This window comes from Colletes gigas, unplaced genomic scaffold, assembly GCF_013123115.1.
Source record: "Colletes gigas isolate AHSC1104 unplaced genomic scaffold, ASM1312311v1 Colletes_gigas_Sc00015, whole genome shotgun sequence".
Lineage (NCBI taxonomy): Eukaryota > Metazoa > Arthropoda > Insecta > Hymenoptera > Colletidae > Colletes > Colletes gigas.
The window spans coordinates 3,873,611-4,006,325 of record NW_025106644.1 but is presented as its reverse complement, the minus strand read 5'-3'; the positions used below and the strand labels follow the sequence as shown (position 1 = coordinate 4,006,325).

Here is a 132,715-nt window from a genome sequence, read left to right as displayed (position 1 = left end):
AAAAACCTCGGCGCGAATTTCTATCCGAGAGGGAATTAAACGCGACGCTTGAATGGTTTCAATTGGACGTTGAAGCCGACCTCCGGGGAACCGTTTCTTTCAATCCCTTGCACGACATCCCCCCTCCCCAATTGTTCCGTCGTTTCATTACAGATCCTGTCTTTAAAAAACTTTGTCTGTTCCTTTTACAACGGCAAACTGTGTTAACTCGACGGCGAATATCGGAACCCCCAGACTTTACGTTCCTTCGAAGTGCTCGTAAAACGGCGAAGGGGGCGTCCCCATGCTCACAGACTCCGCGATTCAACTTCGTTGGGCGTTCATTTTTATTGTTACGATTCGATAATAAATGGAAACGGTGCGTTGAAAAATTAAATAGGATCGCTAACAGTTCTATAAACAGAATACAAAATACTTCGTTAGTCGAGGGGACCTTAATTTTTTGTGGAATAAACTCCATTTTTTCTGAATTTTGTTATTGTAATTTATTGCCACGTAATTTCTGGTGAATAGAATATGAATAGTTCGAGGATTATTTAATCAAAGTCGATAAAATTAATTATGCAATTTTTGAGTTTTGCTATTGCAATTTATTGCCACGTAATTTCTGGCGAATAGAATACAAAATAGAGTCAAAATTAGCGAGGAAGTTCGAGGATTATTCAATAAAATTAATTGTGCAGTTTCTTACTTTACCGACCGAGACGATTTTTAAATTTTCGCGGCCAAAACAACGCACCGTGGCGTCGTTGGTTCCCCCCCTCCTCCCCCCACCGAGCAATGTGCCAAAAAAAGAAAAAACGCGTCACAGAATTTCCAAGGAGGGGGGTGCAACGTTCGTTTCAGCGAACCGCAACGTTTCCCTGCGACCGGTCGGTCCGGTGTGAGCACAGCTCGAAACGAGTTCCATTTTCACGGAAGAACGCGCTCGCCACGGGTCTGCGCGAAAAAGTTTAGCCGTTGCACGGAGAGCCGGACGAACGACTCGAGAAATTGGAGTAATTAACGTCGCAATTAAGGAAATTTTTGAAAAGACGTTTCCTCGTATCAACCCGGGTCCCGTTTTCCGTTTTCCGTTTTCCGTATTCCGGTCTCCGTCTCCATCCGGTGTCTTGGGAAGTGAGTCGAAACGAAGTTAATTGGTCGTTCGATAATCTCTGTTTTAGTCTCGTGGGGTGCTTGGAACGGAAGATCGAGCATGATGAAAGGAAGAAGTCGCGCTTTAATGTCCATAAACCGCGTTGCTCGTTTGCTCTGGGATAGGAAGTTCGAAAGTGCGTAGATATATTATTGTACTACGTTATATATTAAACACTCACTTATACATTCGTATCAGCAGTATCGGGTTGATTTAGCGAGCGTGTCGCGGATCGAAACGCAGTGTGTTTTCGTCATTATCGTTTGTGATCGTTGTCGGAAGATATTTTTGGGATTTCTTTTTGCCGCGAGTCGATCCGCGAACGCCGCGCGACGATCTCATATGAATTATCGGGCCTGGTCGCCCGATCGAGAGAAACACTACGCTAGATACATACGTATAACGTATAAAATAAATAAATATATATACACATCTAGTTATTAAACTAATACTCCATTGGTTGTGATTTACAAGTACAGCAATACAGGGGGCTCGATCCCCTCTCCAATGAATTTATTAACGTTAAACGCTCTTCTCTGTATGAATTTCACGGGAACATCTTGGTAATCTGGAAGAAATTTATAGAAAATTCGTAAAGCATCGTTGAACAATATTTCTAAGCGCTTCCGTTTGTCCATAGTTAACCGATTACGTAACGAATTCCACGAGACGTATCCGTGGCGTCACCACCCGTACTCGCCGCCAGAGGGCCACGCTCTTGACTCTCTCGCAAGCGCTCCTACATATACGCTCCCCGATCCGTTCAATATGGCGTTCGAAACGTCACTTTACCTTTCTCGTTTCCCTCTGCCCCAGACGCAGCGCCGTATATCGTTATTGTTTATGCAAAATAAGGGGGAGACACTGCGATTAATTCACGGTCGAACAAAGTGTGTACATTGAATCACCGGAATAAACATATTTTCATTGGAGTTTCTCAGTTGTTAATTAAATTTGCGACGGGCAGAACGAAAATCGTTAACAAAGTTGACGAAACTTTCGACTTTTACGAAAATGGCGGACGCGCTTCGACGGGCTCCATTGTCGCCGGAACGCCAGTCGAGTGCGGTTGATAAATACCCCCCCATGGGGTGTGTTGTGCGTTCGTTCGTCGATGTTATTCATTAATACCGAGGTAGGGGGAGAGGGGATAAAAAGAATTTCCTTTCCCCATCGGCGCGCGTTCCAATTATAGAAATCAATCGGTCCTCGGCCGCTCGAACGCGCTCGAGTAATCGAGTATCAGCGCGCGTTACAGCGGGAGAAACCGCGTGCTCGTTAATCCCGCGGAATTTTCATACGCGAACGAGAGCATCGTCCACTGATTTTTTTAAATTTTTTCGCCGCGAAACAAAATTGTCGAGTTTATAGTTCACGGTTTTAGGGGATTCACGTTCGCGCGCGCGGTTCCTCTTTGTCGCGAGAACGATCGATCGCGGGGAGGAAAACGCTCGCCGCCACGAGTGTGTAAATATATCGTAATAAATTAACGAACGGTGAATAAAAGACCGTCGCACGGAGTTTTGCGGAGTACGAATGGACGATATGCGATTGTCATATTGTATATTATTGTATCGCGGACGTCGACGCACGAAATTTCCTACTCGCTGTTGGGAAATTTAGTTTCGTATCTAGTTTAGTTGTTTCCGTATTTTTTCTCCTGTTTCTTTTTTTTTTTTAGCGCGATCGTTAGAATATAAAATATTTGTATTCTGACAAGAGACTGTTTTATTAATGATAATTAAACTTGCTGGACATAAGTGAAATGAAATGGGGGAGAATTTCTTTATCGTTGTTGGACTGCGGATGTATATGCATAATTTCTATTGTATCTTAGGTATTTCTTATTCTATTAAGTGCATTTTGCAGTGTTTTTGGGAATTAAAATGCATAAACATCCTCAGTCTGATAATAAAATTAGTTTTAACTCCATATAACTTGTTTGAATGACGTCATGTGGTCTTTTTTGGGCGGCCATCTTGAATTCCAATGTAGATGACGCCACGTGGTCATTTTTGGACGACCATCTTGGATCATAAAATGAATGACGGAGAATTTCTTTATCGTTGTTGGACTGCGGATGTATATGCATAATTTTCATTGTATCTTAGGTATTTCTTATTATATTAAGTGCATTCTGTAGTGTTTTTTGAGAATTAAAATGCATAAACATCCTCAGTCTAACAATAAAACTAGTTGTAACTCCACACAACTCGTCCAGATGGCGGCCATCTTGAATTCCAATATGGATAACGTCACTTGGTCACTTTCTGGCGGCCATCTTGGATCACAATCATCTCAATCATAATAATCATTATTTACTCGACCCAGGTGATGCAAAATGGCGGTCCCGTCTTCATTAATTCGCGGATAATCCCTGAATACAAACAAAAACTCAAATTTCAATATCTCAAGAGTATAGTAAAGCATTTTAATTACTCCAGGTCCCTGGAAGTCTCTCTTTTTTGTTTTTAAATATTTGTATTCTGGCAAGAGACTGTTTTATTAATGATAATTTAACTTGCTGGAAATAAGTGACAAGAAATGGGGGAGAATTTCTTTATCGTTGTATCTTAGGTATTTCTTATTATATTAAGTGCATTCTGCAGTGTTTTTTGAGAATTAAAATGCATAAACATCCTCAGTCTAACAATAAGACTAGTTGTAACTCTGCACAACTCGTCCAGATGGCGTCCATCTTGAATTACAATATGGATAACGTCACTTGGTCACTTTCTGGCGGCCATCTTGGATCACAATCTTCTCAATCATAATAATCATTATTTACTCGACTCAGGCGATGCAAAATGGCGGTCCAGTCTCCATTAATTCGCGGATAATCCCGGAATACAAACAGAAACTCCAGTTTCGATATCGCAAGAGTACGGTAAAGCATTTTAATTACTCCAGGACCCCGGAAGTCTCGCGATTTCCATATTTCCTGGGGGATTAACAGTCCACCTGCACGGTTCTCGTCCAGCTCCGTGACCTTCGACCCTCGATCCTTGCACCGTTCGCTCGAATAGCCCCCCCCGTGGGATTAATTTATATATTTTTGGATTTCATTTGGCACTCGGGAACCCCCGGAATGTAAATAAGAGAATCAAAATCGTTTCCTCTGGAATAAATTTCGCGAACGGTGGTCTATTCCAGCGAACCGTATTAGATCTCGGTTTAATCCTCTTTCTCCGCCGCTTATGTTATCCTGGCTGGATAATAACAATACTGTCAGGTTTATTCCCCGACGATCGTATCGCTGGAATACGGGAAACGGTATCCGTATTATTGTCCACGTATCGTTAAGTAACGGGGAGATAACCGGGTCGAAGAGCAAAGCGTGCAGAGAATAAACAACGACACCCGGCGTCGAGGCTAGAGCCTCGCGAAAGATAACGATACTTTTAATTACTTCGTTCCGGCGACGAATTTTAATTACACAGAGCCGGCGTAGGAATCCCCTGGACAAACGTGGGAGATGATTCACGGCGATGATCCACGGAAGAGACGTTGTTTCCTCGAGAGTACCTCCCCCCCCCCCCGTTTGGAATTTCGTGCTTCCGCGAAAACGTGAAAATGAAATAGAAAAATATACATACGCGTGTACATATATGATGTATATGGATATAAATTTATATGGACGTGTATGTATAGGTGTGTATGTATCGAGAAAAATGTTGGAAACCCTTTTTGGGGGCTGTGATTAATCTCCTGAAAGCACCTCCGACCACTTTTCCCGGGTAGCGCGTATATACAGGCGAATAGCTGTTCGAAAAATGAAATTAAAGTCGCGGATATTCCCGTTGTCGGGGATTCCAGCCACGGCGATGGTGCACGTAACCGTGGGCGTATTAAAATTCGCCGCGCGATTTACGCGATACGCGACGCCTCTGCATTGGTATTTCGTATTTCGGGGGATAGAGGCGGGCAAACGAATTTCGAATGCATTTTGGAAATACCTAATATTAGTGGTATGAGGAGAGTCCGGGGATTCTGGGGTTTGAAATACATGATAAAAATTGAAAATAACAAAATTTTGGCTTTTGGTGGTCTCTTTTTTATTTCGAGATGTTATTTGCACTACTAATTTAGAATGCTCTAATTCATAAATTCCACATGCATTTTAGAAATACTTAAAATTAGTGGTACAAATAGACTCGGGGATTCCAGGATTCAAAATATGATAAAAATTTAAAATAACAAATATTGACAAATTTTGGTGGTTTTTTTCTCATTTCGAGTCATTATTTTCCCCAATAATTCAGAATACTCTAATTCATAAATTCTCAATACATTAAAAAAAACCAAAAATTACCAATACAAATAGACTCAAAAATTCCATGATTCCATCTACATAATAAAAATAAAAAATAACAAACTTTTGCAATCATTTTCGACTCGATATTTGCACCATTAATTTAGAATGCCCTAATTTATAATCCCCCTCCCCCCCCCTCTCCCGGGAATTCTGCGACGATATTTTCCACGAGCGTTTTGTTGTTGCATTTCATGACTGGCCTCGATCTATTGTTCGATCCCGGAAGCCAGGGATTTGATTATGGTCCCGTTTTAAATATTCAACCACGCATAATGTCGAATTAAACAATGCCGCGGAATACGCGATTGTTGCGAAATCCGGCTGTGAATAATCGATCCGATAATCTTGTATAGGAACGCGGGGGCGTTCTTTGCTGGATAACCGGTTACGTTCGAACGTCGTTGCACGTTTTGTACCGCGGAATGATCGATACATCCAGGACACTCGTCTCTAATCCCCCTGTGGAGAGATTTCACGCTGCAACCGGCACTTTGCCGCAATTTTATTCGAGCCTGCGAACTCGAGAGGTTCGCGCGCGTCGCACGCGACGGTGAATCGCCCGGCAAATCGTCCGTCAGAATCGCGGGATCCTTCGTTTTATCGCGCGCATTTACGCGACTATCGCTTTGAAGCTGGGAATAAAAGAGACTGAAATCGTTACGAGTATCTCGAGTTTATCGTTTACACAAACGACGCGTTTTGTTCTGTAAACAACGATAATCGATTCCACCCGTTTTCCTTTTACAACAGATTTTCTGTATCAAATTTCCATTTGTACCAAAAACTTTTACGTGCTTTTTATAGAGTCTGAAATAACAGAGATATGAAGGATCATTTTACATTCTGAGAATGTTTAAGAATTTAGAATTAAATTTTTACTGATGGTCAGATTAAAATGGGGTAAAAGTATTGTCAATGCATTGGCGAGATTCTCGCGAGTAAAACGAGTACAAACACGACACCATTCAGACAATTTTTAATTATACAAAATTCTGAATTTTTCAAGAATATTTTGAGTGTGTCAAAATTAAATATTATCCGAATGGTGTCGTGTTTGTACTCGTTTTACTCGAGAGAATCTCGCCAATTCGTCGATAATACTCTCACCTCGTTTTAATCTGATCAGTAACGTTCTGTAAAAATTCAACAATTTTTATGAGAAAGTACGAGTCATTTTGACCACTTTCTGCAGTTCCATTGTTAATTTCCAACCGTATATCGCGATGAGTAATCAAGTTCTAGGAGCAATCAAGTTGTTAAGGAATGTTTGAGTAATTTGCACGCCACTCTCTCCGTTACTTTTGCGCTAATTCATCGATTCGACTCGGTTCCCTCTGTTCGGGATGGAAATTCAACGAAATTTAATTCCACTAATTTCTCTTGGTCCCGTTTGCGTCCGCGGCGGTGTCTCTTTAACGAACAAGGCTATAGTCCCCGGGGGTAAAAATTTTTAACGCGAGCGCCAATATTTGTAACGTTTAAATAAGTTCGACGGGGAGTTGATTCTCCTTGTTTGTCCTCTTTTTCCTTCGCGTTTTTTCGACCGACGGGATACCGCCAGCCGGCCTTAGAGCCGCTGGCGGCCGGTTTTATTTTTATACCGCGCGTGGACGCGCAAAAAAAGTAACGTTGGAAACGACCGGCGAAAAAGAAAGTAACCAAAGCGGGGAAAGTACGGGGGTGGGGAGGGTCCAGGCAGCACCGAATTCAATGAAAAATACATGAGTGTCCTCGAGGGAACTTCGTTATCGAGGTAAGTTTGAAAAATCTCTGGGAATCGGAGTGCTCTTTAATGTACCCGATTACGGTTTCGTGCATCCCGACGCGGTTTGTTTCGCGAATTTCTCGCCGTTAATACACCCTACACGCAAGGAAAATCACACTTTTCACCCCCGGCAAAGTAGTTAAGTAACTTTCGTTGTAGACAGTTTCGTCAAAAATAATGAAAAAAAAAAAAAAAAAAAAAAAATGTAAATCACGACATTCGTAGAAAATTTCCCCGTATTAGCGGTAATTGGAAAAGTTGGTCGATTTGCAATTCCTAGCGTTTGTGTTGGAGCCCCCGGAGGTCCGGGAAACTTTTTCCCGAAAATGGCCGCGGAATGCAAATTTCGAACTTTGCAATAATTTCGAGAAAATTATGCGCGACCCGGGCGAGTGAATTTTATAGTTTCTGTATTAATAACAGAGTGGAATAAAAGCTCAGAAGATTTATGGGAAGTCGGAAGCGTTAAATAAATAGGCTAGTTTTAAAATTCTCTTGTAATATCTCAAGATATGAATTGTATAAAAATCTGGGAGCATTATAGAGTCTATTTAACAATTATTTTTACTTCTTGAGAGCATTAAATTTCAGTGATAGAGCCTGGACATCGATTCAAGTAGAAATAGTCGATATTAGTCAGACACTCCAACTAAGTAGTCAAGTTTAAAAATTCTCTAGCAATATATTTTTCAAGATACGAATTCTATAAACATCTGGAAGCATTATAGAGCTCATTTAACAATTATTTTTATTTTTGGAGAGCGCAAGATTTGAGTACTAAGACTTGGACATCGATGCAAGTGTAAATAGTCGATATTAGTCGAACATACGAAATAAGTAGTCAAGTTTTAAAATTCTCTAGCATCTGGAAGCATTATAGAGTCTATTTAACAATTATTTTTACTTCTGGAGAGCGTCAAATTTCAGTGATAGAGCCTGGACATCGATGCAAGTAGTAATAGTCGATATTAGTCAGACACTCCAACTAATTAGTCAAGTTTAAAAATTCTCTAGCAATATATTTCTCAAAATATGAATTATATAAACATCTGGAAGCATTATGGAGCCCATTTAACAATTATTTTTATTTCTGGAGAGCGTAAGATTTAAGTAGATTTAAGATGCAAGTGGAAATAGTCGATATTGGTCAGACGTATCAAATAAGTATTTGCAATCTATAATTTTCTAATATCTTGCCCAAGATACGAGTTATGCAAACATTTTTAATGACTATATAGCTCATTTTAACAATTATTTTTAATATTATTCCGTAATTAGAATTGAAATTAAAAGTCAAGTTTAATTAAGCTCTTGGCAGAAAGGGTTAAGCTTGACTATTTCACCAAGTGTTGCTGCGTGATTTAGTATAATTACAAGCACTTATAATAATCCATTGGAACAAACGGGAGATCGTGGAGCGTACGAAGGCCATCGCAGTGGATATAACAGTTCTCGACGGAAACAACTCGTAACACTTCGCGTACTTCACCGTTGCGCAGAATTGCTGCTTACAATTCAGAACTAATGAAAACAGTCCAAGCATGCACGAGGTAGTTAAGCGTAGGGCAAAAAAGACTCTCTCCGGAAGGTTAATCGTTCCGGTTAAGAGTTACAGTCGGGTCAGAATCAAACGGGCCACGACCAGATTCCCGCGCCCCAAAAACGTCAAATACTCCACTTTCACGCAATGTTTCCGTCTCAGAGACCTCGTAGAAATTTTGAAATATAATTATTATAATTTTGTTTCATTTCTATTAGAAATCTGAAAAATAGGTTCACTTTGGGGGGTGCTTCTAACCATCCCTTGGGCATCAATTTTCCACCCTCTTTGCTGGGGAAGTCCATTGTATCCACTGAAATTACGGTCATCAGTTAAAATAAGTTCGTTGTTCCTTCAGAAATAATTCTGAAGATTCTCTGATACCTCTGAGGACTAATTCGAATCAAAATATATCGAAGGGGTTGCAAAAATAATTAGAGAAATTTTAAATTAAATTGGTATTCAATTGAGTAGAAACAATGGAGGAAATCGTCCATGTTGTTTAAATAAAATGTTAAATAAATTGTTTTCACTCACAGACCGTGTGGTGGGTGTTATATCTACAGGGTGTTCAAAAAGTACCAAACTAAAATTATTAAATATATAAAAAATAATTGATATAAACTTATGTCCAAAAATGCTTTATTAAAAAGATACAAGATTTCAATGTTGTTTATGATTTATTGTGGCAGTTGTGAGTTATACGACAGGCTTCCATTCGACGAATTAGTGAGTGTCTCCATCTGTATCAGGGATAATAATGCACTTTGATCATCTTTTTCTATCTATAAAGGCTTGTATCTTTTCGATAAAACATTTTTTAGCACCTTTTTTGTGGCACAACCCCCGAAAAAAAATCACTAGAAATCACTAAAAGTCACTAAAAGTCACTAAAAATCACTAAAAATCACAAAAAGTCACAAAAAGTCACAAAAAGTCACTAAAAACCACTAAAAGTCTCTAAAAATCACTAAAAATCACTAAAAGTCACTAAAAATAACTAAAAACCACTAAAAGTCACTAAAAATCCCTAAAAATCTCTAAAAGTCACTAAAAATCACTAAAAGTCACAAAAAGTCACTAAAAAGTCACTAAAAATCGCAAGCTTTGTATACCAAAGGAAAGGCACAGAGCAAGGAACTAAGATTGATTTCGTTCTAATAATAGTATTCAAAGGGTTAAAGCAAAGTGCACGAGTGAAGTTTTAAAGGGGGTGAATCGGCGAAATTCGCGGGTAATCGTAGAATCGTGACTGTCGCATAATTAGGTGGAACGATGCAAGTCCCAGGATCGCGAATCATTAATTCCAAGCATTAGACATCGATTCCCCGTGGCGTCACGCGAGCCGGACGAACGTGCAAATCGCGATAGGGCCGTCCACTTTTCTGTTCCCGGTTTCTCGCGCTGGGAGTTCCACGTAATGAAACTTTCGAGATTCCAGATAAGTGCGTGACTGCTCTTTCATTTTCGTTCGCGTCGGACGCTTTTAATGCCCATTGAAAATACGCCCGCTACGACCACGTGCGGTCTCGTTTTTCCACCCTTTTTCTTCGAACGATTCGTCTCGAACGACCGTTGAAAACGGGTCGAAAGAATCCACGCCATTCGTTTAAAATTCGTCATAAAATCATTTTTAGGACTTGGTTGGCTGGAAAATACGATATATTATAGGCTCGTGCCTTTAGGAAACGAAAAATCGAATTAATGGACGTCGAATACTGTGCCGGAGTCATTTGTGACTCATACTGATATTTCACTGATACTGATATATTTTCTCTTGCTTGAAACTGGACGTACGTTCCCCTTCGACAGAGCGTTGTAAACGAATGTAACCACTTGCAATTTAAACAAATAAAGAAGACAGTATGTTTTTTGTCTCTTTTATGTCTGTTTTGTAGCCTGTAAAACTTTAAACTTGTTAAATCTGTAATAATAAATCAGTTACAATAATGAGTCAAAAATGACTCTGGCACAGTACTGAGAAATTTAATGCGTAATAAATGGAGTAGTTGATAGCTGGTCGTGCTATAAATCGATTCTGCACCGTTTAAATGGAACACGAGTCCCATAAAATGAGTAATTCAGTAGAAAAGAAAATGTTAAACAGTGAATTTTTCATATTTTCATTAATTTTATAGCTTGAAGAAGCGTTCGTTTGGGAACCACTGGTAAGTGGAAATAAGTTAGCGATACAATGTTAAATTACAGTGCGAAAAGTGGCGATAAACGTTTATCTGGCACCCGCATGGCTACGCCACTGGCTACCAAGAGTGTAAAAATTGATAACCACCGTTTTATTAAATTCTTCGATGCACGTACGCGCGTATCGTAGATGGTATCGTTCGAAAATTGATAACAGGAATTCGTTACGCCTTCAATTACCCTTTTAATACAGTTTTATTGCCGCCATTTAACAATCGCAGATAACAACTATATTATATTATATTATATAAATATTCCCAACTTTCCAGAAACACCATTCCCAACGAAATGAAATGAATTGTGAAACGATGGCTATCTCGAGGAACGAGAGTTAGTTTAACGAGGTCACGACCCCCCTAAATTGCGCCGATGGACTCGTAATCGCGCGATTCTGCAATTTTAATGCCCTTCTTTACCCGTTAAAAGTGTACAGGGTGTCGCGTTTGAAACTCGATATTTTTTTTTTAAATTACTGTGATTTAAGTTTCGAAATAGTTGCAGATCATTTTCTTTCGTTCGAGATTCAGCGTACACGCGTTATGGCGCAATTTCCTTTTCGTATCAGCGAGTGGTATCGCCCCATAACGAGCCCCGCTGCTTTAATTTTTTATTACACGGGGAAATCTTTGCAGAGGATCTTTATGCGTCGTCGACGCCATTCGAAACGGATATGCAAACGTCCCGAAATAAATTGTCGATAATAATAGCCATTATTTCCATAATTGTTACTGGGAATAAGCATGCCACTTGATATTCGTCGCGATATTAGATACCCTCCGAGCCCTCGAGAGCCGTGGTTTCCCCCTCACATTATGCAATTTCGCGAATCGTCTCGACCATCGTAGTCTCGAGTCTTTTGTGCACCGCCGGAAGAAAATAAACTGTTTGTTTTTACGCGTATCGCGGAATATTATCAGAGTCTTCGCGGGCAGACTCGGAGAATATTCAAACGGTATTTAAATTTATTAGAGCGGACGCGGTTGGCCCGCGATGTATTTTATTAAACAGTGGCTTCAAAGGATTCCCTAAATTTCTAAAACCGTGAAAGTTTAACGAATTTTCGTTGGAAATGTTTCGTGAAAATAGTGGTTTTCGAAATATTATTTTCGCGTGGAAAGATCGACCGTTTGGGTGGAAATCGAATGGTGGAGTCTAGGATAGCAGGATGGAATGTTCCTGAGAAAATCGAAACAAACGCGTCAAGGTGGCCCAATTTGAATAAGTGGAAATGGTGATTCACTGTGCATTGTGTTGGTTGGGAAAAGAGACACCTTTGAAAAAAGAGGGGGTTAAAGGGAGGAAAGAAAATGGGAGGAATAAGCTTTGACGGCGGCATCCCCGCGGCAACCAATGTAGAAACATAAACGAGCTGGTGGATAAACCCTCTCCAAGATTTACAGTCGAACGACTTCCTTCGAGCTATTGAAACTTTACCGCAGACGCGACAGTTTTCGACGAGAGTCCATGAGATTCGCTGCTGCGGGTACGAATTAACCGGGAATTGGATTTATGAACGCAAGGTAATTCTATAATGGGCCACCGGACCTTAAAAACACGACGAGAGATCGAGAAAGATCTTTCGAACTTTCAATCGGGGGAAAGTTTCCGTAATGCAATCTCTGTGCGCTGCTGGAAGTGGTCGAAATGATCCCAGATTTCCAATAAAAAATTGCATAAAGTTGGATTCTTGAAAATTGACCGTAGTTTTCAATACGAGAATTATTTTCATTGCGTTATATATTTTTTCGAGTATTTATCGTTTCAATTTCTTTGCAAATAAATACACCATACACTAAACTTATTGAAAGTGGTCAAAATTACTGGTAATTTCTAGTAAAAATTGTATAAAGTTCGATTCTTAAAAATTGACCGTAGTTTTCAATACGAGAATTATTTTCATTGTATTATATATTTTTTCGAGTATTTATCGTCTCAATTTCTTTATAAATAAATACATCATACACTAGAATTGCTGAAAATGGTCAAAATTATTGGTAATTTCTAGTAAAAATTGTATAAAGTTCGATTCTTAAAAATTGACCGTAGTTTTCTATGAGAGAAGTATTTTCATTGCATTATATATTTTTTCGAGTATTTATCGTTTCAATCCCTTTGCAAATAAATACACCATATATTAGAATTATTGAAAGTGGTCAAAATTACTGGTAAATTCTAGTAAAAATTGTATAAAGTTGGATTCTTAAAAATTGACCGTAGTTTTCAATACGAGAATTATTTTCATTGTATTATATATTTTTTCGAGTATTTATCGTCTCAATTTCTTTATAAATAAATACATCATACACTAGAATTGCTGAAAATGGTCAAAATTATTGGTAATTTCTAATAAAAATTGTACAAAATTGGATGTTTAAGAATCGACCGTAGTTTTCCATACGAGAATTATTTTCATTGCATTATATATTTTTTTGAGTATCTATCGTTTCAATTTCTTTTAAAATAAATACACCATAACTCTTGATAGTTCTCTATACACTAGAACTATCAAAAGTGGTAAAAATGATACCTAATTTCCAATAAGAATTGCACAAAATTTACTCGACTAAATTATTCAAAATTCATTACCTTACTTTAAGGTAATAACTATAAAAGGTACTTATATAATCTATAGTACCTATATAACCTACTTATATAAGAAAATGAATGGAAAATTTATTTCTTTGATACAAATAAATATCCAAAAATAAATAAATTTTAATATCTATGATATCAATAAATATACTCTAACTAATTCGTAGCAAATACGGTAGAAAAACAAGTAAAATTTTTCCAATTCACAGTGTCTGACCAGGCGTTGACTCATACTACTTGCAACGGAGTTTTCAGGGGAATTACCCACTTTAGGTACAACAAATGGCAATCTCAGTCAACTACATGCGAATACACATTTCCAAACACGATTGTTTACCGAATTTTAGAGTCAACAGCCCCCCTCCCCCAACGATTCTCGACTCTCCTCCGCGGTGATTCCCCGTCGCCAATTAAACTTCACCCCGTCCGTATAAACGACGAAGTTCAGTCTTCTCGCGATAGAATTCATAATCCAATTTCTCCAAAGAGGGGGGAGGAGGCGCGATGGTTTTTCGTGTTATTAATCGTCGGTATCTCGGTCTCCAGGACACAGAAATATTTACGGAGGGGGAGAAGGTGAGGGGAGAGGGGGTAAAAAGGCACCGAGAGAGAGGCTCGAGGCAAGTCCAGTCGAACGATAAATTTACGTCGTTAATTCCCCTTCGTTGCCCCCTCTCTTCCCACCCCCACCTCTCCTCCACCGTTTGGCGGAGCTGAATTGGTCCGCCTTTGTCGAGCACCGGGACTGCCAACGGCAATAAATTTACGATTCCGATATCGGACCCGCTAAAAGGTTACCCACGAATTAATAACTGGTCATTCCATAAAGGAATCGGGGTCTGGGTTAGGTCGAAGCCCGATAAGACTCGTAATTATATCGGCGGGGCGTAACGCGAGCCCCCCCGGTCTCTTATTTCGTTAAACATTCAGAGCCACTTGATTGTCCAATTACCGGAGATATCGCCGCGGTTCGATTCTAAATTGGAAATAGAATTTCGCGATCAGCTATCGATCTACCCGGCAGCGAAGGTTGACTACGTTCGCGTGTTCCCTTTACGCTAGGAGAAAGAACAATCTCTGTACGAAAAGGTCGCGGTACTTCGAGCCCGTAATTTCTGGATTTGCGTCGCACATTTTTGCGGATATCTCCGATGCTGGATTAATTATTGCAACAGGGTGGGTGTTCTGACCGTCGAAATTTATGGCCCGTTAGCGATTGTGATCGGGAGTTACGTATAATTCCGTAGTCGGGAAGATTAATAATGCCTTAGCGGAGAGATTCGTCGTCCGAAGTTGCCATGGCGAGGCAAGTTTCCACGCTCGTTCGAGTTTCTCGGGACCCTGTCGTTTCTAGTTCCATGTCGCGAGTAACACCGTGAAAATTAGATGTAACAATCCGAATCTCGAGGAGCTTAATAGTTTACGGCCACTGCAATCGAGCCAAAATTCGATTTATTTTCAAATAAATATTTAATAGCAATATTCTTTGGAATGTTACCGCCCCTTTCCCCCAAAAAATTGTCACCAATTATTGTTGGTATTTGTCGAGCCAAACGCGTGCAATTTCCTCTGAAAATTTCGTTGCAAGTAGTACGAGTCAACGCCTGGTCAGACGCTGTGACTTAATGCTAATGAATTTTACATAAAGTAAAAGGAATATACCCAGACGCGGTGTTGCAAATCGTGTAAACTTTTTTCTCGACGTTTCATCGACCGTGCGAAGGTGTTTTAACAGAAAGGAGCGCGTAAAAATAAGAAATGAGCAATGAAAGGGCAGTATATCGAGCGGTAACTGGAATCGTTCCGCCATATGTCATGTTCAATACCACCTCGAACACTTTTTATGGATATTGCATCGATCTATTGGACGATATTGGATCCCTGGCGGGTTTCGATTACACCATCAGAGAATCGTTCGATCGCCATTACGGATACAGAGAAGCACAAAATGGCGGCTGGAACGGAATGATCTACGAACTGATGCAAAACACATCAGACATCGCTGTGGGACCAATGTGGATAACGTCTGACAGAGCACAGGCAAAAATATCACTAAATTACATAATTTGAAACTCACATTTTATTGTATAAAACTTACATAAATTTTATAAATTATAATTAAATATGCTTGTGTCTAATTTAGTTACAATTTGTAGTTCTTTACTCCACCATTCTTATACTTATGTCTCCCTATTTAATATAGTTAAAATTGTGTTAAAATCTTCCAGGTGGTGGACTTCACGATTCCCTATCAGAGATTAAGCGGTTTCTCTATAATGATGCTGAAGAAGCAGAGGCAGATCCCCTTTCTTCGTTTCTTAACGATCCTGGAGATCGAAGTCTGGCTGTGTTTCGCGTTAGCTTTCCTCTCGACGACGCTTCTGTTATTTTTACTGGAGAGGTACTCGCCCTTTAGCTACCGTAACAATCGGGATAAATATCGAGACGAGCCAGACGACCGATTCTGCTCCCTGAAGGAGTGCTTCTGGTTCGCGTTCGCGTCCTTCACCCCGCAAGGCGGTGGAGACCTTCCAAAAAATTTGTCAGGGAAAATGGCTGCTGCTACTTGGTGGCTGTTTGGTTTCGTCGTTGTTGCAGCTTACACGGCCAATCTCGCTGCTTACGAAACGCTTGAGAGGCTGGAGAGGAGCGTCGAGTCCATGGATGATCTGACGAAACAGTATAGAATTCGTTATTCCACTTTGGCCAACTCCTCTGCGTTTAGATACTTCCAGGGGATGAAAAATGCAGAGGATATGCTTTATGAGTGAGGCTTATAACTTACTTTAGCGTTGCAAACTTGGCTACGTGGGTGGTGGGAACCTGGGAACATTGGAATTATTTTCATAAGCACATGTAGAAGCAAAATACATGAAGCTTACAACTTATTTTAACTTTGGTAACTTGGCTATCTTGGTGGGAACATGGAACATTTGGGATTGTTTTCATAAGCAAATGTAGAATCAGAATACATGAAGCTTACAACTTATTTCAACTTTGTAAACTTGGCTATCTTGGTGGAAACATGGAACAATTGGCATTATTTTCATAAGCAAATGTAGAATCAAAATACATGAAGCTTACAACTTACTTTAACTTTGTAAATTTGGAATTATTTAGAGTTATTTGGAGTTATTGGAATTATTTCTATAAGTAAATGTAGAATCAAAATGTATGAAGCTTCTAATTTACATTAACTTTGAAAACTTGTGGGTGGTGGGAATATGGAATATTGGAATTATTTTCATAATCAAATGTAGAATCTAAATACATGAAGCTTACATCTTACTTTAACTTTGTAAATTTGGAATTATTTAGAGTTATTTGGAGTTATTGGAATTGTTTCTATAAGTAAATGTAGAATCACAATACATGAAGCTTCTAACTTACATTAACTTTGAAAACTTGTGGGTGGTGGGAATATGGAATATTGGAATTATTTTCATAAGCAAATGTAGAATCAAAATACATGGAGCTTACAACTTACTTTAACTTTGTAAAATTGGAATTATTTAGAGTTATTTGGAGTTATTGGGATTATTTCTTTAAGTAAAAGTAGAATCACAATACATGGAGTTTACAATTTACATTAACTTTATAAACTTGGCTATCTTGATGGGAACATGAAACATTTGGAATTATTTTCATAAGCAAATGTAGAATCAAAATACATGAAGCTTACAACTTACTTTAACTTTGTAAATTTGGAATTATTTAGAGTTATTTGGAGTTATTGGAATTGTTTCTATAAGTAAATGTAGAATCAAAATGTATGCCTGAAGCTTACATCTTACATTAACTTTGTAAACTTGGAATTATGTAGAGTTATTTGGAGTTATTGGAATTATTTCTATAAGTAAATGTAGAATTAAAATGTATGAAGCTTACAGCATACTTTAATTTTGTAAACTTGGCTATCTTGGTGGGTACATGGAACATTTGGAATTATTTTCATAAGCAAGAATCAAAATACATGAATCTTTCTACTTATTTTAACTTTGTAAACTTGACTATCTTGGTGGAAACATGGAACATTTGGAATTATTTTCATAAGTAAATGTAGAATCAAAATACATGAAGTTTATATCTTACTTTAACTTTGTAAACTTATGAGTGGTGGGAACATGGTACATTTGAAATTATTTTCATAAGTAAATATAGAATCAAAATACATGAAGCTTACAACTAACTTTAACTTTGTAAACTTGGAATTATTTACAGTTATTTGGAGTCATTGGAATTATTTCTATTAGTAAACCCAGAATCAAAATACATCAAGCTTCATTTGATGCTTCATTCTTACATTGTTCTAGCTTTTACTCAATTGAATAGTCAATTGATTTTGACAATAAATCTTCCAATCGTTAACTGTCCACCCTCCCCAGTCAAGTCTTCTCTAATAAAATAGAAAATTCGTAAGTCGTCTGTGCTAACAGAGGAAGTAAAATGTCGTAGCAGAGCTTGGAGACGAATGACGCTAGATGAAAATACACCGGAATGGAACAGATCCAAGTACGCGGTCTGGGATTATCCCTTGGAAGACAAGTTCACGAAGATGTATTCCGCCATGGATGAAGTAGGATTTGTTCCAAGTGTGGAGCAAGCCGCGAAGATGGTACGGAATGTAAACCGTACTTACGAGTTCGCTTTTATAGCGGAAGCAGTGACCATAAAATATCTGACGATGACGAGCTGCGACTTCAGACAGGTCGGCGGTGAATTCAACAAGAAACCGTTCGCGTTTGCAGTGAGAAAGGGCTCCAAGTTGAAGGAGAGAATCGACGACGCGTGAGTTGTAATCGTCCCTCTCAACGTGATTGAATTTTTACTTCAAACTATAAAAAACTTTCCTCTTATAGCGACTCGACTAAATTCTCTATTTTAAGGATCACGGATCTGGCGATTGGGGGCAGATTAATCGAGCTGGAGACAAAATGGTGGACAGAGAATCCTCAAAGAGCCAACTGTCCATCAGATAAAGACTTCAATGCAGGATTTGGACTGGATAATTTAGGAGCTGTATTCTTGCTAATCCTCGTTGGTGCATTGCTCTCGATTTTAATATTGTGCTTGAAATACTTATGGTATCGACGGGATAGAAGAGTGCATAGAACACAAGCATCGATGCAGCGTCTGAGATCTAAAAAAAATCAAAGAAGTTAGCTCTATTTTACATTTCCTGTTGTTTTAAAAATTGCAATATTGTTCGTTGAATATTTATTAAAATTTTCATCCTTTAAGACCTCTAACGGGCAGACTCTAACACGATTACATTAGACTAACGAATCCCACCTACAAAGGGACCCTAATAGAAGTACCCGGATAACTGAACTCTCATCGACTTTTATCTTTGACGCCACGATATAAAATTATAGATTCATCGATTCTCTGTATTTTTCTTGACGTTTGCAACGTATCCTCCTTTCCACCTCCGACGATTCGCGAAGAGAAGTCGGTGCTCGAGTTACGAAGGGTATCGATGGCGCGTCGAAATGAAACTTTTATCAGATAACGGGATCTGCGGGCACGCGATGCGCGACATGCAAATACGGGGCGAAGCGTCGCGTCGTCGTTTACACGACGCTGCGTACGCGTCGAGTCGCTTTCGCCGCGACGCCCGGCCTCCTCGAACGGGGAATTTTTTACGGGACACGAAAAGGGTGAAATAGGAAGAGACAAACTGCGTTTGTGCGAGCGATTGATTAGGTCATCCCCGCGGCAACCGGCGGGCAAACACGAATAAAACAGACCACCCTTGGATCCGCGTCTCGGGGACTGCCCTCTCAGTTGCTTGACCGATTTCCGGCACGCGATATATCCCGCCACGTCGATCGCTTATTATTAGAAAATTATCCTAGAAGCGAGAGATCGGTTCTCCACGTTTCGCTCGGACGATTTTTAAATGAAGCTCGCGTGCTCCGCTGTTCTCGCGTGCGTTCTCCTCGAGCTTTCGAGTCGGTTTCCGGTTTCTGGACAGGGAAACGCGGCCATTGAGTCCACGGGAACCAGGCCCGTGAACCTCTGTGAGTACCTACAAAAAGAGTAGTGAGAGATCTCTTGTGGTCAAAGATTAAAATAACATAATAATTTTTAAATTACTGTCAAGTCATCATCAACGATGAGACCAACAAGGTGGCTAACAAGAGCGTAACAGTGGCTCTGAAGACGATCAAGGACAAGCACTCGAACCAATTGGGAAGAGTCTGGACAGTCCAGGTGAACGAGTCTGACGTGAACGATACTTTGGATAGAATCTGCAATTCTTGGGAATCTGCACTGGATGGAGGAGGAATGGAGGTTCCAGACTTGATCATAGACACCACGACAGCTGGCATGGGGGCCAAAATATCGAATTCCTTCGCGGCTGCCCTGGGAATCCCCACGTTGTCCGCTCAGTATGGCCAAGAAGGGGATCTTCTCTACTGGAGGAACCTAAACAGTGATCAGAGAGGATATTTAATTCAAGTGATGCCTCCAGCAGACCTGATACCAGAAGCCATCAGACAGCTGGCGATCCAGCTGAACATTACCAACGCAGCTATCCTCTATGATCACAATTTCGTCATGGATCACAAATACAAGAGTCTGTTACTGAACGTTCCTACAAGACACGTGATCAACGAAGCTTCTCAACAGGTGACAGAGATGAGGAGGCAACTGCCTCGTCTAAGAGACCTGGACATAGTCAACTACTTCATCCTGGGGGATGAAAACACCATAAACGTGGCCCTCGAGGCAGCTGAGTCGCTTAACTTTACAGGAAGAAAGTATGGCTGGTTCCTTCTGACTCCTGAAAGCAACGTTTGGCCTAGATGCGAATGTAGAAACATCACAGTCCTCTTCATGAGGCCAGAGTACAAGGACCAGAAGAAGCCAACAGTGGACGCTGCTCTGCCCAAACCACTCGTCTCCTCTGCATTCTATTATGACCTGGTCCAGCTGGGTGTCAGGGCGATGAAGCTGGCCTTGGACAGTGGAGAATGGCCTCTGAGACCTAAACAAATCACCTGTGATGAATACAACAACACAAACACTCCTGAAAGAAAGTTAGACTTCTTTGGGAAACTGAAAACCGCTTACAGCAACATGACTCCAACTTTTGCAGAGATTCATTGGGGGACCAAGAATGGCGAGCATCAGGCAAGGTTCGAGATGTCGATTAATTTGGTAAACATTGAAGAGGGGGTGGCTGCATCCATGGTGGGCAGTGGATCCTGGAACGCGAGCATCTCTGCACCCTTGAAGGCAAGTTTAGTGTACAATCAATCAATAAAAAGAGAAATGTTTTTAGTCACGCGAGGATGATCGAGTGTCATGCATAAATTGTCATAGAATTGCTGTTTCGCAGGGAGTAAAATGAATTTATTTTAGCCTCATTTATTCAACGTTATCGCGAGACATTCCGTATGCAAGAACTTTGTAGCGTTCGTTTATTTAATGAGCTTCCCTTATCGGCGACACTGTAGTTCTCAACGTGCTGTTAACAAAAATTACTTTCCACTCGATATAAGGAAAGTAAATTGCAGCAAAAGCAATTCTTTCAGCCCTGAACCTTGGCTAGCGCGGACGTATCCTTGACACGCGGTCGTTACATTTATTTACACGAATTGCTGATAACCGGGTGCACCGATGAAGATAGCGCATGCAACATTATTTTGTTTACCTAATGTAATACACCCCGACGACCATATAAAACTCTAACATTCGTGAGCTTCTGCTTATTTTTAACTGCCCAGAGGTGGACTTGCGATTGTACAATTTCTATTTAACTTGTCTAATTTGATAAAAGGTGACCAACAAGGGCATCATGAACACGACAGCGGTGAAGAGCTACAGAGTGGTCACTGTAATCCATCCTCCATTCGTGATGTACAATGAGGAGAAGAATGAGTATTATGGCTTCTGCATAGACCTCCTCAACGAGATCAAGGAGACTGTGGAGTTCCAATACGAGATCCGTGAAACGAGCGACAAGCTCTACGGTAATTTAAGTCCAAACGGCACCTGGAACGGAATGATGAACGAGTTGATTGAAAAAAGGGCTGACATTGCGTTGAGCTCGCTGTGGGTGACGGCGGAAAGGGAAAGAGTCGTGGATTTTACCGTGCCCTATTACGATCTCGTAGGTCTCTCCATCATGATGCTGAAGACCAAGACGTCCACCTCTCTCTTCAAGTTCTTAACAGTCCTGGAGAACGAGGTCTGGTTCTGCATACTGGCTGCTTACCTGTTCACCAGCGTCCTGCTCTGGATCTTCGACCGCTGGTCGCCGTACAGCTACCAGAACAACAGAGAGAAGTACAAAGACGACGAAGAGAAGAGAGAATTTAACTTAAGAGAGTGTTTCTGGTTCTGCATGACCTCGCTGACTCCTCAGGGCGGCGGTGAAGCACCCAAGAATCTCTCTGGAAGACTCGTCGCGGCTACCTGGTGGTTGTTCGGGTTCATCATCATCGCCTCCTACACGGCCAACCTGGCTGCGTTCCTGACAGTCTCCAGGCTGGAGATACCCATAGAGACCTTGGATGACCTCAGCAAACAGTACAAGATCCAGTATGCTCCTGTGAAGAATTCACCTGCTTATATTTATTTCAAGAGGATGGCCGCCATTGAGTGGAAGTTTTATGAGTGAGTCTGTTTATCTTAGTTAACTTTGAGACAAAGCAATTAGCTTAAGATGATTCTGATTAGGTATAGAATAATGTAATTTTCTGATGGTGCATCAATCTTTGTTGTACTCTATACTTTTTGAGTGAGTTTATTTGCCTTGGAACTTAACTTTGAGGCAAAACAATTAGCTTAAGATGACCCAGGCCTAATTAGATATAGAATAATTTCCTGACCAATCTTTGTTGCACTCTATAGTTTTTGAGTAGAAGTTTTATGATTGAGCATATTTACCTTGGAAGTTAATTTTGAGGCAAAGCAATTAGCACAAGATGACTCTGATTAAATATAGAATAATGCAATTTTCTGATAGTGCATCAGTCTTTGTTGCACTCCAAAGCTTTTAAAGACAGTGTTTATGATACAAAAATAACTTACCACAGCATTTGGAAGGAGATGAGCCTAAACGACAGCTTGTCAGACGTGGAGAGGGCTCATCTAGCAGTATGGGACTACCCTGTGAGCGACAAGTACACAAAAATGATGCAAGCTATGGCCGAGGCTGGGTTTCCCGAGACCACAGAAGAAGCTTTGAGGCGAGTTAGACGCCTAGACTCGAACAACGAGTTCGCCTACATTGAGGACTCGACCACCATCAGGTACCTCACAATGATAAACTGTGATCTGGTACAAGTGGGGGAGGATTTCTCCAGGAAGCCCTACGCCATTGCTGTTCAACAAGGATCTCCCTTGAAGGATCAGTTCAACAACGCGTGCGTTTGTCGATAACAGCTTTATTTGTTAACTAAACGCTTCTTTTATACAATTCTTTTTCGTTTCAGGATTTTGATACTGCTGAACAAGAGGAAACTGGAGAAGCTGAAGGACAAATGGTGGAAGAAGAACCCTAATAAAAAAGATTGCGACGCGGAGAACAGCCAAAGCGACGGGATCAGCATCCACAATATCGGTGGCGTCTTCGTGGTCATATTCCTTGGTATCATTTTTGCCTGTTTCACCTTGGCCTTCGAATACTGGTACTATCGTCACCGTGCAAAGGTCACCAAGATCACTCGTACTAGCCCCATCAAAAGCAAATTTACCAAAGTGAAACCTCTCAGATTCAACCTGCAGCCAACTCCCACGCACGAATTCCAAGCCGCCCAGTTCAGGTCGAGATTCTAAGTTCGCCAAATATTAAATATTTCTAATCGTTCCTAAAAAAAAAAAAAAAATAACCGCTAATTCGTCGAAGTATAAATTAAAAAAAAAAAAATAATTTTTGATTAATAGGAATGGAATGGGTGCCATAAATAATACACATACGTCAGCGTTTGCAATGCCTTTATTTGATCACTCCCTTTGCGGTACATTATTTCGCGCAGAGAATACAAGTTTAGATTTTCTTTTTTTTGTTTCATTCCATCGTTTATTTTTTTTTGTTTTCTTCGCATCGGATACGTCACGAAACAATTTCGTTCGTTGTGTCGTGAATAACCCTCATTTCGCGTCGTTCAAACGTGTCACCTCAACCTCGGTTTCTTATAATAATTAATCCGTTTCCTTCGTTCAAAAGGCATCCATTTCTTTGATAACGTCTCTTGTACGCCATCGCTGTACCTTCGAGCCGAGGGCAGGCGTTGCATCCTCCCCGCCGTACACGTTATATCTCATATATTTTTTTATCTTTTTCGTTTTTACATGTACGTTCACGGCCATCCAATATATTTCCTCCGGGGGGAGCACAGGAAAAGCATTGGATACCGGGGGGTTTCCTTGAAACATGGGGATCCGGTCGATGAGTGGCGGAATTAGGGGGCATTAATCTTCTACGAAGATAAATTATAATTAGGGGGAGATACAATTAAGATAATCCATTAATAATTACGAAAAGAAAACAACAAGAAAATAGAACAATAATTCGACGAACGATTTTCTCGATTCAATTGTCACGCGGCAACATTACGATCGGATTTTCTTTTCCACTTTATTTATAATAAGTACTCCTCGACATAAAACGCTTCCATTCCCCTCTCTCAATGCTCAACATATAGTTCTATCTTTCTTTATATTTTTTTGATAACGTTTTTTTTTTTTTGGTCTATCCTTACTTTTTTCCCCCGTTCCATGTCTCTTTCTATCTCTTTCACTCTCGTTGTTCGAGGCGCGTCATCCAATGAAACGCGCCCCGGGAATGCCTACCGCATTGGACGAGAAACAGAAAAAAAGGAAAACTGCTTGTGCTACGAGCTCTACAGAAAATCAGCGCACTAATTTTTTTTTCTTTTGCGTTTGTTTTTTTTTCTTCTTCTCTTCCCTCCTTCGAAAGTTCGCATAAAATTATTTAACAAGCTACAAAACGAAATCCTCGTGAACTACATCTCTCAATACAATATTTTTTTTTCCTTTTCTTTTTTATTATTATTATTTTATCTTCTCCCTTTTTGTCGCGCGCGTGCACGCCAAAGCACATCGTTAAACGCTGCGTAACATGTACACCATTTTTTTTTGCTTCACCTTGTTCCATTTCGTTTTTCTTCGTTTTATTTGTCAAAGGGGTTAATTAATAATTATCTAAATGAACATTTAATATTCCTTTCGTCCTCGCACCTCGCTTCGTATCGCTTTGCGTTATTTTTGCTTTTTACTTCTTTTGTTTAACGACAACGGGGAATATTTTTTTTTTTTTTTTATTATTATTACTATTAATTATTATTATTATTAACGGCACCGTCTTGGATACATGCATAACAAATTCCACATGCCAAGAGGCTCCCCTTCTTGTCGTGTTCATTAACGGTTTGCGTCTTCGTCTTGGAAAAGAAACGTATAGCTAAACCTCGGATCTCCAGTCAATTCGAGCGTCTTTTTGTGCTCGTATTTATCCAGTTCATAAGGTCAACGGACGTAATGTCGTAAGAGGCTGGCATCCGAAGCTGCTACTGTGCCTTCTGTCGCAAACAAAAAAACACATTAAACATGTAACGATGCAACTAAGCGAGGCAACTAGCGCGTGCAAGTTTAATATTTTCCACGGTAACGTTTCAATGTCATAATATAACGTTATTATACAATTTACCTCCTACAACACGATTCATAGATTGTGAGAACCCTCCTACAACACGGGATCTTATCAAAATTTTACTGGGGGATTCTAGAGACCAAAATAAGACGAAAATCAAGAATACCAATTTCTCGATTGAGGCTTCGTTAAAAAGTTATTAACGTTTAAAGCTCCGTGCACGCAGCGCGCGCGGTTCCCGTCTCACAAACGCAACTTTAAACGTTAATAACTTTTTAACAAAGCCTCAATCAACAAATTAGTATTCTTCATTTTCGTCTTATTTTGGCCTCTAGAATCCCTCATCAAAATTATAATTTACTAAATTAAGGTTGCGTTAAATTAAAATAATATACTCATATAGACTTAAAAAAAAAAATTTGCTTTTAATAAGTTTTCGGTAACTCCCCTTTTTATACTGATTCTAGGTCTCGTATAACATTTTCTAGAAACCTATCTACCGTGTTATAGGAGGGTTGCCTGCATTGCATAGTAAAAGCGTAAATTCATAAATTTTGCAATCAGAACATCAATTGACTTAAAGTTATCTAATCCTCCATATTTGCGTCATTGAAAACCTGGCCCTCTATTTTACAAATGGCGTACGCTTAGGTTTTCATGAAGCGACGTCAGATGGGGCTGACGGAATCTAATTCTAAACGCGATTAGCCATTCGGTGGCCTTGAGTGGTCGACTGACTCTAATCGAAGTACACGTGCCAATTTCGTCAGTAAAAGGGTACACAAACTACATTAATAATACATTTACCAATAAGTGCGTATATTTACTGCAGTCTTACGCTTTTACTACACGTACGTGCATACACATGTGTCGGAATTACATAACATAACATCGAAAAAAACAAAAACCAAAAAGAAACATTGCTACGAAATTTCGCGTGGATTTCGAATATTTTTTTTCAAATTATTCTAATATAACCTAAAAAACAGTGTGCAACGAGCGTGTAAAAAAAAAATAGAAAGCACTCGACGTGTAATGTTAATTCGCTCAGTGGCGTGTTATTACCTCTTCCTATCATTGTGCAGAGGTACATTAGAACGTACCCAGCCCAGTTGACCCAATGCATAGCAATCTTTCTCAATTTTCTCCTCTTCGCGGATAACCGTATCTTCCACTCCGATCGGAGTATAGTGAAAGTGATCCTGCTCGGAGAGTATTCTGCGTTTGACCGGAGATCGAACGGGCTCGGTTTGTACGCACTTGTCACATTGACGCACCCTGAATTTCAACGTTAAATTCGACGATACCGGAGGGATCGGCGAGTCGTTCTCTCGATACTCCATGTACGGACTCTCCCCGCCAGGAAGGTATAACAAGTTTCCTGACTCGGATCTACGATACGCAACCCGCTCTAAAGTATTGTTCACAGGGAACGTGGTTCCATCGGCCCACTGACCGTCATCCTTTATGGGACGAAAGTGCGTGCGAGCGGATGTGAGTAAATCCTCGTCCGGTTCCGGCAGGCTGTTCACCTTCAGATTTGAACGGGGTTCCTTGCGCGTCCCAATGGGCGTCTTACGCGGCGCGACTGGAAAGAAGCAACTCCCCGTCTGAGGGCTGTGGCTCAAAGCAGTCAGGTTACTGCCAAGCCCTTTCCAGCACCATGATCCATCCATAACCGTGTCGGACCAGTTAACGTTGTTGCTCTCTGCAACGGTAAATTATTTCTATTCGTTTACACCCGGTCCGCGCGTCGCCAGCAGCTAACTTACACAGATGGTAATAGACAAAAAATAATAATAAAATACACATTTTTAGCACGACACAGATACCCTAGCAATCTACATCTAACTTAATGCACATTCATTTACTTACATTTCAGAACGGTCTCCTATCCGTTAGATATACTTAAGTCAATATTACTATATCGTGATACTCATAAATAGCATGTAATGTTCGAATACTGACCTGATTTATTTTTGTTACTACATTCATCCGCGTAATCTTTAATGCTGATTAAGTCGATATCCCATGGAATGAGCGGCGAGTCGTCAACGATTGATTCTTGGTATGGCGTATCGGTAGCATAACCATTGTCCGAGGTGGATAAAGTAAAGATTGTCTCTGTAGTGTCTGTCGGCCAGAGGGGTCCTGAAGGAATAGAGAGAGTGGGAGCTGCCCAGATAGAGGCTGTGTCCTGTGCATTGCCTGGTCCTGAATCCCAAAGTGCTTCCAAGCTCTCGTCGAACTTCGCTTGCAATTGCGCCAATCTAAGTTGATCTAATTCCAATTCCCGTTCCTTTTCTCTTTCGCGCTCCATCGATTTAGCAAACCCAAAGCTTTCTTTGTCTTCCGTTCTCCGCGAGTCAATACTCTGAAAAAATAAATCCATAAATAAAGATCCTCAGATCCTCAAACTGATCAACTATCACTCGACCCTTACAATGGACATTTTAGTCTTCTTATTGCGTGATTTATTGTTGTTCTTGTTATTGTTATAGTTGACTCCGTTGATTTTGTTATTGTTATTATTATTATTGTTGTTGTTATTGTTGTTTCCAAAGTTTCGATCCTTCCTTTGAGAAAACTTTTTGATAGTCGTAGGTTGCAAAGCCGGAAACGCTGCGTAGTATCTGAGAGCCCTGTCGCGAGGTGTAAGCAATTCTAAGTTCGTTTTGTCTTTACCATCGGACTTCGCCGATTCCTCCTCTTTCTCGTTTGAGCCACCCCCTTCCAAGTCCCGCAATTTCATACATAATTCATCAACTAGCGTTTCCACCCCGCATTTCTGTGAAAATTACACGTGCGATTAACAAAACGCCCTACGATGGGCACACAGATGTCACTTACGTTGTCAGCAGCACTTGTCAGACATTGCACAACAGCACGTCTCTGTTCTCTATCCCCTTGCGTCGGTAGCTTTGCTTTAGGTCGGGCACGAATGCGACGTCCTCCGTTTCTACCTGTACCAACTGCTTCTTCTGGAGGACTGAGGGCCGAGTCGGGGCGACGCAGTAGGCTAAGCACAAAACGCGAGTACGCAACTGGGTCGATTCCCAATGCGTCCAAGCGTGCTTCCAGCCACTGGCGTAACTCCTCCTCGGCCCTTGTGCCAAACACTTCACCACCTCCAGGGGACGCCGCTATCCCAACCAGGTGTAATGCCGGGTTCCTCATGTCCTTTTAATAAAGCTCCTCCTAGACCCAAGAACTTTTACAGACTCCGCTACCTCCAGGGTGATCATCTTCTCTCCTTAAAAGACACAGAAAACCTGAAATCCTAAAACCCTGCGTATAATCTCGTTACGAAAGAAAGAAAGTAATAGATCTTAGTTACCTATTTACAATAGAGTTACGGTATTATATTATTGTCCTTTTAATGTTTCAATTTTACTGGATCCACCACCTTGACATTTATTAGCTTGATAAATGTTCGTTTGCTTCTCTTCGTTACTTATAATTTCTTGCTTTTAGTTACGTTGCCCGCAATTCGGTGGTAGTGGTTCTTGCGGTTGTAGTTACGTTGATTAAAAGTTACTTAGTTCTTGTGCACAGGTGGTGGATATTTTGTGAAAATGAGGCGGCAGGTCTTAGCGAAGGATAACAAGTATAGTTTCCTTCCCATTTTGACACTGGAAATATCAGAAATCGTTGATTATTCTTAAAGACATTCGTACCGTCTACGTCAATTTTAAATAAATAAATAACTGCATACCAGTTTCTTTTCAATACATTCGTTTATTCGTACGATCAAAAATATAATTAAGCAAATTCGACAGTTTCAATTTTCTTGTACATATTATTAACTTATGTCTATAAAAAGTCGTTAATATATTTCTTATATAAGCAATATTAACCGTCAGTCGTTCAAAACTTTCACTCCGATATTATCTAATTCTAAATTAATATGCCAATGTGCTAACGGTCTAAATACTGGTCTAAATAAAAAATATATAAAAAGAAAATACTACGTATAAAACAAGGCTATATCTATCATTTTCCTAATTGGGCTCGATTAGTTTCCAATTTGTTTGGGAATTGTAATTATTGCTAAGCACGTAGAGAAAATGCGTCGTAAATGTTCAGAAAGTCCAATTGTCATTCTCAGATCAATTATCAAATTGTGTCACGTGTAATATTTATTTTCGTTCGACGAACACAACGCAGCGCAACAAAGTTCGTAACGTTGGTCGTGTTAAACGGTAACTCGTGCAAAAACGAGGCAACGTTTATTTATCGAATGAGAAAAAAAAAAAATATAAATTTACATTAAGGTTTGCCCGCATCAACGGGCACGCGAAATTATTGGAATATTTATCGTCGTGCTGTTCGTGAGTCTGCAACGTCAATTACCGATGCGTGTCCGTTCAGACTCCAATCGGTCGCAAATTTTTTTTTGCGCAAAACGTAAGACGTAGTTAGGAGACGTACGTTTACGTTAGAGGCTGTTCGGTCACGTTGCACGAACCGTGGATCTAAAAACGCTTGTTCCACGTCGTGATTTCGTGGAACGGTTACTATGTCGCATTTGGTAAATTACAATCAGCCGCGGGGATCGGTGGTAACGTTGCCAAAAACGCTTATCGCTAGATTACGCGGGGCGCGCGAGAAGAGAGCAAAAACGTGAAGGCAACAGAATTTTAGGGTATTCCACGCATCGTCGACCAGCCTCGTCCACTTGATAGATGTATCTCGAACTGGTACACGAAAACAAACTGCACTTTCGAGCGCATAACGCTGCAACACGAGTGTCTATATGGATTGTTGGCAGAGGCATTGCTCGTGCAATGCAAATAACCTTGCCGATTGCGCTATGCGTTTCGCCTGAGTCATAGTTCTCGCGACAAGAACGACGGGACTGCGTGACGTTACGAAACAAAAACAAAATCTGTTTTACTGCGACGTGCACTGTCAACTCGCGCCGAACACGATAGGCACTTCTATTACGGCGATTAATGAAAATGTTCGAATTCTGACGTACCTGCATGCCTCGAGAGATGATTTTCACCCCGGCCTCTTCTACACACCCCACTCAGAGAAAAACATGGCGGCTACTAAAGCCTCAGTGCCCCTCCCCCTTCCAGATACTGGCAGACGGTCAGTTCTTGCACAATATTTGCAGTGCGTTCTGAAATCGATCTTTCGCTGCACTACGTGTTCTTGATCTGTTTCGACGGTTACCGCGGGCGTTCTCAAACTGACCGCCAGCGACTCTCGGTAGGAACAATCGATTTATTCGGAAGTCGATAAATTGCTAGAGGTCATTTAGGAGTCAATGAACGAATTCGTTTAGATAGAACGAATAATAATTGATAGATCATTCTTTTCAATGTCATATGTTTATAAATCGCCGATTCTTTTTGTAAAAGAAATTACATATCCTGTCGAGCATGATGTTTTACTGATATTAAATCGAATTTATCGACCCGTAATCGCATGACCTGAAATGACCTTCGGTACGGAAATGTACTCGATAGAACATAACTTATTGAACAGATACTGATAGTTTAGAAAATGGCTTTAAATTTTGATGAAATGAAATGCACAAATAGAAATTGAATTTTTTATTTCATTCTGCATACAGTTTATTTTGTAAAGCGATTGATACTTAAATAGGTTGAGAAACTAATTTGAACTTACAGAGTAAACGGTTACATTTATCGTCTTCATACAAGTTTCATTGCGTCGCTTACATTATTGTGTACCATTTATCTTTTAAAAAATAACATTCACTACTATGTAGAGATTTTCGTAAAAATTACAGGAAAATTATATGTAATAAAGATTAATAGCTTACACGGTTCAAATTTATATTGAAGCACATACTGCATTGCAAAGGAATCGCAACGCCATCTAGGGCAAAACGTGCATATGTGCAATCGTGAAATATTTGGCGGATAATTTGAATAGTATTGCATCTCGGTAGTATTATCTCCTAGTATTTCAACATATAAAGACTGTTACTGCCTACAGCTGGCCTCTGCTGATCAGTGTTCGCCATTACAGATATTTCTGACAACACATAAAGACTACCGATGGTTTCAGTTGGCCTCTATCAACCTCTGCTGGCCTCTGCCAGTATGTATTGGTCTCTCCTTGTCTCTCCTGGCTTCTGCTGATCTCTGCCAGCATGTACTGGTCTCTCCTTGTCTCTCTGGCTTCTGCTGATTTCTGCCAGCATGTACTGGTCTCTCCTTGTCTCTCCTGGCTTCTGCTGATCTCTGCTGACCACTGCTTGCCCCTGGTGGTCTCTCCTAGCCTCTACTGGCTTCTGCTGGCCTCCGTTCGCCTCTGCTGACCTCTGCCAGTCTCTGCTGTTCTCTGCTGACCAATGCTGACATTTCTGGTAAGGTATAATGATTGTTACTGACCACTGTTGATATTTCCGACAACGTATAACGAGTTACTAACTACTGTTTGCCTTTGCTAGCCTCTGCTGACCTTCGCTAACATCTACTGACTTCTGTCAACCTTTACTAGCTCCTGCTGACCACTGCTGATACTTCTGGCAACGTATAATGAATGTTGCTGATTGCTGCCAGCCTCTACTAGCCTCTGGTGATCTGTACCAGCATGCACTGGTCTCTCCTTGTCTCTGCTGACTTCTGCTGATCTCTGCAGACCACTGCTGACCAACTTTGATGCTTCCAACAATGTATAACGATTACTACATGTTACTGCTTGCCCCTGGTGGTCTCTCCTAACCTCTACTGGCTTTTGCTGGCCTCTGCTCGCCTCTGCTGACCACTGCCAGTCTCTGCTGTTCTCTGCTGACCAATGCTGACATTTCTGGTAAGGTACAATGATTGTTATTGACCACTGTTGCTATTTCCAACAACGTATAACGGGTTACTAACTACTGTTTGCCTTTGCTAGCCTCTGCTGACCTCCGCTAACATCTGCTGGCTTCTGTTAACCTCTGCTGGCTTCTGCTGACCACTGCTGATACTTCTGGCAACGTATAATGAATGTTGCTGATTGCTGCCAGCCTCTACTAGCCTCTGGTGATCTGTGCCAGCATGTACTGGTCTCTCCTTGTCTCTGCTGACTTCTGCTGATCTCTGCTGACCACTGCAGACCAACCTGATGCTTCCAACAATGTATAACGATTACTACATGTTACTGCTTGCTCCTGCTGGTCTCTACATGCCTCTACATGCCTCTACATGCCTCTACATGCCCCCACATGCATCTACTGGCCCCTGCTGACCCCGGCTGACCACTGCTGACCACAGCTGACCTTTGTTGACATCTTCTGATATGATGTATATGTATTAAACCCTTGTATAATGTAAATCTATGGCAATAAATGTTATAATTTCAAAGAATTCTATGTCTTCTCGTCATTTTTACCTTCCTTTACCTCTCCAAAGCATTCCCATAGTTATAAGATACATGCCACCTCTTCCCATATCATGTCCTCCTAATAACAAAGTCTAAAATGAACCTAAAACCGCCACCGCCATACCTACCGTCGATAAACGATACTTATTAATTTATTCGCTCGAAAAATTTCTAAGTTCCTCGAAAAGATTTGAGGGGGGCCCCTTTAAAAAGTCCTGAAACAGCTGGGAAGTCCTGAAACAGCTGGGAAGCCCCGAAACAGCTGGAAAGTCCTGAAACAGCTGGAAAGTCCTGAAACAATTCTTGGGAACCCTGAATTTTTAGCAAAGTTCTGAGTTTCAGGGCTTTCCAGCGGTTTCAGGACTTTTCAGCTGTTTCAGGGATTTCCAGTTGTTTCAGGGCTTTCCAGCTGTTTCAGGACTTTCCAAATTGTTTCAGGGAGTCTTATAACTAAGGCAATGATTTGGAGAGGAAAAGAAAGGTAAAAAATGATGAGAACACATAGAATTCTTTGTAATTATATCATTTATTGCCATAGATTTACATTATACAAGGTTTAATACATATACATCATATCAGAAGTTGTCAACAAAGGTCAGCAATGGTCAGCCGGGGTCAGCAGGGGCCAGTAGATGCATGTGGAGGCATGTAGAGGCATGTAGAGGCATGTAAAGGCATGTAGATGCATGTAGAGGCATGTAGAGACCAGCGGGAGCAAGCAGTAACACATAGTAATCGTTATACGTTGTGGGAAGTATCAGGAGTGGTCAGCAGCGGTCAGCAGGGGCCAGCAGGGGCCAGCAGAGACCAGCAGAGGGATCTAGAGGCATCTAGATGCATGTAGAGGCATGTAGAGACCAGCAGGAGCAAGCAGTAACACATAGTAATCGTTATACGTTGTCGGAAATATCAGGAGTGGTCAGCAGCGGTCAGCAGGGGCCAGCAGAGGCCAGCAGAAGGATGTAGAGGCATCTAGATGCATGTAGAGGCATGTAGAGACCAGCAGGAGCAAGCAGGAACACGTAGTAATCGTTATACCTTGTCAGAAGTATCAGGAGTGGTCAGCAGCGGTCAGCAGGGGCCAGCAGAGGCCAGCAGAGGGATGTAGAGGCATCTAGATGCATGTATAGGCATGTAGAGACCAGCAGGAGCAACCAGGAACACGTAGTAATCGTTATACCTTGTCAGAAGTATCAGGAGTGGTCAGCAGCGGCCAGCAGAGGCGAGCGGAGGCAGGCAGAGGCCAGCAGAGGCCAAAATATGCTAGCAGAGGCATGTAGAGGCATGTAGAGACCAGCAGGAGCAAGCAGTAACACACAGTAATCGTTATACGTTGTCGGAAGTATCAGGAGTGGTCAGCAGAGGGATGTAGAGGCATGTAGAGACCAGCAGGAGCAAGCAGTAACACATAGTAATCGTTATACGTTGTCGAAAGTATCAGGAGTGGTCAGCAGCGGTCAGCAGGGGCCAGCAGAGGCCAGCAGAGGGATGTAGAGGCATGTAGATGCATGTAGAGGCATGTAGAGACCAGTAGGAGCAAGCAATAGCAAGTTGTAATCGTTATACGTTGTCAGAAGTATAAGGAATGGTCAGCAGGGGTCAGCAGAGGCCGGCGGAGGACTGTAGGAAAATTCAAAAGTACATGTAGTCGCTTATACTTATACTTCAGGTAAAAAGTGGTATAGTAAAGTAAAAAATACCTGGGCAGTCGAGACTTGGAATCGTATGCCGTTGACGTGAGGGCGAACGTCAGTTGTTCAAGAGCGCGTAGGCAAATGTGAGCCTTCCTCTCTCGAGTCCCACGAGACGGTCCGAAATTACTTCGGGCAGCTTTGGAGGATCGAGAAAAAGAGCATGTGTCAGTTCGCCTTTGTCGACTTTCCGAAACTCCCCGAACTCACGTACGCGTGATCTGGCATGCGTGAGTGGTGCACTCGATGCTGAATCTGGCATCACTGATGCTGACCAGACAAAGTAATAAAATGCGTTAGATGCTGGGATATGGCACTTATTTTTTAATTCAGCGATATTAATGACATTTCTGGATTTATTCAAGTCTGATCTATAGTGGAGATAGTAGAAATTCATGTGTCCAAAAACGATTAGCATATGTCACGTTCAAAGTGCATAAGCATGTCTAGTCGAGCTGCATTATGAGTCATGCTTGTACCGATATCATACGCAATTTAAGAGGTTACCAATTGCTGTATACATAATCGGGAGCTACTCGAACGCGTACATGTTAATAAATAAAAATTTACTAGAATCGAAACTAAGAAAAATTTCAGAGCATTTTGAATGTTCCTTTTAAGTTTATCCTTAGACTTATGTCGAAGTATTCATTTATCTGTACAATACAGGATTCTCAATACTGATTTTCAATGCTTAAGAATGTGTTTTGATTATTATAAAAAGGATCTACGAGCTCCGTCAGTGAAAATGGATCTATGGAAGAGAAGATAAGAACTATAGTCATATTCCCCTCGAATGGAACAAATTAAGCTTTCAACCGTAACCGTATTCCCCTCGAACGGCACGAATTAATGTCTCTGGTTGCGTACACACGACTCTGCACGATTGGCTGATATTTCCCTCGAGCTGCGGGGCTCGGATCGTTCACGTTCTATATTACGATGTTTCCCGATTTTAAATCGACTTTCTAGATAGCATTTCCTTTCAGGCAAATCGTAAATGCATTCCGTATGCAACCTGTGCGACAATAGTTTGTAAATATCGAGGGAAGCCCGACCGATCCTCTCGTTCGCGTGAAGCCAAGTCGACGGAATTTTCTGTTTTAAGTCGCCTGTGCTCGTGTTAACAACAGCCGACGTGCAACATCGCTACCCACCGCGATGAATGACTGAATTACATATTTATCGGGTGAAAAAAAATACGCGAAACTGACGAAGCTTTCGTGTTCTCTGTACTTGTTTCTAACAATCAGCTGACTTCCGGAACTAATACGGAAGAAGATGTTAGTGAGGCCTTTCGTTCGTTTCGTTTGACACAACAGCATTTTCGTAGGCGAATAAAGAATTTCCTATCTCTCGTTAAACCTAACAAATCGAAGACTCGTATAAGCGTAAACTAATGTTAAACTCCGCCTAATCGTGAAACTGTTGGAAAATAATTTTAAGGTAAGAAGTCCACCAATACATTTTTACGATACACAAATTTTGTTGGACGATCGTGCTTGTTTACTTTGTACAAGATTTTATACAGTTTCGATCGAAACGATAACGCCAACACGGAAAAATAAACGTACAACTGATTTCTTTTTCAACAGACAAATCACCACTCTCTTAAAGATAATATGAATTCTCAAGAAAGTACAAGCAATAATCAGAATAAAGGAGAAACAAGAGTGGACGAGAACTTGAAAAAGAACAGCAGCCAGCCGATCGAACAGTCGTCCAAATTGTCCAAAGTTGCGCAGCTAGAAAGCAAACTATGCGGAGATCAACTGAAGTTGAACAATAAGCTGGGAGAGAACAGTGCCAAGAACATTTTATCTTCTAAAACTCTTGTCCCGCTGGCTAATGGTATAAAAACCGCGCAAGTTGCCACGTCCAGTTTTCACAATTCTATAGACCAAGATACAAACCAAGAGAGGTTAAACGCCAGCGTATCTTCCATATTTTGCATAAGCGCTTTGAATCTGCCTAAGCCTCAGATGCATTTAAATGTATCTTCCAGTCAAACGAACACGCATTTGAACCATGCTTGTACATCTGTCTCCTATAACGACGGCGCCACGTCGAATCCTATTTTACATTTAAACAATTCGGCATCGGTGTCCAAGATACAACCAAGCTTGTTGGTGCTTAGACCGAACGAGGATATCGATATGAAAAATAATGTAGACTATATATCTGGAATTGAGAAATGCCCATCGAAGGTGTCGTGCAGTTCGGACTCTAGCCCTGAGGTGGACGGAGCCTGGGCATCGAGATCCTACAGATCTACATGTGTACTGAATAATATAGGAGGTAGCATCGGCTCTACGAGTCAGGGAACTTGTTGTTTCTTGAGACCTAATATTAATGGAAACAGGGAAGTAGCAGGACCAAGCGGATTGCAGAAGGTACGTTAAGTTAACGAACGTTTCCAAGTGGATAGTACATCGTGTTTGTTTCCTTTCGCTGCAGAGTATACAAAGAGAGAGCGAGAGAAGGGATTCAAGTTCAGAGAATGAGGGTGACGTGTCGGATGGCGAAGATTATTGTATTTACACATACAAAGGAAACAACGACGCGGTCCACTTGGCTCAAAAGAAGGAAGTGCGTCAGGAGCAGGCGGAGGAACGCGAGGAAGAAGGACAATATCATAGCGGCAGATCGAGTCCGGAGATGGACTTCTTGGAGATGGACTTCGATCCCGGGCCTTCTTGTGAGCAGGTATTGAATTATTGTGACGAAAGTGAAACATCATTTTTTTTACAGTGATTTGTTTCTGTACAGGATACGGGTGACAGCGACGTGGCCTCAATAAACGAAGACATACAAAATATAGCGTTAGATAGTGTAGATCCAGACCCAGTATTAAACGACTTAAGTAGTGGTAAAGTTGTATCACGGCAGGGGATCGCGACGATGCCGCAACACCCGAAACAAAGCGTCCAAAATGTAAATCACGCGGCAGTTCAGCCGTGTTCTAGCAGCCGATCCGTACCGGAGCCAAGCATAAAGCCAAGTTATCCATCGTCGTGGCTGCCAAGCACCAGCGGTGGAACTGGTGCGTTGATAAAGTAGATTTGGTTCATTTCAAATGTATATTTAATGGTACACTTTGCAGGGAAATGGGAAACCGCAAGACTGTATCGTAGCACAGGGTGTCCATTGCGAGAATCGTACAGGTATCACGACACGAGCGGAGATCTTATATCGCCTGGTGACAATAGAGACACGGATTCAGAGTCATGGTCCGAGTCGTCGGCAGCCTCCGTCTCGGAGAACTCGGGTCTAAATTCCAGAAGAGTTAATCTCCACTCGACTCTGTACCACCTAGTCATGGCTAAAAAATTGGTGCTCAACAAGCAAGCTGCGTTTAATCAGAGCGGCGACTCGAATCTAGTTAGTACATTTTATTGATAAGATTCTAGAGTTCGTACAGGCTGGATAAAATTGTTGTGGTTACAGGAAAACGAATTGTGCAATGAACGATTAGATGGGCTTTTACCGGTTGAAAAAGTTATGTTGTGGAGCGAGCAGGAAGCTACGGAGAAACAGGTGACGCAGATTGGAACCTCCGCGTGCGGTGCTACTTCCGCGATAAACGCTTTGGTAGGTGTATCGGTGGAAGGTTCTTTGGAACGTAGGGATAGTTTTTATTGAACGATGATTATTCTTTAGTTGGCTTTGAACGTGTCATTTTCATTGGAAACGTTAGTGAAGGGTGTAAATACCAGGTTAAGGGAGCCGGGTACACCGTTACCGCGGTATTTGTTGAGCCGATCTGTGGCTGGATCGACGCACAAAGATCTGGCACGTGGTATAGATCTGTCCACGAACGGCTCGGTTATAACGAAATTTTTCGCATTTTACCCGGAAAGAAAAGTGTCCCTGTCTCACTGGTTACATTATTGGATATCGAAAGGTATGGCGTCCAATGAAACACAGACATTTCCCACGACTGTATCGTCGAATTTTGTTCAGGTGCCGCGCCTATAGCAACGTTAAATTTACAACATTGTGGGGAGGGGTACCATTTATCGGATGCATGGCACCATCAAATGATATTTGGCGTAGGACAAGCGGGAATATATTTAACCAATCCATTAGAATGTTTATCGGAACAGGTTAGTTCTGATCGTTTTGTATTATTTAAACGATGTCTGGCGTCGCCTCCCACAAGCACTCGATCGACTCCTCGGTTACTATACAGGATGTGTGGCTAACCCTGGAAAAAATTCGATTGGGGGATTCTAGAGGCCAAAATAAGACGAAAATCAAGAATACCAATTTCTCGATTGAGGCTTCGTTAAAAAGTTATTAACGTTTAAAGCTCCGTGCACGCAGCGCGCGCGGTTCCTGTCTCACAAACGCAACTTTAAACGTTAATAACTTTTTAACAGAGCCTCAATCAACAAATTAGTATTCTTCATTTTCGTCTTATTTTGGCCTCTAGAATCCCCCATTACAATTTTTCCCAGGATTGGCCTAACACCCTCTATATACACTCCTCGACCGACTTCCTAATATCCCAGTCGTCCAAGGCAGAGTCTGGAAAGCCTTATCGATGAGTCCACTAACAGGTCCCCACCTTTTCTTTTCACGCCTCCTACGATTTTGGCGAGTTCCACGCCGCCAGCGACGCAGCGCCCCACAGACGTATTAATTTTTCTCAATTTTAGTACGTTTGGCATCAACTTGTGAGCCCTAGTATTTTGCTAGTACGAAGAGCAGATGTTTTAGCTCATTGGAACGCTAACACGGATCTAACACCTCTCGCTACTATGGACAAAACGTGGCAGAAGCTCAACGTTCTCGGTACGTTTAACCTATCTTCGGCGATTATGTGCAATCGATACATGTTACTCGTTACCTTATTCTTTTAATCAGGGCAAGTTGTAAATATGATACGCGATGCCATGACTGAGGGACGACAGCTTAGTGCCAACGCTGGTAGAACTCACATTCGTATTCCTGCGTCTTACCAAGCAGGCATTACATTAGTTATGTGTGCAGATTCCGCTGCTGCTTCCGAATTGTTACACGCTGAACAATTACCATTACTCTAGTCTTGTTAATCAAAATTAATAAAAATCCAGGCTGCCCCCCCCCCTTTATTTGTAATAAATTTAATTAGCAGGCTGGTCCGCACAATGTTGTTTAAAATGATTCATTTATTATATAAGGCAGTTTAGCGATCAGAATTGAAATAATTTACATTTCTAACACAAAAAAAAAAAGAAGTATGTTTATATTCAAAGAGAATATTACCAATTGAAATATATTTCAATAAAATATTTCCGTTTTATATGAAGTTATATTTATAAATTCGTATATCGAAGCGAAATAAATTGCATATTCTCTTTTTTCAATGACAAATTTAATGATTGTAGCTTATAGAAAAATATCATTTTTTACGTACGATATGGAAATTTTATTATTCTTAGACATAGTAAAAAGGTAAGTGTTTCATTTTGATATTTAAGTACCATTCTCTCGCGAGAAGATGCCATAGCCTGTTTACATCCTCTGATTGGCTGTCACCGATCTACTTCATTGTTCTCGACCAATGCCTGTGTGTCAGAAAGATCTGTGACAGCCAATCAGCGGACTCCAACAAGAGTGGGGATCTAAACACGCTGTGCCTTCTCGAAAGATGGGTTTCCCGGTTTCGGGATATTTTCTAAGAGCATTTCAAGTTACAAAGTACAGCAAAAGATCGTTTTAACGACTTTAAATAGAACTTAACGATGCATTTGATAAAAACTTTAGTACAGAATATTTTATTACAGTTTTATGTTACTTTATGTTGGAATTAAACGTGTTCACCGCAGTTTGTTGTGCAAAGCACTGTAATGTGCAATAGTATCGACACAAATATTGAATTTATGTACATACATGTATAATCTACCGTTCGTTAAACTTTCCATGCTCTCTCGGAGAGTTCATTTCCAATTAAGACATACTGAAACAGACAAACGAACATTAGTTAACTTGCGAACGATACGTTTATACCCTAACCTTAACGATATGCTCACCTTTCTATAAGCGACGCGCGCATAGTCGATGTTATGGCAGTTGAAGTAACTTCGTTAAGTTTGAAGACACTTTCGATAACCGAAAGTTCTATCGAGGTTGTATCCATACCGCAAAAGGACACCCAATCGTTCACCACCATACCTGCAGCCACAACATCGCTGCCTCTGTTCACTGTTCCAGCCTATAAAATATTTCGATACAATAATAAATATTTCTTGGTTCGTTATGTTAGTAAAATTCTCTTACAGCAAGCGGCACTTGTAACAAAGAGGACAGCTCATCCTGATCTTGTATAGAAGTTTTTGGATGCACCAAACCACCGTGATTTGAGAGTACGGAATACGAGCCTACGAGAACGTTGCTGGCCACAGTTTGCCTGAAAACTTCCACGCTCAGAGTATCCGCTAAGATTTCTTCCGTCTCCTATGGTGGACGGAAAGTACAAGTATTAATGAAAAATTGCAAACATCGTTGGAATCGAATACTTGCCCTGTCCAGATCAGGATGCACCAGAGCCACGTAGTCGTTACATGCGATTACATTACCGAGAGCCGAAAGTCTCTCCTCGACTCTTTGTATTTTTACGCTATCTGGTAACGAGTTTCTTATATGCTGCAATTCCGTATCCGTCGTTGTGTTCGGGACCAACAGACCATTTTTGTTTCCTGTTTAAATGTTTTCTGTGTAAAATGCATTTCAGGTTAAAATTCTACTGTAACACTTACCAACGCACAATCGACCAATGATACGGCATCCAGCAACCGACGCATGAATTACAGGAATGGTCTCAGCTAATTCTGCCTCAAATACGCTGCAATTAACGACAATATCAGCCACGTTAAAAAGAAGCGTCGCTATTAAGTGTTATGTCAACGCTGGTTATAGGTTATAAAATTCCAAGCCGCTTGCGAAATATATTGCAATATCAAATGCAATATCAAACAAAGTTATTACTAAAGTGATTAAAGATAGAAGGGATAATCTTATCTACCGTTACCTGTAGAAATTCTCGGATCCGCCTATTGCTACCAGGCAATAAGAATTCGTTAGTTTCGAGAATACGCCAATTTCGTTGTTATTCTCGAACTGTACGCGTACCGCCATGATTGCGAATATATCAATTTACATTAGAGTGCAAGAATTTGGTAAGAATTTTGAAAATCGACGCCACGAACGATGGTCGGTAATTAAAATACACAAACTAACCTACACACTGTACACGTACTTCCCCTTTACTCCCAAACACGAGGTTAGATTGCGATATATTGCTCAATCAAAACGCAGAGGGAGGACTGTACCGCCATTTACGAGGCGCACTCTGGCGAGCCAATGAATCTAGGGGAATCACCGCGGACCAATGACAACGTTTTTTAATGCTGGGTGCATCTTCTCTGAATGGACATCAGCGTAAACATTAATTTGAGATTATGTACTCTGGTATATTAACTAGGATAGTGAATAGGTTTGTTAAATAGGATAATTAAATATATTTATCGATTGTATATTTTTGACAAGCCATCTAGCGATGGGGAAGAGGAGTTTCTCGACAAGCTTGGACGTTCTGCCGTAGATAGCGCCACAATCTTTCGTCCTATTTTTTAGTAGAATTATCGACGCGCCATCTAGCTACGACCTAAAGGTACTATTGTTCCCGACAAGCTTGGACGTTCTGACGTAGATGACATTACAATTTTAATTATTAATTATATTAATTATGGGGCTCCTTGTGGCCTTCCCATGGGGTTTCCTGGGGTCTATGAACCACAGATCCGTGGGGAAACTATAGTATCTAGCCACCACATGTATAAAATAGGAGAACTGTGGGATTCCAAGGCGTATGGGGTAAATGAAAAGTACATTGCTCGCGATAGAGTAGCCCAATAACAATTCGTATTAATTTTATAAATCTTTAATCTCGTTTATTTACAAAAAAAAGGATACAAAGTACTTTAAAACGGATAAAGGAATCGCCTGACGGTATGCACGACGAATAAGCGCAGCAGTTAGCATACGTTCCGGGGTCATTTTAGTTGATAGACGCCACCGCTAGATAGCCATCGTGTCTCACAAACGTAAAACCGACACCGGAATTCGAATACCAGAGGCGTTTTAACCGCTTGGTATCTCGAGAACGAATAGCCTCGTGATCGCAAAACGACTAGAATTAGTTTCGCGTTGATATCAATAAAACCCAGTAGATGTTGAAAATCACCGCTTTATTAACAACATTACCGTAAAGCGTTATAAATACGATTCGTATAGTTCTCGTTTTGATTGGTTCTGACGTCGTACAGAGCATCATTTTTTTTTTTAATCGGAACATACTGGCAGTATTATCTTGCGCGACAAAAATTAATCCTCACTAATGGAATCTAGACGATTAACATTTTGGCGACCTGGTCGCGTGTTCCTCCGGGGTTCAAAGGGTCCATCGACCTTTGCGTCCCGCCGGTTCTTGTGCGTTCGAGCGACAATCTTCGTCTGTCACGCGACGAAAAAAGGGACAAGAAGGGGGGGGGGGTGGGCGGGGGGAGAATATTACAAAGAAACCGCCTTCGCAGCGAATCGTAACGAACGAAGGGAGAGCGAATTACTGGGGTGGGTTGATCTCCTTGTTTTTGATTGTGTGCCACTGGTTCAGTCTCGTCGATCCTAATCGATTCACTCCATTTTCTCCCTTCCCTCTTTTATCGTCCTCCTTTTCCACCCCTACGTCGTGTGCGAGTGTGCGTGTGTACATCGATATAAAATAGAAACATTAAAATCTTCAGTTGTTCGAGCTCGGCTTGAACGTCGTGTACTGTGGCGGCTTCTCGATCTTGCAGTGGGGCTTCAGTGTCGCTAAACGATCTGGTTTGAGAAACAGCTGCTCCCCCTGCACAATTTTCATCTCAAGAGGGTCACACGGTTCGTTCGATGCACGTCGATCCGGCAATAAATCTCTACGAACACTACGGGGGGTAAATTGCGGGGGACGCGCGAACCGAGGTCGAGGAAAACTCGTTTGGCGACTACGGACCCCCACCATTGGCGTCCACGGTGACCTTGAACGGCCAAACGAGTGTGACTCGACCGTAGGTTACGCGCTTGCGCAGTTCCATACGTGAAACGAACCGATTAAACAGGACCGTTTTACTGACGACTTTATTCCCTCGAAACATGGACAATTGGAGGCGCGAAATAATTAAATATGGCAATGTTAAACGATCTGGAACGGGGAACAAACTGAATGTAATTTCATTTTTATGTTTTAATGCGATGTATACTTTTTGTGAATGGAAAATTCACTATTTTAATTGCACTATTTGAGGCAAATTTTTGAATTTAGTAAGTCAAAAGTTACACTTTTAGGTTAACCAAATTAAAAATCACATATTTCTTATTTTATAATTTTACTACCACGTTACTCTACGCCATTGGAAATGGGACGATTCATTTTTTCTACAGCATATACATCCAATATTCGTAGCCTTTTTGTAAATGACAAATTTACAATTTTAATTGCACTATTCTATGCAAATTATTGAATTTAACAATTAAAGAGTAACATTTTAAAATTAACCAAACTAAAATCAAATATTTTACTACCACTTTGCTGTAGACTGCGCCATTGGAAATGGGTACATTAAGCTTTTCTCCAGCATATACACATCCAATATTACTAAATCGACAGTAAAAATCGCAATCCACTTTTAAACGGGGAAACTCGATAATTTTGATTGGACTATTCGACGCATAAAAACGGGTAAAATTACGCTCAGTTTGTTTTCCCGCCATCGTTCGATGCCGTTTAATTTTACCTCGACGGATTTTTCCTCCTTCCACCGCGGCCTGTAAATCGAAATCGCGGACAATTTGCACAACTTCGATTCAGTATTTTCGAAACGAAATATCCCGTTGCATATTTACAAATACTCTGCAAACACGCTCGCGCGCGTTAATATTGTCGATATCGAAAATAACGTTGCGGCGTACAGCGCAAACAAACGTTTAAGCCTGGGGCACGATCGAAGGGAAACGCAACGATGGGATTTATAGTTCGATTCAAAATTCTTTTTCTAGTTTTTTTTTTCTAGGGGAATAATAGTCTTTTCTGCAAAAAACGGTCCTGGATAAGTTCTAGAAAGCTGAGTGAAACGGGGAGGCTGGGATACTGAAGCAGACTTTTGTGCCAACTTTTGTGCAAGTTTCTCGAAGCAGGGGTTCTCAACTCCAGCTACGAAATAATTTTAACTCCGCAAAATTCGCTTCAGGGATTCAGGCAATATTTTTGTTAAAATTAAATTTATGGAGTGTTTGAGAACCCCTGCTTTGGGAACGTTTCAGGGTAAATCGTGTTCGGTCACGACATGCTCGCTAACGCGACAATTTCCAGTGCACAGGGGATGTTAACGGGGTTCTGATAACAAACGGGAACGCACACGCAATCAGTATGATCATCTTTTAATGACAACATCGTACACGGAAGAGTGCTCCAAGTTCGAACTGTTTCCATACATCGTACAGCGTCGTGTCGCGCTGGTTGCTCGATCACAGGCGCCTCGGAGCTCACCGACGTCGACGACGATGGTCTCGAGCAGGGTTACCAGATTTTTAAAATTTATACGGAAGCACGTGACCAACGAGAGGCCATTGTCATCGACAGAAGAGATACACAAAATTTCAATCACCCTTCGGGAGAGTCACTATTGACCAGGGGTCCAGACCCACCAATTTTGATTCTATCAGGCTCAAAAAATTTCAGAATCTTACTCAAACATAGACTAATGAACCCTGTAAATTTGAACACAAATGGTGCTATAGTTCTTTTGTAAAAAATTCCCAAAGTTAAGGATGCATTGCATACTATGATGGTATGTGAAAATTTTCAAGGATCCAGGGCCACCAATTTTGATTCTATCTGGCTCAAAAAATTTGAGAATCTTACTCAAACATAGACTAATGAACCCTGTAAATTTGAACACAAATGGTGTTATAGTTCTTTTGTAAAAAATTCCCAAAGTTAAGGATGCATTTTGTAGTATAATGGTATGTGAAAATTTTCAGAGGTCCGGACCCACTAATTTTGATTCTATTTGGCTCAAAAAATTTCAGAATCTTACTCAAACATAGACTAATAAACTCTGTAAATTTGAACACAAACGGTGTTATACTTTCCTTGTAAAAAATTCCCAAATTTTTGGATGCATTTCATACTATGATGGTATATGAAAATTTTCAAGGGTCCAGAGCCAACAATTTTGATTCTATCTGACTCAAAAAATGTCAGAATCTTACTCAAACATAGACTAATGAACCCTGTAAATTTGAACACAAACGGTGTTATACTTTCCTTGTAAAAAATTCCTAAAATGGATGCATATCCTCCTATAATGGAATACTAAAATTGTGATAGAGTGGGTGATTGCATTAAAAAATAATTGAGTGTACATATCAAAGTTACAAATAAAAGAAACTTTAAAAAATGCTTTTGTACCTTCATTTCGAAATGGATCCCCACAATTGTGTACAAAACTTAATCTAACAATTTTGAAAATTTGTTCATTCTACGTATCGCTAATTGTCAAATGCGATTTGACATTTTGGAAAGCGTCGATGCAACAAGATTTGTATTACGAAACGCGGTAGGAATTTTAATTGATTTTAACCCGGAAGTTAGGAGAGTTTAGCGAGTTCTGGGACGTCTGGTAACCCTAAGCCCTGGTCTCGAGATGGGTACGAGCGACTAATTAATCGTTACAATAATCCAGTTAGCGGTAACAATGCTGTGTCGCGATCGGATTGAGTGCAAAAGTGACGGAGAAAGAGAGAGACAGAGAGAAAGAGAGAGAGATAGAGAGTGAAAGAGGAAACTACACGTATATCTCGACGGAGGACATAACTTACGCGAGCGCAAAATGTAATTTCAGCATGCACGCGATTCGTACGCGTCCCGTGAAACGAATTCGTAACGATCGTCGACCAACGATCGCTGCCGTTAAACGCAACCAACGGAAATTCCCTTGAACGATTAAATCGTTTACGGTTCGCTAACGAGCGTGCACGTTATGCCTCTCGGTGTATCGATTTAAGTAAATAGATGCATGTATGCCTTTAGGTATCGAGGTTCGGCGTACGGGCGAGTGTATATACAGCAGGCATACTTAAGGGGTTAGTCGAGCCTCAAAACATTCCAAAAAGTAAAAGAAAACTGCTCCTTTCCCACGTTTTCACGAGACCCGGTTTACTGAAATGTCTCGTATTTCACTTATCCGGGGCGCAACGAATGAATACGCTCCCCTCGTTTTCACGAGACCCGCTTTACTGAAAAGTCTCGTATTTCACTTATCCGGGTGCAACGAATAAATACGCTCCCCTTGTTTCATCGCTGGTAAATGAATTTATATTTACAAATTTTTGGGAATTCTAGAAAACTAATTCGATTTTAATTCTATTTTTTAAACGATAAAATTTTGAGTCTCGACTGGCTTCTTAAATGTTTCTATCGAACCGTTCGAACATGTTAAACAATCGAGAGCGTAAATTTCGATTAATTAGCGTTACGTAACGCGGACGTCAATCCAATGGTATTCACGCAATCGGCCAGTGCCTCGATTATTGATACCAGTAAATCGATAATCGAATACACGGTGCTCTGTGCTCGCTAATTATACCGGCAGATGCCGTACGATTATTGTAACAACGAGATTCATTTTGACAATCAATTTATTTATAATTATACTCACAACCGTATATACAGCCGGTCGAAAAAGTCTCCGTACGGCCTCAATTTATTTACTTAACGTTGCATAATTTTAACAGAGAGCCCGGCAAACTCGTTTATAAAACGTCACGTTTAAACAAATAAAAGGGATTCATAAAATATTCCATACATTTTCGTGACTTTGTTAAACGAATAAAAATACAAAAAAAAAAAGAATTGTGTACGCAAGAACTGCACCGTATTAAATGGAGGGGGATTTGCAAATTAATTAAATCGAACAATAAAACGTAAATGAGATCAAAAAAGTCTCCCGGTGTATATGAATTTTAATAACCATATTTCTGTAATTAATTCTCCTTTTGAAATTTATTTTTATTAACGTTTTATTATAGTTTTTGTTTAATTTGGATGTCCGTAGCAATAACATAACCTATAAAACGAAAAGTAATTCTAAGACCGATCTACTTTACGAGGAACAGTTTTAAATCTACTGCCTCGTCTGTTTGCAGGCGACAAACTAACTCGAATATTGGCATAATTTCCCCGGGTCTTCGTTTGCAAACATTCTGCAGAATTCATGGACCGTGCACGGAGACTTTTTTGACCGTAGTTTTGCTAAGCTTTCGGTATTCGACGTTGAATTTGCTACAAACTTCGTTGCGTACATAACCTATACACGCTTCATCGACACTTACATAATTTAATCTATTACAATATTAAATTATACGAAGCCTTTTCCGACTGACTGTATACGTGTATAAACTTTTAAAGCTTCTTGGGCACCTCGATACACGATATACACTTAACAAAAAAAAAAAAAAATGTACTTAATGCAAGTCAGTCTTTAGTTTCAAATCCCCAGCGTAGGTGTAGCGGAAACGGTCCTGTTCGGATGCTATAACGGAACCGGAAGCTGTGATAAAGATGCAGGTCGTCCAAAACGAAACTCGTCACGCAATCACCCTCTCCTCCCATAACGCGAATATTTAATAATATAATAATGTTTTCAGGAGATTATAAAAGTACCAAATTATGAATACATATACTATATAAAAATATACTAGATAGATTAAAACAATCGATAACATTTTTCCAAAATTTCACATCTAGAATCCCTCCAAATAGAAAAATAGAAATTAAATTGAAATTAGTTGCAAGGAATATTTCAACACAAAATTAAAATTCATTTTGTTGATACTGCCATGAAAAAAAATTTAATTTAACTCCTATCATTTTGGGGGAACAATATAATATTTAACATACAGGGTTTAAAATTTTTCCCAGGGGTTTAAAAGATCTAAAACTCAGAATTTTAAATTAGCAATGTTAGAAGATTTTTGAGGTTATAATGCAGAGTTTTCAATGTGCAACAGTGTTCCAGAATTAAAATACATTTTTCTGAATATAATATTTAATATATATTGATGAAAGATGTCTCCAATTTTAAACTAGTAATGTTGGAAGATTTTTGAGGTTATAATTCAGAGTTTCCAGCAGTGCAACAGTGTCGTAAAAAACAGAATAGTCGAAACAGTTTTCATTGGCGATCTGGCAGCCTCGTTTTCATTTAAATGAGTTTGTTAGCGAACAAACTTCATGTTTCTAGGGGGAGGTGGGGGTGGGGGGCAACTGAAAATTCAAGACGTATCCATCAGCGTGAAATGCATCCTTTTCGCTGTTCAGTCTGGCGTGGAGTTACGGCTCGACGGATAATTGCCTCTTATTTCTTTGAGGATGCCAATGAAGCAACAGCGAGCGTTAATGCAGAACGATACAGATCAATGATCAAACAATTTTTGGGCACTGTAGATCCTCCAAGGACTCGGTTAGAGCAAGATGGAGTCACGCTGCTAATTAAATTAAAATCGAGAGACTCTTACTTGCAATTAAAATGCATGGGACCCAGTCAATATTCTGAATTTCATCCCCCTTTAATTTGAGTTTCTTAATTACTATTACATGTGTTTAAATAAACCATTGCACGATGGAAATCTGGTTTAATTTTCTCTGTAAATAATTGTCCACAAATACAATAAATCAATTGTTTCAACCTCTATGCAACTTGTGACGTTGACACTTTTAATTTGAGTTTCTTAACTATTATTATTGAGTTTCTTAATTATTATTACATGTATTTAAATAAACCATTGCACAATGGAAATCTGGTTTAATTTTCTCTGTAAATAATTGTCCACAAATACAATAAATCAATTGTTTCAACCTCTATGCAATTTGTGACTTTATTGACCCTTTTGATCTGAGTTTCTTAACCATTATTATTGAGTATTTTAATTATTATTACATGTGTTTATATAAACCATTGCACAATGGAAAACTGGTATAATTTTCTCTGTAACTAATTGTCCACAAGTACCATAAATAATGTAGAAAATCAATTGTTCTAACCTCCATGTAATTTGTGACTTTATTGACCCTTTTGATCTGAGTTTCTTAACTATTATTATTGAGTATTTTAATTATTATTACATGTATTTAAATAAACCATTGCAAAATGTAAACCTGGTTTAATTTTCTCTGCAAATAACTGTCTACAAATACCATAAATAAAGTGGAAAATCAATTGTTTTAACCTCTATGTAATTTGTGACTTTATTGACCCTTTTTATCTGAGTTTCTTTACTATTATTATTGAGTTTTTAAGTTATTATTACATGTATTTAAATAAACCATTGCAAAATGTAAACCTGGTTTAATTTTCTCTGCAAATAACTGTCTACAAATACAATAAATGAAATGGAAACTAAGTTGTTTCACCCCCCATGCAATTTATGACCTTGTTGACCCTTTTAATCTGAGTTTCTTATTATTATATGATGAATTTCTGAATTATTATTACATGTATTTAAATAACCCATTGCAAAATGGCAACCTGACTCAATTTTCTGCCCAAAACAATAGTCTACAAACATGATAAACAGAACAAAAAATAAAGTTATCGATTGTTTCAATTTGTGACCTTGTTGACAGTAAAAATTTTGTTTTCTCTACAGGGTGTCTCGCGAAATAAATACAAAATAATTTCCAAAAAATTTTTACGCTCTTCCCCCGGGAGTTAAGCCGCATTAATTATTGCATAATGAACACTTTTGCGTCGCGATCGGGCTCCACGGGACACCGTGCGGGGGTGAGAGCATACGTAGCCCAATACGTTCGATCGTTTGTCGTTAATTAATGCGGAACGGTGTACGGTTCGGTTGCCCCGGAAGATCGTAATCGCGTTATGGGAGAAGCGGCTGTATCCGCTACTTACGTACACGTACCTAAATTAAATTACCTACAAGGAGATTGCGGGTAATTGGGAAAGGGACACCGACGGGGGAGTAGATGCAACCAAATGCATGCGTAATGCACCCTACCCGACCGCATAAATCATTCAAATGACTATCTCGATCGGGGCGGAGGCAGAAGGTTGTGGGAGGTCAGGGATTGGAGGTGGTCAATATTTGTGCGGGTCTATATTGTCGTCGTGACGTTATTGCACCTAGTATTGCCATAATCCGGGACTCTTAACACACACACATGCGAATTAACTAAAAAATAAGTCCCATATTATGGCTCTGCGACGAGACAACTTGGCAGCCATTACGGTGAACAATTCTAATACAATCTTTCTTATCAATCTCGTCGTTTAAAAATACATTTTCCTCATAATTAATTGGATATAATATAAATAAAAGGAACTGATATATGAGTGTGTTATTTCAATGCAAAATAGTACTCTCAAAGATGACAAACTGTGTTGTAGGTGGCGCTACGTCTGATTTAATAATTATATAAATAAGAAGCTCTGGTGAGACAAAATCTTTTGAACAAAATATACATATCAAGGAAGACTAAGATGTCTGACCCTTTGATTTGATCAAACTGTGTTGTAGGTGGCGCTACGTCTGATTTAATAATTATATAAATAAGAAGCTCTGGTGAGACAAAATCTTTTGATCAAAATATAAATATCAAAAAACACTAAGACCCTTTGATTTGACCAAACAATTGATAGAGACTGATTAAATAATAACCTAAACAATGAGCATCTGGTGAGTTGCACCAATAACCACAAAATCACAAAGATGGCGGACCAAGAACATCAGGACATTTATAGTACACCATATCTGAAAAATATGTAGGATATTAACTAAATTACTAAAAAATTGAATATTTAAATAAGAGTATACTACCTTTCATCTAAATTTTCTCACAAAATAGAACTGATCTTCGCCAAGCTGTCGCGTAGCAGACCGTGCTAGTATACTTTCTTCGTTTCAAGTTTTTAACAACAGGAGGGGGACTAAAAAGGCGACACGATCGGATCGAAAGCATGTAGAATTAAATCATCCCTGCTGCTCTTATTCAGGGGGATTATCTGCGTTCAAGTCGAGCACGTGCACTTGCGCCGGCTCTCTCGAATGCGCATTGAATACATACCAGAGCGATGCTTTCGTTACGAGACCACTTCTCGATAAGTGTGAATGGAGAGTCAAGGGGGGATGGGGAAGAGGAAGGAAGGAAACGCGAGGGGTGGCAAGTATCGAAGATCTCACGGGACCAAGGCTGGAGAATATTTATTTTTAATCCAAAATAAAATTTTATTTGCTCTTTGGGATCGAGAAAATATTTAATATGGTTCCCAGATTTCCCAGAATAAATTTTGTCACAAACTCGCAGGGGGATTCCCAAAAAATTTTTCCTCGCATTTCCAACGATTATAAAACCGTATATCAACGTTAAGCTCCTGTTTCCAATCCACCCTCTCTAAAATTCTTTTTAAAAAAATTTTGAGTAGTTTCCCCCACCCCTGGTCCGCATTTTAAAATTTCCAGCGATTCATGCGACTCGAGAGGCCATACCGGAGGGGGCAAAACACACTAATAAAATTAAAAAACGTTTTTGTACAAATGCAAGAACTATGCTAGACCCACAGAACTAAGTCTCATGCCGGAAGCTTTGATTCTCTCCAGTAAATATTTATAGGGTGTAACGGATGCTAGACTCTCGGAACTGTCCCGCTACGATCAACGATAAAACGCTAAAAATTCTGTCTCCTTCGAAGAGTCGCAAAAAACTTCCCTCTAAAGGGGGTTGGTTTCGAGGGTGAGGGGAGGATGGGGGGTAGAACATGCTCCGTAAATTCTATCGAACGAGATCACATCGCGACTGTGGGGGTTGGAGAGAGGGGGGGGTAAACCGAATCAACCGGAACGAAACGGAACGCTTGCTCCAATTCAACCCCTTTTGCGAGTAGTTTTTCGTTTGAACGAGGGGTCGGAGGGGGGTTGGTAACTCTCGAATGCCGTTTCTCGTGCCTCCGCCTAAAAATGTTTGCCTTGACGCGTGCAACCGAATAAAAATACACCGCGAGGCGGAAAGGGGATGGCCACCGTAAGAGAATTTTTAACTCGCTTTGGAGGGGGGGGACGATCGACGCGAAAATGGTCGAAAATAATTCTCGACGCGCGGAGGGGTCTAATGGAGAGCCTTCCGCGTCGCAAACGGAATATTCAAAACGCTGGCGTAGAATCTGGCCGTTGGACGAACAAAAAACGCGGGAAACTTTAACCCTTAAGTGGACCCTCGATCTCGACTGAATTATTTTGCTTGACGTTGATTCATGAATAATTGTTTTTGTACAGTCCCAATACAATAATCCACTTAAGGGTTCGGGGGAGATTGTGGATATAGGGGATGACGTGGAAAGGGTTGGGGATAAAATAATTCTGTGGGACGTCGCTCAACGACATCGTTCTTTTGATTTTTTTTTTTTTGTTGCTTCTTGTTTCTTTTTTTTTTTATCAACTTATCTGACCTGAAGGGTGTATTGTGGTCCGTGGGGTTGGCCATGGTGGTGGTGATGATGCCTCTGATAGTGTGGCTGCTGGTGAGGGGGTTCGTGCTGGTAACAGTCTTGTGGGTACTGCTGCGACGGGACGGGCTTCAGAACGTGATTCGGTCGCTTTTCGGAGGCGTACTGCTGGCTGGCGCGTTCCATAGTGTCCACGGCCAGACGCGGGTCCTCGATCATCGTGTTCGACGCTTTTGTGCTGCAACAGACCATCCTCAACGTCTCCAGTTCAACAGATTTTATTATCTGTATCAATTACTTATTGTAGCTAGTCATTTGTAACATTCAACCCCTTTATTTATGATGTAATTGTTATATTTTCTCACATGTGTACTATTTAATTCAAATAAAAGGAGGTTAATTGGTTTTGGTACCAATATGGCTGCCAACGAAGATGGACAAAGCTAACCTCACACTTTTCTGATTTTAATAATATTTTATAGGTTTATTATTTAATTCTATAGAGATATATTAACCCCTTAATGTGTGTTTCAATTACTTTCTCAAATATATACTAGTTAATTGAAACATAAAGAGTTGGTTCTCTAATACACCTTACCACAAGTATACAAATTGCAAATAAACAATAACACAGAAAATAGTACCTGAAACTTGGTTAATAATATCACAAGCAAAAATACACCAGCATAACATGTGAGGCACATACGCCATCTTGAGAACCAACATGGCTGCCAATGTGGCTTACCAATATGGCCGCCAGCTAAGAAGATGGACCAAGTTCTCAAACTTTCCTGACTTTTATGACATTTTACAGGGTTTATTTATTGTTTAATTTCGAATACTGATCTATTAACCCTTTGACATATGATAATAGAATATTTAGAAACGAAATTAAATAGTGCACATCTAAGAAAATAGTTAAATATTCTATCAACCCTCTGACTATTTTCTGAAGCGTTCACTGTTTAATTTCGTTTCCATTTGATCCTACATGCAATGCTCATCTCTTTTACGAATACCTTATGAACATATTAGAGTGTTCAAATAATATTCCTGTATCTTCTCGACAAAAAGCTCTCCGTGAAACTGGACCAAAAAGTCCGGAGCTTAACTGACTCAAAGTCTGTGTCGAACCCGGTTCGTAAAAGGCACCGACCGTAGAGAAAAGAGTGCGTAGAATAATTCATTATCGCTGGTGCTCGTTGTTCACGAGGGATTCGCGGACAGCTGGACGTCCCTGCGTCTCGAGCCCGCGGGTTTTTTCCAATGTAAATTACATCGACGTTCGTTCGCGCGAAATCAGCGTCGCGTGCTTACCAATGCACCTGCTGCAGCGCAGGCACCGTGTTCCTGACCACGCAGCATCTATCCGAACGTAGGAAACAAACGAATCCCATTACCAGGACCGAGAGCACCGTAAACCCAGCGACAGCTCCGATAACGAGTGGAATCTGTAACAAATACGGGTCGGCGAAAAAAAGCTTTTTCGTTGCACGAACCGAGGGAGAGAGAGGGAGAGAGGAGAGGGACTTCCCCGTGTGCACGCGCCCGGAATATTTATGCCTCACGGCCGTTTTAATTAAATATCGGGGCAGGGTCTGTCCTCGATTATTTAATTGGGACACTCTGTGTGTGTGTGTGTTCGCCAAGAGCACCACCCCCTCACCCAGAGAGAGAGAGGTGGTCGCTTGTAACACTGAATATTGGAAACGAATGGTTATCGGGACGATTATCGATATAATTTATTACCTGGCCCGGCTCGTCGACTCTCAACATCAACGCACGACGATCGCTGCCACGATCGTTCTCCACGATCACGTGGTACAGCCTCTGGTCCTCCTTCACGGTGTTGATCAGCTCCAAAATGGCCACGTAACAATCCTCCACCGGAAGTGGCTCCAGATCCAACGCTCGGTACCGCGACTCCAGCATCTCACCTGCGAATAGACAGTCAATTGAGGATGGGGGGTTTTTGGGAGGATTTTTCTGGAGGATCGTCTGGGCCAGACACTTCCAAAATTGGGAGGCTATTCACAGTGGGGGGATTATTTAATTTCCCCCCCTTTTGTGTAGTATTTTAATTCAAGTATGTCAATTTAATTGTATGTGGCTTAATTATGTAGCTTTTGTACCTATTGTAACTATTGTTAATAATTTTTTGTTTGTGAAGCAGGGGAGAGTTTTTATTACACTGTGTACTACTTCTATTTATTAGTAGTTTTTTCTTTACTTTTCTATTTATTAGTAGTTTCTTCTTTACTTCTTATTCTATTAAAGTAGTTGTGTTTTTTATCTTTTTTTTAATATTAACAGGCTAACAAATTGTTTATAATTACAGAATCGATATAGAAATGTAACTATAAACAGTATCCAACGAAAAAAAACCCCAAATAATGATTCTGTGAGAGCTTTTTTCCGGGGGAGCGGTGGTCACCCATCCCAAAGGTGACCCGCGCCCAATGCAGCTGAACGTCGACGATCGTACCGGGAGCCACCGTGTCCAACATCTCACACCACCTACAAGTTCTATTTGTAATTTATTTATACATAAACTCTCACATATCTCAATGTACGAAGAAATGAACAAGTTTTTTTCCATTTAATCACAATTGTATTAACCTGTATATATTAATAAAGAAGTTTAACACTGAAAGTATATTTTTCTCTAAGACTCCTGCATCACATCCCCCAATATAGTGCATTTCCCTAGGTCATGTGCCTTCCAAAAATGTCAGAAACCTCTGCTCCAGAGCAAGATCCAAAGGGACCAAAAAAAAACAGAATCGAAATTAAACAATTAAACGTGTCTCTCGAGATGCTGGAGGGCACTAAGAGTATCGAAGCTTCTTGTTTCCGGTTTCTGGTGCTACAAACTGAACCGTGAGGTCCACGACGAAGACGTTGTGCATCGAGAGGCCTCCCTGGGGGGTGGGGATCGAACGCGTCCTCCTCGAGGATCGAAAGGTTCCGGAGATTCGTTTGGAGGACTATGCGGGAGAAAAGGGGCGGGTAATTAATGGGGGAACTCGCGTCCAAAGGGATGCTCGAATTAATTAATCGCGAGGGCGCACCACTTTTCAGTGATAAGGAGTGCCAATTAGTGGAGAAGAGACGTACGTAAAAAAAAATACTGAAAGGGCAAACCAAAGACTCGAATACTTTTGGCTAGGAAGCAGTCTAACCGGCGTGGAGTCTGGTGCTGCCCCATTCCCAGGCCACGAGTCTGGGCTTCGGGTCGGAGCAGAGTCGGATCTCTAATTTCGCTGGACTCCCTTCCGTAGTTGCGACGACGAACTTCTCCGTGATGCCAGGCTTCACCACCTACGACACACGGTCCAAACCAGCCCCTTTCAATCGGTCATTCGTCTACAAACGTTCTAAGACTACGCGTGTTTCCTGTCGCTTTCTCCTCAATAACAGTGAAATGACGCATGAATTTTTTGCAAAGAAACTATAAAACCTTTTGCAGCCAAATTTGCAGGGTTTATTTATAGATAGTTTACCAATGTGTATGAATTTTTTCAGCGAGAAAGAGTTAAAATTGACGCCACCTGCGGGGCCTCAAATATGGTCAAATATGGCCAAACATTGAAAAAGGGGATTCCGCTCTCCCCACGATTCTGACCATTCTGTTTGTTCGAAATAAAAAAACTCGAAGGATTCTTAATTAGTATGAGTTTGACTATAGCAGGAAGCAGAATAAAATAAAAAGGTCAATGATTAAAAAAATGACAACGCTTTGAAGTCAGAGCATCTATCTTTTCATGCTTTCTTTTAACATTGGAGGCCCTGAAAAAGAATAGAAAAAATAATAATATCGAGTCGATTTTGATGGAGACTATAGTCACACGTGTACTGAATATGTACCCAAAATTTTAGCCCAATTGGTCGAGTAGATTTCGTTTTGGAGAATATAGTTTCGAGAGTAACAATGATGTTGACCATCTTTGACGTCTTTGAGCAGCCATAACCTCGTAAATGGAGTTCAGGTATAAGTTAAAAGTTAAACGGAATACTTTTTCAACCCCAAATATGGTTGATCCAATAACAAACTGACAAATTTGCCGGCCGGTGACTTTTATTTCCATCGAAAACGTTCCCGGGGATTAACATTTCTGTCGGTAGGTGAGATTTTTTGCATGAATTCCGGCGGAAATAGCCGGGGACCGCAAGTGGTGCTCGGATCGCGGGATCGCGAAAAGCAGACGCGAATGAAAACACTGTCGCTGCGATCAATCGACGGCGAGCGTGTGACGCGAAAATTACGTTCTGCCGTTGGTTGTGTGTTTTCCCTCGTCCCTCGTCCGCGCACCGGTTAAATATGAATTTTTCATTTCATATTTAAATACGCCGCAGTGCACCAACAACGACCGGCGCTGGCTCGATTCGCGTGCCAACAGATCGATGAACACGGAGCGAACGATAATTTTATTAATCATTCACATATGGCGATCCCCTGTTCCGCGATTACGTTCGTTCGCCGATAAAAAAACAGATACGATCGGGGAACCCGTAAAAACCCCCGAATCGCGATATTCGTTCCGCCCCGGAACGATTAAACTTTCATTCCCGGTGTCGATCGATTTGGAATTTTACTTCTTCGCGATTGCAATTTGCATTTTCACACTTTCGAGACTTTTTTTTCGATATTTTTTTTAGAAAATTTGAGTCACACTGTATGTTCAACCCTCGATTATATCTTTATATTATCAGTAGTTGTAAGATATTTATTAAAAATTAGAAATTTAACACAATGGAATGAGAATTTTGCATGGGTCAGAATGGATTCAGAGTCCACTGAACGAGCAGTCTTTTATCATGTATAAAAAATCGGAAATTCAGGAAAATTTTGCATGGGTCAGAATGGGCCCATAGTCCACTATACAACCAGTCTTTTATCATTTATAAAAAGTCAGAAGTTCAGGAGAATTTTGCATGGGTCAGAATAGACCCAGAGTCTATCGGATGACTTTGAAAAATTTTCTGGAGAAACATAGTGATGTATTCTTTATTTACAACCCCTACACCCCATTTATAGACGATGATTTAATAAATAGAAGTGAATAACTAAGCTGTGAGAGGGTTGAACACCAAGGAATGCTCGCGAGAGGAAGCACGCAGTGATTTAGAACCGAGAGATCGATCCTGGAGCCTGGTGAATCCTTACCATGGGCGCGCCGACCACTTGGAGAGACACAGGGTCGCTTTTAACTTCCCTGACGTTTCCATTGATCTTGTTCGAGGCGAGACATATGTATTGACCCTGTTGCTCGTACGTCACGTTCGTCAGGATCAATCGTTGCCCTGTTCCGCACTCCAATGGCATCCGGCCATCGGTGAAGATCTGGGCCCACCTGATTCGTGTGAAAAATCGTCGCGTTTCAAGTCGACTTCCCCCCGGGGGGTTCCCTAATTTTCTACCACGTGCAAACGTTCCTCGCGAAACGGTCTAAGATACAGAAACACACATGGAAAACAAAAACAAACTACTCGATGCAAACTTAATTCTCAATCAAAACATAAATAAATTAGGTTAATAATAAATGAATTATTAAACACAATTTTTAAATCATCCCCCACTGGGAGACTATTCCAACCATGCAATTCAGAAAATGGGATACACAATTTATGGAAAACATAATTAAAATTGTATAAATGTTCATTTTTTAAATAAATATTCAAATAAAATAATTCTCTACAAAAATAAAATATTTACATATATAGTGAGGGTTGATAAACCCTCTAGTAAGCTATTTATCAATTAAATACAATTTTGGAATCATCCCCTACAAAAACAAAACTATTCAGACCATTCAGAAAATTACATAAACAATTTACAAAAATAGTACACGAATTCACATTTTCGAAATAAACATTAAAATAGCTCCCGATGGAAATGAAATATTCACGTGCATGCGGACACACAGTACGAGGAATGGGGACCACGATGAGGGTTGGTAAACGCTACCCCCGCTGAGGTATTTATCGATTGTATCGTTTTTCGAGTCGATGGAAACGAAGGAACGTGATGGACATCGCGTAAATGAACAATCTGCGAGTCACGGGGGCGGGATACGCCGGCATGCAAGATATTCGCGTGACGGGCAGTATCCGGGGGTTAGGGTTACCTGTATTCAGCCGGAGGCATGGCGTCGGCCGTGCACTCGAACGATGCGCCGGAATACAGCAACGCCGTGGTCAAACGATCGGGCCCCACCGTTCTGATCGTCGGGGGATCTGCACGGAAATGCTATTTATCGATTACGGATCGCGAACACGCCATGGACAAACACATCTACCCGATCGAACCGCGACAATACCATTTTTCTTCGTCGAAAACTACCCCCAAAACATCTGCACACATTTATTTACAGGGGATTTTCTCAACTTTAAATTGTAAACTTAGCTATCGAATTAAAAAAAAAATATTAATTTTGGTACCCCTGAAGCAATAATAAAATAATTGTTATATATTTTTGCAGTACCCCAAGCTTGTATGCAACCACCATAAACAGAAACGTATAAAAGTGACGATATCGTAGGCTCGTCCATGCCTAGGAAGCACCCTGCACAATGTCCATCGACCGGGAAGGGTTAATTACCCGGGGTCCCCAGGGTGCAAGTAACGGCGAGGAAGCGCTAAAATTACACTCAACCTGCTATTTTTACCCCTCCAGAACCGTCTCCCTTCCGCAAATGTCGATCGTTTAATAAGCTTGTTCGCGTCTCGGCCGTTAAAGGGTTATTTTCGTACGGGAGGGGGTTGGAAACTAGACCAGGCAGGAAACACTCACAGTTAACGGACACTTGAACGGACACGGGGCTGCTTTCACCCTCGGTGTTGGCCGCCTCGCAGATATAGACTGCCGCGTGATTTCTATAGATCGGCGAGAATAGAAGGGTTTCCCCTATACTGGCCACCTCCGACTCCCCCGGGCTCTTCGTTTTCCTCCAGAGGATCGAGGCGGAGGGATTCGCGTCCGCCAGGCATCGGATCTCCAGCTGATCACGACCTTCTTCCAGCTGGCCGGTCGGTACGCCCACCAGTCTCGTTTCGGGCGCGTCTGAAACATTTTCACCCGTTAGAAATGGGGGAAATAATGTTACAACCATCAGAAAGTCGTGTGGAAATTTATTCGTAACGATTGGGGAATAAACAGGCTTTTAAACTACCGAATACGACTCTAAATATTAATTTTTAATTAAATAAAACGATCCAGTTTCATTGTACACCGGTTGTATAATCGATAGGAATTGATAAAATATTTTTGGGTGCATGGAGTCAAAGAAAATTTAAAAATAAACGTAGAAGATGGGGTAAATGATAGTTTGCGATACGTTCGTTGGATAGGGGATGAAATTCCCTTTAAAATGAGCGTTTAAACGAGTCAATCGGACGGTTAGTTCCGGAGATACGAGGCTTCAAAGGGTTTGTTTACATTTCGTTGCTGACGCCGCGCGGTCAGTGACCTCGCAGTAAACAGTAAACATGGCGTCACTCGGTCAGTCGGTCGCTAGTCACGCGACAGAGAGAGAGGTCCGACGCGTTAGACGGAGAAAGAGATAATCGAATTAAAAAAATTACCATTCACATAAATTACGATATCTCGAAAACGGAAAGTCGGATCGACAAAAACCATTAACCATTTTTAAAGAGGAAGCTTTGCCGCTGCTAATGGTTCCTTAATTTTGGATAAAGCTCTAATAGTTTCGGAGCTACAAGTGTTTAAAGTTTTACTATTTTTAATACGCGTTTTCAGACTGTTCTAAGAGGGATGGAATATTTCTTTTTGTGTTTTTTATTCGCTCACGACCAGAATACTGTCTCACTAATTACTATTAACGATGCTGCGATATTATCCGTTTAACATGAATCTATTTTACGAATCAGGATGATACCGTATCGTGGCTAATGTTTGACGATGATAAAACAGCGCAAGTAGAGCCGGTGATTAATGGTCAGACGTGCAGCACGCCAAGTCGTATTCAATCGCTGCAAACCGACTGGAAAAACAGGAAATGAAATCAGAGAGCACTCGACACGGTCCACGAAACTTCTGATTAATTCTCTGTTACTATCCTTCTTTAAAAAAAAATATTTAAAATATTTATCGACTGTCAGTCGACTTATCGGTCGGTAAGTGTCCAGCAGTTATCGACAGTCAGCCGATTTATCGGTCGGTAAGTGTTCACTAGTTATCGACCGTAGATGGTTACCGACCGTTCATATCGACAGAATGAATACTAAATAATATTTTAACTATAGTATTTACAAATATTCGTTGATTTCGCGTTCCATGAAACGTTGTAGAGTAGAAAGAGGGGCTGATGGATGCTGAATACCGCCGAAGGGGACGAATAAATCACGAAACAAAGTTAATAATAATACTGTCTGTCGCGCAGAGAAGTTTCTTCTTAAAAAAAAAAACTATTTAAAAATCTGTGCGGCATATTTAACAAATTTCTGGAGATTAAATGGCGGCGAGTTTCCTCGGGGATAATTTGTGGGAGATCCGGGACTCCAAACCTCCCTGGAACTGCCATCATTTCCGGGGGGCGGAGGTGGGGGGGATGGCGACACGGGAGTTTATCCAGCTCCGTACAGTCCCTGTTGCGTTTCCATTTCCAAAACGATCAATGGTCGAATAAGCGAGATTTTAATTATACCCCGACGATCGCGGTGGACACTGACGCGAGGGAGGGGGGAAATTAATTTTCCATCTTAAAAAACTTTCAGCCAGCGTTGGTCCTTCGACAAACGAGCGGCGAGATTTAATCGGAATCGCGAACCAAAGGGGGGGAGGGGAGGGAATTGCTATCACGGGCTTTAATCATACCGAAGCGGATCCGCGGAAAACTGCGAAAAATAAACACTCGCCGCGGCGAGAGCAAACGCAGCGCCACGGCTAGCAAAGTTTTCAGATTAAATCCTTCGTTAATGAGCGCGTAATTAAAAGCGGACCCCGCGAGCCGGAGGGGAGGGGGGGGGGCGGGGTCGTCTGTGAAACCTCGTCGATCGACGACTCCTCGATTTTCCGCTTCGATCGGAACAAAGACCTTTCGCAATGGTAAAAAAAAAAAAAAAGAGAAAAAAGGAAACGATCGCTGGGAAACCGATGACGGAACGGAAAACAATGGGGCACGCGCGAGCACGTTCGACGGGGCTCGAAATGACGAATCCCGGAGGTACTGTTTCGTTGTTCCTTGTCGGGAATAATTAGCCTAGCACCGAAAAAATTCAATTGCACCTGCGGGTAGTTAATCCTTGCGAGGGTCCTGGGGAAAAGTCCTCGGTTAGTTTTTTTTTCTTTTTCACGGGTAATTAATCGACGAATTTAAGTCGATTGATTAACCGTTCTGGAGGGGTGGGAAGGGGAGGGGAGGGGGTAAAAAAAAAGTTAATTGGCCCTACGCGTTGAGAGATCGCGGAACCGTGGCCTGCAACGCTCCTGGAACAATACATCATCGGAGCCTCGATGGATACGGCCTGAATCGTTCGATTTTTCAGACCGTGTCCGACAAACGTAGCGCGACAACCCGGAAACGCTGAGTTTGATTAATGTCGCGTCGACGAATGTACATTCGCGACGGCCTTTCCGCGGGATTCCCCCTTTTTTTTTTTCGATGATGTCCTAATTTATCGGGTCGATGTATCACGCGATTTTTCGGAAGATCGTGTTCTAATTGGGTCGACAGAAATTATTGTCGAACCCTATAATTGGTGTTTTTTAAATTGGGTAGTGTTTTTATTTATAATTAGGGTCGAGATTTATTTTCTAGGGGTAAATAAATGTTTCTAAAATAAATTTTAAAATTTTGGAGGTTTTAATAGTCTCCCCCCAAAAATATATTTGCACTATAAATTTACTTTGTAAACCCTTTTGAAAAGAGAAACAACAAAAAAAAAGTCAATAAAAATTATATTCAAATTCTATAATCAGTGTTTTAAAATTTTAATTGAGAATAAATTTCCAGGGACAAATAAATGTTTCTAAAATAAATTTTAAAATTTTGGAGGTTTTACTAGCCCTAAAAACAATATATTTGCACTATAAATTTACTTTGCAACCCCTCTTTTAAAAAAGAAACCTCGAGGACCTTTAATATTCCCATTTTTGGGGGTGAATTCGATCCGAGCGGGGGCGCCGTGTGGAAAACAATTTATCGCATTAATAGACAATTGCATCCATCGGGCACCACCCCGGTTGATTTAAACCAATGAAACAGTTCCCCCCGGCCACCGTGAAACGTCACAAATGACGGTTAATTAATGTCGGAGCACAGATCCAAATTGTATTAATTAATAGTTTCCCAGCCCGCGACCTATTTCCCGGGGGACGCCAAAAAATAACAAGCTTCTATTCAGACTTGGAAATGCGATTACGCGACTGGCAAAGAGAGTCGAGCAAACTGGAAACTGTCTGGAAACCCCCGCGTCTTTCCCTCGACGCAACTTGAGGGGTGCGGGGGGGAGGGTTAACTCGGTTGTACGATTAATTATTTCTTTTGTCGTCGGATTAACGGGGGCACGGGTCCCCTTTACCGGATCCCTGCTCGTGTTTTTCCCCTTGGAACCTGCTTTTTAGCGGATTGATCGATGAAAAAAAGGAAACAATCGTCCTTAATGTCCTCCGGGCGCGGAAGATGGAACGATATCCGGGGCTGAGTCGAGTTTCGCGTGTACTTACGAGTTCGAAACCGTTCGGGATACGTTTTATTCGGACGTCGGACGATCGATATTACGTCAGCGAAAACACGAAAGGCATCATTAGTTACGTTCGAACCACCGCCTATAATAACCGTCTCGAAACTTGGATTTCAATCTCGGGCGTAGTTTCGCAATAAGACAGCGATTTCTCATTCTATTACCGGGGTAACTCGCTCTCGACGCTCCGCTTTACGTTAATTTATTATGAAGATATCTCGTTCGTAATACGCCCTCGATTAGGTGCAATTCGAATTAAATACTTCGAGAAACGAAAATAGTAGTTTGTAAATTGAATTTTTGAAAGTTTTGTTTGAGATATATTTCTACGACACACTGTGCTGATTATGAATTTTTAGTAAAATTTTCTTACATCAGTGATTTTAATTTTAGAGAATTTTTTCAGTGTTTATAATGAAAATGTGTTATTTTTGTAATTAGTTTTATTCATTCTGGAAAAATTATTTTTGATTGCAGGGGACAATTACAATTATTTTTGGTGAATACATATACCCTCGAAATCCTACGCAATTTCGAGAAAAAAATTCGAGAAGGTGGGCCAAAAATTTCAAATTGTTCTGAAAAAATTATTTTTGGTTAAGGGGGTTCATTGCAATTATTTTTGGTCAATAGACATACCCCCGAAATCCTAACCAATTTCGAGAAAAAAATTCCTTACCGAAAATATAATTTGTGGCCAGAAATGTCTGCTCGAATTTTCATGCGAATCTTTAAAACGTCATAACTTCTGAACGGATTGGACGATTTTAATGTTTAAAAAGGCAAACGACGCGTATTTTGTCGAAGATTATGTAGAAATTCCAAAAATGATCAAAAAGTTGATCCTTGACATCGCAAAATGAGGGAGAGCCCATAAAAATGGTCCAATTTTCAAACAGCCATAACTTCTACAATAGTGAATATATTGCAATGAAACTTTTTTCTGAAGTAGACCTCATGGGTACCTATGAAAAAGTATTGGTCAACTTATCTATAGGGCGTCAACTAAATTTATTAAAAATGCAAAACTAGTTTTCAAGAAAAATCGACAGGGATAGGTGCCTTTTCTCGGCGAGAAAAAAAAATTTCAAATCGTTCTAAAAAAATTATTTTCGGTTTCAGGGGTCAAGTACAATCATTTTTGGTGAATAGACATACCCTCGAAATCCTAACCAATTTCGAGAAAAAAATTCAATAATTGGATAAATTTTTCGACGAAATTAAAACATGTCAATTCGTTCTAAAAAAATTATTTTCGGTTTCAGGGGTCAAGTACAATCACTTTTGGTCAATAGACATACCCCCGAAATCCTACACACTTTCGAGAAAAAAATTCCTTACCGAAAATATAATTTCTGGCCAGAAATGTCTGCTCGAATTTTCATGCGAATCTTTAAAACGTCATAACTTTTGAACGGATTGGACGATTTTAATGTTTAAAAATGCAAACAACGCGTATTTTGATGGAGAATATGTAGAAATTCCAAAAATGATCAGAAAGTTGATCCTTGACATCGCAAAATGAGGGAGAGCCCATAAAAATGGTCCAATTTTCAAACAGCCATAACTTCTACAATAGTGAATATATTTCAATGAAACTTTTTTCTGAAGTAGACCTCATGGGTACCTACAAAAAAAGTATTACACAACTTTTCTGTAAAATGTCAAACAAATTTATTAAAAATGAAAAACAAAGTTTCAAGAAAAATCGACAGGGATAGTGCCTTAATTTTTCGACGAGAAAAAAAAAATTTCAAATCGTTCTAAAAAAATTATTTTCGGTTTCAGGGGTCAAGTACAATCACTTTTGGTCAATAGACATACCCCCGAAATCCTACACACTTTCGAGAAAAAAATTCCTTGCCGAAAATATAATTTCTGGCCAGAAATGTCTGCTCGAATTTTCATGCGAATCTTTAAAACGTCATAACTTTTGAACGGATTGGACGATTTTAATGTTTAAAAATGCAAACAACGCGTATTTTGATGGAGAATATGTAGAAATTCCAAAAATGATCAGAAAGTTGATCCTTGACATCGCAAAATGAGGGAGAGCCCATAAAAATGGTCCAATTTTCAAACAGCCATAACTTCTACAATAGTGAATATATTTCAATGAAACTTTTTTCTGAAGTAGACCTCATGGGTACTTACAAAAAAAGTATTACACAACTTTTCTGTAAAATGTCAAACAAATTTATTAAAAATGAAAAACAAAGTTTCAAGAAAAATCGACAGGGATAGGTGCCTAAATTTTTCGACGAGAAAAAAAAAATTTCAAATCGTTCTAAAAAAATTATTTTCGGTTTCAGGGGTCAAGTACAATCACTTTTGGTCAATAGACATACCCCCGAAATCCTACACAGTTTCGAGAAAAAAATTCGGTTTTGTGGAGAAATTTTGTGTTGAAATTAATAAATTTCAAATCATTCTGGAAAAATTATTTTTGGTTGTAGGAGCTAATAACAATAATTTTTGGTGAATTCACATACCCCCGAATTCCTGCTCACCTTCGAGAAAAAAATTCTTTACCGAAAATACAATGTCTGACCATACGTTGATCTCTTCCCCTGAAATTTCATGCACCTGTTTAAAACACTATAACTCCTGAAGGGATGGAAGGATTTTAATGTTGCGTTGGATGTAAAGTCTACTCGTATACCTCGTCTATGCTGCTATTAAAAATTCCAATTCTTGCAAATCAATCACTCAAAATTCGAGACACTCGAGACATTCCAAAACTATCCAAACCTTGAATTTCAATTTTTTTAATAAATATAACCCGACTCGGGGTGCTTAAATTAGTCCAATAAGGCGTACCAAAAGTAAAAATATCGGTCGAACGTGACAAGGTTCGCCAAATCGTTTGTGGAATCTCATCGCACGGGGGCGGGGGGGCAGGGGGAGGGGGGGATTAATTTCTTTGGATTTACAGGCGCGAAAGCGGAAAGCAGAAATCGGGTACGGAATGATGAAAAAGTCGGTGGAGGGGGACGTGGATGCTCTGGAATCGAATCGTCGATTCTATGGCCGTTGCAAAGGGGTAGCTTGCGCAGCTGTTCATTTCACGTAACAATGATTTCGAAATACGCGCGAACGAACACTCGCTGACCCATTCACAATTTCAGCTACATTCTCTGTCTCCCTCCCGTCCGTTCCCCCTCCCGTTCTCTTTCTCCTTTCCCCTCTATTACCCTTTTTACCTGTCGGCGTTTTATACGAAGTAACGCGGGGGCGTCGGCGGGCTCACCGGACCGGACCGGGGTCCTATTTGTGTGGTTGCACAGCGTGTTTCTACGGGAAAGCCTCCGCAGCTGTTCCGAACGGCGCATGTAGTCGCTTTTGTTTCCGTTTTACTTGTTTCCCGAACTCTATTCCCTCGCGTTTTCCACGCGTCGACGAACACGTTAGCCCCGTGCGATTGGCATCTTCGAAACCGCGGCCCGGTCACTCGTTTACCCCCCTTCGAACTGCCCGTGATGGATATCTGTTACGAACCTACCGTTAGACTGCGAAAATATAATATAGAATACAAATCCACGAGAAATATTCTTATTTGAATACGTAAGAATAATTTATTCCATTGATATTAACGCTTTATCGATGGAGAGCCGATTAATTATCCTTTGAGTGTCCTGTAGATATCGACGGTTAGCCGATTTATCGGTAAGTGTTCACTAGTTACCGACCGTCAGCCGATTTATCGGTCGGTAAGTGACCAACAGTTATCGACCGTCAGCCGATTTATCGGTCGGTAAGTGACCAACAGTTATCGACCGCTAGATGATTACCGACCGGTGAGCAATGTTTACCGACCGTTCATACCGACAGAATGAATACTAAATAATATTTTAATTATACTATTTACAAATATTCGCTAATTTCGCGTTCCATGAAAGGTTGTAGAGTAGAAAGAAGAGTCGATGGACGCTGAATACCGACGAATGGGGCGAATAAATCGCGAAACAACGTTAATAATAACACTGTCTGTCGGGGCAGAAATGTTTGCACGGGGAATCGGATGACCGCTAGCCCGATCGTCGAAAACGGTAATAACCGGCGGCCAGGCTGGATCAATTGCTCGTAGGATATTAAATTAATACAGATGACACGGCATGTGGACGTGTTTTGTCGCGTTTCGCCGTGATTCCACGCGAATTTGATTATCGAACGGGCCCGGCCAGTCGGAACGAAACAACGAGCCTATCGATCGTCGGTGGTGGGGGGGGGGAAAAAAATTTCGTATTCAGGGTTGGACGTTTCCCGGTGCCCCCGGGGGCTACAACGTTATTACCCGGACGTTTTTGAAGTTTACCGAAGACTGTGGCGAAACACGGCCGCTCGTACATTCGAAAACTACGTGTGCCCGGGTGCATAAATCGCGTCAGTCTCTCTTGGACTTTTCAATAAATTCAAACCCCGGGAAACGGCGTTCGTTTTCGGACAATGCTTCATGAATATTCGATCAGCATCGGTGCCAGTAAATTACAGCCAAACGAGCGCAACGTTGATCGAAACAAATTCATTATCGCGCCCCGGGACGCGCGGCGATAAATTTTACGAAAGGGCCGCGCGAAAAATCTTCTCGTCGTCCGCGGGCCACTGTGTCACTGGGAAATTCGACTTGGACGAAAAATCTGTTTCGATAGAAAAATTTTATTTTATCAATTTTTAAGTGGAACACTGGGCAAAATGGATGGATAGTTTTAGTATTACACGATGAAACTTCGACGTGATTAATCGTGGGAACTCCCGAATTGCACGAACGTATTCGATCAATTCGAATTTTACCCCGAGCGAATAAAAACTCGGTTTATTAGCCCGTTCATTAGATCGAGCAATTATTCAGATCAGCATTCATCCGCTCAACGTGGAACATAATTGATTGCATAATGCGGATTGCAATTATTGTTTGGACAAACAACGCGTTCATTCGTTATTTAACATTTTGCGTCTAGGAAAACAGCATTTCAACGAGAAAGAAAAATAAATTTTATTGTTAAAGGATGCGGGAAAATTGTTTGATTAAATTTTTAAAATATCGCGAGCAGGTTCGATCGAACAGGTGGCCCACAATTTTCGGAGCGATGTCTAATATTTTCGAGTGTTCCAGATTTTTAAATTGTTGATCGAGCTTCGTAAAAAAGATCGAAGCACTCCGCCGTTAATTGCAGGCCTCGTTCATTAAAAACGTTTGACGCGAGTATCGATTCCTTTTTCTCCGTTTCGAATCTTCGTTACAAACGTTAATTAAAGTTAAACAGATCAATACGCGTTCCCCCTTTATGGAAAGAAAAATCGAACAAAACGTTGTTTCATTTCTGAATGAGTGTAGCATATATGCAGGGGGCGGGGGGGGGGAGAAAAAATGTTGACCCAGATATTATTAATACCCGGCTGGCGGGTAATTATTCGAAGAACTTTGTCAAACCGTGGAGAGAAAAATACATGCAAATCCGTGTCAGAAATAAAAGGAACTCGATAAAAATGGTGGGGGAAAAACATACGTGGAAAATCGCGTGAAAAATTAAAGATTACTCATTTTTACTAAATTTATTAAAATGCAACAATTTAGAGGAGATTGAAAATTTTTTATTTATTGATATTTTTTTACTTTATTTTTTTACCACAAATTTTCTTATGGAATTATTTCAACCCTTAAGTGGGTTATTGAGGCCTCTGCAATTTTAAACTAACAATTATTTAATATATGTAAGTGCAATTATTTGGAAAAAGTAATCCTCTATAATTTTTTACATGTTTTGAAGGAATTTTGATTGGAATTTTGATTGGGAGGCCACTTAAGGGTTAAAACACGTATGTAAACTCACATACTTACTTAAAAAGTATCTCAGAAAATGCTTTAGTCACGACACATAACAATTTACCGACCGTTAGCGGTCGATAAATCGGCTATCGGTCGGTAAGCGTTGGCCGGTAAAACAGTTGATTGATAGGCTATCAGCCGGTAAGCGTTGGTCGGTAAAACAGTCGATCAATTAGCTATCCGTCGGTAAAGTGTTAATATTTTACTGTTTACTGTTCGAAAACAATTCTGGGGTGAAAGAATTTCGTGGTTGCGAGTCACGACCGCGACAAAAAACGACTTTGCATAATATTTGCGTTCTCGCCAATTCGTCAACGAAAACAGACCCCTGTTCGTCGCATTTAAATGTTTGTCAGTGTGTCACCCCCTTTCCTTTGTGTAAATTTTTTTGTTTTTTTTATTTTTCCTCCGTTCCAGGAAACGCGTTCGCTTCTGCACGGCAGTACGGATAAAAGTTAATTAACGAATTCGCGCGCGATGGCTTAATTAAAGAGAACGCGCGACGCGAGGAACGAGGGAGGAAGGGGGTGGAAAAAAATTCCACCCCCGGAAACGTTGAAACAGAAATTCCTCTAACGCGACACAAAAGACGCAAAATGTTCGTTGCAACGCCCCTCGAAACGTGTATTTCTTCCTTCCACTGTACCCTCTTTTTCACCCCCGTTTTTTTTCCCTCTTTTTGTTCGATCTCCCGTCACCGCCGCCTGTAAAAACAGAGGCTTTTGAAGTTTACCCAAAGAACGACTGCCCGGGAATACGGTTCAGCGAATATCCGTCGGACTCTCGACGTCAGCTGCGCGTTGGAAACTGCGTCCGCCGCGAATAAATTCGCCCTCCTTGTCATTCCACCCCCTGCGTCGACCAAGAATGATGTAACTTTTCAAACAACTTCGTCGCGACTGCCTTTCTACGAGTGAGATTCCCTATTTCATGGAACCTACATGGTCAACCCCATCCCCCCCACGTGAACGAGATACTTTTGCAGCGTGATTTCGCCCTAACAAGCTTAAAGAATCGCATTAGAACACGAATCATCGAACGATTCAGGTGGAGTCTGATGGGATCGAATTTATAACTCGCGTAATTTTTGTTATTTTTGGTTGAAAAAAATATTGTATACTCTATAAACATTGGTGAATGTATGCTATAAATTTCAATTCAAAGCAATCTCTGGTTATCTTTAAAAAAATTCTTAAAGAGACTCATGAATTGCACGTCTAGACTAAACCTAAACCACCCCTTTAGTTGGTCTTTCTTCGATAATTTGTAGCTCCCCGGATTTTCATTATTTTTACTCGAAAAAATCCTGTATACTCTATAAACCTTAATGAATATATGTCCTAAATTTCAATCCAAAAGAATCTATGGTTATTTTTTAAAAAATTAGAGAAGAGATCCATGAATTGCATGCCTAGACTGAACCATCCTCTTAGGAGGACTATCTTTGATGATTTATAGCTCCTACAATTTTCATTATTTTCACTTGAAAAAAATCCTGTATACTCTCCAAACCATAGTGAATATATGCCCCAAATAGCCCTCCAGAGGAATCTGCAGTTTTCTTCAAAAAAAAATCACAAAGTGGTCTAAAAGTTGCAAGCCTGGACCGAAGCACCCCCGAATTTCCTGGGGCGGAACAGTCTTCGTTGAAACGTTTCCCGGGGAATGGAGGGTGCAACGCAGCCCTCTTATCGCCCGTTTCGGTCCGTAAGAACAGGTCGAAGTTCGGGGAAAGACCGAGTGGCCGAAACACGAGCAGACGAACGACCGCCGATCCATTCGCATCAGCTGGGACTCCCCTGTCGAAGAGTGCATCAACGGAGTGCAAGCAGTCGTTGCGGCAAAGTAAACGTCGGCTCCCGGGGGGGGAACAAGGGATGGAAAGAGGGTGAAATCAAGGATAGAGGGGCGGGCGGAACGAAAGGGACGATTCGAAATTCCCGCGGGCGGTTCGATCGACGCTCCGAGGCGAACTTTTCAATTTCAGTCCGGGACTCCCACCCTGGCTAATGCACCTAATCAACACACGTACACGGTGTCCTAAAAAAATGGCCTACTTTAACACTTGCACCCTCTCAAATCAGTACGAGAATCTCTTTTGTACAAAAATTCTATTTAATTTTGGGGGTTGAAAATAATTATTTTTTTTTATATTATACGCTTGGTTAACAATTCTATGTTATAAAAATGCAATATTGTAATTGATAACAAATAGATTGAGCCTGTAATATAGAAGAAAATTTAATAAAGAGAATTTTTTTTTTTAATATTAGGGGTTGAGATATTTGATTTTTTTTTTAACGGGACACCCCGTGAAGCAGCAGATGTCTTCTTGTAAATCACACGGCTGGAATCCCCGTCGAGTTCGAGCGGGAGATTTCGCGCGGAAAGAATTACGCCGCGAGGCGGTCTGGGGGGTGGGGGGTAACGATTAATAGAAGAAAAAATTTCGGTTCGTTCGACGATCCCACTGGCGAGGGGGGTGCAACGACCGAGATCGATTCGGAATCTGATTACAGGGGAAACTGTTCGTCGCGGTTAAATTACTGTCTTGGGTATTGAGACCACGGTGGTGGAAAAGAGGAGACGTCGTACTATTTACATTTCCCCTCACTCGTCGATGTATCGATCGCTCGATAGACGGAACACGAGGCAAAAGTGGCCACGTCGATTATTAAAACCACCCCCAATGGGCAACAGGGGTTGTTTTTAATATTTTTAAAAATATTTACCACAGTTTTGGGTCTGAATTTTTTTAAAAGTTTCACTAGTCGAGCAAAAGCATTTGTATTTATAATTATTTATTTTTATTTATTTATATCAACCCTTAGCAATTTTTAATATCATTCGAAGGGGGTTGGTGCTCCCAGCGAAATTCTGGCCCACGAAAATTAATTTCCAAGCTACGTATCGTGGAATGAAAAATTATATCCGGTTCCCCCGGTTGTCGGGTGGCTTTTTGCACCCCCCCAAGGCTTCATATAGGTTCCCATGTAAATAGAGTGTTTGCATCCACCGTATCGCCGGGATATTTTTCTGGCTGTTCGCGTGGGGGTGTTGGTCGTTTCGACCGGTCGAATCGATTCTTCGTCCATCAGTCACCCGGGGCCGGTGTTTCGCAAAAAGCGATTCAAAATCGCCCAGGGACGACGCAGCGGAGCTCGAATTGTCGATAAGGTCGAAAAGCAGGATGTCAGGACGCGGCGTTTTGAGGGAGATTGATGAGGGCTCGCGGTTTCCGGCGTGTGTACAGAGTTAAATTGCTGCAATGGCGTAGGGGGGGGGGGTAGTTTTCGGTTCGCGGGGGGTAGGGGGGTTTGAGGTCTGCCCGCCTGCACACGCAGCTTTCCTGTCCCGCTGTCGTTAACACCGATTTATTTGTTGCTCAATGTTCCTCCGCGGTCTTTCCAGCTACGTCGTAAACGAAAGGGTAAATAACATTCGTTCCCCGCGATATCACTATCGTTTGTATCAATTTCATCTCCCCCCAGGTTTACAGTTTCCATCCGCGAACATTCTACTCTGTGCTTTTTATTTTCGTCCCCGGAATAATAACAGATTTTTTATTTTCATTAACGTAAGGTCAATGCAATAATTCAAAATGTTTTTCTATTTTTACAAAAGAAATTGAGATCATTTCGTAGGTTGGATACAGCTTGTTATTTCAGTACACATTAATTGCTAATTAAATGTAGTCCCTGATACGGCGAAACTTGATATTATTGTAATGTACTTGCGGTGTGATTGCGAGAATTCGGTAATGCATAACATATAATACAGGCGGAGGCTGTTACGGTTGCAATTTAAACGCGGTTTAAATCGTAACAATTATCGCCGAGAATTCTGGCTCATCGACGCGTTAATAATTACACGGTCCAAAAGGACAATACCACTCAACAATTATTGGAAATGAAATACAGATGGCACGTGTCTCGATTCCCTATAAAATTCTCTTTTGTGACGAAAGTAACGATTTTAGCCTTAGCTCGTCCCCTCGAACCAAACAAATTCGGTGCAAACACCGACGTGGATCGAACTCTCGGGGATATCTCGAAATTGCTCGCCTCCAGCCCCGGGTAAAATTGTTTCCCAGCACGGGAATCTCGTTAAAAAAGTTCGAGGAACGCGCTTGGCGGCGGAAAAGTTGGGTCCGAGCATGATCCGTCGAACGGATACGTGGATATCGGCGATCGTTCTTAAGTATTAATCCCCCCACGCTGATCCGTATTAGCATTAAGCGGGGGATCGTTATAGAACGTTATAATAAACCTCTGGTTCGCGGTGAACATCGACTAGTTCGCCAAAATTAATTTCGATCGCGTGGGCGTTGAGATATCAAACCCCCGGAAAAATATTTGCCTCCGATATCGGACGTGGACACAGGCACCACGCCGCTCTTGTCGAAAACTGGTCGAAACGAACGGCTCGAGAAAAGAAATTTATCTAACAACGTTATTTGTCGCGATTTTTTCTATAAAATGTGACACTTTACCGACTGGGAGCCTGATAATCTACTTATCGACACCGTTGCTTACCAACCGGCAACACTTTACCGACCGCTATCGGTTGAATCGGTACCTTATGTTACCGACACTGGTCGGTAAATTGTTACCGACTGACTATATGTTACCGCGACAGGTCGGTAAAGTGTTACCGATTGGCGAGCACCAGCGTCGATAAGTGGATCACCTGGCTACCGGTCGGTAAAGTGTTCAGAGAACAAAATGGAGAGAAACGAAAGTACTCACATCGAACGTCGAATCTCACTTCCGTGCTGGAGGACATGGTCGGGTTGGCGTAGGCGGGATGAATGGCGACGCACCTGATCGGCTGTCCATAGCGCGACCGTTCAGCCATAATCTCGCAGACGCTGTAGGTGGCCCAAGTGCGGGGATTATCCTTCTCCGTGGAGTTTACCTGAGGCCTCAGCGTCCTCACCTCGGTTTCGCCGACGTACCTGCGCGCATTTCCCCCGAATATTTGCATCCCCAATGGCCGTTCTGTAACAACTCTGCGCGGAGTGAAATCCCACGGACACCGACCCCTCTCGCCCGCGGTCTTCTTCTTCGACACCGCGTTCTGCGTCCCTTTTGCGCCCTCTCCGACGCTCTCTGGCTCTCTTTCCGACCTTCCGTCTCTCTAGCCCTCTAGTCATACAGTTCTAAAGAGGTGATTTCGTTGAAAGATAGCAACAAATAATGAAACATTCGGTATAAATTTAGTCTATCTTGGATTTCAAGATGTTCCATCAAAAATGGCAACTGTTTCGGTGCTTTTGGAGGCAGCCACGCGTTTGTAACTCTGGGGTCTGGCAACAATCAAATCGCTTACGCGTATCCACGCTCTCTGGCGATGTCAATTAGGCTAATTCTCGGTGGGTTGCGGCGCGAGAGAGACGGAGTCGGGTTGTCTGGAATCCGCAGACTGCCACGGCACGCGTCCCGTCGCTCAAACTTTCCGCCCAACGTCGAAGTTCCCCCCCGCCCGCCCGACCGATTCGAGGGCTGCTCGTGCTCGATTCGCCTATAAATTAATTAACGTTTCTCGCGTAGGTTATCGTCTCTACCTCATGCCGTTATCCCCCGTTTCGTTGCGTCGCGCGGGGCTTTCTGTTATTTCTACGTCTCCGGGGCGCAAGCAAACCCCTGTAGCTCCTTAACTTCGTCTAGATACCTAGCAGAAATGGATCATGATTATTCATGGGGCAGCCGGAGAGCCGGCGCTACCCAAGATCCACAAGGTGCATTACGTTGGGGCAGGATGTTCGCGCAGGGAAAACCAACCCCGACGTCTCGAACAAACGGTACGCTATGCATGTATTGGCGACGCTGATGGCGACGCTGATGGCGACGCTGGGCGCGGTTCCGGGCGTCCAATGTGCCAATTTTAGAATAATGCAACGACAGACACCGACCCTCTCGCCTCTGCATTGTCGTTGCTTGAATCGTGGAGCCAGAATCGAGTCTAGCAATTTTTAACATTATTTGTTCGTTTCTCGCCAATTGCAATGAAAAATTAAAAAAATATTCCCCCGATCTATGCTACCCATTCGATGGAACTATCAACTCCCAAAGTAATTTCGCGAGGACTCGACTGATTGTTCCTGCTCGAAAAAGAGATATTAAAAATAGCCTGACTCCTGCCCCGGAAATACCGGTCGAAAAAGGTCGATTCCGAGGTAGCTCGAAGTAATTACAGCGGTAATCGTTCGATTACTAAGCGGGCGAGGGGTGGCCACCCTCGCGCGAAAGACAGGGCTGGGATTAAGTTGTCCAAAGTCCGCGAAACGAAATCAACTCTGGAAGCGGGTTAATCGAATCAATCACGAAAGGGAGTTTCAAACGATCAGAGACAGAGAGCTGGAGAGAGAGAGAGAGAGAGAGCTGAAACGCGTTCAAACGATCCTTAAAAACCCTTCGAATCTGTCCTTCCTCGTGCAAAGTCCGCTAGGCTTTCAGGGGAATCACCCTTTTGGTCCCGATGGAATTAATCGACAGGCGTTTCGTTTCGTTTCAGGATGGTCACGGATTGTGCACGAGGAGGGGAGAAAGGTCCGCGAGAGGGGTCGTCGGGCGAACGGTAAGTAGTAGAGAGAATCTACGGTGCAACGATTACGAACCATTTAATTAGAGGCGAAGGATTCCCATACCGCGCTCTGCAAGTGAGCGTAGCGATCTCACCTGCTCGAGCTGTCACGTTGCTGCCCGGTAGGATTTGACGACCCGCGTACTCTATCTGCGGTCGCTGAGGGCTGACTGGAACCAGAAAATTAGCGCAGTGTTAATTTGTCCGATTTTGTGGCCGGATATCTGGGCGTTCGTTACGATTTTGGTCATTGTTTCGCCCCAAATCCCAATAAAATACAAAACAGAAACAGAGTATCTGAATTTTAATTGTAATTTTGTTATATTCAGATCTGAAGATGGTTCGATGCGAATCTTTACCGACAGGTAGCCTGTTAACCTACTTACCGACGCTAGTGCTCACCAACCGGTAACATAGGGTCAATCGATAACAATTTACCGACCGCTACCGATTGAATCGGTACCCTATGTTACCGACACTGGTCGGTAAAATGTTACCGGTAGACCCCACGTTACCTATGTTACCGATCGACACGCTACCAGTCGGTAAACCGTCACACTTTACAGTAGATTACACCACTTGACAACATTCTTGCCATATTGTCAACAAATGTTACCGTTTAAGAGTCATAATAAGAATCCGATTTTCCAAACAAAGAAACACGTTGCATAAACACACTCGCAAACGCCACATGTAATTAAAGCTCGACGTACGCCAAAATCCCTGGACAATTAAGGTTAATTCGCACTCGATTGGCCTTTTGTACCATCAGAAAACACAAAGAGCGAAACAATTTCGAGGCATAATGGGACACCGAGCCGGTCCTCTGTCGAAAAGTGCATCGAGAACGCGGAATAAAATATTTCCACGCGCTAGTCCGTTGCCGTGGGAATTAATTTGGAAATTTTTGCGGCACGCGCGTGGCTATTGTGCGCCAGCACGGAACCGTGTCCTTCCATTAGTCGTCCCACGCGCGTGTTGGTGACTGTAAACATCGACAGTGGCGCGATATTTGTTTCAACTAGCGCTAGATGGGAAATAATAACATAGACGGAGTACGGGTAATACACAAGCGTGTTTACGACCGACGCAAGTAGAAATAACGAATAACGGACGGGGTCCGCCGGTTAATCGAGTCTCATCGGATAGCTCGAAATCGATTTCCTCGAAAATTCGTTTATCCTACGAAAAATTGCGTTTCCCCGTCGATTTGCAAAAAGCACCGGCTGGAATTGTTCACAGAAAATCTCGATTTTTCGCGAGCAGAGGAAAAGTGGAGCTTCGAGACTCGATTGTTTTTATTTTAGCGTATCGTTTTCGCTAGTGCGCGGCCAGGGCGATGGGGCACTGGCCTGGTAGCGATGCCCCGGTCCCCTGGACGAGCACATTAATCTCCGAACAATGGGAATAATGGCGATGAAAAGCGACGGGGCTGCTTTGACGTGCACCTCTGCAATTTGCCTACCAAACTAAGAGAGTCCAGAATAGATTGTTTCCCCATTCAAACGCGTTATCTATATTATTCGTATGTTAATCGTCCCCGCTTTTCATCGAAACGTAAAAATTCTGATCGCGTCACCTCTGACGACCAGCCTCGCCGGTTCGGATGCCAACGCGTCCTGCGTCGTGAAGTCACTGGCCGTGACCTGGCACTGCCACAGACCGTCGTCGAACTCCAGGGTGGCCGATCTCACCCACAGGGAACAGTCTCCGATGTCCGGGGAACCCACCCACTCGTACTTCTTCAGGTGCATTCCAATAGGCTGAAATGAATCAAGAAAATTAGATAGAGACTCTCTTAAACCACCTTGGAGGACTTCGAGCATTCAAATGACATACTAACGTGGTGATACAAGGTGATGTTTATATTTGGATACACGATGTGTTATTGATAGGTAATGATGTTTCTGGTAACCCCCGTTGGCTTTAATTTGAAATATAGAGAGTTTAGTGAAAGGGGGTTTTTTGTTGTTGAATGCAAGTTTATGGACTCCAGAAAAATACCAAGACTCCACCTAACGAGGGGGTCCTCTTAGACCCTGAGGATCCATTTTACCACCGTCTCCATCATTCCAAAAATATTCCAAGACGTTGGAGGCCGAGACTCAAGGGAAAAGGAGCCACCAAACATGGCGGAGACTCCGGAAAAATGCAAAGCAGAGGGATGGCTGTAAATCGGGGGTGGGCCCAAGTTTAGTGAAAGGGGGTTTTTTGTTGTTGAATGCAAGTTTATGGACTCCAGAAAAATGCCAAGACTCCACCTAACGAGGGGGTCCTCTCAGACCCTGAGGATCCATTTTACCACCGTCTCCATCATCCCAAAAATATTCCAAGACGTTGGAGGCTGAGACTCCAGGGAAAAGGAGCCACCAAACATGACGGAGACTCCGGAAAAATGCAAAGCAGAGGGATGGCTGTAAATCGGGGGTGGGCCCAACAGATCCCAGCAGACAATGGCCGGGGCGTATGTCAGCGTTTTGCGCGATCGTTTAATCGACGAAGGAGACGGTCGATCGTTCCTCGTTGCCGGAATCCTCTCAACCTTTCCCACCCCCCTCGTCGACTCCAGGTTGCTCGCGTTTCCTACGAAATGAATCATCGGCCTGGTGCAGCTCTTCTTTCGGCGTAGATTAATTCGCTGGCAGGAAAGTGCCGGCCTTAGCAAGTTTCCCAGTCATAATGTGGCCCGTAATTCAAGGATCGATTCTCCACGGGTGCCCATATAATCTATTCTCTCGTTCCCCGCGACGCCATCCTCACCTCCGACATTTTAGAGGCCCGTTTTCGTCCCTCCTGGGTTATCGAGGTTATAATACTCCCTTGTACATTATCCTCGCGCGCAAAACTGGATCACGTTGCTCCAAGCTTCGACCCTTTACGGTTCAACCCCCACCCCCGGAAAAATCTCCTCGTTCGTCATTTAACGCTATTAGTCGGGTAACGAGTCCTCCGTAATCCCTGGCCAACTGCCGCCCGCCATGGAAATCCTCCTTGAGTTAGGTCGCTCTTTTCGTTACTTCTGATCATTGTTACTCCCCGTTCTTTGGCTTTTTCAATTAATTTTGCTTCCGGGGGTGGACAAAAATTTCACTCTGCGAATGGGGGAAATTTACAGAGAATAAATGCATGTTCTACATGAGAATATTCTTGACCAGAGAAATTTTATTGTACACAAAAATTTAACAGTGACTCTGGGAAATCCAGAAAAAATTTGTTGTTAATAATTTTTCAGACAAGCCAAAAAAAAAAAAAAATTAATATTGTTAAATAATTGTGAATCTATCCAATTTTTTTGAATTTTGCCAGTCTCTGAAACGTTCATATTCCATTTTCGATCCCCCTACTAGTTTCCATTATCGAGAGGGGAGTTGCACACTAGGTAAACAAGATTTTTCGCCGCCTACATTCGAGCACACAATATTAGTAATGAACGCGACACAGTTCCAGCGCGTGCAGTTTATCATTCAACGGAGGACACAATAATACAACGGGAGTCCTCGCGATGATTATTCGTGCAGAGCGCGGGCGAGGGGGGGTGAGGGGAGGCACGCGCCCTCAGGACAAGAAGAATAATGAGTTGCCAGCGCGTTGACGTCCGCCATCGCGAGACGAAGCGTACGCAACTATTGCACAAAGATATTAGCGTCTTCGCCCTTTCTGATTCGTCTTTTGATTTTTCAAAAAATTCAATTCCCTTAATTCAAGCTTTGCTGTAATCTTCTTTGAACTGTGGCCCATTTTGGATACCTCAAACACCCCCTGAATGCGTCGATTCTCACACCAAGTCTCTCAAATTGTTTGTAAAAAGAATACTCTGCTTTTGGACAATTTGGAAATTGCTTAATTTATTATAGAAATCATTTTTAAGGCCTCTGTTAAAATTTAAGAGTGATACAAATTTAATATCTAATCTTGAAAATTTGTTTATTTAATTATTTAATGAATATCCATACATGGATGACTTGGTATATGCTAAGAATTATCCATCAGTAGTCTGAAGATGTATAACACAAATAGAATTGTCAAATTTCCCCTCTAAATAGTAAAAATCGACACCTCAAATGCAACCTTTAACCCCTACACAACAAAGCTACTCACTAAAATGTAACTTTAACTAGTCAAAGAGAGTAACTTGGTGTATACCAAGTTCCAAAGAAGTATAACACTAGTAAAATTGTCCAACTGCCCCTCTAAATAGTAAAAATCAACCCCTCAAGTGCACCTTTCAACCCTAACACAATAAACGTACCCCTTATAATTGAATTGAATCAAAGAAAGTGCATACCAAGTCCTAAAAAAGCTATAATACAAATGCAACTTTCCAATCGTCTTCTAAACATCAAAACCCCTCAGTTGCAACTTTCAACCCCCTCAAATCCAACCCTCAAAATTTAACTCCACCAATCGCAACAAAACACACCCAAAAGATGTGTACCCAGGCGTTGAAATACAATTTAAAAATACACTTCGTTCCTCGGTTGACCCCCAGCTCGTCAGATACACGTTGCAGGGGTATGAGGCGGCCGGAAGTCTCGGGGCAACAACAACCCCTGAACAACTCCGGCTTGTAGCTAGCGCGAGCCCGCCCGGAAAGGGCAACGCGACAAGAAAAACAGTGTTGGTAGGGACTTAGTCTCCTTTGGTGGGTAGACGAGAAGAGGATCAGAGTGCAAGTCACCGTCGCGGGGGCGTCATTCATTTAAAGGATTAAAATCCAGGTCTAGCCCCCGGCTGGGAGCGTACGTTCACTTACTTAACGGTGGAGAACGGCCCTTATTCCCTTTACCTCTTTCCTGTCGGTTCCGCAGCCGGGCTGGCTCCGTCTTCGTTCCACGTTTCCACCTTTTCGTTCTGTGTTCTCCGTAGAGGGCCGCGACCAGCAATCAGCGTAATGCACCCGCAGACCCAGCCCCGCCACCCCCTCTCCACCCTCTGTCTTCCCTCTCTGTCCACACACAATCGCGCGAGCCTACCAACCCACGCGCCAACACACGGACAGACAGACTCTGGCCGGGGTTCTGCACGTACGGAGGAGCAAACGGCCAGGGTACACACCCCCCCTCCGGGCCAAAAGGCTCTGATAACACGAGCAATGCAGACGCAATCTCTTCGAGAGCAACGAAATAGATCGCGAATTTCAGGACGGATCGATCCTCGCGGAACCTCCCAGCAACCCTCCCTAACCCCCTCATCCCTTGTTCTCGGACTCTAGCCCCTTCCAGCTCGAGGGGGGTGGTGAGGGTGAGCTCCTTTGGCCGCGGTGAAAAAGTTGTTAACTTCGAGATTCATTGCAGACTCTTTCGACGAGCCGGTACGAGGGGGTTTTGCGGCGTAAAAGGCGCAGCAGAGGGTTCCTCCCCCCGCCACGGAGGGTGGAATAGGGAGGGAAGCCGGATAAGAGGGTGCGGAGCGAGGGGTGGGTTTCTGGTAATCCGACGAAGGCGATTCCCCGTACACCTATTTCGCTAAAGTGATTTCGTGCTTACCAAGGATTCGACGTTTCCTCGCGACTTCCTATCGAGAGGTGGGAGTGCATTCTAGCGAAGATACGATTTTTTCTAACGCGAGGACCGTTACGTACCGCCCCACGGGGAATCCCCTTTTAAAGCGTTGTAAGCCTCCCAAGATTCGAGTGAATTTTATCTGCTTTCGATCTATTCCTTGGATGAGGGAAGTCGAGTGGCAAATAAACGTGAAACACTATCTTTACATACTTCAAATAGAGATTCCATTGTCTGGAAGGGTTGAATAATTGCAAAAAAATATATTTTCGTGTCGAGAACAATGGCGTCGGTTGCGTGGGCGGTGAGTGAGGAACGAGAACGAAGAGGGTAGCGTGGAAAGACGCCCGATGGAACGGTTTGGCCCGTAAACAAGAGTAGCTCGGATCTCTGGAGAAAATTATCCTCCCCCTCCCGCCGGTCGTTATTTACATCTTTCATAAATATTCACTCGCGGGGAAACGGAGAAAGGAGGATCCTGGGCGAGTCGACGGTTCAACGGGAAGTAACGAGAGACCGCGAGGGGGCATAAATCTCGTGGCTTTTGGTGGCGATCTCGTTTCGAGATCACCCACTGCGAAAAGGGTTGCCAGCTACCCTCCCCCCCATGGACGATAATACGATACTACCACCTAAACGCGTTCGCAGCTCGCCTGGTGGTCCCTCAAGGGTCGTGTTTTCGAATAACTTGGCCAATTTTTATGGCTACTTCTTCCCTCGTTTAACCCCTCAACCCTCCATTTTTTTATGTATTTTCATATCTCGTTAGATTCTTTATTGGGTGATTCTCGTTGTAATAGTTACAATTTTGGGCTTGGAATTTGTTATAATTCAAGTTTAGAGAATTTTTATTCTGAATTATTTTTAAGAATCTAGGCTTCGAACTATATTGATTTGATTTTTAATTTTTGTGTAGAAGTGTAGAATTATTCAATTCCCTAGCAACATTTGTTCACTCGAGTCTTGTTTTCTCAACACTTTACCGACAGGTAACCTGTTAACCTACTTATCGACACTAGTACTTGCCAATCGGTAACATAGGCTCAATCGATAATACTTTACCGACCGCTATCGGTTAGATCGGTACCCTATGTTACCGACACTGGTCGGTAAAGTGTTACCGATTGACTATATGTTACCGACACTGGTCGGTAAAGTGTTACCGGTTGATCGTAGGTTTCCTATGTTACCGACTGACAGGCTACCAGTCGGTAAAGTGTTACACCTCACAGTACACTACACCATTCTACGAATCAAGTTAAAAATGAAGTCACCTATATACAGGGCTGGCTAAAACTTTGAAATCATTTAATATAAAGTATAAATAAAGTATTGTATAAATAAAATAAAGCAACTCCAAGGCAAGGGGATCGATTTTAAGGAAAAATTCCATCTAGTAACCACTGAAAATACTATTAAGGGTTTAATGAAAGGGAGTTTTAATCTTTCGAGCAAAAATACCTCTCGAAAAAGATTTGTAGCCGCGCGATGATCGTTTCAATTTTTACCAGACTGTGGTTATTTATCGGACTGTGTAGGTATTAATTAAAGGGTCCCAGAAAATAGGAGGCAACGTCGGTGCATGGTTTCGCGGTTCGAGCTTTGGACAGCTTCTGGCGAAATGCGCGATTATATTTATCTCGAGCGCACGAATTCCACCCCCACCCCCCACCACCCGGTTCCGCGGCAAGAAACGTCGAAAAAAGAACGCGGAGTCGACGGGGAAGAACGACTGGCGCCGGAAATTGAAATAATTTCAACCCGTTTCTTCCTTGGAATTGCATTCGTACGCGGCACGACTTCCAATGTTTCGATTCCGCGATCTCGATCGTCGAGTTATGCGACCTGATTATCGCCCAGGAAATATTCAAGCGTTATCCGGACCATTTTCTCGTGGGGACGCTTCCAGATTAAACGTAAAAAAAACTAGAACATTCTAGAATTTTATTAAAAGCAAAATAAAATGACGTCACCTTTCTCGAAAAAAAAATCGATTAATTTAAAAAATTTTTTTTTTTCTTATACATACGTAAAGATTTGAGATTTCTGTGTTTGATCGGATCATTTGTTTATTAAATTTTATTCTGGAAAATTGCAATTCTTTGATCCTGTTTGTTATTATTTAAACAAATTTGAAGGATAAAAATCGTGGAATATTATTTTTTATTTTCTTCAAATGCGCTGCACTTTTCCAGTTCGAACGTAACAGATTCCCTCTGAAGGTGGTTAATTACTGTGTGAAAGCAATCTCGTGTGAGTTTTGGATTACACGGCCAGACAGACGTCCGTTTCCCTCTATTTAACATTGACATTGACTCTTCTCGGTACCGCGAACAATTTCGAACTAGCAAATTTTCCGTCGGACCTTTGGAGTCGTCGATGCAAATATTAGGTATGTGCATAAGTTCTAGTCGATTTACCTGACACCGTGCACGAATCGGTGGCTTGGCTACATTTGCACGGATAAGCAAGGTACACCTGTGGGACAGACGAGTCCGTCGCAATGTAAATAACTTTTCCAACCCCTCCATTCCTTTTTGGAGTGCAAAGTTGCGATTTTCCATCATTTGCAAACATCGACTCGTTTGTATCAGAATAGAGAATAAAAGAAACCCTATCACTGTACCTCGAGTGTCTTGTAACATGAGACAAACTCATCCAAAGTGGAACAAAATGTTAAAAAAGGTCATGAATCAAATCGTAAGGGGATCCCCGTAAGAAGGCCTTAATTTTCGTGATGATTTTAATGGGTAGATGATCAAGAATGACTATGGTCACTGGTGGTCAACAGTGAGGCTGACACCAAGGTCCACCAGTCCAGTGAAGATCCAGAATTAGCCAAGAGGTGAGACCAGTTGTAATAGTTTCTCTGTAGAGAAGACAGTCTTAACTGTTATCTTCAACCTTGGCTCTGATTAGTCTCCCCACCCTTTCATACCTTGGACTTATATGCAGGGTTACTGCGAGGACTTCTTCAGTCGCGTCGCGAATTCGGGAGTGTACAAGCAGCCTGAAGTGGACTGGGGACCGCTGGGGACCTCTGCTGGCCGCTGCTGACCACTACTGACCAGCGCTGACCATGGCTGACCACTAGTGACCACTACTGACCAGTGCTGATTCGCGTTCCTGCCACTACTGACCACTACTGACCACTGCTGACCACTACTGACCAGTGCCGGACGGTGATGACCAACGGTAAGAACTGTTCAAAAATTCTCTCCCCTCTTCTATTCTCTCATTTGATACCAAAATCGCTTAAATAAACTGATTTTGCCTTGCCTACCTAACCGACGTTGCTATAATATGAATATTTTCTCACTTTACAGCTGATCCAGTGGTAACTACCCTATGTACTGACAACAAGTAGTAAGTCCACTCCACTCCATTTATATTTTACTATTTCTATTTGTTTGTTTGATGTGAATTCAACTTTATTTATCCATCCGATTTTGAATGTTTCTTTTACATTGTCGAATTTATGTTATTGCTTTGATGTGTACAATAATGTAATATTGTTTTCAATCATATACTATGTTCGTTTCTCTACAATTTCATGGATTTTTATTTTTAATTACTCTGATTGGAATAAGGGATTTTATTTCTGCGTTCTTTGCTCGAATTCTCGTAATATTCTGCGGGGGTACTTTTGTTTGATTCTTCCATTTCGTTCGATTGCTCGGTGGTGATTCAATTTGGTGTCTCGATTCAAGTTTCTTTCGTTACAACGAGTATTGGTCTTGATATGTATCACATGGTGTCGTATTTGTTTCGATGACACTGGTCAATATAAGAATGTTCCTTTTGATACGTACAACATGGTGTCGATGCATACACCATGTTTGTCTCGATAACACTGATTAATATAAGATTTTTATTTTCACATTTCAGCTTAAATTCTTGTTACATCTAGCTAATATACTCTGTTCAATTCCCTTTAGTTAGGTGATACATCATTTTTAAGTGTTTATTCCTACCATATCTCACTAATATAAATATTAGTTCTGATTTCAGTCTTTTGGATCAATCGCAAGGACATCGAGGGAGGGCGCCACAGCCGCCTAGGGACTTTCAATTCCAAGTTGCTTAGTCTTAAGCTTCGTAATCTTAAAATTAACGTCGAAGCCTTCTTTATTATACCTCTATCACCGCGCTCTACCAAGCAATTATTAACCAAGTAGCTTCTCTTTCGCTCGTTACCCCGTTTCTTGCTTCGATCACCGCTGTTTCATCGATTGAAACATGTGATCGGCCGTGTATCTGGCCCGAAAGATCAAATCGCCTTCCCTTGGTAGTCAGATCCAGGGAAAATGGTACTCTGCTGGAAGGTGTGGAGATTCCGTATCCTGCGGAATCGCATACCTTCCAGCGGAAGTCGACACTGAAACAGAGGTACTCTCTCTTTGTCAGACAACTTGAGTCGGGTCCTTCGGGCTCCCGGCGGGTTGCGTTGGAGCAATGGAGACCTTAGATTCGGAGTCGCAGCCGTCCGTTATCCTGTAGAGATCTAGTTAGCAAGGGCAGTAGGTTCGATCCTCGGATCCGCTGCACGGTTCAGCGTCGCGACGCGTCCGCGTGTCCCCCAAATTAGCTTCATCCCTCTTTTAAACCACATAATTGCTTGGTACAACTGAACCAGAACATCCAGGGAACTCTGTTCCCTTCTATCGTTCGAATTTTAGCTTCAACTTGACTAAACTTGAGCTTCGACGTTAATTTTAAGTCCCCATTGTGTGTGTCTCCCAAGATTGCCAAGTAATTATTTAACAAAGTAGCTTCCCTCGACTAGTTCTCTCGTTTCTTGCTTCGATCACCGCTGTTTCATCGATGGAAACATGTGATCGGCCGTCCAGTTCGTCTGAAAGATCCAGTCGCCTGCCAATGACAGATCGATCTCTAGAAATAGAAATCAATCTACCAAGGGCAGTGTTGATTCGATCAGAAGATCTGCTGCACGGTTCAGCGTCGCGTCTCCCATAATTTAGCTTCACCCCTTTTTAAATGAAATAATTACTTGGTGCAATCCAGCTAAGCTTAGCTAAAAGGGAGATCAATGGAACTTTGATTCCATCTATCTCCCTTTGGGTCTCCACTCGCAGCAACCTCCACGTGGTGAGACCTGGTAATCGGTGTCACCCACCATGGAAAAGTTATTCCTCGTGGGTGACACTGAGCTAATGGCTGCGAATTTAGAATTATTTCTTCATGTAATACACGAATTTAGATTTATAGTTAGGCAGGTGTTTGGTTAGCCATTATGTTAGGTTATGTTAGCAGGTTAGGTTACCGATCGTTGGTCACTGAAGATCTTTATTAATGGAGGGTTGTTATTGCAGCAATGGTGAGACCAGGGTAATATTATTTAGAGTTTAATTAATAATTGTATCACTCTCAGCTGGGTGATGCAGTTATTAATTAAAAACTAAATAATATTAGCAAATTGGCTGCGATCCGCTTTGCATAGGTCATCATAAATATAGAGCTTCTTCGCTAGGTTAGTTTTGACTCTCATTGATTCATCAAAGATTCTAGAGTATTGTCAGAGACGACGTATACAGGTATACAGGTCTTCTGTGGTCTTACATACGCGTCGATAAAACAGAAGTTACCGACTGCCACCTGCATGGATCGGTCGATAATGTAGTGCAACACGCTCGGTGCAGTTAATCAGTTGAAAATAAAACATATATAATTAAGAAACACATTGTGCAGTGAAGCCTCGACAAATTCGTTCCTCAACCAGTGCAAAGATAGCAAATAAAATACTTGTGTCCTTTCAGGATTAGTTTCTTAAATAAAATATCAATTTTCCCCGGGTCATGTCGTGTACATTTACGCGTGAAATCGCCCTAGAAAGGGTCGACAGCTCAGATGAATAAATCCACGGGCAAACAGGCGTGCAGGTGCTCGAAAGAAACCGTGTTACCCTCGAGGACCACCCGATATGAAGTTGCGGTGGTCGTTTTGCCCGTAGGTTCGGGGTCTCAATCGTTTTTGGCTAATTACCCGAATTAATTATACATTCGCCGGGCATGGAAGAGCCCCGTCAGACAAACGTGGGCGGGCTTTGTATCCAAATAACGAGGCCGCGGGAGAAAGAAGAGTGGCCAAGGCACTCGACGATGCCTCCGGGGGCAAACAAAAAGGGGTCGCGGGCAAAGTGGACGGATAAGTGGCGGTCGAGTGGCCGCCGGTTGCTTTGGAAATTTATCATTTAATCTTTCCGCGTCGTATTCGCGGCATTGTGGTGGCCTCGGACGGTCGCGACGCCTGCGGTTAAACGCGTTTTCGAGAGAGACTCGTCGCTTCCTACGCGCTTTGTCCGTGTTTGCGTTCGCGTTACGTTCGAAACACACCCCCCCGCTGCCTCTATTTATTCCCGTAGCCACGGTTTACCGCCCCCGTCGCGCACGCACACCCGCCCGTCTTGCCTATAGAAAACCCCGGGTGCGTGCATTAATTTGCATATTAATTCGCCGAGGATAATCCGCTTTAATGACATCTGGATTAGGGGAAACGCCGACGGGAGATACGCAACCCCCGGATGTTCACGGGGTTGTTTCAAGAATATCTCTGCCACGCCGGTATATAAATACGTTTTCATAATCATTTTCCGCGTTAGAGCCCGGCGATCCCCCCCGTTAAATCGATCGATTCGCCCGCTGGGTTTCCCCCGCCCCCACCCGACGAATTCCAACGTTAATTTAAATATTAATTCCCGCCGGTAAGCCTGGTTAATGACATCAGGATTAGGGGGAATCACCGGTGTAACGTACACGCGAATTTTACGTCAGGTTGATTCTTTCGGCGCTCAGCCGGCCGGAAAACCGGAAGCGATGCAAAAACAATGGAGGATGGATGAAGAATGGATCCTTTGATAAATCGTGTTTATTGATTGAGAACTGATATTTTTGTAAATGATAAAATTTAATAAAATGATAGATTCAGATGAGAAGAATTTTATTTGCAATTTTTATTATTTATTATCGGAGTTATGGATGTTTTGGTGAAGAATTTTTTTCTCGAAAATGCGTAGAATTTCGAGGGTATGTCTATTGACCAAAAATGATTGCAATTGACACCCTTAGCTAAAAATAATTTTTTCAAAACGTTTCGGAATTTTTTTTATTTGTCGCAAAATTTAGGCACCTACCCTGGGTCGATTTTTCTTGAAAACTAGTTTTGCATTTTTAATAAATTTGGTTGATGCCCTATAGAAAAGTTGACTAATACTTTTTCATAGGTACCCATGAGCTCTTCTTCAGAAAAAAATTTCATTCAAATATATTCACTATTGTAGAAGTTATGGCTGTTTGAAAATTGGACCATTTTTATGGGCTCTCCCTCATTTTGCGATGTTAAGGATCAACTTTTTGATCATTTTTGGAATTTATACATATTCTCCATCAAAATACGCATTGTTTGCATTTTTAAACATTAAAATCGTCCAATCCGTTCAAAAGTTATGACGTTTTAAAGATTCGCATGAAAATTCGAGCAGACATTTCTGGCCAGAAACTATATTTTCGGTAAGGAATTTTTTTCTCGAAAGTGTGTAGGATTTCGGGGGTATGTCTATTGACCAAAAGTGATTGTACTTGACCTCTGAAACCGAAAATAATTTTTTTAGAACGATTTGAAATTTCTTTTTTCTCGTCGAAAAATGAAGGCACCTATCCCTGCGATTTTTCTTGAAACTTTGTTTTTCATTTTTAATAAATTTGTTTGACATTCTACAGAAAAGTTGTGTAATACTTTTTTGTAGGTACCCATGAGGTCTACTTCAGAAAAAAGTTTCATTGAAATATATTCACTATTGTAGAAGTTATGGCTGTTTGAAAATTGGACCATTTTTATGGGCTCTCCCTCATTTTGCGATGTCAAAGATCAACTTTTTGATCATTTTTGGAATTTCTACATAATCTTCGCCAAAATACGCGTCGTTTGCCTTTTTAAACATTAAAATCGTCCAATCCGTTCAGAAGTTATGACGTTTTAAAGATTCGCATGAAAATTCGAGCAGACATTTCTGGCCAGAAACTATATTTTCGGTAAGGAATTTTTTTCTCGAAAATGGTTAGGATTTCGGGGGTGTGTCTATTGACCAAAAATGATTACAATTGACCCTTGCAACTAACAATAATTTTTTTAGAACGAATTGACATGTTTTAATTTCGTCGAAAAATGTATCCACTTATTGAATTTTTTTCTAGAAATTGGTTAGGATTTCGAGTGTATGTCTATTTACCAAAAATGATTGTAATCAACCGCCGGAACCAAAAATAATTTTTTTAGAACGATTCGAAATTTTTTTTTCTCGCCGAGAAATTTAGGCACCTATCCCTGTCGATTTTTCTTGAAAACTAGTTTTGCATTTTTAATAAATTTGGTTGACGCCCTATAGAAAAATTGACCAATACTTTTTCATAGGTACCCATGAGCTCTTCTTCAGAAAAAAATTTCATTGAAATATATTCACTATTGTAGAAATTATGGCTGTTTGAAAATTGGACCATTTTTATGGGCTCTCCCTCATTTTGCGATGTCAAGGATCAACTTTTTGATCATTTTTGGAATTTCTACATATTCTTCACTAAAATACGCGTTGTTTGCCGTTTTAAACATTAAAATCGACCAATCCGTTCAGGAGTTATGACATTTTTAATATTCGCATGAGGGATGCATTTCTGGTTTCATATCAGTCTTTCCATTAGGAATTTTTTTCTGGAAAATGCGTAAGATTTCGGGAGCATATGTAATGACCAAAAATGATTGTAATCGACCCCCGCAACCGGAAATAATTTTTTTGGAACGATTTGAAATTTTTTAATTTTGTCGAAAAGTTTGTCCACCTTCTTGAATTTTTTTCTCGAAAGTGCGTAGGATTTCGAGGATTTGTCTATTCACCAAAAATGATTGTAATCGATCCCTGCAACCGAAAATAATTTTTCTACAACGATTTGAAATTCTCGAATCACGGTTTCCAAAGCAACATTTCTCCCACCCCCGAGGTTCATTAAGCACATTCCTCCTCAATTAGTGAAACTAAAAACTAAGAGTACACTTTGGACACGTTCACCGTATGAAATGAACCTTTTCAATCGTTGGAACCACGCGAGAAGTTACAACACTCCCCCCCTCTGCCCCCTCCAGACGATTCTTCTATCATCCCCTTGGCATTCGACGTCGCACGAATTCCTCCCCCGGTTGTTCTACTTAATTACGAGCGTTTTCAGCGTTCCAACGACCCCGTTAACGAGCGAATTCCGCGACGCCGATTGTTTCTTAGACGACCAACGTCTCGTACGCGTGGCTCTCGTTCATCGCCGCGAAAACCCCCGGAAGAAAAGAGGCCAGCGACGCTCGAAACACGCGTGCAAGACCGAAATTGCATTAAGGTTCCTACGGGGGGTGGGTCGGTCAAAAGATTTCTTCGCGTCTGGGGTAGTCTGGTTTCTCGACTTTACGCGACTTGCTGTCTGTCGTTTTCACCCCTTTCAACCCTCCCGACGTCCCTTGTCGTCGAGTTTCTCTCGCCGGGGCCTTAAACTGCTCGCTCGAACGCGGCCGACTTTTCACCCTTGGCGAGTTTTTTCATTCGAGGCGTTGTAACGACTTCAATTTAGTGGTACAGTCTCCCTCGAAAAGCATTTATTCAAAAAAATATTTACTATTTATTTACCTTACCATTCCCTATAAATTAATAAGTAAATATTTGTATGGCTAGAAGTATGTGAATTTCAGAATTCTTCAAATTTTATGCAGAAGAATTTTTTAAAATTAAAATTTATTTTTCAAATTTAAATGGGGAATTTTGGGATGTGTTTTTGTATAAAAAGAGTCTTCTAAATTGCTTTCTACAAGTAAAGAAGCCTCGTAAGTTTTATTTATATTGATTTTCTTCTCGATTTGGCTCTCCAGAATCATCCCTTAAGAGGGTAGTTATTAAACGTGGACGGTGATTGCATTATTGCCTTTTTCTCTGTATTTAGAGTTTCATTTAGTGATTTTTGCGCGTCAGACTGTACCATTTAGCGTACGCCATGGCCAGCCAACCCTTATTCCGGTTCCCTCAGCCACGGTCCGCGGCGGTTGGAAGCGACTTTTTCGCTTCTCGGGGCTCGCGACCCGCTGGACGATTTCACGGGGAAGCAAGCAGAAAGAAACGGGGGGTAGGAAGTCGAAGACGCTCTGGACGCGACGAAGGGAGGAAAAGGCGCAAGAAAACCGACGGAAACGAGCCCTGAACGGCGCGTTTAGCTTTGCAATTGCCGTAATAAAATCGTCCGGCTTTAAATCTTCCGCGAGACGCGCGGCGTCGTTCCCCTTTTTCTCCTCGCTTTTTACCGGGCGTCCTGCGGGAACTGTTAACGCGTCTGTTTGTTCCGGAATATCGTCAACGATACAAGCCGTTAGAAAACTTCCCTCTGAGATCCTCCGTCGTCCAACCAGCGTTCACATTTAGGGGTTGTTCGAACCATGTTTCTCTTGACATCGAGTAAATTGTATGAAAAATTATTTTCTAGCTTCAATGTTTCCATTATTTGTCGATAAACTTTCCTGAAAAAGGCTGTGAAATTGTTTCTATTTATTTTAAAAAATTGTCCACCCCTTTCTGGATTTTTTAAAAATTTAAAGAAGAAAAATAATATTAATTATTTTGGTTTTGTTTAGAATGAAAAGAATCCAGAAATTTGTGGTATTAATCTTTGGTTCGTTTGGTGTTTTATTTATTCTGACTCTGAGGGGTGGAAATCAACCCTCCAATGGTCCACCCCTTCCATAATTTCTTAAAAATTCGACCAAGGAAACTAACATCAATTATTTCAATTTTTAATAATAAAAAGAATCCAGAAATTCTCTGGTTCGTTTCCTTGAGGGGTGGAAATCAACCCCTCTATGATTTCCAAAAATTTCAACCAAGAAAAATAACATCAATAACTTCGATATTAAATACTGAAAAAAATCCAGAAAAATCTCCAATAACTTTCGTGTTTTATTTATTCTAACTTTAAGTAAAAATCAACCCCTAAATGGTCCCCAGCGGAAAGTTTAAAATAGCTTCGAAACACTTGGAGAAAATTTTCTGGAAAGCGAATAAAAATTGCTTAAAATAAATTTGCATGTTCCAAGAGTTTGCGAGTTTTAAAAAGGTCGCGTTAATTTGGGGGATGATTTCTAGGGGGTGGTTGGCGAACCGCGGTAAAATTAATTCTATTGTTTCAGCGATGAAACGTGCTCGATTGTCCGATGTGCTCGTGTTCGAGCAACGACACGGTTGGGAACGAAATAAAACACGGAAGGGAAGATTAGGGACAGTTAGGTACGTCCGAAATTTGTGGAGAATGCGGCGACGTATTTTCCGCGCGGCCCCGGCTTCCTGGAAAGCGTAATTTGCTGGCGCAAACGGCAGAAAAATTGCGGCTCTTGACCCGGCTCGACAATGCGGCGAGAAAAAGTGGAACTGTAGCGGATTTGTATTTTAATTCGGCGTGCCTCGTTTCTTTCGTCGCGTTCAACCATTTTCCAAGGCTTCTCAGACGGTCAAGAAATTTTTTTAATACCCCCAGACAGGGTTCTAAACATTTTCTAAAAATTTCAAGTCACTATACAAGTCTCTAAAATGATTTAGATTGAGAAAAATATCAATTACAAATAAATTAGTGTTAGATTCCACGATTTTCTCACCCCAATATTATGTGTACAAATATTTTTATTCGCAATTTTACAATGTTTAAAAATAGACTGACTTTTGGACCACCCTCAAGCGAGATTTGGGGTGTTGGAGGGTAAAAAAATCGCTGACTGGGGGGATGAAATTCCTCTGGAGATATTTAAAAACCGAGGGGTCGATTCCGATCGAGGGAATCCTTTTCTTCCTTTTGAATGCCCCGCTCTCGGGACAGAAGAGTATCGACTGGCGATCGAAGGGTAAAAAGGAACATCTCGTGAACTCGTGGCGAAGAAAAGGTTCTCGAGATTCAAGGATATCCGGACGCCCGGACAATAATCGTCCGTCGCTGACACTCGGCTTCATTATCGTCGTTATCGTTAATACCGAGGAAACTTTTTATTCCGCGACGCTACCCCTCCTGGCTACCCTACTTTCCCTCTGCTTCGGCTTTCCACTCGCGTAATCGTCTTTTCCTTGTAATTAAGTTCTTCACGGTCCTCCGCGTCGCTGCTTCGACGGATGAAAGAACCCAGCAACAATTGGTGCTCTTTGCGATCTCGACGCATCAATAGAGCTTGCGTTTTGCGGTCACGAAAGGGTTAAAGACACTAATTGTATCAATATCGACCAAAAAATCGATGGTTTTGTACATTAAAAAATCTCTGAATTTAATTACGAAGAAAAAGAATTTTTCACTAAGTCCAATCTGGGTGAATATATTTTTTAAAATATTCAATTATTGGTAATTAATATTTTTCTCAATGTAGACAATTTTAAAACCCTGTCTGGGGGTGTTAACAAATTTTCTCTATTGGTGGAGAAGCTTGGAAAATTTTTTAAAAGACTGATCTATTTGTAATTTACATTATTCTCAATCTAAAACAATTTAGAGACTTGTATAGTGACTTGCAATTTTTAGAAAATGTTTAGAACCCTGTCTGGGGATATTAGAAAATTTTCCCTATTGGTGGAGAAGCTTAAATTCTATATTTAATGTTACACAACTCATAAATATTATTTACTAGTTAATTATAGTGAATTTGAGTAATGTAACAATGTAAATGCTTGTCCTGATGAAAAAGAGAAATTGTATTTTAATGTAACCATTGAATTAATGAATTTCAATAAAAATATATGCAATCTATGTCTGTAAAGCTAGTGTTAGATACTATATTTAATGTTATAGAACTCATAAATATTATTTACTAGCAATTTATATTGAATTTGACTAATGCAATAATATAAATACATGTCCTGATTAAAAAGAAAAATAGTATTTTAATATAACCATTGATTTGAGAAATTTCAATAATTATATATGCAATCTATGTCTGTAAATCTACTGTTAGGTTCTATATTCAATGTTACAGAACTCATAAATATTATTTACTAGCAATTTATATTGAATTTGACTAATATAACAGTATAAGTACATATCCTGATGACAAAGAAAAATTGTATTTTAATGTAACCATTGATTTGAAGAATTTCAATATAAATATATGCAATCTATGTCTGTAAATCTAGTATTAGATTCAATAATTAATGTTACAGGACTCATAAATATTATTTACTAGCAATTTATATTGAATTTGACTAATATAACAGTATAAATACATATCCTGATGACAAAGAAAAATTACATTTTAATGTAACCATTGATTTGAGGAATTTCAATAATAATATATGCAATCTATGTCTGTAAATCTAGTATTAGATTCAATATTTAATGTTACTGGACTCATAAATATTATTTACTAGCAATTTATATTGAATTTGACTAATATAACAGTATAAATACATATCCTGATGACAAAGAAAAATTGTATTTTAATGTAACCATTGATTTGAAGAATTTCAATAAAAATATATGCAATCTATGTCTGTAAATCTAGTATTAGATTCAATATTTAATGTTACAGGACTCATAAATATTATTTACAAGCAATGTATATTGAATTTGACTAATATAACAGTATAAATACATATCCTGATGACAAAGAAAAATTACATTTTAATGTAACCATTGATTTGAGGAATTTCAATAATAATATATGCAATCTATGTCTGTAAATCTAGTATTAGATTCAATATTTAATGTTACAGGACTCATAAATATTATTTACAAGCAATGTATATTGAATTTGACTAATATAACAGTATAAATACATATCCTGATGACAAAGAAAAATTACATTTTAATGTAACCATTGATTTGAGGAATTTCAATAATAATATATGCAATCTATGTCTGTAAATCTAGTATTAGATTCAATATTTAATGTTACTGGACTCATAAATATTATTTACTAGCAATTTATATTGAATTTGACTAATATAACAGTATAAATACATATCCTGATGACAAAGAAAAATTGTATTTTAATGTAACCATTGATTTGAAGAATTTCAATAAAAATATATGCAATCTATGTCTGTAAATCTAGTATTAGATTCAATATTTAATGTTACAGGACTCATAAATATTATTTACGAGCAATGTATATTGAATTTGACTAATATAACAGTATAAATACATATCCTGATGACAAAGAAAAATTGTATTTTAATGTAACCATTGATTTGAAGAATTTCAATAAAAATATATGCAATCTATGTCTGTAAATCTAGTATTAGATTCAATATTTAATGTTACAGGACTCATAAATATTATTTACAAGCAATGTATATTGAATTTGACTAATATAACAGTATAAATACATATCCTGATGACAAAGAAAAATTACATTTTAATGTAACCATTGATTTGAGGAATTTCAATAATAATATATGCAATCTATGTCTGTAAATCTAGTATTAGATTCAATATTTAATGTTACAGGACTCATAAATATTATTTACTAGCAATTTATATTGAATTTGACTAATATAACAGTATAAATACATATCCTGATGACCAAGAAAAATTGTATTTTAATGTAACCATTGATTTGAAGAATTTCAATAAATATATATGCAATCTATGTCTGTAAATCTAGTATTAGATTCAATATTTAATGTTACAGGACTCATAAATATTATTTACAAGCAATGTATATTGAATTTGACTAATATAACAGTATAAATACATATCCTGATGACAAAGAAAAATTGTATTTTAATGTAACCATTGATTTGAAGAATTTCAATAAAAATATATGCAATCTATGTCTGTAAATCTAGTATTAGATTCAATATTTAATGTTACAGGACTCATAAATATTATTTACTAGCAATTTATATTGAATTTGACTAATGCAATAATATAAATACATGTCCTGATGACAAAGAAAAATTGTATTATCTATATCTGTAAATCTACTGTTAGTTTCCACATTTAATTTTATGGAACACATGAATACATTTGTCTTGATTAATATGAACCTGTATTTCAATGTACCCATCAAGGTGACAAATTTAAATAAAAATAAATACAATTAATATCCAGGAATCTAGTGTCAAATTTTGTTTAATTATCTTTGTACCTACTGTTCTTTCTATTTCCACAAAAACCACGTACTCCAAGCATCTGTCTACCATGTTCCAACGATTTTAAAAACCTGTTGGTTGCTTTCAATCCCAACCATGAATTCCCCTACCATTCTTATGGGGTTCCTTTATTTCTGAGACGGACCAGGTGCATTTTAGCTGCGGTTTGAAGTACGTGGGGGGCCAAGGAAATCTGCGTATGGGGTCAGTGAGTACCAGACGGTAGGAAAACGTGGTCTTTCCTGGAGAGCAAAGCCCCTCGAGCCACCGTCTCTCGAAAGAGTTGTCCTCTGAACGCAAGAGCCAACGAAGAACCCTGGTGACCCTTCGGGGACGGTGATCTAGGAGGTGAACCGCGATTCTCTCGACGCTGCTTTCCCATTCAGACTCGTTGGATTCGTTTCGAGGCAACCTGGGGTGAATACTTGCGGTAACAAAACTGCCCCTCGCGGGATTTAAGCAGGTAATTGTACGCAAACGAGGCGGTCTTGGCCTTCCCCGCAGATGGGGAGTGGGGGGGGTGGAAAAATGTTTGGCGACCTGAAAGGGGTGGTTCAGGATTTAATTAAAAAAATTTTTCAAACGGATGCCCGGTACGTCGTTGAATGCCCCGGCGTGGGTGTAGTTTCCTTAACCGCGGACACGTTCAGCAATTTACGCTCCGCGAGGTCCCGAGGAATTGAGAAACGGTTACGCGCTTCAACCCTTTCGATCCAGGTACGTTTTGAAATTCCATATTTAGAGTGAATATTACTTGGGAGGGTGGAAAATTTATTTCGTAGTAAATGGTCTCTGGAAATGATGTTTAGGAATTTTTTTTTGGGAATGTAATACACCATTTAATGTTAATTTAATTATGTAATTAAATTGCAACGTTAAAAAATGACTAGAGACAAATATAGATGCACACAAAAAATTTCTAATAATGAAATTAAAATTATTTAAAATTACAGACGCTACTCTATAAGCTGAGGTTTAAAAAACAGACGTGGGACACCCCCGGAATTGGTTTTAAATTCAATAAAAATTCCGCAGCGAAAGAATGAACGTCCCTGTGTCGGATCGGAACGTCCCCCCCTCCCCAAAAATAGGAACAGAATCGGTGCATTGAATCTGCCTCGAAGCAATATGTAACATCGATCCGCTTTGAAATCGAGCCGCGGATTTGCGGAACCTTAAATATTAAAGTATCCACGTATCGTATCCGTTCCCGTGGACATGTATACAGGGTGTTCAACTACCCCTAGGAAAAATTTTAATGGTTAATTGTTGATTGAGGCTTCGTTAAAAAGTTATTAACAGTTATGCCTCTACGCAAGTTACCTATCTAAAGGCGCAACTGTTAATAACTTTTTAACGAGCCATGAGGTGAGAAATTGTATTCTTGATTTTCGTCTTATTTTGGCCTCTAGAATCCCCCATCAAAATTTTTCCCAAGGTCGAGGCTCCGTTCAAAAGTTATTAACAGTTGCACCTGTACGCAAGTTGCCTATCTAGAGACGCCATTGTTAATAACTCTTTAACGAAGACTCGACCTTGGGAAAAATTTTGATGGGGGATTCTAGAGGCCAAAATAAGGCGAAAATCAAGAATACAAATTTCTCGCCTTTTGGCTCGTTAAAAAGTTATTAACAGTTGCACCTCTACGCAAGTTGCCTATCTAGAGGTGCAACTGTTAATAACTTTTTAACGAAGCCTCAATCGACAAATTGGTATTCTTTAAATTCGTCTTATTTTGGCCTCTAGAATCCCCCATTATAATTTTTCCCACGGGTGGCTGGACACCCTGTATAGAGGGTGACGATGCAAATTCTCCAGCCTCGCCCCCGAACCGGCAGAATTTCTGCCGACGTCGACAGCGACGAGATCGAGCGCTGGGAACACGGCATAATGAAAATAACATTTTCGTTTTGACTTTCAATTTTCCGTGGGGGAGCTTTGGCCGCGTTGAGCCCTCGTTCAAAATGGATTTACACGACCGCCAATATGGCCGTGGCAGCGGTTTATCGAGCCCCGCTGTTCCTATCTGGCGGATTTGTTAATTTAAAAGGTAATATCCGCGCGCGCGCCGCCATGAAATACTACCCCTCCGATAATCTACGATGTATCCGCCCGCAAACCCGTTCTTCCGCCCCCTCACACCACCCACATTCCCGCTTTTTGTCAATCGCGTTTCGATAAATCCCTTTTCTGCGTTAATTAAATAAGACGTATCAAGTATTATCATTCGAATTTCAGGGATGAACAGCCTCCATTTTTTCGGGGAATTTTTTATCTGTATATTAAGGGGGTGTACAAAATAAAAATTTCAATTTAATTTTTTTTTTTGTTTCTTAAAATTATTATTTCTTTGAGGGAGTATTTTCAACCCCAAATTGTTTCCTTTTTATTTTGCAATTTTTTTTTAAAGGGTGGTTTCACCCCCAAATCCTATAAAGCACCCTCAAATCGTTTTCTTTGTATTTTGTAATTTTTTTAAAGAAGTATTTCCACCCCCAAATTCTATAAAGCAGTGTTTTCCCCTCAAATCATTTCTTAATATTTTTTAATTTCCTAAAAGAGTTGTTTTCACCCCCCCAAAAAATAATTTTACCTAAATTTGAGTAAAATTTCCAATATTTTTAATGAAAGGACGTCGAATAAATATAATATAAAATTACGGATGGACAATTGGGAGACCCTTCTAGTTATCGTCGACGTTCCCTTTTGTTAAAAGTAATGGCCGCCCCGGAGACGTATACACGCGACACGGAACGTCGTATTTTACTTAAGTTCGAGCATTCGACGACGAACGAGTATTTATTGTCGGCGGACACGTAACGTCCACTTTCGGCCGTAGAAACTTATCTCGAGGCGAAGTTTACTGGCACCAGGCGAACGGAGAAAAGTTGCCAGGAGGTTACACACAGCCCCCGGTGGTAACAATGAACTGGAATCGCGATAGACGAGCCAGGAAGTCGGACGGGAGGCCCTTTTCCCTTCCACAGATAACGCGTTCCAGAGAATTTTCCAAATTTCCCTCGCGAACTTTGCCCCTGGAAGAATCTCACGCAAATTCTTTCGTCCCTCCTTCCAGAGGGGGAGCCCCAAATCTGATATTCTTCGTTTTTCGTACACAGATTTCGTTACTTTGTGGTGCAACAGCAATAGGAGGTGGGGAAAGTCAATTTTATTGAGAAATTTGCATTGAAAAAGTGTGTTACTTCTTTGTTGTACAACTTTGTTTTTAAATGATTCATTTGATTTGATGCTTACCCCTTTTTCAGGGTGGAAACTGTGAGAGGGTGGTTTGAGGGGTGATTTAGTAACACATTGTGACCACATAGGGGTGATATTTTCACTAGGGAGCTAGGAGAATCAATTATCGATATTGGAAAATAAATAGGAGTCCCCAATTTAAATGAGGCTATGGAAAATAATTTCTGTGCCAAATTGGGGTAGTTTTTAAATTATCTAAAAACAAAGTATCCCTATTGTGGACAATTTAAGGGGTTTCTAGTTTGGCTAAGAAAATTACTTCTCAGTATTAGATATTAAAGAAAATAATTCCAGATAGGACTCTTCAATTCTAACACAGGTTATGAAAATAATTTCCATGGCAAAATGGGATAGTTTCCAAATACTCTAAATACAAACTACCCTTTCCATGAACAATTTGAGGTGCTTTTATTTAATTTAGCTATGAAAATTAATTCTCAATATTAGAAAATAAATCCATATGGAACTTTCAAATTATAACAAGGCGTTAAAAATAATTTCCAATGTAACTTGGGGTAGTTTTAAAACTCTCTAATAACAAACTACCCTTTTCATGAACAATTTGAGGTGCTTTTATTTAATCTAGCTATGAAAATTAATTCTCAATGTTAGAAAATAAATCCATATGGAACTTTCACATTATAACAAGGCTTTAACAATAATTTCCAATGTAAATTGGGATAGTTTCCAAATTACCTAAGAACAAACTACCCATTTTAGGGACAATTTAAGGGGTTTCTAGTTTGCCTAAGAAAATTACTTCTCAATATTAGATATTAAAGAAAATCATTCCAGATTGGACTCTTCAATATTAACACAGGTTATGAAAATAATTTCTATGGCAAAATGGGATAGTTTTCAAACACTCTAAATACAAACTACCCTTTTCATGAACAATTTGAGGTGCTTTTATTTAATCTAGCTATGAAAATTAATTCTCAATATTAGAAAATAAATCCAGATGAGACTTTTAAATTATAACAAGGCTTTAAATTGTAACAAAGGCTTTAAAAATAATTTCCAATGCAAATTGGGATAGTTTCCAAATTACCTAAAAACAAACTATCCTTTTAATGAACAATTTGATTGGTTTTTGATCTGGTTAAGGAAAATCATTTCTTAATAATAGAAAATAAATCCAGATGAGACTTTTAAATTGTAACGGAGGCTCTGAAAATAGTTTCCAATGCAAATTGGTGTAGTTTCCAAATTACCTAAAAACAAACTATCCTTTTCATGAACAATTTGAGTAGTTTTTGATCTGGCTAAGGAAAATCATTTCTTAATAATAGAAAATATATCCAGATGAGACTTTTAAATTGTAACGGAGGCTCTGAAAATAGTTTCCAATGCAAATTGTGGTAGTTTCCAAATTACCTAAAAACAAACTACCCTTTTCCTGTACAATTTGAGGTGTTTCATGGTACCGAAATCTCATTTAAATCTTCCCAAGAGACGTGTATCAAATATAAACACACCAACAGGGGGTTGCAAAGTACCAAAACGAGGGCAGTAAAGGATCTACTTGCTTTTTGATCCTTCTGCCAGATGCATTGACCCCTCTTTCCCAGCACGCGACAGATCAGCTTGGCGTCCTGTCCGGGATTCACCTCGGTGTACTGTGGCGTCTCTTCGAACTGCTGAATGGCACGGCACACTGAAAGCAAGGAAACTCATTAACACCGAGGGGTTGGTCGGTCGCGAGCCGCGTATGACAGTGCCGCAGAGGGGGGGGGGGTGGGGGGGTTGAAGCATCCCCCAAGCGTGGTTTATTACCCGATAAAACAGAAAATTCTCGCGTCGCGGCCACGCGAACTGGAAAGTTTTGTTTTCAAACGAGAAAGATAACAGATGGCCACGGCCATTAAAGCAGCCCGTTCCTGGTTAAAGTTGTTATTTAATTCGCAACTTCGGGGGTAAATTCGTTTAACTCGCTCCTTTCGATCCGGATCCACGGCGATCCGTCTCCCAGCGGCTCGTCGATAAATTCTATCAACGAGATAATCGCGTCGAGAACGACGCACTCTTAACTTCGACGACCCCCCATCGATCAGAACAAACCCCGATTTCTTTCTCCAACCCCCGTTCAGACGCTATTCATTCTCACAACGGGGATTTTTTTGTGGCAAAATTAGGGGTTGCCAATAAAATATTGACACCCTTTGTTTGAGGCATCAATATTTGGGGGATGGAAAATACACACGAATTTTATAAAGCAAAATTATAGGGATGAGTGTATTTTAAATAATTCAGAAATAAAGGGGTGGGCCCCCCTAAGTAATAAAATAAATAAATTTGATTTTTAACAAAATACATAAGTATAGTAAAATTCTAAATTAAAATGACTGCATTTAATTTGAATTTAATTCCTGTTTTTATTTTTTTGGGATACTTGAGGACTTTCCCCATAAATAAATAAATAAATAAATAAATTTATGAATTGTTTTTCTAGTTAGGAAAAAACCACCCCTTTGGTTTGGTTAATTATTTTGCAAGGGTAAATTAATATAGATATTAGTTTCGAAGGGATTGTAGGATACTATTGCTAGTTTGAGATAATATAAGTTTTAATTTATCTTCCTTTTTTTTAGTCAGCGGAATATTTCATCACTTAAATCCGTGCCAGACGGGTGCCCCGGAAAAAAGTACCGTGCGTCAAAAAATATCGCGCGAAACGTGTCACGGTAAACAACCGTGCGTCAGTTTTCACGACTACGACGGTGGAAGCGTTTCCAACGTGTCGCGAAAATAAAAACGAATTTCTGTTTGCTGCGTCTCCTTATCCTGCAGGACTTCCAAATTATTCCCTTCAAAATAGCGAGGCCTAATTAAAAAATTTTCTGAAATAGGAGAAACGGAACTATCAATTTGTTTCTTCTTAAAAGGACTTTTCTTTTTGATAATTTATAGCTTCCAAAATTTTAATTATTTTTGGTTGAAAAAAATACTGTATATGCTACAAATATTAGTGAATGTATGCTGTAAATTTCAAGTAAAACCAATCTATGGTTATCTTTAAAAAAATTATTGAAGAGACTCATGAATGTCTAGAGTAAACCATCCTTTTAGAGAGGCTATATTTGATAATTTATAGCTCCCCCAATTTTCATTATTTTTACTTGAAAAAAATACTGTGTATAGTCAAAATACCACTAAACATATGTGCCAAATCTGAATCAAAAGCAATCTATGGTTATCTTTAAAAAATATTACCAAAGTAGGCCTGCAATTTGCCCTTTTACATCTCAAGCTCATTTAAATACACCGAAGTGTTGAAAATGGATTTGTGTCCACCAGGTTCGACTTAATTTTATTTCGAGTGTGCAGCACACGTGGGAGGGTTACAAGGGTGCGAGGTATGGCGCGAACGTTCCTCACGCCGCGGCGAATTTCCCTTCGCGGCAATCCCGAAATTGAAACTTTCGTCGAACACGTTCGATGGGCAGAATCGATATCGAAAATGCTTATGGACCTGTCCATCGCAGTATGGGCCGGGTATCCCGCGGTGCATCGTAACGGGGCTTCGATAGGTATCGCGTTGCATTTAATTCGCGAAAATGCCCCCGTCGATCGACGAAGGAAACAAGGGTGGTTTCGCGGAAATACGAAAGTCGTGGGCGTGTCGCGTTCGAGGGGTGAAAAAAACAAAAAATATATACGCGTTGCATGGGGAAGGGTCGAAGGGAATACGATATACCGGGGAGTCACCAATAACGTACTTGTGCGATTAAAAACTGTCACGTGTACCCGACGATATATTGAAACCAGTCGTTTCCCAGTTTTTTCTCTTCTTCTCCCTTTTTCTCTTGTAATTCCACCCCCGTCGTTTCCCTCGAACGTCGCTGTTTCATTTAGCCGGAAAGAAATGTGCACTAACGTTCATTATTCAAGAGATTCCGTCCGTGCAGTTTCGGTCCCGGACCGAAAATAAATTAATCCGAAACGCCGGACCCCCGGCTGCGTTTTTTAAAAACGTTCCGTGAACGAGCCCGTTTGTACGCTCGAGGAAAAATATATCCGCGGCCATTGCCTCGTTCCGCTTGAATCTAATTAGACGGAAAATTAGGGGCCCGCGTGTGCGTTCACTTTCTTTCGACGAGAAAGAAGAGTCTTTCTTTTTTTAACATTTTGTCGTTCTTAGGTCACTTCGTGATTTTTTTTTTAAGAAAACCGTAGATTGCTCTGGAGAGAGATTTAGGACATATAATCAGTAAGGTTTGTAGAGTATACAGTATTTTTTTCAAGTAAAAATAATGAAAATTGGGGGAGCTACATATTATCAAAGAAAGACCCACTAAGGGGGTGGTTTAATCTAGACGTGCAATACATGGATTTCTTTAGGAATTTTTTTTAAGATAACCATAGATTGTTTTGAATTGAAATTTATAGCATACATTCACTAATATTTATAGCGTATACAGTATTTTTTTCAGGCAAAAATAATGAAAATTGGGGGAGCTAAAAATTATCAAATATAGCCTCTCTAAAAGGATGGTTTACTCTAGGCATTCATGGGTCTCTTCAATAATTTTTTTAAAGATAACCATCGATTGCTTTTTCTTAAAATTTATAGCGTACATTCACCAATGTTTATAGCGTATACAGTAATTTTTTCAGCCCAAAATAATGAAAATTGTCCGAGCTATAAATTATCGAAGACAGTTCCTCTGAGAGGGTGGTTTAGTAAAGGGGTGGTTAAACGCTTTAGACGTTCCTCTATTGTTAAAAATGAACGAGTGGGGGGTTGGAAGTGCTTGGAAAAACGTTGTCATTTGGAATTATCGCCGATCGATGTAAATGTTAGCTCTGTTTATCGGAAAATTGTTGGGAAGAATGCGTGGGAGTTCCCCGCATTCGACGACGATCATACTCGCTTGAAACTCGCGTTAATGAACACTGTCGTGGTCCAGTGATTAGCAGAACTCGACCATAATTGCTAAAAATCGTTTGACAAGCTTTCTATTTTCGAAAGAAATAAATGCGAACCGCTGAAGTCTTCGATTCCTCTTCTTTAATTCCGTTTCTCTTTGAGCTCCGTTTCTCCGGGGCAAAAATTGAAAATAAATATATTCCGTATTATAACCGGAGGCGCGTCTGCAGCTGGAGCCACCCGACTTCCGGTTTCCAGGGCTCCGGGAATCAATTATTTGCGTGGGAAAATGTGTTCCGTGGAAACGTTGCTTTCCACGGGAATCTCTACTTTGCTTCTCGATAAAATTCTCGGAGCTAATCTCGATTTTTCGACGCGTTTGTTCGACCTGAAATAGTCAAAAGAATTGGAATAAACATTAATGATACCGTTAAAAAATTCAGGGGTATTAAGGTACATTTTCAGCGAGCGTTTTAAAGCTCCGTTAAATGGAGCATGTTTTCATTTCAGTGTTGCACGGGGAATTATTTATTTTTTTTTGAGGGGGAGGAAATACAATAAAATCTCGTCCATCGATATAAATTTATTATTCTCGATTTATTTTACGACCACGGATAAATTTTATTTATTTTTCTCTGCAGATTGAAATTGTTATTCTGTTAATGTGCAACACTGGTTTTGGAAAGTAATTGCATTATAATTGTGAGTTTGCAGGTACGTTGGATGTAATGACTCTCGCGTGAGGAAGATCCTTTTTTCGTGGGTGTAATTAGGGGATTCCCTTTTTCTAACCCGTAACGAAACTTAGAATATCTTGGATGTTTTCTGAGAATGTTCATCGAGGGACACTGGTGAAATATTCAAAGATATTTGTAAGGAGTCGTCTGAGAAGCGACGTCGTTAACGCGACAAATGCCAATAATTAATAACCACCAAGCCAGCGAAGATTTTCCGAAAGTAATTTGTGGCTTGTTACCTGAGATGAGATCCGGAATATTTCAAACGTCGTCTAAATCATGTGAAAGGATTCTGGAGACGGAGCATAATGGCGTGCAATATTTATTACGGTGATTTTTAATTTTGTAAACAATGCAAGGACATTTATTTTTAGAATTTTTTTATTTGATCTTTCGAGATATTGGTTTTATTAATTTTAAATTGCTATTTAGACATGGATTTTAATTTATTTGCATGCAATATTTATTATATAGTGATTTTAAATTTTATTTTTGTAAACAATGCAAGTAAAATTTTTTTTTAAATTTTTTTATTTGATCTTTAGAGTTATTTGTTGGTCTTGTTAATTTTAAATTGCTATGCAGACATCGATAAATTTAATTTATTATACTAATTTTAAATTTTATTTTTGTAAACAATACAAACACAATACAAATTATTTTTAGAATTTTTTTATTTGATCTTTAGAGTTATTTGTTGGTTTTATTAATTTTAAATTGCTATGCAGACATCGATAAATTTAATTTATTTGCATGCAAAATATTTATTACACTAATTTTGAATTTTATTTTTGTACACAATGCAAGTACACATATTTTTAGAATTTTTTTTATTTGATTTTTCGAGATATTTGTTGGTTTTATTAATTTTAAATTTTTATTAAAATATCTGATCGAGTCTATGGATTAAATTCGAGATCCGTGGATAATTACAAGTGAATCTTGTCTTTTTTAATTGAATTAATGCTTCCAATTTCCAAGGAAATTTTCTCTTTTAATCCCTTTAATCCTAAGCCGCGGTTATACGTTTCTAACTTATCTCGAAATGGAATAATTCTAGGTTAGGGTGGGTTAAAAATCCCTAGGGGCGCTTTGTATAATTAACACGTTTTTACTCGTTCGACGAAGTCGAATTATGAATCGTATTCTCGGAGAATAAATTAAGAAAATACCCGAGGAACGGATATTTTTACTCCAAAATAATCCAATTAACATTTGCTAAAAATAAATCTGAGGATCAATCAAACCTAAGAAAAATCACTGTAATAAATAATACAAATTTTTACTTAAATTTCAAGAATATAATTTATAGATAGACCGTGCATATTTATGCATTTATGGGGAAATTTAAATTTGGAAAAATTACAGAACGCACTTAATTATTTGGAGGTTAAGGCAATCATTTACAAAGGTTATGTATTTATGGCGAATTTAAAGTTTTAAAAAACTATACAATACACTGTATATACAAAGATATAACAAAGTACTTAAAGTGAGATATGAATTATTCTAGTTAGGGGTTGAAACAACCCTCTACAAAGGTTATGCATTTATGGGGAATTTAAATTATCAAAAAAAACTATACAATGCACTCTATATACAAAAATATAAGAAAGTATTTAAAGTGAGACATGAATTATTTTATTTAGGGGTTGAAACAACCCTCTACAAAGCTTGTGCATTTATGGGGAATTTAAATTATCAAAAAAAACTATACAATGCACTCTATATACAAAAATATAAAAAAGTACTCCAAGTGAGATATGAATTATTCCATTTAGGGGTTGAAACAGCCCCCTACAAAGCTACCACGCCATCAACTCTATTAACAAAAACAAAAATATGCATCCAGAAGTCTATTTACAAATTTCACTCAAAAATTTATCTTGTTTAAGTCATCCAAAAAAATATAATAAATAATAGGGACTTGGGGGAGGTGTGAGACTTAAAATTTTCCAATAATCGATAAAAATCGTTCGATGTTTCTGAGAGGGTTGGGGATGTAATAAGTAAAAATTGATCTTGTTTAAGTCACCCAAAAAAATATAATAAATATTGGGGGCCGTTTCAAACATAATATAACCCAATTTTATGGGTCCTTGAGTCCCCAAAAAATTCTGATAAAAATCGCCCGATGGTTCCAAGAGGGTTAGGGATGTAACAAATAAAAACAGATCTTCTTTAAATCACCCAAAAAAATAGAATAAATAATAGAAAATTGGGGGAGGTTTCAAACATAAAATATCCCCACTTTTTGAGTCCTCGAGCCCCCAAAAAAATTCTAACAAAAATCGTCCGATGTTTCCAAAGGGGGGTGGGGATGTAATAAGTGCCCGGTGATCCGTAATTTCTGGGTGACCGGTGGTCGGAAACAAATTACGAATCGTCGACGATGTCGAAAAGGTCAGCTCTTTAGCCGATCGGGACACGAGAAGCGGCTGTAATTGCTTCGTAATCCGCGGGCACAATCGAAAACCGAATCGCGCCGGGGGTAGTCGCAGCGGCGTGAAATTGCTCGCATTGGCAGCGTTACGTGGTTCATTCCTAGACGGGGTTCCGGCTTTTTGCGCCCGTCGATCGATACAGTTACCCGGGGGTATCGATAAGATTAACTCCGAAGGGGAAACTTTTTCCTTCGCGCCTCCAAACGCGCTTGGAACAACCCCGGTAACACGATCCTTTCGCTCAATCGTCGACGGGAGCATTTATTCGACTCGATTCCCTCGTAATCCCTCGAAACCGAGCTCGAAGCACTTCCAAGGGGCGGCTATTCGAAGGCACCGCGCGCCGATTAACCGTGTCGAGTGCACTACCCTCTATAAGTCACTCAAGACGCTTGTTCCGATTGAAACTAACCACCAGCACGTGTCCCGGGGCCTCCATTCCGACTTGGGCAAACTAAAAAGCCGGTAACTTTGCGATTCGCTGCATCGAAAATATTCCACGAGGTCCCTTTGATATTTTTAAACTTTAATCAACCCTTATGGAAGGGGTACAACAAAATTTAGAACCTGATTTTTGTTCGAGAAGACACTTTCGTGATCAAAGAATTTATATATGTTGTTGACAGGACGATTAAATTATTAAAATTGTAATAATTGAAAGAATCAACCCTCTTGGAAGGGTTGAAGAAAATTTCTAACCTCATTTTCATTGCAAAAGATGTTTTATAATCCATATATGTTGTGGATAGGACGATTAAATTATTAAGACTTTAGAAATTAAAAATATCAACCCTCTTGGAAGGGTTGCAAAAAAATTTAGAACCAGATTTTTGTTGTAAAAGTTACTTTCGTGATGAAAGAATTTATATATGTTGTTGACAGGACGATTAAATTATTAAAATTGTAATAATTGAAAGAATCAACCCTCTTGGAAGGGTTGAAGAAAATTTCTAACCTCATTTTCATTGCAAAAGATGTTTTATAATTTATATATGTTGTGGATAGGACGATTAAATTATTAAGATTTTAAAAATTAAAAATATCAACCCTCCTGGAAGGGTTGCAAAAAAATTTAGAACCTGATTTTTGTTGTAGAAGACACTTTCGTGATGAAAGAATTTATATATGTTGTTGACAGGACGATTAAATTATTAAAATTGTAATAATTGAAAGAATCAACCCTCTTGGAAGGGTTGAAGAAAATTTCTAACCTCATTTTCATTGCAAAAGATGTTTTATAATCCATATATGTTGTGGATAGGACGATTAAATTATTAAGATTTTAGAAATTAAAAATATCAACCCTCTTGGAAGGGTTGCAAAAAAATTTAGAACCAGATTTTTGTTGTAAAAGTTACTTTCGTGATGAAAGAATTTATATATGTTGTTGACAGGACGATTAAATTATTAAAATTGTAATAATTGAAAGAATCAACCCTCTTGGAAGGGTTGAAGAAAATTTCTAACCTCATTTTCATTGCAAAAGATGTTTTATAATCCATATATGTTGTGGATAGGACGATTAAATTATTAAGATTTTAGAAATTAAAAATATCAACCCTCTTGGAAGGGTTGCAAAAAAATTTAGAACCAGATTTTTGTTGTAAAAGTTACTTTCGTGATGAAAGAATTTATATATGTTGTTGACAGGACGATTAAATTATTAAAATTGTAATAATTGAAAGAATCAACCCTCTTGGAAGGGTTGAAGAAAATTTCTAACCTCATTTTCATTGCAAAAGATGTTTTATAATTTATATATGTTGTGGATAGGACGATTAAATTATTAAGATTTTAAAAATTAAAAATATCAACCCTCCTGGAAGGGTTGCAAAAAAATTTAGAACCTGATTTTTGTTGTAGAAGACACTTTCGTGATGAAAGAATTTATATATGTTGTTGATAGGACGATTAAATTATTAAGATTGTAAAAATTGAAAGAATCAACCCTCTTGGAAGGGTTGAAGAAAATTTCTAACCTCATTTTCATTGCAAAAGATGTTTTATAATTTATATATGTTGTGGATAGGACGATTAAATTATTAAGATTTTAAAAATTAAAAATATCAACCCTCCTGGAAGGGTTGCAAAAAAATTTAGAACCTGATTTTTGTTGTAGAAGACACTTTCGTGATGAAAGAATTTATATATGTTGTTGATAGGACGATTAAATTATTAAGATTGTAAAAATTGAAAGAATCAACCCTCTTGGAAGGGTTGAAGAAAATTTCTAACCTCATTTTCATTGCAAAAGATGTTTTATAATTTATATATGTTGTGGATAGGACGATTAAATTATTAAGATTTTAAAAATTAAAAATATCAACCCTCCTGGAAGGGTTGCAAAAAAATTTAGAACCTGATTTTTGTTGTAGAAGACACTTTCGTGATGAAAGAATTTATATATGTTGTTGATAGGACGATTAAATTATTAAGATTGTAAAAATTGAAAGAATCAACCCTCTTGGAAGGGTTGAAGAAAATTTCTAACCTCATTTTCATTGCAAAAGATGTTTTATAATTTATATATGTGGTTGACAGAACGATTAAAATATTAAGATTTTACAATTCCGCGAGAAAAGATCGTTGAATTTAATTTCGAGCTAATAATTAATCTACGATGCCAGACTCGGGGTTTTTAATTTCAAAAACTCATTTTCAGCTCGTTTCTCTCAACGCCGGGCTCTTTTCTGCCGCGTTACAGTCGTCGAGCACAATTATGTTTCCTTTGTCGAGGCCATGTCGGTGACGTTTTTGCAAGATTAAATAAAAATTTCCGTCGATGGTGCAAAAAGGGCCGCGATTCAAACTATATTAGAAACAGAACGTGCATATTTCACCGCTCGAAACGTCAGATCATCGCGTATTAAACTACCCCCATTGTTGTTTCGAGGACACTCCGAGGTATCTTTCGTGTAAATCGTCTGCAGTGGGATTTTCCTAAATGGAATTAATAACTTTGTACACAGTTTTCGGCCCAAGCGGGGGGATTATGTTCGAAATTTCGAGAAGTTGCAACAGTCTCCGCCATATTTGCACACGTGTGCATTTACGTTTCGGGCAAACGCGATTGGACGGTCCGGAAAATTATTAATTTCACGAATTCTGGTATCCAATTTCATGCATTAATTCGCAATCAAGATTCTCTGGTTCTTTTTTTGCGTAAATAATTTATCAAGAAAGTGTTTTTTTTAACAAAAATCAACTTCAAAATTGTCTTCAACCCTTCCAAGAGGGGTAATAAATAATTTATATAAATAAAATGGTTAACAAATGTGTGTGCTTTAAAAATTATATGAAAAAGCCATACTGTTTTTGTGGAAAATATTCCCAAAGTGGGCCTGAAAAAGGGCCTTTTGTGGGATATTTTGAAAGTGACTGAAATTCATTTTATTTGCAATAAATATTGCACTCTGCCTAACAGATAATCTGTATACGTAAAATTCTAACAAATGTGAGCTTTAAAAATGCCCACAGAGGCCTTGGAAATGGGCCTTATATGGAATACTTTGAAACTGACTGAAATTTATTTTATTTCCAATCAATATTCTACTCTGCTTAACAAATAATATGCATAGACGAAATTTTAACATATCTATGCTTCAAAAATTCCCACAGAAGATTTACAAATGGGCCTTCTGTGGGACACTTTGAAAATAACTGAAATTTATTTTATTTCCAATCAATATTATACTCTACCTAACAAATCATATACATAGATAAAATTCTAATATATCTATGCTTCAAAAATTTCCACAGTAGGCTCAGAAATGGGCCTTTTGTGGGCCACTTCGACACTCCCCAACGACTCAGCTCTACTTTACTCCTCAATCAATACATTCCACAGGAATAATCCACACAGATAAAACTGTAACAAATCTGTGCTTCAAAAATTCCCACAGTGTGCTCAAAAATGGGCCTTTTTGGGCCTCTTCGACACTCCTCAACGTCTCATCTCTACTTTACTCCTCAATCAATACATTCCACCGGAAACATTTCGTCTTTATTTCACTTGTGGGACGTCCACGAAGTCTCGTACAAGGTGTTACAAATTGATAAGCCCCCGGTTATCGCGCGTGGCCCTCAAAACTTGATTAATACGCTCGGTTCAACGATCCCTGGGACCGACGAGTCGCGCCTGACCGGTTTAGTTCCCGCGGAAAATCGGATGGGAGATTAATAATTGGACGATTCAGAAGCCAATCAGCGGTGAGCAGCGAGACGGAAAACCGTAATGCGGGCACCGTGCACCGAAAGCGCGGAGATCAACGTGGGGGTGGGTGGCGTTGGGGAGTTTCAAAGGGTAGAAATCGTCGGGAGCGAGAAAGAAACATCGACCAGGCTGCTAATAACGGGATAAAGCATTTTTATTGCGCGACAGAAACGTATCGATTTACTCGTCGACGAAGAAACCGTCCCCGTAAATTTTTCGACCGCCCATGGACGGACGTTTTCCACCATTTTACGACCACCATTGCATTCAATTCGATGCTTGAAACCGTTTACCCATAGGCGGGAAAGAAACCAACCCTTTACTCGTTTTAAAAAGTGCCTTTTGAGCTCGAGATTATTTTCATACGCGATCCTATTTAACGCATTCACTGCTCCTCGGACGCTGGGGATTTTTTTTTTATTTTTTCTGGGGGGATTCGTTTTCACCAAACTCTAAATAGACTCGATTTTCACTGGAATTTATAAGTCGTGTCCATTTAATAAATAAATATTTGAAGTTTAGTGTTATTATTCAGTGGTGTTTTTTTGGTTGATTTTCTAGGGGAAAAATGACGGGAGCCGGGAATATGCGGCAATCCGTCTATCGTATTCTGTTACCAGGATGCAATCGACGCAAGGGAGCGCAATAGGAATTTAGTTTCAGTATTGAAGAGCCCAGTACCGTGGATTCTAATATTCCCTTTTATTACGAAACGCGATACAGAAAGGTTATTTTATTGTTAGCGCCTCGTTTTCCGGCTTTAATCTCTGTTCTTGTGCCCGCGAGTCGCGTTGTTTATCGACGCTCCAGTTTCAGGGAAATTAATAATTCCACGTTGCACGAGAACTTGTGTTCTTCTTGTGTCAAAAAATTTATATAAAAATTTGTCCACCTTTCTGAATTTTTTTCTCGAATGTGGTTAGGATTTTGGGGGTATGCCTGTTGACCAAAAATGAGTGTAATTGGTTCCCCTAGCTAAAAATAATTTTTTTAGAACGATTTGAAATTTTTGGTTTTTGTCGAATTTAGGGATTTACCTGTCGATTTACCTTAAGAATTCGTTTCTGATTTTTAATAATTTTATTTGACGTCCTAGAGAAAAGTTGTCTAATACTTTTTTGTAGGTATACATGAGCTCTAATTCCTCCCAAAATTTCATTGAAATATATTCACTATTGTAGGAGTTATGGCTGTTTGAAGATTGGACCATTTTTATGGGCTCTCCCTCATTTTGCGATGTCATGGATCAACTTTTTGATAATTATTACAATTTCTACATATTCTACATCAAAATACGCATTGTTTGCCGTTTCGAACATTAAAATCGTCCAATCCGTTCAGAAGTTATGACGTTTTAAAGATTCGCATGAAAATTCGGGCAGAGATTTCTGGCCAGAAATTATATTTTCGGTGAGGAATTTGTTTCTCGAAACTGAGTAGGATTTCGGGGGTATGTCTATTAACCAAAAATGATTGTACTTGACCCCTGAAACCGAAAATAATTTTTTTAGAACGATTCGGAATTTTTTTTTATCGTCGAAAAATTTAGGCACCTACCCACCTGTCGATTTTTCTTGAAAACTAGTTTTGCATTTTTAATAAATTTGATTGACGTCCTACGGAAATATTGTTTAATACTTTTTGGTAGGTGCCTCTAAGCTCTACTTCAGAAAAAAATTTCAATGAAATCCATTCACTATTGTGGAAGTTATGGTCGTTTGAAAATTGGACCACTTTTATGGGGTTTTTCTCAATTTACGGGGTTAAGGACGAACTTTTTCAACTTTTTTAGAATTTCTATATAATCTTCATCAAAATACGCGTTGTTTGCCTTTTCAAACATTAAAATCCCCCGATCCGTTCAGAAGTTATGACATTTTAAAGATTCGCATGAAATTTTAGAGGTGATTCTGGCTTCAAATCAGACCTTCGGTCAGGAATTTTTTTCTCGACAATGCGTAGGATTTCGGGGGTATGTCTCTTAACCAAAAGTGATTGTAATTGACCCCTACAACCGAAAATAATTTTTCCAGAAGGATTTGAAATTTTTTAATAACTTTTAACGAAGCCTCAATCAACAAATTGATATTCTCGATTTTCGTCTTATTTTAACCTCTAGACTCTCCCATTAAAATTTTTCCCAGGGATGGCCCAATACCCTGTATAACTATAACAAAATTCCCCTGAGTATTTTTATACTCAGAAACTAATTACAATTTAATATTTCAAGAACTCCCAAGAGACAAGCAATTATTAATTCCCATTATTCAACAAATAATAGAAATGTAAATATTCCCAAATATATTCAACAATAATTCCACCATTCGACAAATCAGGTTAATAATAACCGTTGTATCTGATTGTTGCTCGTCAATAACATTCCCTTTAACGATACAAACACGGTCGATCGATCCTCGAGGGCGATCAAATTTCGCCCACTCGTCTCTCAAGTTGCAGCAGCTCGAATAACAACTGAAAGGACACCGTCCACGCGTTTTGCAAACGCAATTAGTGGAATCGAGTGTTTCCTGTTCTGTGCAGGACCTGTTGCCAAAGTCCTCGATCCCTGATCCATCCAATCATCCCAACCCCCTCGTCTTCGACCCTCATTCAACTAAGCATCTCGAAGGCCAAGGTCGGGGTTCATTTTATTCGAAATCACGTCGCGGAATTTCGCCCTAAATAATCCCCAAAGTATTCCGGATGGACAGATATTAATTCCACGTGGTCCTCGAGGACAACCAACCGCCGTGAAGCCCAGGAAATTCCTTTATCCACGAAAGGGTCGACGAAAATAAGTCCTCCAGAGCTCTGTGGGATGCATAATTCAGGAAGTTACATCGTAACTTCGAGCAAGGTCTTTGTCTCGGCCGTGAATCACGCCGGATAAATTATTTTCCACGAGTACGTACCTTATCGAGCATCCCCCTACGAAAACTTATGCTCCGTTCGCCGCGAAATCGATCACTTTTCGAAATGCAATTTCCACGAAAGACTCCTCGACACGAAACTTTATAACTTTCCATACCTTTTATTTATTATCGTGCATTATTCGTTTAGATTTATATTGACTATTGTAGTAAATTTTATTCGATATCTATTGAGGTTGTAATTCAAATTTCCAACACTGTTTTGAATTTGCAAAGATAAACGAGTTTGAATATGTTTTGTAATTCCTATTGGGGTACTCTAGGTTTTAAAAAGGGTGGAAATTAGTTAAAGAACAGAGGTTTGGTCATGTTTGACAAAGTATGTTCATGATTAATCACATTTCAATACTGTTTTGAATTTGTAAAGATAAATGAGTTTGAATATGTATTATAATTTGTATTGGGGTGCTCTAAGTTTTGAAAAGAGAGTGGAAATTAGTTAAATAACAGAGGTTTGTTCACGTTTGACGAGGTTTGATCATGTTTGACTAGGTTTGTTCACGTTTCATCAGATTTCCAAGACTGTTGTGAATTTGTAATGATACATGAGTTGGAACAAGTCTTATAATTTGTATTGACTTAGGTCTGGGTCACATTTAACAATGTTTGTTCATGTTTGACGATGTTTGTTCATGTTTGACGATGTTTGTCCATGTTTGAGGATGTTCATTGGACCAAAAGTCGAGCAATCAGAGTCCAAATTTTCCCAATACATATTCCATCGACATCTCCCATGCCTGTTAACGACGTTAAATCCATAAACATCGTTAATATTCACAATTTTTCCAGCTTTGTGCCTCCTAAAAACTCCCGTGGCGCAAAAACTGTCGAATTTCTGCCTTTGAAAGGTCCATTTTCTAAACATCGCGCGCAACGGGACGCTCTCATCGGATGAATAAAGAAACTGAATTGAAAAGCTTCGAAATTTGAAAGTCCACAACGTAGTAATAGTAAAGTTTCGAAGTAACGAAACTAAATTTACAAATCGATTTCTGGTTTTTGTTCTAAGTACAGGCTGGGGAAAAAGTTGTTTACCTGTGAAATAAGAATTCTGCCTGGTACCGTGTCCGTTTCACGTCGACGTTGAAACGAACGACGCGGCGGAACGAATACGGTGCCGTCGGTTTGTTAATTCCGCCAAGTTATTTCCCGCGGCCCGGCGCAAAAAGCTCGCTTTATTAATCATTCCCCATCTCGGTGAAAAATTGAATTTTTAACAGCGCAATCCGACCGACGCGGACGAGGCTGGAGCGCGTAAAATTTTCACGTCGTCAACGCTGCGAACTGAACGCGTCGAACGTATGAAAATGCATTCGGTTCCCGCGAGCGTGATCCGTAGTTTTAAATTAATAACATTCCGTCGAATTTTCTTCGTTAATTATTAAACACGAAATCAGAGCTCCTCCGCTGTCGAGAATTGATCAAATGAATAAGAAATTGGGGCATTTCAAACATGGGGTTTGACGTTCCATATGTTTGATGTTCTTTTTTGTATTTATAAATTAGTAATATTTGTTAATTTTAATTTGCTAATTATTAGAGCTCTTCTACTAACAAGAATTGATGAAATGAATAGGAAATTGGAGCATGGATCCTCCTCTCAGTTGATAGAATAAGCCTTCAAACATGAGGTGTGATGGTTTTTTTTTTTTGTATTTATTGACCAGTGATGTTTGTTAATTTTCATTTGCTGATTATTAAATACAAAACCAGGACTCTTCTATGAATGGGAATTAATGAAATAAATAAGAAATTAGACCATGGATCATACGCCTCATAGATAGAACAAGCCTTCAAACATGGGGTTTGACGATTCATAGTTTGATGTCTTGGTTCTGTAGTTATAAGTTAGTAATATTTGTTAATTTTAATTTGCTAATCATTAAATACAAAATCAGAGCTCTTCTACTAGCAAGAATTAATAAAATGAATAAGAAATTGGAGCATGGATCGTCCTTTCAGTTGGTAGAATAAGCCTTCAAACATGGGGTTAGACCATTGGAAGTTTGATGATTCTTTTTGTATGATGCTTGTCAATTTTCATTTGCTGATTATTAAATACAAAACCAGGACTCTTCCACGAGTGGGAATTAATGAAATAAATAAGAAATTAGACCATGGATCATACGTCTCATACATAGAATTAGCCTTCAAACATGGGATTTGACGTTTCATAGTCTGATCTTTTCTTTTATATTTGTAAACTAGTAATATTTGTTTGAATTTTAGACAAATTCGGTTTGTAAATGTTTGAGAGCATCATTAGGAAGACCTAGAACCACTACTTTAACATAATTGACCAATCAACCTCTCCGCTACTATAACTACACTCTTTGAAACCTCAATTTATGCCCAATAATTCCAAATAAATCCAGTTTGAAGATGTTTGAGAGTATCCTTAGGAAGACCTAGGACCATTATTTTAACACTGTTGACCAACGTTTAATCAATCCATTTATATCAACCCCTCCGCAAACATCATTAAACAGGAAAGTATCATTTGTGTCCAAAAATTCTGAACAAATCCTGTTTGTAAATGTTTGAGAGCATCCTTAGGAAGACCTAGAACTACTATTTTAATATTGGTGACCAACGTTTAATCAATCCATTAATATTAACCCCTCCACGAACATCATTAAACATGAAAGTATCATTTGTGTCCAAAAGTTCTGAAAAAATCCTGTTTTAAATGTTTAAGAGCATCTTTAGAAAGAACCAGAACCACTATTTTAACACAGTTGACCAATCAACATCCTCCACTACTATAACCACCCTCTTTGAAAGCACAATTTGTGCCCAAGAATTGCAAATAAATCCAGTTTGAAGATGTTTGGGAGCATTTTTAGAAAGAACTAGAACCACTACTTTAACACAGTTGACCAATCAACCCCTAACATAACTACCCTCTTTGAAAGCACAACTTGTGACAAAGAATTCCAAATACATCCAGTTTGGAGATGATTGGGAGCATCTTTAGAAAGAACTAGAACCACTATTTTAACACTATTAACCAATCTCAACCCCTCCACTAGAATAACCACCATCTTTGAAAGCACAATTTGTACCCAAAATTTCCAAATAAATCCAGTTTGAAGATGTTTGGGAGCATCCTTAGAAAGTACTAGAACCACTATTTCAACACAGTTGACCAATCATCCCCTAACATAACTACCCTCTTTGAAAGCACAATTTGTGCCCAATAATTCCAAACAAATCCACTTTACAATTGTGTCAACCCATTTTTTAGGAATCCCCGCCGATAGAGTCGCGATAATAACGCGCCTCTGCAACGTTCGTAAACAGTTGTGCCATAATCAAGGCGTTTGTTCCCGCGCGGAAGACAAGAGCGGACGTTTTTCCGTTTCCCCTGGCGGAGAAACCGGGGGAAAATGACGGTTCTATGCAGCGAGCGGGAATTAACGTCGCGCAACAATTTAATTACCAATACACTCGACCGTCGCGCGGATTTAAAAGAGGCCGAACGCTCTTTGCGAGCGAACGGGCAGTGTCGTTGACCCGGACCAGGTGAATTCGAAATGCTACGGCGCGGATTGTTCGAACGCCGTGGGGTCGGGGGCGGCTCGATACTTCCGGCGATTACGTCCGCGAACTATTAAATTCGCTCGCCTTTGACTTAGCCGCGTATTAATCGGGTAACGATATTAAAAAACGAGGAGATAAAACAATTTTCGTGTCGCGTTTTTCCAAAGTGGGGGGTGGGGTGGGGTGGCTGTTTCGACGATACGGTAAAAATACACCGTATCGTTGGCGGTGGCGCCCGATGACCCGGGACCTGGGTCGAGCTACCGGCAGTTTCGCAATTGGGACAAATTTTAGATAACTCGATATCGTCCCGACGATCGTGTTGACATTTAATCACGATAAAGCGCCACGCGCTGCGCTACGTTTATTATAGACGCGGTCAGTTCGATGTTACAAGCGCTAAAATTCATCTACGGGTCTAACGAGGCCCTCAAAAGATGTTGAAAATTAAGATTTGAAAAAAGGTAATCAGTTAGAAGAGGTTGCAACGTCAAACATGTGCTCGAAGAATTGTTTTATAGATCTATAATTTCGTATTTAATAATCAGAAAATAAAAATTAACAAATATTACTTACTGGTTTATAAAAAAAACAATCTACGATGATTCGATTTGCTTTAGCCAACTGTAATCTAAGAGACATTTTCAGGGTTTTATAGTTTATATTCGACAGCCCCAAACGTAGAATTTTCCAGCTCTATTTCAGGGAATTTATTTATTTATTTAGAAAAATTTTAATGGGGGATTCTAGAGGCCAAAATAAGACGAAAATCAAGAATACCAATTTCTCGATTGAGGCTTCGTTAACAAGTTATTAACGTTTAAAGCTCCACGCACGCAGCGCGCCCTGTCCCGTCTCACATATGCAACTTTAAACGTTAATAACTTTTTAACGAAGCCTCAATCAACAAATTGCTATTCTTGATTTTCGTCTTATTTTGGGCTCTAGAATCCCCCATTACAATTTTTTCCACGATTGGGCCAATACCCTAAATAAAAATATTAATCGCGAAGAATGTAAACTACTGTCCACAATTTGTGAACTATTCTAATAATAAAACGGGGAATTACTAAACACAAAATGGTTTTATTTCCAACAGATAAAACCAAAGTATCCACGAGTGATATTTATTAATATTCTCCACGTCCCCATTGCACATAATGGTAATACGATACAGAAAGGGTAAAGCAAAGGTAAAATAGTATACAAAGGTGGATTAAACGGCAGAGAACGGGAGTGTAAATAAATTTGTGAGCGTAATGGGGGTGAAATGAATGCAGTGCCCTTTCGATGCTGTGCAATAATCGATTAATAAACATGCCACGTTTCTTTACATATCAAAGTCAAGCTGGGCGAAAACGACGTTACCGGAAGCCGTGGTCTCGACGAGGGAGGGGGAAGCACCACGGTGGCCGTAGGTCGACTTCGGCTCGCTTTTACCGCAAATACACTCGAGAGGATCGTGGAAGCCACTCCACCGAAAAATTACCAGTTTCAAGGAGGCCTCGCGACAGGGAAAATCGTTGTTTTACCTCGCCCCGTTCTCGAGTTGGACGCGCGGAAAGCAAATTTGCAAACACTCTATCCCCCCCCCCTCGTTGCATGTCGCGAGCTCAGAACTGCGTAATTGCTCCGCGAAATTAACGTATCGACCCAAAAAACACATCCAAAACAGTCAATTTTTCTACAAAAATATCTGATTACTGGTACAATTTTTAATTCTCGTTTACGAATTATTATTTTAGTTTCGTTGCAGTTATTGATGTGGATTGTCAAATGTTTATAATAACCTCAAAAATTAAAATTTTATCACAATTTACAATTAAGTGATACGTTTATGAGCTAACAATTATCTATCTTTGACTGCAATTTGCCTTGTTAAATATTTATATAAAATTCAAAAATTAAAATTTGATGAGCTTCACAATTTACAATTAAATTAGTAGTCTCTATTTATAAAATAACAATTATCTATCTTTGACTGCAATTTGCCTTGTCAAATATTTTCAATAAATTCAAAAATTAAAATTTTATCAATATTTACAATGAAATTATGACTTTAACAATTATCTATCTATGACCACTGTTCTCTACCACAACTAAAAAAATATTTTTTTTTCTACACTTAATTTCCACCCCTCCTAATAAATAAATATTAAATACTTCATAATTTCAAACTTTTCCCTAGATTCTATTTTCTGCAAACAACAAATCAAACAGTTTTTCTTGTGGATCCAACAGCAGCTAACACTATTTTCCTCCATTTACCATAACTCTACCAAGAACCATCCATCTTGATATTTGGTCTGCCACGAGTTTGCACACCGAAAACGTACGCGTTTCGCCTCCACCTTTCCCTCGAATTATGTTGATACAGTTCTTCTCAGTTTTTTTTCCATTTTTCACGCACGGACTCTACAAACAACGCCCTCTCAACCCCTCCAGGTCCGTCTGTAATTGAGATTTTTCTAGCGTGCTCCGATCCGTATTTATTTTTCCGCCAAGTAGGCTGGGCGTTTTTTTCCCCCCTCCTGCATTCGAGACATAGACAAACAAATTTCGTTTTGGATGACTCTTCTGGGACAGGAGGGGAAACAAACTCTGGAAAATATTCTCCCAGTATCGCTGTCGATGGTCTCAGTCGACCTGGAATTAATTTCCATCGATTTTTCACGATTTTTCCACGGATTATTTATATTTTTCCACCCCAAAAAGTGTGATTAATATTTAAATCACGTCAGAAAAATATTTCTCAAATTTCGTGGTCTTTTTGGTCCTCTGAAATCGATCAGCTTTTTCAAATCGTTCGAAATATTATTATTGGCGGATGTATGAAACGATGAAAGTCGAGTTTGAGGGCTTCGATGGATTATATTAAACTTCTTCGAAAAGTTTCCACCCTGTCACGAGGTGTCGCGAACTTTGATTTCAATTCGGATTACATCTATGGAAACTATCGAACGTGGGGAAACCCTGGGCAATAGATGTTGAAACGGCTTTCCAAGCTACTTGGAACAATGGTCAATTTAACAATATTTTACTGCAATTTTGGGGCAAAATATATCAATTTTCCCAGTGAATAAAAATGCAGACGATCTCTATCTATTTTTCTCAGTGTTTAGATCTGAATTTTCCACCCCTTTTGAGAGATCAACTTAAATAAAATGTATGTACCACTTTAGGATACAAGTTTTAGGTTATGGTGGTCACCAGTGACCGTCATTTTAATGGTGACCATCGTGGTGGTCATCAGTGACCATCACTTTAGTGTTCATCGTCATGGTGGTCACAGGTGACCGTCAGTATTTCAGTGTTGACTGTCATGGTGGTCACCAGTGAGCGTCACTTTAATGCTGACCATCGTGGTGGTCACCAGTGACCATCACTTCAGTGTTCATCGTCATGGTGGTCACAGGTGACCGTCAGTATTTCAGTGTTGACTGTCATGGTGGTCACCAGTGAGCGTCACTTTAATGCTGACCATCGTGGTGGTCACCAGTGACCATCACTTCAGTGTTGACTGTCATGGTGGTCACCAGTGTGTCATTTTAAACGTATAAAAATATTGACTAACATGGTGGTCACCAGTGACCATAATTTTAAACATACAACATAAGATTCAAACATAATAAAATTAAACGAGTAAACAAACAAAGCAGTATTCGGAGGAGGAACGAAAAAATATTTTATTACAATTTTAAAACATATAAATTTTCCAAAGAATAAAAAATGCAGAGGATCTCCATCCCCACGAGAAAACCAAGTTAAATAAAAAGTATGAATCACTATTCAAAAAGCAAATTTTAGAAACGAACCCTTAAATCTGTAATCCCCAAAGAGCCCCGGAGCTTAATCGATTAAATTAATTAAACGAGTAAGTAAACGAACTAAGCATTACGCGGGGGAGGATCGAGTTACATCCAGAGAGAGGTATTTCGAAATTTTTTCCACGGAGAGAAACGTTTTAACGTTTTTTCGAGTAGCGTTCGCGAATATCCAATTAACGGGTCTCCGTTTTCAGTTTTTAGATTTTTTCAACGGACGTCAGAGGGCGAGGGGGCGGTGGGGGTAAAAAAAATATTTTTCGACGCAAACGCACGGGGGAGTAAAAAATAAAAATAAAAATAGTGAAGTTCCCGATTCTCCACGATTCTCTAACCCTCCCTCCCCGCGCGCGATGAAACCCACAGTTTCGATCGATTTAATCTTGTGCATTTCCGGCCTGCGAACGAAACGTCATCGGGACCCGACCAGTCGGTCGAATTTTTTTTTTTTTTTTTTACCCCTCCAAATTTTCGCCACGGCAATTTCCGTTCGACGATTTAATCCGCGCGTCCACCCTCCCCCTCCACTTCGACTGTTCTGTGCTCTCCTTCACTGTGGAGGAGAACAGAACGCGTCAAAAAAGCGGGTCGAAGTTGAATCGCGGGGATCACCCTTGTTTTCGATGAATAAAAAAATATGTATTGTCTTTGATGATTTGGGGAGCTCTATGTTTTGGGTTAGAATCAGTGTAGAAAAGGGGGATGTGTATTTGGAATTAATTGCAATTGCAATATGTGGTCAATATTTTGAAGTTAACAGGAAGAAATTTTTGTAATATGTTGACTAAGATGGCGGTCACCGGTGACCATCACTTTAGTGTTCACCGTCGTGGTGGTCACCGGCGACCGTCACACAATTAAATAATAAGAAACCCCCTACTATACAAACATAGGAAAATAGTAATTGGATAAAAGCATAAATTAAATTACCCTCGAAAGTTTTAGAATAGAAATAGAATGAAAGGGGTGGAGATTATTTACATTGAAAACCTAAAATAATATTAATAAAATAATAAACAACTTTGACAAAAATAGTTGCAAAATAATAGAACACAATTTTCCACCTGAAAGCCTTCCATATCTATTGTCCATACAATAACACACAATATCCAATGTATAGCCTGTACCAAAAAAAATTTGCCTCCCACAATTTCGAAAAATTTTTTAATTAAAGTTGCGGCATTTTTGAGGATAGTATTTGCCCGCAATTTGAACAGAAAAAGATTGAAAGGAATGGAGATTATTAACAATGAAACTCTAAAATAATACTAATAAAATAATAAACAACTTTGATAAAAACAGCTTATAATACAATACAATTTTCCACCTGAAAGCCTTTTATATCTATTGTCCATACAATACCACACAATACCCGATGTATAGCATGAACCAAAAAACATTTGCCTCGCTCGGTTCCGTAAAATTATCAAATCAAAGTCGCGGGCGTATCCGCGAGTGGTTTTACGTCCGCGAAAATTCCGGCGTCGCGACTGCTCAGACCCTGCATTACAATACGCCCCCGTCGTCGAACTTTTCCGCCCCCCGAACTTTTGCGCCCCGTAATCCCGCGACGCGTGCACCGGCGCGCCCGAGAACAACGGGCCGGGGCTTAATCGAAAAAGTGGCGCGCGCGCGGGCCAGATTCGAAGTTTAATCATGAATCTTGAATGAGAGCGTCGAGCCACGTCGATCTCCCGGGGGTTATTTCGATATTTCCTGCAGATGGTCGCGGCTCACGCGGGCCCGTTCTCGCGCCGGAGGTAAACGCGAGTCGAAGCACGAACGACGACCTCCCACCTCCCCTCCCCCTCGAATGCAACGCTGTACTTTTCTTCTATTTCTTTCTTTTTTTTTCTTTCTCGCTCAACCACGGAAATTCCATTTCGACGTGTGTGCTGTGTGTTTGTGACCCCGATTCACGCCTATACGCGTCATTTAGCCTCGCGACAACCTCGACTTCGAGAGTGTTGCTCGATATTGCGAACAGACTATGGGGATCCAAACAATGTAAATGTATTCGTCATCGGTTATCAACCGGATTCTAAATCGATGACATGTGCGATTCTTTATTAAAAATACCTTCTTTTACCTTAACCTGTTTACATTCTACATTGCATAATCTAGGGATTTATTTTTAACAGTATATGGTAACTAGATGGTTTAAACATGCAATTCTTAATTTCTATTGGACGGTGTATATTTCTTTATCGGGATATTTACTACCAAACTATTTCACTTAAAGTACTTATTACAGGCTTGATAAAGTTGCACGCGATGAAATTGTAACATACAATTTTAGAACTAGGACTAAAAAAGACTCGATTATTAATACATTCTGGGTAATTTAAAAAGAGGGAGTACATTGAATTTAGTGGAAATTTTATTAAACAGTAAATTTGATTGAAAAGACACCCTATAGATAAGAGAAATTTTATTTGGAGATGACTATACTTAGATTGTTTTTTAATATAAATAACAAGGAATTTTTTAAATATCAAATTTATAATATAATTATTAAAATATTCTGGCAAATTTAGAAAGGGGTGGTATATTGAGCTCGAAGGAAATTTTACTAGTGATTTAAATTGCTATCAAAAAATTGTAAAATATTTTTCAATCAAGTGCATTTTGACATTAGAAATTTTTAAAAATTGTAAAATATTTTTCAATCAAGTTTTCTGACACCAGAAATTTTACAAAGTTAGAAAACATTTTTCAATTAAGTGCTTTTTGACATTAGAAATTTTTAAAAATTGTAAAATATTTTTCAATCAAGTAACACAAGAAATTCAAAAAAGTTGTAAAATATCTTCTAATCAAGTGGTTCGACACTAGAAATTTCATAAAGTTGTAAAATGTTTTTTAATTGTGTTAAACTCCCTTCCAAACCAGTTCTATTCGACCATACACAGCATCGATCCGTAAACTCGCGAGCGATGCGGTGTTTTCCCCTATATTTTTCTGTTTGTCGAACGTTGATTGGGTAACGGCCGATATTCCAAATTTCATCCGTGCGCGTAAATATGCCATATTTACGTACAAATTAATCTAGTCGAATGCATCAACGGTATCACGAATGAAAAGACCTTGTTTAATCAATCAAGAAAATTTAATAATTAACACGCATTCCAGAGTCTCCTTTGTAAACAATCGAATAATAAATTTATATTCCAAGTTGCTCAAACAACATTTAACTCTGAGCTGGATTAGAGAACATCTGGATTCCCCATTATTTATCTAAAATTTCCATTGGAATTATTTTAATCTAGGATCAACAGTTTACTCGAAAATATTGTATTTGATAGCTGTGTATTAAATAATAAACTTTTATTCCAAATTACTCAAACAATATTTAACTCTGAGCTGGATTAGAGAACATCTGGATTCCCCATTATTTATCTAAAATTTCCATTGGAATTATTTTAATCTAGGATCAACAGTTTACTCGAAAATATTGTATTTGATAGCTGTGTATTAAATAATAAACTTTTATTCCAAGTTACTCAAACAATATTTAACTCTGAGCTGGATTAGAGAAGATCGGGATTCCCCATTATTTATCTATCATTTATCTAGAATTTTCATTGAAACTATTTTAATCTAGTATCGACATTTTACTCGAAAATATTGAGTTTGATAGCCGTGTATTAAATAATAAAATTCTAAGTTGTTCGAACAATAACACCTAAGCTGGATTAGAGAAAATCTGAGTTTTCCATTTATATCGTCGGAACACGAGGAACACGACGCAGGAACGATTGTTATTTCGCAAATCTAGCGTCCTTCGACTAACGAGATACCTACTGCGTTTTTAATTGCATTCCTTCGCAGGGGGAATCCTGATGGCGTAAAACTGTGCGTTACAAAAGCCTCGAATTCAGAGGCGAACGGGTGGCAAGAAAATATCGCGACGCATCCGACGCGACGTCCGGATGGGACCCGGGGACGCTGTAACGACGTTTCCGCGTTTCGAATGGCCGGGGCACGGAAAAAGGGATCCAAAGGGGGGAAGGAAAAACTGTCGCGGATCTCCTCGTTAACGAGGATCGCGGGACCTTTGTACCGGTCCGGAGGCAAAAGGTGGAGAACGTAGGTGGTAAAAAACACTCGGTGTGGATATAGGCGACGACCCCCTCCTGTCTCCGGAAGCTGCTTACTCTGAATTCTTCTCCTCCGATTCATCCATCGGTGATCCAAATTTTCATCCAGAAATTAAAACGTGCCTTTAGTAGAACATGTTTCTATCTATCGGTGTACTTAAAACTATTTTCTAGGTGAATGGGTCGCTGAACTATTTATTAGAGCTTCTATCAGTTCGGTGTCTTAAATATCATTTACATCTATGTACTTAAAACTATTTTCTAGGTGAATGGGTCGCTGAACTATTTATTAGTTTCTATCAGTTCGTAGTATGGTAATAACTAGTAACGATAGTGATAATAAAATTGTACAACTATTTGATATTGCGTTGTATGAAGTCCTGTTACCTTTGTATTCTATGCTGCGCATAGTTTGTTACTCTTACACAGCAGTGTTGGTTAATGCGATAATTTGAAGAATGTATTCTTCGCAACGAAGGTGCTTCGTAGCTCCCTATGGTACATCTATGACGTTAATAAATGGAACTATGTAACACTGAGAAGAATAGTAATATTCAAAGTATAATGTGGACAGCTAAGATTTACTGGGGGCTAATACAATAATTCTATAAATTTATTCTTTGGAAGCGAAGGTGCTGTGTAGCCCCCTACAGTTAATAAATGGAATTACATAACACTGAGAAGAATAGTAATATTCAACGTATGATGTGGACAGTGGGGTTGATACAATAATTCTATAAATATATTCTTCACAAGCAAAGGTGTTGTACAGCCTCCTGTATGTCTACAACTTAATAAATAACACTGAGAAGAATCGTAATATTTTAAATAATTTCAGCAATAATATGGAACAACACAATGTTTACGCTTTTGTTCACTACCGAAGTCGTTATTCTTCGCAAAGTACCCCTAAAATGTTAACAAACAAAAATATATAACACTCAGAAGAATAGTAACACTCAAAGTATTTTCACAAATATCTGGTCGAAATATAGACAGCGAAGAATACTTACTGCGTAGCAACAAGGGCACATAACCTTAAACGTCACTATGTTTACACTACCGAAGAGAACGTCTTGAAAGTTAGTCGAGAATTGAGGCCGCTGAGTGGAGGGGATGGCCCAGACCTCGAGCTCTCCTCTCCCACCAACTGGACTTCCCCACTCCCAAACTGGGCCTCGTCTCTCTCTCTCTCTCTCTCTCTCCCCACCACGAAAGCTTCGTGACTCGCGGTGTGAGTCACGGTACCTACTAGGCGGGTAATTAACCTAATTTCAAACGAAAAAGTAACTGTGGTTGAGTTTTAACATCGATATGTTAATTATTACTTCCTTTCTCGTGGTGAAAAATTCAATTGGGCATACAAAAGAAGTGGGACCTTTAAAATGACTACAAGAAAGTTGCTATAAGATTTCATAAAGTTAGGATAGTTTAAACATTGTTCTATGTAACACTAGGTTAAGGGAAAGGCCACCATTAATGATGTAGTTATTATTACTTTAATAATACTTTACTATAAATAAAAATGGGGCATGATGTTTCACCATCGAGTACTACGAACATTCTAGGCATCGCGCGGGGGAGTCCCATTAGGATAAGTCTAACAGATGGCGACACTGCATTTCTCAACAAAGGGAACTCGAGTTTCAGCTCCCATATTTCAAATTACAGTTAACTTAACAATGTAAATACCAATATGTATATCCTACTTAAAAGAAAACCCGCATTTTAATAAACCTATCTCAAATCTAGTGTTAAAAAGTAACAAGAAAGACTTAAGAATCGACTGGAGTCCTCTTAACCCTTTGACTACTCGGTCAGTCAATTGACTGCGTGCGTTAAACACCCTTGCTTCGCAATCTACCATAGTCAAAGGGTTAAGGAAACGTTAGCTTCCGATTCTAATTTAGCCAGGAATTGGGGCTATCGTTGAGCGCCGACCAAGGTTGTTTCGGGCATCCTGGGAGACTTTGGTCCTTGTTTGACGTCCTAGGATACCAGGGGGGCGGTCTGGGAGTCGCTTATCGTCCGTTTTCCCGTTTAATGTTCTCAGTTCGGTCCCGATTGTACCGGACAATGGAGTCCCGGCATTCCATCACGATACACCGAATCCGCGTAATGAAAACGGCCAGTGCAGAGGGTGCGGAGGGCGCACGGATTCCTCGCGGTACACGGAAACTAGCACGCTGGCAAAAAAGGGAGCCTGGACGAGAGGGGGGGGGGAGGACTCTGGCCGGGTTTGTAGTACGCGATAATTCACTCTCGGTCGCAGAGGCGGCAGCCTCTGGAAATGGAGTCACCACCCCCTCGGAGTCACCGGTCCCCGTGGGCTGGCGAAGGGGTGGCCGGCTTAAACGGGTTTGTATCCTCGATGAGAGCGAAATTAGGTTAGCGCGAAAACAGCCTATACACCGTACTCGCCTCTCTTTCGTGACTGGTGCAACCTACACCACCTCCGGATGTTACGTGTGCAACGCCACCCCCTTGGATCATCTCGAGGAACCCCCTCTGTACTGTTTTCCCTCGCAAGGATAGCTTCATTAAGTTTATACGTATTAGATAGCTCCGTGATAGTCTGGCTCTATGTGCCCTCACAACCCCTCGATAAAGAAAAATTGTTTACTCACCCCCTAGAGTGGGGAATCCCATTATCACTACTATAGAATATTTTTTTTAAATTTGTTTGTGTCTATTATTACTTTTCTGTTATGTTTTTACCTATTATTTTGTATTTGTTAATTTTTCAACCCTCAAATATATATCTTAAAATTGTTTTTTAAAAAAATGTGTCTATTTATTATTTTGTATTTTATTTTATATTTGTTAACTTTTCAACCCCTCAAATACAGAATGATCAAATTAGTATCGTCTAAATCGTCCAGATTTAACTCTGTTTCAATATTTTGCCAACACAATATTTTTGTTCTCGCCCTTAATTATTACAACAATCGTTGGGAGCGAGCCTCCGGGCGAAATTTCCAGCAGAGACGTGTATTCGAAACGGCTGTAGCTCACCCTGCCACCCCCGATATTGGATGTCGGCCATATACTCGGTGATACGGTAGATACTATCGGAGGTGGTCGAAAACACGCGTGCGAGCTCGTCGAGAGTTTTTCGCGACGAGGCGGAGACCCTCGAAAATGGGGGAGTCCCGGGGAAACATTTCGTTACAAACGAGCTTGTTTCGGCGTTGAACGGGCGATGACGAGTTTTGGAAACGCCCGGGACAGCCTTCGTCGACAGAGGGAAAAGCACCAACGCCCCCCCGCGTACCGAGAATATTCCGCGTTTTGTGTTTTGATAAACGACCTCCGGAGAATTAAATTCCCTCCCCCACCCCAAAGAGTCGCCCTTTCCCTATTTTTGCCCTTTTTCTCGTTTTCGACCGGACCCCCCCTTCCCCCCTGCAGTCTCTTTTTCTCGGCGTTGCCTGTAACGCAGCCACGGGCCACGTCCAGAACGTAACACAGATTAATCTGTTTGTTGATCCTATTCCCCTGCGCTTTTTCTCCGGCCCTCCAACCCCGTTTTCCTCCCTTTCCACGCCCCCCTCCACCCCCTCGCGTCCGCGAGATTTTCTCTTTCGTCCGTCGTCCAGCTGCGCTCCTCCGGATTTCCCCGTCTCTCCTCGCGAGCGATGCCTGGCGTTTCATCATCCCCCCCCCCCCCAACGTGTGTGTATTTTTCCACCCCCGTCCTTTCTTCGTTTTCTTTATTTTTTCTCCCCCGCCGCTACACGGTGTCTCCGGAACGCTCCACTGACACTCATTACCAATGCGGTGCAGCGCGCTTATATAGCAACCGAGGGGTCACTCGATCGCTTGCGAGAGAGTCGAGAGCGTGGCCCTCTGGCGGCAAACGCGGTGAAAATTTCATCAGCGACAGATTGTACTCGATATATGTGACACTCTGGTCATTTTTATTATGATCGTAAATAACCCACGGGAACATTCGAACTGGAAGTCATAAACTTTCCAGCTGCTCGTTGCACCAATAACAACACTGGGTTTGTACCATCCAGGGCTACAAATCAAATCCACCGAATAAATTGTTAACCTCGAATTTTTATTCAAGACCTGGCTCGAAGAGATTTTGGAACATCAGTGGTCGATTGCTTTCGAGATGCTCGGGGGTTCCCTTAGCGCCAAAGGGGCGAGTTTTTAATCTAGGATCGATCGCACGAAAATATTGAATTTGTCGCTATAACTCGACTGCTTAACTGCGCTAGGATCGACGCGAGTTTCAATAGCGATAGCCGTGGATCAACTTGACGGATTGTGATCCGGGGAGGGAAATCCCACGTTCGGATCTCCTGCGGATTTACATTTTATTTTTATTTATTTCCATAACAAATCTCTTCGCGCTTCGTATCAAATTCTATTTCGTATTATTAAACTGGTACTGGGGAAGTCCACCGAAATTAAAGAGTTTGGTAAATTAATTTTACCAATGGGGGTGCAGGATTATTTTGTAAATTTCCCTAAACAATTGAAAATTGATAGTAAATTGTCTTGAAATTACTTTATTCTCACATTTCTGTAATTATAATTATTCTATTCTGTGTATTATTTTGAATGTTTAAAAACACTTGTAGAAATTTTGTTTTTATTCAATTTAATTGTAAAATATGAATTTTTTATTAGCAAACAAGCCTCATCACACCTTGTGTTTTTGACGTTTATTAGATTTAAATATATTGGAAATGAAGAAAAATAAATTTTGATATATTTATTTTATTTTTGTAGTCCAAAAAAACTTCAATAAAACAATTATTCTATTTTACTATTTTTAATTTGTATATACATATAAATGCACTTGTAGAAATTTTTTTTGATTAAATTTAATTGTGTTTGTAAATGTGAATTTTTTATAAGTAAATAAGCCTAATCAACCCCTTGTGTTTTTGATGTTTATAAAATTTAAACATTTTGGAAATGAAGAAAAGTAAATTTTGATACGTTTATTTTATTTTTCTGTTGATTAAATTTAATTGTATTTAGAAATAAGAATTTTTTATTTTCACAAGCAAACAAACCACATCAACCCTTGTGATTTTTATGTTTATCAAATTTAACCATTTTGGAAATGAATAAGAGTAAATTTTGATAAGTTTATTTTACTTTTGTGATCTAAAAACCCGATGAAACAATTTCCCTCCCTAAAAACAGAAAGAAAGGCATTCCGTAAGGGATGCACGCACCCCTTTGCCTGACGCCGTTTCTTTGTGGGAGAAACGGGGGTGGCGAAAGAGGAAAAGGAGAACGAAAGGGGCAGTAGGCGAAATTTTCGGCTCCATCGACAGAAACGCTTAATGGAGCGCCCGTTAATGAAACGGGGGGGAGTGCAAAAGGGGGGGTGGAAAGAGTTCGTTTTATTTTTATTTTTTTTCTCCGAATGCCGATGACCCGAGGAACAAAGGGTGGCGAATGCACGTTTCTGAACGGGCCACGAGAAAAATTGATCGTTCACCTCTCTCTGGCCCGCCTCGCAAGAGAAAGCGACGACGGGGCGCAATTAAGATCAAAAGTTCGTCTATCGACTCTACTTAATGAGCAGGCCTTCGCGCGAGAGACGCCTTTCCAAGGATGTTTCTCAGAAGCTGCATAAAATTAGCGATGCTCCTTTCTCCGCCCGGAGCAACGGAATAATACGTTTAATCGCCGCTGGAAAAAAGTCGTTTCCATGCGGAGCGACGCCCCGCTCCAAGACAACGTGCCTGGAGAAACAACCTCCTTTATTCGTTTGTTTCGTTGCCTTTTTTTGACAAATTCTTCCGCGTACTTTTGGAATTATTAAAACATTCTTACCAATTCAAAAATGGGGTATATTGAATTTAATTGAAATTTTATTAGTGATTTAAATTGTAAATTTGATTAAAAAGACACCCAATGGATAAGAAAAATTTTATTTGGGTATTATTATCCTTCTCTATGTTTAGATTGATACATTAATAGTACAATTTCGTGAATTTTAATTGACTCCACAATAATTAACCTCAAAATGTTGAATTTAATAGAATTAAAAATTCAAGAAACACCCAAAAGACAAAAGAATTTTTATTTAGAAATAATCTCCCATATTTCTAAGTAGATTTTTATTTTTGCATGAAACACACCCCCATCGATGCACCAAAATATCTAATTCTAATTACATGACTTCGTACTCGATTTTTCGCCCCTTTGAACTCGATTAAAAAACGCCATTTGTTTGAACAGAGAATACAATTTAAAAAACACAATTTTCACCCAAATACCATAACACT

The 132,715-nt window shown here is 40.1% G+C and overlaps 6 protein-coding genes and 1 long non-coding RNA gene across 8 annotated transcripts; 3 read left to right on the top strand and 4 right to left on the bottom strand.

The window, feature by feature from the left end:
• Positions 1–15,310: 15,310 nt before the first annotated feature.
• Positions 15,311–18,715, top strand: LOC122399886 (ionotropic receptor 25a-like). The gene is made up of 4 exons (XM_043400943.1): positions 15,311–15,592; positions 15,781–16,319; positions 18,011–18,340; positions 18,439–18,715. Exons 1-4 carry the CDS (start codon positions 15,311–15,313, stop codon positions 18,713–18,715), a joined length of 1,428 nt encoding a protein of 475 aa, XP_043256878.1.
• An 838-nt stretch (positions 18,716–19,553) lies between these two features.
• Positions 19,554–23,344, top strand: LOC122400030 (ionotropic receptor 25a). Its single transcript, XM_043401227.1, has 5 exons — positions 19,554–19,575; positions 19,659–20,797; positions 21,342–22,180; positions 22,603–22,932; positions 23,002–23,344. Exons 2-5 carry the CDS (start codon positions 19,844–19,846, stop codon positions 23,342–23,344), a joined length of 2,466 nt encoding a protein of 821 aa, XP_043257162.1. The 5' UTR covers positions 19,554–19,575; positions 19,659–19,843.
• A 957-nt stretch (positions 23,345–24,301) lies between these two features.
• On the bottom strand, positions 24,302–30,295 carry LOC122399793. Of its 2 annotated transcripts, none has more exons than XM_043400755.1 (7): positions 30,163–30,295; positions 28,519–28,813; positions 28,032–28,434; positions 27,625–27,969; positions 27,150–27,555; positions 26,247–26,889; positions 24,302–25,110 (listed from the first exon to the last, which is right to left on the bottom strand). In XM_043400755.1, exons 3-7 carry the CDS (start codon positions 28,356–28,358, stop codon positions 25,050–25,052), a joined length of 1,782 nt encoding a protein of 593 aa, XP_043256690.1. In that variant the 5' UTR covers positions 28,359–28,434; positions 28,519–28,813; positions 30,163–30,295; the 3' UTR covers positions 24,302–25,049. The 2 variants fall into 2 exon arrangements, with proteins under 2 accessions (XP_043256690.1, XP_043256691.1); XM_043400756.1 differs by lacking the exon at positions 30,163–30,295 and adding an exon at positions 29,613–30,025.
• Positions 30,296–35,095: 4,800 nt separating this feature from the next.
• Positions 35,096–39,503, top strand: LOC122399752. The gene is made up of 10 exons (XM_043400676.1): positions 35,096–35,662; positions 35,812–36,609; positions 36,674–36,922; positions 36,986–37,259; positions 37,320–37,597; positions 37,664–37,807; positions 37,877–38,120; positions 38,180–38,322; positions 38,878–39,013; positions 39,086–39,503. The coding sequence occupies exons 2-10, from the start codon at positions 35,839–35,841 to the stop codon at positions 39,262–39,264; spliced, it is 2,418 nt and encodes an 805-aa protein (XP_043256611.1). The 5' UTR covers positions 35,096–35,662; positions 35,812–35,838; the 3' UTR covers positions 39,265–39,503.
• A 246-nt stretch (positions 39,504–39,749) lies between these two features.
• On the bottom strand, positions 39,750–41,506 carry LOC122399775 (eukaryotic translation initiation factor 6). The gene is made up of 6 exons (XM_043400721.1): positions 41,232–41,506; positions 40,960–41,045; positions 40,724–40,899; positions 40,481–40,657; positions 40,234–40,415; positions 39,750–40,160 (listed from the first exon to the last, which is right to left on the bottom strand). The coding sequence occupies exons 1-6, from the start codon at positions 41,336–41,338 to the stop codon at positions 40,151–40,153; spliced, it is 738 nt and encodes a 245-aa protein (XP_043256656.1). The 5' UTR covers positions 41,339–41,506; the 3' UTR covers positions 39,750–40,150.
• A 1,058-nt stretch (positions 41,507–42,564) lies between these two features.
• On the bottom strand, positions 42,565–121,932 carry LOC122399885 (cell surface glycoprotein MUC18-like). The gene is made up of 13 exons (XM_043400942.1): positions 121,887–121,932; positions 101,321–101,463; positions 77,452–77,635; positions 75,907–76,042; positions 74,036–74,244; positions 59,550–59,819; positions 58,884–58,992; positions 57,923–58,109; positions 55,938–56,076; positions 54,505–54,692; positions 54,073–54,206; positions 52,759–52,993; positions 42,565–43,109 (listed from the first exon to the last, which is right to left on the bottom strand). The coding sequence occupies exons 1-13, from the start codon at positions 121,930–121,932 to the stop codon at positions 43,002–43,004; spliced, it is 2,088 nt and encodes a 695-aa protein (XP_043256877.1). The 3' UTR covers positions 42,565–43,001.
• Positions 121,933–126,341: 4,409 nt separating this feature from the next.
• LOC122400052 lies at positions 126,342–127,349 on the bottom strand. Its single transcript, XR_006259331.1, has 3 exons — positions 127,319–127,349; positions 126,840–126,956; positions 126,342–126,575 (listed from the first exon to the last, which is right to left on the bottom strand). It is a non-coding gene; the product is annotated as an uncharacterized LOC122400052 (long non-coding RNA).
• Positions 127,350–132,715: the final 5,366 nt, after the last annotated feature.

Excerpts from the sequence above, each read along its gene's own strand:
- LOC122399886 (XM_043400943.1), top strand. The coding sequence starts at position 15,311 with ATGAGCAATGAAAGGGCAGTATATCGAGCGGTAACTGGAATCGTTCCG. Across the intron at positions 16,320-18,010 it reads GCAGAGGATATGCTTTATGA|AGCTTGGAGACGAATGACGC; the intron begins GTGAGGCTTATA and ends ATGTCGTAGCAG. Across the intron at positions 18,341-18,438 it reads AAGGAGAGAATCGACGACGC|GATCACGGATCTGGCGATTG; the intron begins GTGAGTTGTAAT and ends CTCTATTTTAAG.
- LOC122399793 (XM_043400755.1), bottom strand. The coding sequence starts at position 28,358 with ATGAGGAACCCGGCATTACACCTGGTTGGGATAGCGGCGTCCCCTGGA. Across the intron at positions 26,890-27,149 it reads TAGTAACAAAAATAAATCAG|AGAGCAACAACGTTAACTGG; the intron begins GTCAGTATTCGA and ends TTACCGTTGCAG. Across the intron at positions 25,111-26,246 it reads CTGCACAATGATAGGAAGAG|AAGGCACAGTAGCAGCTTCG; the intron begins GTAATAACACGC and ends TGTTTGCGACAG.
- LOC122399885 (XM_043400942.1), bottom strand. The coding sequence starts at position 121,932 with ATGACGATGAACACTGAAGTGATGGTCACTGGTGACCACCACGATG. Across the intron at positions 74,245-75,906 it reads CCTTCGCCTCTAATTAAATG|GTACGTCGGCGAAACCGAGG; the intron begins GTTCGTAATCGT and ends AAATGCGCGCAG. Across the intron at positions 58,993-59,549 it reads CGTTCAAGTGTCCGTTAACT|ATCCCCCGACGATCAGAACG; the intron begins GTGAGTGTTTCC and ends ATTTCCGTGCAG.
- LOC122399775 (XM_043400721.1), bottom strand. The coding sequence starts at position 41,338 with ATGGCGGTACGCGTACAGTTCGAGAATAACAACGAAATTGGCGTATTC. Across the intron at positions 41,046-41,231 it reads GGATCCGAGAATTTCTACAG|CGTATTTGAGGCAGAATTAG; the intron begins GTAACGGTAGAT and ends CGTTAATTGCAG. Across the intron at positions 40,658-40,723 it reads TGCATCCTGATCTGGACAGG|GAGACGGAAGAAATCTTAGC; the intron begins GCAAGTATTCGA and ends CGTCCACCATAG.
- LOC122399752 (XM_043400676.1), top strand. The coding sequence starts at position 35,839 with ATGAATTCTCAAGAAAGTACAAGCAATAATCAGAATAAAGGAGAAACA. Across the intron at positions 38,121-38,179 it reads ACATTATTGGATATCGAAAG|GTGCCGCGCCTATAGCAACG; the intron begins GTATGGCGTCCA and ends AATTTTGTTCAG. Across the intron at positions 39,014-39,085 it reads GCAGAAGCTCAACGTTCTCG|GGCAAGTTGTAAATATGATA; the intron begins GTACGTTTAACC and ends TCTTTTAATCAG.
- LOC122400030 (XM_043401227.1), top strand. The coding sequence starts at position 19,844 with ATGGAGGTTCCAGACTTGATCATAGACACCACGACAGCTGGCATGGGG. Across the intron at positions 20,798-21,341 it reads GCATCTCTGCACCCTTGAAG|GTGACCAACAAGGGCATCAT; the intron begins GCAAGTTTAGTG and ends ATTTGATAAAAG. Across the intron at positions 22,933-23,001 it reads AAGGATCAGTTCAACAACGC|GATTTTGATACTGCTGAACA; the intron begins GTGCGTTTGTCG and ends TTTTCGTTTCAG.